The 118,336-nt window shown below is 50.4% G+C and overlaps 2 protein-coding genes across 4 annotated transcripts; both read left to right on the forward strand.

Moving 5' to 3' along the window:
* Positions 1-13,533: 13,533 nt before the first annotated feature.
* DLGAP3 (DLG associated protein 3) lies at positions 13,534-77,772 on the forward strand. 2 transcript variants are annotated; one of them, XM_055137621.1, is made up of 12 exons: positions 13,534-13,787; positions 37,233-37,316; positions 38,740-39,897; positions 43,648-43,853; positions 44,143-44,215; positions 57,889-58,102; positions 58,328-58,641; positions 59,040-59,125; positions 74,765-75,249; positions 75,755-75,846; positions 76,013-76,156; positions 76,856-77,772. In XM_055137621.1, exons 3-12 carry the CDS (start codon positions 38,791-38,793, stop codon positions 77,072-77,074), a joined length of 2,940 nt encoding a protein of 979 aa, XP_054993596.1. In that variant the 5' UTR covers positions 13,534-13,787; positions 37,233-37,316; positions 38,740-38,790; the 3' UTR covers positions 77,075-77,772. The 2 variants fall into 2 exon arrangements, with proteins under 2 accessions (XP_054993596.1, XP_054993598.1); XM_055137623.1 differs by lacking the exon at positions 13,534-13,787 and adding an exon at positions 17,712-17,801.
* Positions 77,773-82,081: 4,309 nt separating this feature from the next.
* Positions 82,082-87,875, forward strand: SMIM12 (small integral membrane protein 12). Of its 2 annotated transcripts, none has more exons than XM_055140627.1 (2): positions 82,082-82,198; positions 86,969-87,875. In XM_055140627.1, the coding sequence occupies exon 2, from the start codon at positions 86,974-86,976 to the stop codon at positions 87,250-87,252; it is 279 nt and encodes a 92-aa protein (XP_054996602.1). In that variant the 5' UTR covers positions 82,082-82,198; positions 86,969-86,973; the 3' UTR covers positions 87,253-87,875. The 2 variants fall into 2 exon arrangements, with proteins under 2 accessions (XP_054996602.1, XP_054996603.1); XM_055140628.1 differs by lacking the exon at positions 82,082-82,198 and adding an exon at positions 82,215-82,426.
* The last annotated feature ends 30,461 nt before the right edge of the window (positions 87,876-118,336 follow it).

Below are 118,336 nucleotides of genomic sequence, written 5' to 3' on the forward strand. Positions count from 1 at the left end.
CAGTGTTCCAACACCAATCCCTCCTCCAGTGTGACCTGCACCATCCCAGTTTCCCACCCACCCCTCCTTAGCAGACACAAAATTATTTTTTTTACTTGTTAAAACAAAATGGTCAATACAATTATCAAAAAATAGTTCAGCAAAAGAAAATTTGTGAAATTGTTGTAAAATCTTATAATGGTATTATTAAAATCATTGAGTATTTACTATTGCTCATTGAGCCTTCTGTGTTATAGTTTTCATTTATTGAGCTCAGTGGGCTTCTATGTAACTTTCCCATCTAAGTTGCTGTGTTCCTACTGGGCTGTCAGTATCGTGGAATTTGGAAGTGTTCCATGACTGCATATGTGGCCATGTGCTCCAGGAGTTATAGAACTGGGACAATTTAGTCAAAAATTATCAGTCCCCAGACGGGTGTACCTGGCACCCGTATCAGCTTGGCACCTTTTCTAAGATTCATTGTGAGGCAAAGAAGGTTGGCTGTTTGTATTCTGGAAGCTGTGGGTTGTGGCTCCAACTGCTGGGGCTTCCGGCAGTGTGGGGTGGGGTGGGGAGGCTGTCTGCTCCCATTCCAGGAAGGTTCAGGAGTTTCAGCACAGAGACCAGTGTACATGGGAGTTTCATCAGCTTGGCATCTTTTTGAGATTTGATGCTATACCTTCTAAATAAGTTCTGATATCTGATAAGGAAAAACACATTTCTTTATTCTCTTCTTAGAAGTGTTAAGGTAATTAATAAACTCTCTTAGTACGCAGTTTGAAGTTTTCAATACCATTTTAAATTTTAGAAGCAACGGATCTTTAGGGAAATGGTTATTTTTCAGATCTGGACAGAAAATGTATAAAATGAGTTGAAATATTTTCTTATGTTGAAAAGCAAAGACTTTCCCATATCTCTGGGGTTGTAAAGGCCACAAGAGTCAACTTGAAGAATCTTACTTGGATCAAAGATGAGAAAGATAGAGCATAGATAGAATAATAATTTCAATGGATTAACATGCATCAAGCCTAAATCCACACATTTGTAATGCTACTAAAAATCCTTTATTGGCCATACTGGGATATACTAGTGAGTCACATCGCTAATTTTAATTATTAAATTTTATACTTGAGTTAAATACAGCATGTAGCAATATGTACAATACGGATCTTTAATGTATATATCCTAATATGTGTATCTAAAGTACAATTGATATGTAGTTTGATGAAAAATTGCATGTATATACATTTATATGACTATCCTATTTATATCAAAAGGAGTTGGAATAATGATCCTCTAATCTTAGTGTAACTATATATATGTATATATGTATATATATATATACACACAGTACATATGTCACTGTATCACACTCTATCACTGTCATCCCATTGTTCATCGATTTGCTTAAGCAGGCACCAGTAATGTCTCCATTAGTCCCTGTCACGTGCTAGTGTAGCCCGATGGCGTATTGGGGGCTCTTTCAGGGTCAGGGGAATGAGGACTGTCATTGTTACTGTTTTTGGCATATTGAGTATGCCATGGGTAGCTTGCCAGGTTCTGCCGTGCATACTACATATATATATATATATACACACACACATATATATACGCATATACATATATACATATGTATTATACATATATACATATGTATATCTATAGTCAGGAATTCTTCCCTTCCGAAATCTGACACGCCCTTTTGTTGGTAAAGACATGTACAGTACCTGGTCCGGACAAGATCAGACCCGAACACCTGAAGAATCTGCTGCCAGTACTCATCAATGCACTGGCTTGGCTCTTTACACGCTACCTGTCTGAATGCAAGGTTCTGTCTCAGTGGAAAACCAGTAGGACCGTTCTGTTGTACAAGAAGGGAGACATCCACGACATCAGCAACTATTGCCCAATCTGCCTGCTGTCTGTCGTCTACAAGTTGTTCACTCATGCCATCCTGAATAGAATAAGAAGAACACTAGACAAAGGACAACCATGCAAGCAAGCCGGGTTCCGAAGGGGATTGAGCACGATAGACCATATCCACACAGTGACCAAACTCATTGAAGTTTCACGAGAGTTCAAGATGCCGCTCTGTCTAACGTTCATCGACTTAAAGAAGGCCTTTGATTCTGTTGAGAATGAAGCAGTCATTGAAGCCCTAACCAAACAGGGCATTCAAACTCAGTATATCAAAATCCTCCTCGAGCTGTATTGTGGATTCACCATCAGGATCTCACCATTCTATAAGGAAGTGATAATTGATGTAAAGAGAGGGGTGCGGCAGGGTGATACCATTTCACTGAAACTCTTCAGTGCCACCCTGGAGAACATCATGTGACGACTGGAATGGGAAGGAATGGGAGTGAAGATAGACGGTCGGCAATTACACCACCTCTGCTTCGCTGGTGACATCGTTCTCATAACGCCAAATATTAGCCAAGCGGCACAAATGCTGGCCGACTTCGACCATGAATCTGGAAAAGTCAGATTGCAGCTGAATCTCAACAAGACGATGCTCATGAAAAACGAACTAGTCCCTGAAGCTCCATTTGCTCTCAATGGAATGAACATCTCCGAATGCAGCAGCTATGTGTACCTGGGTTGAGAAATCAACATGAGGAACGACTTGGCGCCAGAACTATGCAGGAGGAAGAGAGCAGCGTGGAATGCCTTCAAGAACGTCAAAGAAGTGGTTAAGAGGATGAAGAACCTCTGACTCTGGCACATCTTTTCAATTCCACCGTTCTTCCTACACTAACATACGCCTCAGAGACCTGGGCTCTATGCAAACGGGATGAGAACGCTATTCGGGTATCCCAAAGAGGAATCGAAAGAGCTATGCTAGGAGTGTCACATCTCACTCAAGTGAGAGAAGGAATCCGGAGTTCTGACCTCCATCGATGGTCAAGAATCAGGCACGCTCTCTTGTTTGCCAAGGCATCAAAAATCAGATGGGCCGGTCATGTAATGCGATTCAGAGATGACCGCTGGACGAGAGCTGTTACGGACTGGATTCCACGGGACGTCAGAAGACCACATGGCCACCCACTAACTAGATGGTCAGATTTCTTCGTCAAATCCCTGAATGAACGATTTGAGGCTCTTCTTGTTCCTGGAGCAAGCAGATATCATTGGGCTCCACTAGCATGTGACAGGGACAAATGGCGACGTTACTGGCGCCTGCTTGAGCAAATCGAAGATCAACAGGACAGCAAGTGATACAACTGAATATTCTTATTCAGTGGGTCTATTATGGGATGTTGAATCCCACATTAAAAATTATCGATGGCTTTATCATTAGCTTGTAATGTGGTATCAGGGTTTTAACTTCACCCCTCTATATGTGTATATACACACCCACCACTAGAGTGATAGTGCCATCCCGTCACCACAAGACTCCCCTTACCCATTCTCCAAACTTTCTCTCCTCTTTCCCTCCAGTGGCCTCCATAGTTTCACCAAATCAGAGTATGTTGTTTTTAGCACCTTCTTTTGCTTTAGTTAGTTATTTTTATATACAATTGATACTATCACTTCTATTCATTATTTCATTTAGCATTGATTTTGTTTGATATTAGCATAGCTACTCCTGCATTGCTTTCTTCTCTCATGTTTAGTTGTTTTTCTTTTTCTTTTATTTTTTAATAGTGAAATGTTTAAGTTTTTTCCCATCTCCTTTTGTATGCATTCTAGAGCTATTTCTTTGTGGTTACCATGGAGATTACATTAAAAAATCCTAAAGTTATAAAACTCTAATTTGAATTTATACTAGTTTAACTTCAATAACGTATAAAAAACTTTGTTCCTGTATATCTCTGTTCCTACTCCTTTAGGTTATTGATATCACAAAATTACATCTTTAATCTTGTGTACCCCAAACAAAATCTAATAAATTTTAAATATTTTTGTCTCCTAAGCTAAAAGAATTGGAGTATCAAACCAAATTTGCATTAGCTTGTACATTAATAATAATTTTCTTTAACTGTATTCATCTCTTAAATCATGGAAATATAAAAACGTTGCAAACCATTGTTGCAGTAATAATAGTTTGTATAATTTCCCATGTATTTTCCTTTATTGAGATTTTTATTTCTTTATAAAACTCTAAGTTACTGTCTAGTGTCCTTTAATTTTTGCCTTGGGCATTTCTTGAAGGACAAGTATAGTGTTCACAAACTCCATTAGCTTTTGCTTATTTGAGAATGTCTTAAATTCTTCCTCACTTTTCAACAATTTTCATATATTAGCTACTGTCTTATGGTCTCTGAATTTTTCGATGAGAATAGTACTGTTGATCCCTTGCATGTGACAAGTTGCTTTTCTCCTTCCCCTTTCTTCCTTCCATGCTCCCTCCCCCCCACTCCCGCCCTCCTTACCTTCCTTCTTATTTTGGACCACAACAGCTCAGGGGCTACTCGTGGCTTTGCATACAGGAATCACTCCTGGTAATTATTGGGGACCACATGGGATGCTGGGAATTGAACCTGGGCTGGCTGCATGCAAGGCAAGTACCATACCCCACTGAACTATCTTTCCAACCCCAAGTCATTTTTTAAAACTGGAGTGAACAAAAGTGTTTTCTTGCTTTTCCTTTATAAATGATACAATAGGATAATAAAATGATTAGGAAGATAACTTTCTCTTTATAGAAAAACTCTAGTTAATAACTGAAGAGGGAATTATTTTATTGGTAAAGCACTACTTAAAACTTTCATTGTGTAAAATCAAGCCATCATAAAGAGAGACTACCATTATCATATATCTGATAATGGCATTGCATAACACTAAATATGAAAAATTATTGTTCCTATGTTGAACCTAATCAAACCTATAGCTCTAATTTCCAATTTACAGTTTGATAGGGGGAGTAGAGAGATAGGTGATAAATAGCTTCACAGTAAAAAAAAAAAATCTAACTGTAGGAAATTCTTGAGATAAACATTCTTATTTCTTCAACAATTAAATTTTTTTTTGCTAAAAAATGAGGGGGGTCTGTGATTTTAAAAATACTTAAATGATGTCAATCAATAATAATATATGAGAAAATTAGAAACATTGGGGTCTTTCACTAGATAAAATGGGATCGTTGGGGCCCAGAGTGATAGTACAGCAGACGTGGCACTTCCCTTGCATTCTCCCAACTCAAGTTCTATCCTTGACACCACATAGAGTACCAAACCCCACAATGAATAATCCCTGAACAAAACCAGGAGTAATCCCTGAACACTGCCAAGTGTCAGGTGTAGCCCAAAGTCTCCTTCTCTCCCCGCCCAAATGATGGGATAATTATTAAGCATTTCATTGTACTGTAACTATATTTAACAAAAAGTTCTTGGGTTTAGGTACTGGAGCATTAGGCCAGCAGGTAAGGCACTTGCCTTGCATGTGGCTGACCTGGGTTTGACCCCCGGCACCACAAACAGTTTCCTGAGCATTGCCAGGAGTGATCCAGGAGCACCAGCCAGGTGTGGTCCTAAAATGAAACAAAACCAACCAACCAACCAACCAAATTTTTTTAGGAGAGTGAGACAGTTTAGGCAGAGAGAGCAAAGTTGGTTTATTGAAAGAGTCAGACTGACCCAGTGAAGGCCTCCAAAGAGAGAGGCCTGCCTTAGCACTGTTCTGGGGCAACTTTAACTGTTTGTCTCTAGGCCATTTAGGTGGGAAGTTGCTGCTTTCTATAGATTAGTTAATCCTGGGAGCTGAGCAGCAGAACTGAGTGGCAGTGGGGCCTCTAGAGTCTCCTGTGCACAGCTGATTATGTTAGCAGGATGGTCTCAGTCTGGCAGGCATATAGGGATTAAACTAGGCATCTGCTAGACCACTTCAGAACAGCCTGATCCAGTTAACCAGATATTACTGGGAGTGGCCCCTGAAAATTGCTTGGGAGTCCCCCTCTCACAAACATTGTGGTCTAGGACTTCCTACCTAGATAGAACATACAAAATAATACAAAGGGAGAGAGGAAGATGTAGGCCAGGAATGATTATCATTGAATTTGGGTAATAGACACAAGACGTGAGTCATACTATTCTTCATAAGTGTATGCTTAATTTTTTTATTATAAAAAGCTTAAAGACTGTTCTGAAGTCATTCTTGGTTCTTTACTTTTCCATATTGATTTTGGAATCTGTTTATCAATTTGCATAATATTTTAAATTGTAAATCTAAGAATGGAATGGAGCGATAGCACAGCAGGTAGGGCATTTGCCTTGCTAGTGGTTGACCTGCATTCGTGTCCTTTGTCCCTCTCAGAGAGCCCAGCAAGCTACTGAGAGTATCCCGCCCCTAAAGCAGAACCTGGCAAGATACCCGTGGTGTATTCGATATGCCAAAAACAGTAACAACAAGTCTCACTATGGAAATGTTACTGGTGCCTGCTTGAGCAAATCGATGAACAACGGGATGACAGTACTACAGTGCTAATCTAAGAATGAGATTCAATCCTTAGATTATGGGAAGAATTCACATCATTATGCATTTATAAATTTTATGCATGAATTTAAAACTAGTGATTTGGATTTTCAAGACTTTGAGCAGATATTAATAATTTTCTGATTTTTAAAGACCTATTATTAAATATGTAAGTCATCATAGCTATTTTAAGTAAAGTACTTTTACAAATTGCGTTATTATTGTACTCATGTAAAGAAATGCGGGTGGTGTTTATTGATCTATCCAGATACCTTACTAAATATAATACAACCAACCATTTGTTAGATCTTTATCTTTCCCTCTTATTTTCTAGGGAAATAATAGTTAATTGAAAATAATGAGTTCATTTTTTAATTTTTCTTCTTTTATCTTAACACACATGAACCTAAGGAAATAGTCTTAAAATATTAAAAATATTTCATACGGTTACAGCAGATAATACATAGAGAAATGCACTAGTATTAGAAGGGAAGATTTAAACATATATTGTTTTTATTTTTATTTTTTTAATTATTATTATTTTTTGGTTTTTGGGTCACACCTGGCGATGCTCAGGGTTTCCTCCTGACTCTGCACTTAGGAGTTACTCCTGGCAGTGCTCAGAGGACCATATGGGATGCAGGGGATTAAACCCGGGTCGGACTCGTGCAAGGCAAACTCCCTACCCACTATACTATTGCTCTGGCCCCGGTTCATTGTTTTTGATGAGATTAACAGAAATGTCATCAGTGACTGTAGAAATCTAATGACTGGGTCTGGGAATCTGTTTTCATAGGGGTTCACTCATCTAGCTGTACATTGGTGCTGGTGGTTAAAAGGAAGTCTCTTTTCTTCTTATGGAAGTCTTTACATAGGCTGCGTGAGTATTTCTATGACAGACATAGCAGTAGGCTTCCTTCAGTTTGCAAGATGGAAAAGAAAAAATGTTTTATGACCTATCAGAGGTCGCACACTTTCATTTCTGTAACATTATATTGGTTGTACATATCAGCCTTGCTGTTCAGTTTGAGAAGGGACTACCAAAGATACAAAAATCTTGAGGTAAGTATAATGATGGGCCTCCTTTGAGACTGACTGCCACAAGCACAGACGGAACACTTACAAACACTGATTATGTATCAGTCTCAGAGGAAGTCTTGGCAACTTTCAAAGAATAAGTAAAATATGTGGAAGATTCTCTATCACAATGCAATTAAGTCAGAAACTAATAAAAATATACTCAATATTTCCATTTGGAAATGAAAAAACACACTTCCCAATAACCCACAGGCCAAGGGAAAAATCATAATGAAAAGTTAAAAATATTCAGAACTAAATGATGATGAAAATGTGTGGGATGCAGTGAAAAAATAGTTCTTCAAGGGTGGTTTGTAGCCTTACATATTTATACTAAAAAGAAGAAAAGCTAAAAATGAAGAAACTAAGCTTCTAATTTAAGAAGTATGTAAAAGAATGAATATCTCCAAAGAAAGTTGAAGGAAGTAGATAATAAAGGCAAGAGCCAGTGCAATTAAATGTGATACTCAGAATACTGATATTATTTAAGCACAAACAAATAGATTGATGAAACTAGAAAAACATACAGATTATGTTTCATGCAGTAGCAGTCCCAGTCCCTGAATATAAATTGGAAAGGTATGGTGGGATGAGCATAATTATGCTCTGTTAAATTAATCTCATCCACAGGGTAAATTTCATCTTGAGATTTAAAAAACTGAGTGATAATAGCATATATTTCATAATTTACAAAGATATGGGGCCATATCCATAGCTCAGCAGGTAGGGCACTTGCCTTGCATGCAACAGACCCAGGTTCGATCATTGGCACCACATATGGTCCCCCAAGTGTGATCCCTCAGTGCAGAGTTAGGAGTAAACCCCGAGTACCACTGGGTGTGACCCAAAAACTGGAGAAAAAAAGGAAAAGAGATCGGAAAAGCCAAAAATCAGATTTAAAAAAATGGTTATATTATAGCTGGAGCGATAGCACAGCGGTTGGGCGTTCCCCTTTCACCCCGTCGACCCAAGTTCAATTCCTCTGCCCCTCTCAGAGAGCCCGGCAAGCTATCGAGAGTATCGAGCCCACGTGGCAGAGCCTGGCAAGCTACCTGTGCATATTGGATATGCCAAAAACAGTAACAATAAGTCTCTCAATGAGAGACGTTACTGGTGCCCGCTCAAACAAATCGATGAGCAATGGGATGACAGTGACAGTGACAGATATTATGGCTTGCTCTTCAAGTCCATGTACAAAACAAAATATTTACATATTAAGTCTAATGATATATTAAACCATGTTAAAAACTATATCATATTCCTTCATTGAGGCCAGAGCAATAATCTAGTAGGTAGGGCACTTGTCTTGCATGTAGCTGGTGGGAGTTTGATCTGGGCACCCCATATGGTCCCCCAAGTACCACCAGGAGTGATCCCTAAGTGCAGAGCCAGGAGTACCCCTGAGCACTGCTGGCTGTGGCCTCCAAATTAAAAAAAAATCATATTCCTTCAGTAAATTAGGTTTATCCTAGCAAAATAAAATTTAATATTAAAAATTTTGTTAAATAAAACTGATCATCTCAACAGATTAAAGTAGAAAAATCATATTGTCATGCTGAAAGATGCAGAAAAATGATAAAATTAAAAATGTACTTGGTTAAAACAGTAAATTATAAATAAAATGGAACTTCATTTACCTTATCAAGAGTGGTACCCCAAATCCTACAATAAATGTCATCCTAAAAAAGAAATATCAGAGGAACATTGAAGTGATGAGCAAGTCAAAGCTACCGCTCTCTCTGGCCACGAAATTCTGTACTCTGTGACTTGGCTCAGCACAGGCCAAAAAAATAATGCCAAAGACAGCAGAATGATTTTATTGATCTCAACATACTAGACATAATTATTTTATATTTGGGGTCATACTTCTAATAGTCAAATTCCTTGCAGATATATTTCTGTTGTTATTTTTGCTATTTTGCTTTTGGCATCATACATCTGTGGTGATTTTGGATTTTGGGTGTTTTTTTACTTTGGAACTTTATCTGTGGAAATGATTGGAGGCTTCAGATGAAGGGGAATTTTCTAGAAAAGATTAAAATTTTCTTTGGTCAAGTCTCTAGGGCACTGCCTTCCTGGGATCATTTTAAATCTAATTCTTGGTTTGAGGTTGTTCAGAGCCTGTAGGTAGAGTGACTTTGACTGCATGTGATGTGGGGTCTAACTTGTAGTTAGAGATTCTTAGAAGGTGGTTTTTCCTTCCTACATTCATCACCACAGCCAAGGTTTAAAACAGGCAATCTGGGTTGGAGACATAGATCAAAGAAGTAGAGTGCTTGCTTTGAATCAGAGAGGCCTTGAGTTGGATCCTCTGCAAGCATGCTCCCTGCCTCCAAGAGCAGTTAAAAGTAGCTCTGGGGACCCTCAAGTTCCACTGGGGTGTCTAGAACAGGCATTAACCTGTCCAGTTGGCCAAGTATCACAGAAATGTGGTCCCTGAGCTCCCATAGCATGGCTCGGGAGGCTCTCCAAATAAATAAAGAGGCAATTTTCCTTGCAATTTTCTGGGTGTGGGGATTTAATGAACTTTTCCCCCTTGTTTACCTATACATTAGAGAAGAACGTTTTGAGATTCTAAATGTTTGCAGAGAAAGAGTAATTGCCTATCTTGAGCAGACCTTGGACTTCTTCTATGCAACATGTCTGAGAGATATGAAAATTGAAGTTCAATTTTTATCTAAGAGCAAATGCCCCTGTATCAGTTATTTATTGTCACAATACTGTCACATACCATCATTCCAAAATTCATTTAAATTCATAAGCATTTATTATTGCACAAGAGTTCTCAAGTTGATTGGAAGTTTTCTTATTTAACAGATGAGTTCTCTCTCTCTCTCTTTCTCTCTCTCTCTCTCTGTTTTTTTGTTTTTGTTTTTGGGCTACACCCGGTGAAGCTTAGGGGATATTCCTGGCTCTATGCGCAGGGAACACTCCTGGAGGTACTTGGGAGAACATATGGGATGCTGGGGATTGAATCTGGGCCAGTCGCATACAAATCAAGTGCTCTACCTACTGCTCTATTTCTCCAGCCTGTAACTGGTTTCTCTGAAGTGCTTGCACTCACCTATAGTCAGATACATATCTATTGCTCTTGTCTGGGCTCTCAGATTTGGGCATCAAGTGACCATAGGTTGGTGTACAGCGGACTCAACTGGGCTGACATGACTTTCTAGTATCCTTTCTTTCACCCTTCAGCAGGGTGTCCAGACTTGTTCTCACAATGAGGGCAGGAGACCAAGAGAAAGAACTATACAAGCCCTTTAAAGCTAAAGCTTAGAATTGGACACTATGATGACTTTCACATTCTATTGGCCAATGCAGGTGACAAATCTACCCAGATTCAAGGAGTGGGAAAATAAGGTCCACTCCTTGATGCAGGGAGTTGCAGAGTCATTCAGCAAAGGTCATGAATTTAGGGAGAAACAAAAAATCAGTGCCATTTTCAATACCATTGTGTCACAGCCCCCAAGGCTCAAGTTGGCTTTAATACACTGCTTACTTTTCTTTTCTGCCTTCACTTAGATTTTGGCTGCAGTATTCTTATTTTCTTGCCAACTCATTGATGTCTTTCGGAAGATTTTTAAAAATATTTTTAATATCATTAAAAAATCATTCATCTCCTTTTCAATGGGAGGATCAATCAACCACCTATTCTACCATGCTGTTTAATTGATATTTTGATAAATTTCTGTGTTTGAAAATGTGTGGTTCTCCATCTGTCATTTTCTACCAAAATTTGAGACTCTACTCAAATGCTTTTTTTTTATGCTCCTTTACTTCTTTGATTGTTTTTCTTCATCTGCGTAAAGCTTACTGTAACCACTAGACTCTAAAAGTATTTGTGCTCAATGCTAATAAGGCATGTCATTCTTAATATAGCAATCATAATTTGTGCAGTGCAGGACACTATGTTAAAATTATTAAGAATAAGTTTTGGGGGGGTACAACCAGCGGTGCTCAGGGCTCGTCCTGGCTCTGCACTCAGGGATCATTCCTGGTGGGTTTGGTAGACCATATGGGATGCCACCATATGGAATGTTGAGATCCAACCTGGGTTGGCTGTGTGCAAAGTGAGCACCCTACCTGCTGTACTATCTCTCCAGCCACGAAAATTATTAAGAATCTTAAGAGAGTGACAGCAGAACTTTAGACCAATAGTGGGTCCCTTCTAAGTGTAGGACCCTGTGTCCTTGCACAGGTACACTCCTGTAAAGCTGGCTCTCTCTTAGACTGGGTGAGAATGAAAGAACGTTGTCTAAGAAAGCCTTATGATTCATTTTTTTTTTTTTGTATTCCAAGAGGCTAGCAAGGTGTCAGGTACAATCAGTAAATAATTGTTGAATGAACAAAATGAAAACTACACTTAATTCTCAATGCTACAACACTCTGACTCTTCAACAACAGCTTTCAGAGAAAACTAGAAAACGATGTGTATTGTAACGTCTTCATTTATTGTAAGATGTTTTCCAGTTTCAGAGCAACTCAGAACTCAGAAAACATGGCAGCCGCCTTTTAACTTTTACTTGATGGCTCTTTTTTCTATGCTTTCCGGAAAAAAATGAGAAGGTTCTACCAGTTTTAGAGTGGGTTCCTGCATCTACTTCTATCTTTGGTTCTCTGGCATCAGCTTTTGGTTGAACCCTGGGCTAGGAACACGTGCAACTTTAGCTCATGATTAAAAGGTTCTGAATGAACTGGTTCTTCAGACCTCAGGCTAGGTGAACTTGACCGGAGTTCTCTCCCATGGTGGGTGGTGGTGGTGGCAGAGCTCTCCAAACCTTGTGTAATTAGAATGACTGATGCAATAGGTTTTCTTTAAACACCTCCCCTGGGGAAAGAGGAAGGACTTGTCAACCCTTACTATCTTTTAGGACATTTCTACTTTCAGTGCCTCAGCTTTTCTGTCCCTTCTTTTGGTGCCAGGGATGGACCCCAGGTTCCCATACACGCGAAGCATACTCTCCAGCCCCGAGCTCCACTTGCCTGCCTGCCTCTTTGCACAGGGAGAAGAACCCCCTAAGAGTGGGGTGAGAAGAGAGTAGAAGCGCTGGCGTCGAATGAGAAGTCTGCAAGGCCGGCCAACAGTTCATCTCCCACCCTCCCCACCCCACCGCTCCTCAAGCACCCCAGAGCTTTCCAGGGCAGAAAAGGTGGAGGAGGGAAGGAGGCTTTGAGGACGCACTCTACTCCTCACCCCAACTTTCAGCGCGGGAGGCAGCGCTCCCTCCCCACTACCCTGGGAAACCGCATCCGGATCGCGGCCCTCCCCCTGCGGCTTCCCCGTGCGGTCCCCTCCCCCACGACAGCCTAGCTCTGGGCTCCGGGACCGGTTCCAGCCGGGACTGCTGCAGTCGCTGTGCTGGCCGGGCCTGCGCCCGCAGCCGGGTCCCGGCTCTGCAGCCTCTGGCTGTGCTTCCGACAGTCTCTTTCCCTCCCTCACTGGGCCCGCGCGGGGCCACAACCCCGGGCTCCGGGCCTCGAGGTGGGCGGGCACCGTGGGTCGGGGTGGGGAGCCCAGCAAGGTGGGCAGGCAGAGCGGGGCTCTCCCTCCACGCGGGGGATGCCGCGACCCCTGGGTGGGTGGGGGACGCGCCTCTGTGACAGCGCCGCGCCCTGCAGGGGCTGGGGAAGGGGCTCCGGAAACCCAGGCCGGGGACAATCCGGAGAGTCTCTCTCGGGGGACCGGCTAGGGGGGCTGTGCGTGACATTCAGGGCGTGACTGTGCCTTGGTGGGGCCCGAGATATTCCCGGGAGCCGGTGCGAGCCTTTCCCGAGCCGTCCTCCCCGGGCTCGGGTTGGGGTCTCTGCGTCTCGGGGCGCGGTGCACGGCGAGGGGCTGTTCCCAGGACCCCGGCGGGTGGTCGCGGGCTCGGGGGTCCCCAGGAGGCGGGAGCAGGTTCTCCGCTTCTCCGCACCCCGCCCCAGCTGGGCCTTTCCCGGGCGGCTGCGGGGCTGCGCGGGCGCCCCTCGGACACCCCCGCGACCCTCCGGGGCCCGCTGCGGGGGCGGGGAGCGGCCCCTTCGGGCCGGCTCGGGCGGCCGCGCGCGGGGGCGGGGCGGGGGCGGGGGCGGAGCGCGCGGGCGGGATCCCCCCGCCTCCCCTTCCTGGTCCCCGGGAAATCCAGCCTCCGTGGCTTGGCCGCCTCCCGCGCCCGCGCCCGCTCGGCTCGGCGCTCGCTCGGGGCTCCGCAGCCGGCGCGGCCCCTCTGCCGGGGGCTCCGCATTGCCGGCCCGTCCCCGCCCGCGCCCGCCGCCGCAGCGCCCCCGGCCCGGGCCGCCGGCACCATGTAACCCGGCCGGAGCCCGCGCCGGGCCAGGTAAGCCGCCGCGAGGGTGGGGACGCGGCCGCGCTCGCCGCGCCCTCGCAGCGCGCCCCCGGCCTCGGCCTGGCTGCGGCCCCGGCGCCGCCCACGCCCCGGGCTCCCGCGGCCGCGCCTCGGGCCCCGAGCGGGGGTTGGGCTCGCCGCCGCCCTGCCCGCCCGGCCTGGGCCCGCGGCTTCCACCCCGGGGAGGCGCCGGGGGCTCCGTGCCCAGCCCGCGGACACCGGCCGCTACGGCCCGGCCTCGCCCGCTGCAGGCGGGGGGCCGGTGGGTGGGGGGGCGGTCTGCCGGGATGTGGGGGGAGATCCGGAGAGAAGTTTCCGCTGCAGGTGTGTGAGTGTGAGTGCATGTCCCTGCCCGCGCCGGGGGGTGTCCGTGTGTCCCCGAGCACCGGGGGCTGTGTGCCGCGAGCGTGTGCGTGTCCGCGGGTGTGTGCCGTGTACAGGGTGTTCCTGTGTCCGTGCACATGTGTGTGCTCGTGTGTGGATGTGAATGGCTGTGTGACTGTGGCTGAGTGAGCCCGGGGGTCTGTGGCCTCTGTGTGTGTGGCTGTCTGTCTGAGAAGGGACCACTCTGAGCCGCCCACCGCAGGGTTTGCCCGCACCCCGTATCCCCTCTGGATTCCTGGTGGCAGTAGGCATGGGACAGGGAGAGCCACTTTTCCGCGGTCACATCACCCCACTTCCCAGGGACTTCTGTCTGATACGGGCTAGACCTACATGGCTGGCCTCCCTCAACGGTGCTCACCTTCAGAGAGAGTTCTGGGTGCGATGCTCATGGTTGTATCCCCCCTGCGTGATGGGGCCCCGGTGGAACTGGGTGAGTGTGTGCTTGTGTGTCTCTTCTTGGGGGGCCCTTTGGCTCTTCCCAGTGATGTGTCACCGAGGGAGGGCTGAGAGCCAGGGGGATGAGGCCAGGGGAAGCTTCTGCCCTGCTGCCAGCCCTGAGAGCAGGTGGTTGTTAGACTCCAAGTCCCCATCATCAGTTCATCCACTTGGGTCTGTTACAGCTCTTTGAAGTAACAACAGTTACAGCATCAGCAACAAGCACATTGCCCCGTGTTTGTTCAGGGCTTTTTTTGGGGGGCAAAAAGAGTCCTCTCAACTCTTCCTTTCCCTCTCCCCAAAAGCCCCAGCAAGCAGGCAGGGCAGTTGAAGTCTTATGAAATCATCAATGTCTCTTTTTCTCCTTTTATTTTTTTTTAACCTATGAAAGCAAGTGTCATGTGGTTTGACCTACTAAGATGCCAGTTTACAGATGAGGATGTTGAGGCTCAGGAGGTGACTTGCTATTGCCCCTAACACTTCCCAGAGACTGCAGTCCCTAAGATTAGGGCTGGGCCACGCTTAGTGATTCTTCCTATGTGTTCTTGCTGGCTCTAGGGGCATTGCCCCACACTGCCACCTGGCATTCCCTGAGTGATGGGGCTACTTTTGTACCCAGCTGCCAAGGCCTAAAAGAGAGAGAGAGAGAGGGGGAGAAGAGAGGAGGGAGAGGCTTCGTGAGTTGGCAGTGAATCAGGGTCTAAAAAGGGAGCGGGGAGGGCTAGGGTGGCAGGTGTTTTTAAAAGGAACACAAGCATAGGATGATCAGCCTCAGATACAACCCCCGCGCCCCTCTCCCACTGCCCCACTGATCTGGCAGGGGATGCCCATTGCCCCACCGATATGGCAGGGAGTGCCCACTGTGTTTTATGCCAAGGGGCGTATGTCCAAGGAGTGAGCTTGTCTGTAGCTACAAAATGACAGCCAGGAGTGGAACCTTGGAACGGACTTGGTCCAATTGCTTAATTAAGTAATGAGGATAGTGGGGAGAGAGGAGGGAGGAGACTTGTCTAAGGCCACACAGCCAACTTTGCTGGTTCCTGGCTAGTCTTTGCCCGGGGACATTAATAACTCTCCACATCGCTTTCCATTCCTGGAAACCTCCTTGCCAGCCCCCTCCCACCCTGCGCATTAGAGATGAGCACAAGGGATTTTAGAGAAGAAACGAAACCTGAGGGTGAGTATCCTTCAACCTGGGACCCCTTTTCAAAGTCAGGGGGTTACAGACGTGTCTGGGGCTGGGAATTCCTAGTCATGCCCACAACCAAGAAAGGCCATGGACTTGTTTTAAAGTCTTATTGGTGAAGGGCCGAGGCTTTTGCAGGCAAGACTCCGACTGTTCTGGCAGTGCCTGCTTTCTTTTGCTGTCATCTTTCCTGCTGAACTTGGGACTTGAGTTGACTGACCTCCTTTCCCCTTTATTCTATTGGTTTCAGATGCATCTTGCCTCTGGGTGGTCACACAATATTTAACTTGATGAAGCCCTGTTGGATAGGGAAACTTCTAGAACTTGTCTGATTTGGGAAGTGTCTGTAATTATCCTTGAACTCTTTGTCTTCTTTTTCTTTTTGGTTTGTGGGCCAAAGGCAGTGGTGCTCAGGGGGTACTCCTGATTCTGTACTCAGGGATCACTCCTGGTGGTGCTCAGGGACCATATATGGTGCTTGGGATTGAACTTGGGTTGGCCACATTCAAGACAGGCTCCCTATTTATTGTACTATTTCTCTCGCCCCTCCCCCCTTAAACCCTAATCAAACTTTTGGGAGTCAAGCGTAAATGATAAAGAATTATTCCCATTGTAGAGCTGGAAAGACTGAAATACAGAGAGGTGACTTCTATCTGATTGTTTTTAATCTATTAAGATCAGTACCAGAGGCTCGTGAAATTAGGGGATGTAGGAGTGAAGCAGAACAGCAGCTTTTGTCTACAGGGAGTTCTAATGACTGCTTTCCGTGTCTTATCATCCCTGTGGCCAGGAAACCTTTCCAGAGTCTGATTTCATTCCTACTTGGTGGATTCAAAGCTTTGTCTCTCAGTGGGGGTTGGAAGAACAGCTGTGTACCCTCCACTATACAGGCATTATGTCTCAATTCCCTCTCCCTTCTCCCCACCTCCAGCCTGAAGGCTGCTGGCTCAGCGGGCCTCCTGCCGTCTGGGGAGTCTGGGTTTGAGCTGGGGTGAGGCAGTGGCACCATCGTTATGGTAACAAGCTGCCAGCTCATCATTGCTAATAACTTGTCAAGTCCCTTGGCTCAAATGCTAGCATGCCTTCTCACCCCGTCCATCCTTCTCCCCAAATCACAGAGAGAAAAAGTGAGGCTGTGAGGGAGGGGCCTACAAATGAAGGAATTCTGGAAGGTAGGTGGTATTGTCCTTGGGTTGTAGCTGGAGGGCTGGAGGAAGTCACTTGGGAGTTGGTTTACACCTATGATAGCATACATTTGCATATGATTGTATAGACTAATACACGGGAATATACTCGGAACATATTGTATAAATCTATCCATGCCAGCTGACACGGTCATGTGTTTTTACCTGGCAGCCCACATAGTAAACATGCTTCCAAGCATCAGAACATGCTTGTGCATGAATATTGCCTACCATCTGCACATAAGGCGCCCAAGAAATCTGGGCTTGTGGGGGTGTCCAGGTGTGTGGGTGGGGATCTGATCTTTTTCTGATGCAGCTTCAAAGTGTCTTATTAACAAAGGGACAGGATGGTCCCAGGGTTTCTTCTTTCCAGTGGAGAGCTGAGAAGGGGAGTGGCTGGAGATGGTGTGGGGGTCTTAAGCTTCCAGCTTCTGTAGGCCTCTGCCTCTATGACCTTTGAGCTCAGGTATCCCCCTGTGCCCCCCTCCTACCCCATTCTTTCTCAGGCTCTTCTCTTCCTGTGTGTAAATATTAAAGAGCTGAGCCCGCAGGGCTGATGTAGACATGGGGAGAGAATTAAATTTAAAAGGATTCCCTCGCCCCCGTCCCACACCCCCACCCTGCGTTCCCCCACTCCTGCCTCCTCCCTTCTTCCATTTCCCCTCCCCTCCCTCAGTGCTTCTATCCGTCTCTCCTCCCCTTCTAGTCTACATGGGAACTGGCTCCTTCAGAAAGGGTGCTCAGAGCAGGGCGTGGGGAGATACCTCTCTCTTGCCTCCCTTCACCACATCTGCCTACAGGGCTGGGAGCCCCCACGTGAGTATTTATCTTATTTTGGGGAGTGGTGGTTTAGAAGAAAAGGGTTTTTAGAACCAACTGTGTGTGGCTTTGAGAGGCTCAGGGCTGAAGGGAGGTGGGTGGGGTCCTCTCAGCTCCCTCAAGGGAAACCTCTTGTCTGGGTTTCTTTTCTCTCTTTGGACAGAGAGGGAAGGGAGGGATACCAGGTCATCCATTCCCCCGTGATGGGATGAGAGCGAATGTGGGAGCAATAGGATGAGGGGGCTTCTGTACTTGAGGGGGGCGTCTTGGTTTCCCTGGTTTCTAGCAGTGCCCCCAGGGAGACGTTGGGAGCTGTCCCGAGTGCTGAACTGCTATCAGGGGGAAATGTGCTCTTTTGGAACTGTCCCAGGTGCTGAATGGGGCTGTATGGGGCTGGAGGATGGAAAGGAGTCTGGCTATGCCGAGCGCTCACCAGGCAAATTCTCCCAGATGACCCACTTTCCAAGGACAGAGTCTCCGAATGAAAAGAGAGATTTTGGGGTCTTCCCTCTGACTTTAAACCTCAGAGTCTTTAATGGTATCTGAGAAAGGGATTTCTTTCCCCCTCCTCTGTTAAAGTTACCCCTCTTTCCTAAACTGGTTACTGTAGAATTAGAGTGGGAGGATGGTATTGTGACTGTGACCTCTCTTCTCCCAGACAGCTTTTAATCTAACAATCTTAGGGAGAATGGCATAAGCCTTCCTCCTACTGCGCCCCAGAAGTTCAGACGCAGGGCAGTTCTTGGTTAGTGGAGTTTGGTTTGCTGGTTAGGCCAGGAGGGCATAAAGCACAGGAGTCCAGGGTAGTTTTATTTCTTTAGTTTTGTTTGTGATGTTGTTGTTGTTTGGGGGGCACACCTGGAAGTGCTGGGGAATTGCTCCTCTCGCTGTGCTTGGGTGACCATGCCATGAGGTGCCAGGGATTGGACCTGGGTCTCATGCATGCGAGCCTGTGCTTCAGCCTATTGAACTCTCTCACTCCCTGGTTAGTTTGAGTGACCACACAACTATCTCCTGCCCACTGAATTTTGGAATTCAGGACTAGGGACAGTGGAACATTCTGCTAGACTGTTGTATGTTCTGCTCAGCCACAGCTCAGAGCAGCATTTGGGAGAGATTTTTGTTGGGGAGAAAGATTTCCAAGCAAAGGATTCAAGGAGTGGGTGGGGCTGTCCACTGCCACAGGGCAGAGGATGAGGAGGTTGCTGGGATTGGGGAAAATGAGAATAGTCTTGGGAAGACACAACTTGAATGAAACAATTAGGGGTCTGGGTTTTAATCTTCAGTTCCCTGGGAATTTTTGTTTCTTATTAACCGAGGGTCAGGGTCATGTCAATTTTCTGGGATCTTGTGCTCCATCTTTGTAACTCAGGGAATAGAGAACAGAGTTGTTTCTCCAGGTCCCTTTCCTTGTCATCCCAGGGGGAAGAAAGCCAAATGTCAGGACATGCAGATGAGATTGTGGGGGAGCAACAGGCAGGAGGGGTTGATGGCAGCTTCACCTCCCATTCCCAGGAGCACAATCAAATATTCAAATGGGATCCTTCTCAGAGGGGAGAGGCAAGAGAGGATTTCCAAATGATGGGGTGGGGGGAAGTGGTGGGTGTGGCAGGGAATTCAAGAAAAGGGAAAGGTACCTAGAGACCCCAAGCCAAACCTGTTCATGTGACCTATAGTTAATAAAAAATCCCTCACCCATCATGTTTTTTTTTGATGTAACTCATCAAGATTCCTCCCTTTGCTGAGCTGCTTGGGAGGAGCTGAGTTTCCCTATGCTGTGGGTGCTGGGAGGTGGTGGGTGTGGGTGTGGGTGCCTGTTTGGGGAGGGGAGGTGTTTATGCTCCTCTCAGCTCCCTTGGTTACATAACGGCTTTGATAAGACTTTACTTTGGAGCCGTTGCTACTGCCTGAAGCAGTTGCCCCTCTACTCCCACATAGAGGCTGGATGTCCACCCCTTCTCCCTGGCCCCTTGGAGTCCTGCTATTCAGGACCCATGTTCCAGCAGGCGCTTTCCTCCTGGAGGTGCCTTCAGCTGCCTCTTGGCTTCCTACTCAGTCCTGTTTTTCAACATTCGCTGCCTTTGCTGTCTGAGCCCAGGCCACCACATTTTAGTTTCTAGGTCTGTTCTGTCCTTGGAGGACCTGTGGCCAGGTTGTGACGGGGGGCACTGAGCATTGAGAAGCTGCCTTTTAGGGAGAAAGAGGCTTTCAATGAGGTTTTAGTGCCCAGAGACAATTTCCTGGCTGTTTCTTTCTTTGCCCCAGTAACTCTTTCAGAATTTGGGATCAGTGGATCATACCCAGAGGAAGAACTCTGGCCTTGATAATTTCTCTTCATTTTCCCTTTTAGGATTAAGGAAGTATGTGTGTGTGTGTGTGTGTGTGTGTGTGTGTGTGTGTGTGTGTGTGTGTGTTGCCTTTTGGGTGTACTTACTTTGGATGTACTTACTGCATTACTTATTTCTTACTTCTGAAGAAATACTATTTTCTCCTAGCTTGGGATGAGGAGCTAAATAGAGACTTTCTTTAGAATGATTTTTCTTCTGAGAATGGGTTGAAAGTGTTGTAAGTCTAGGAATGGTCACATTTTATTGGTAATAAGAGCAACTTTTAAGTGGACAAGTAGGCTATTGGCAAGAGGAGAGAATGGATGAAAACTTATGTTGTTCTGGGGCCAGAGCATTATCAGAGTGGGTAGGGTGTTTGCCTTGCATGTGGCTGACCAGGGTTTGATCCCTGGCATCGTGTATGGCACACAGAGCACCACCAGGAGTAAATTCTGAGTGCAGATCCAGGAGTAACCCCTGAACATTGTTTGGTATGACCCCAAAACAAAAACCAAATGAAAACAACAACAACAACAACAACAACAACAAAAACTCTCCCTGATACTGTCCCTTGGAGATAATCTGGACTCCTAGTTATATGCTCAGGATGGGATTTGGGGAGGGACTACACATCTGTGATGCTACTACATGCATATTTCTTTGCCTATGTGAGGCTATAATGATATATATGCACATATATGAACATATGAACACATATCATATAATAATATATATGTGCATATATATGAATCATATATTTATGAACACATGTGAATTTGTGTATAAGCATGTGCACATATTACATACATGCATGCATGACTGTGTTTACATTATAATCCTGTAAAGGAGATTGGTTCATTTAACCTGCATATGTATAGGTGGATGCTCACCTAGTGAGGGGCATATGTGTATATAAGTGGGTAAGCAAGCATGTATATGATATCACATATATGCACATGTGAATCCATAAAATATGATTGTATGTACATAGGGCTGGAGCGATAGCACAGAGGGTAGGGCATTTGCCTTTCACGCGGCTGACCCATGTTCGATTCCTCCGCCCCTCTCGGAGAGCCCGGCAAGCTACCGAGAGTATCGTGTCCACACGGCAGAGCCTGGCAAGCTACCTGTGGCGTATTCGATATGCCAAAAAACAGTAACAATAAGTCTCACAATGAGAGACGTTACTGGTGCCCGCTTGAACAATCGATGAGCAATGGGATGACAGTGACAGTGACCCCTCTTGGAGAGCCCTGCTAGTTACTGAGAGTATCTTGCCTCTATGGCAGAGCCTGGCAAGCTACCTTTGGCATATTTGATATGCCAAAAACAATAACAACAAGTCTCACAATAGAGACATTACTGGTGCCCACTCGAGCAAATCGATGAACAATGGCATGACAGTGACAGTGATATATATATATATATATACATATATATATATATATATACTTAAGTTGAGCTATACATGTGGCAGAATGAATGACAAAGAATGAGAAGGGAAGAAAGAGAAAGACACGGATTGTGACTGAATGTGACTAAACATTGAGGCTGTCTAAAAGTTGTGTTTCCACAAGTATGAGCTTGATCCACCTTGTTACCTGTGGTTGTTCTCCAGAAATCAGAAATCCTGAAATCCCTGAAGTCTTTCTATTTCTCATGTCAAAGGGACCTACCTGCTCCCCATTACCATTCGGATAAAAGGGATTTGCAGGGGAGAAACCTGAACAGGCCTTGCTGAATCCTCAGTAAAGGGGTCAAGCCAAGCTGAACAGTTGTTACGACACTCAGGAGTTTATGGGGAAAGAGAGTAGAGGCAGCAATGTGGACTTTACCACAGAAATTTCAAGACTCAAATGAAACAAGTTGCACTTGGATGAAAGAGCAGGGGATGTTAAAGAGACCCCATGCATACACACCTATAAGACATTTGGCACTAGGTAGACACACATGTGCGTATCATTTATTGATGTCTTAATACACATCTCAAGATTAAACACTTTTCCATGCACACATGAACACATCAGCAGGTATGTATCAACACCGGATTTGTCAGCATATACATATAAAGTTGTACACATTATTCACAAAGGTATGGAGAAATGGGCATAAGAACAATGGCCTGGTTGTAACCTGTGATCACTTACATATGTACCTCCCTCACCCATGTTGACACTAACCAGTGTATCATTGTCTTTTCATCACATACTCCACACCTGATGCCTTTTTTTATGTAATCTGTGTTTATTTTGTGGCTTTTCTGTGTCATGTCCTTTTTTGCACCCCTGTAATAGTCCGAGACCATGTGAATTGATTTTCACTCAGGTAACTTACATTGGAGAAAAGGGGAAAGACCTTGAAACAATTGAAGAGTGTGTTCAGGGAGGCAGGAAGTTGACACTATTTACTGGCGGCTGTAGGCACTTCCATTAGGGGGTGGTCATTCTTTTTTTTTTTTTTTTTGCTTTTTGGGTTACTCCTGGCTCTGCACTCAGGAATTATCCCTGGCGGTGCTCAGGGGACCATATGGGATGCTGGGAATCGAACCCGGATCGGTCGCGTGCAAGGCAAACGCCCTACCCGCTGTGCTATCGCTCCAGCCCCTGGGGGGTGGTCATTCATGGGGTGGGGACAGAGGTGTCTGGTGAAGGATTCGTGGAAAAGAAGGCCTTTGAGTTAAGTCTTGAAGGTACAACAGTGTCCACCAGGCAGACAGCTGTCAGAAAGGTGTTTCGGTGACAGCAAATGTCCCAGCTGGTGTTCCTACTTCTGCCCTTGCCACCTCACTTTCCAAGGCTCATCAGAGATGCAGCCAGAGTAACATGGGGTCCAACCTTCCCAATGGCTTTGCATCTCACTAGCAGTGAGAGCCAAAGTGCTTTCTGGGGTCTGAGTGACAGACTACAGTGTGTAAAAGCGTCCCTGGTGACAATCTGGTCTCAGGGACCACCTCTCCAGGGGCTGCCTCATGGTTCTCCCAGTCCCCCTCAAGGCTGTTTTGCTGGCTTTTCCACCAGCCTGTGCGCTGAGCCTGAAATGCTCTCCCTGGCAGCCCACGTGGCTTTTGCTCTCTCGCTTTATTCAAGGCTTTGCTCAAAAGTCACTTTTTTGGAAATGGCCTCCCCCACAGTCTATCTTAAATAGCCCCTGTCCTTCTGTCCCCTCACCCCGCTTTATTTCAGCGCATTACCATTATTTCATCTGTTTGTTTGTCATTGCTTTCCCCGCTGGAATATTAACTTCCCAATTGAGGCAGCTTCATCTATTTTATTCTCTTATACCTGCTGTGTCCAGAGGCGTGCCTATCTTGGAGTGGGCACTCAGTGAAGATTTACTGAATAAATAAATGTTAGTTAGATCACACCGGCAACAGCAGAGAGGTGAATGGATGGAGCTGAGGTAAGATGCAAGGCAGGGGGACAATTTGGGGACCCCACTGTAATTGCCTTTGGGAGAACTTAAGCTGAGGAGGTCCTGACCCAACACACAGGTAGTGGAGATAGTGAAAAGGAGATCCACATGCTTGCATGCTTCCACATGCACTCACACTTGTGCCAGTTAGACCATCTTCAGCAGAAGGCCGGGGGAGAAGTGAAAGTGTCTCTGTGTGTCGGTGCTGTGTATGCCCTGTTCGCTTCGGGAGAACTACTCACCCTCTGAACTCGGGCAGCGATGGGGATCTTTCCGTCACGTCTCCACCTGCGTCCATCCCTTCAGCCAGACTGCAGAGGGCTGCCGGGTGGGGGCCAGTGGTACAACTTCCCTAAAGAATGGGGTCCTGAACAGTGGGAAGGGCCTTAGAAAGTCAGAGGAGAGAGAGTCGAGCTACCAGTGGGCCATGGTCTCTCAGAGGAGAAAGTGGAAGCGGGTGAACACAGACAGGACCCAGACTCCCTGAGGCTGGAGTGAGGGAGCAGGCTAGCACCCCCAGACAGCGTCTGCCAGCCCCCTCCTCTCTCCTTGCTCGCTCCCTGTCTCTCCCCTACTTCAGTCTTTCTTTTTTTTTTCCCTCAGGAGGGGGCTGCACCCAGGTCCAGGATGGGTTTAGGATTAAGTGGGTGCCCCCATGCTGTGATGTGAATTCCGGTATGGGGACATCCAGGACACCTGACGTTTAGAGGAAAGACTGAGGTTTGCGGCTGGGGTAATCTCCCTGGTAATTTCCGCTTAGACTATTTTCCTCTCTCCCAAGAGTGATGGCAGGAGGGATCCGGGTAAGTCCTCAGGAAAGCCCAAGCCTCTCCTCTGGGGAGGGGTCAAGTCTGAGGTCAGTGGGGGAAAGCTGGGAGGAGCCAGTGGGAGTTGGGGGTGCACCTCCCTGACCTCTGCTGCAGGTGCTGCTGGGGGGCGCAGTTCAGCCCTGGACCCTCCTAGAGCCTCTCTCGGACCCTGGCGCCTGCCCCCGGCTGGCTGCGTTCCGGGGAGGCCAGGCCGAGAGCCGCTCGCGGGTCCTGGGCGTCTGTTTGCCGGGGGGCGAGGGGCGGGGCGAGGTGCCTACGGCGCGGGTGGGATCCGGACCGGGACCGGGACCGGGGCGGGGGCGCTGCAGCCGCTCCCCTCCCACCTGGGCTCTGAGCTTGGGGGTTGGGCCGACACCGCCGCCAGAGCCGCCCACCTGCCCGCGGTGTCATGGCAACGACTCTGCCCACGTGGACGAGGAGGAAAGGGAGGAGAGGCGAGGAGGCATCACGACCGACGAGCCGAGAGGACGGGAGGGGGCTCGCGGGGCGCCGCGCGGGGTGCGGCTCCCGCGGCCCCCACCTGTCCCCACCTCGGGGAGTACCTGCCCTTGGGCGTCCCAAGTGCTGGGGACCTCGGTTTCCTGTGCAGCCCGCTCTTGCCCCCTGCGGGGTGCAGGGCAGGGTGGGGGCGATGAGGCTCCAGCCTCTGGCCTCTGCGGACCCTCCTTAGTAACCCCCTCGGCAAGTTGGGGTTGTTGCCGGGGGGCTGAGGGGATAAGAGCCCGACCTACTTCTCCATTTTCTCACTATTTTTCAAAAGGAAAATGACCCACTTTCCAGCCAATCAGACTGGGACCTGTTCCCAGGCTGGTTCCCAGAGCCCCCTGCCCAGGCCTCTGCTCCCCCCACCCCCGTTTACCATTAGCCACGTGCCAGACCCCGCCCCTTCCTTCCCCGGGTGGGGGCCTGGGAAGGGGGGGGTCTGCTGGGAGAGGGCTTGCTCTGGTTGGGGTAGGGCCGGGACTGTCCTCAGCATCCACTTTGTCACATCTCACAGCCACAGTCCAGTCAGACCACTGAAGTATCCTGCCTGCCACCCCTTGTCGCTCCCAGGATGTCCCCTGTGGAGGGGCGGGCAGAGGGTGGAGGGGTCTGGGGAAGGTGGCCCATGACTGGTTCTCTCCTCTCCCTCTGCCTTTGCTGCTGGTGGGCTGCCTTTCCAAGTGGACAGGGGGATTCTGTGGCTCTGGGGATCCATGTCTGTCTGTCTGTCTTGTCTGTCTGCCTGCCTGCGGTCCTCTGATCCCCTCCCAGAGCTTCCCTCTGCCTTTCCAAACCCCTGTCCCTTGCTAGGATATCGGTCTGGGCCTTCGAGCCCCCCTCCCTCTGTCTGCTATATTGGCCTGGGCTGACTTGGGGGGGTGATTAGGGATTTAATTATTTAGTTTCTCCTGCTCAGTAGATTAATTCCATCCATCACAGGCAGGCAGAGCCTTCACCCCCTCTCAGGGCTGCTTGGCCAAGCCCAGAGGGAGGAAACAGCATTACTCACCCGGGCCCAGTACTGGATCTGGGAGCGGTGGATAAAGTTCTTGTTGGGGGAGGACTTGGTGTCTGACATTGAGGGGCTGTGGATGCCGAGATGGAGGCGAGGAAGATGCATTTCTATGGCTTGGAGCTCGGTACGACAGCCTGCCTGCCTGTTTTCGGTTCTGTGCAGCACTTACGTATACAAGCACGTCATCAATGCTGGTTGAAATGCTCATGTGTGTGAGCCCCCGAGGGAGCAAGTTTGGGCGTATCCGTGCACGTCTGTGATGATGACTGTCTGGGAGAGCGAATGCCACGTGCATTATGTTGAACGACTTCGAGGCTGTGTAATCTGGCTTAGATGAACCTGTGTGTTCAGTTGTGACTAAGCCACCTTGGGGAGGTTTATACCCAGGTGGGAGAGAGGGAGGACAGGGACTTTGTCCATCAGAGGGTCTCCTATATTTGAGCACCGCACGGAGGCTGAATGCCAAAGAATCCCCCTGTCAGTCTCACCCAGCAGTTAGGTTGGTGAGACCTGCTGCTTCTGCATGCCAGACCTTGGTCTCCTAGTGATCTGAACATATCAGTCTTGGACTGAGACCCTCTTTTTTTGGGTCACACCCAATGATACACAGGGGTTACTCCTGGCTCTGCATTCAGGAATTACTCCTGAGTGTAATTCCTGTAACACCCCCCCCCCCCGTGCTCGGGGGACCATATGGGATGCTGGGAATCAAATCTGGGTCAGCTACATGCAAGGCAAACGCCCTGCCCACTGTACTATCGCTCCAGCCCCCCAGGACTGAGACCCTCTTCTACCACCTGTGTGACCCATGGCAGTGCTCTTTACATTTATTTAGTGTTTTTTGTTGCTGTTATTGTTTTTGGGCCTCACTTGGTGGTGCTCAGGGGGGAACTCTTGGCTCTGCACTTGGGAATCACTCCTAGTGATGCTCTGGGAACCATATGGGACACCGGGGACCAAACCCAGGTTCAGCCGCATGCAAGGCGAGCACCCTACGCTTGTGTACTATTTCTCCAGCTCCCTCTTTATTTATTTTTATTTATTTTTTTTTGCTTTTTGGGTCACACCCAGCGATGCTCAGGGGTTACTCCTGGCTTTGCACTCAGAAATTACTCCTGGCAGTGCTTGGGGGACCATATGGGATGCCGGGGATCGAACCCGGGTTGGCCGTGTGCAAGGCAAACGCCCTACCCCCGCTATGCTATCGCTCCGGCCCCGCCTCTTTATTTTTCTAAGCCTTGATTTTTCCCTCTGTGCAGTGAGAGTGGTAGTGATGCCTACTGCTTACTGGGATTTGGGGGAACTCTCAGGGCAGGTTTCTTGGAAGGAGGGGAACCTGTTTGCATCTGAAGGCACAGCTAGAAGGTCAGGCCTGCGAGGGGAGCATCTCCTAGAGTTTGCTGCCTCCTTTGCTCATGTTCTCTTCTGCTGTGGGACAAGGTCAGGAGCAGCCAGAGCTGAGGACAGGGAGGTGCCACTCAGCCAGCCAGTCAGTCTTCAAGTGGGCTAGCCCCTTGCATGACCCCTTGTGGGGAGAGTCTAGAACCCTGGTCTCAGTTCACACAAAAGTTTAGAGGATGAAGTGAACAGTCCTAAGCTCTCAGCGCTGTGGAGGCTCCAGACATCTGGAACAGAGAGGACATGAGGCCCCACCTGGCGAAGATGCTGCTGTCCAGTGGCCTTTGGCATGGGCTTGGGCTCTTCTCTGTTGTCTCTGATAGCACTGGCTCAGGTGTGGAAGACTGAGAGGCTTACAGCACACCACCCAAATCTCATCAAATACTTACAAATGCAGGAAGGTCTTCCTTACTGGAGTAAGAAATGGTGTGTCCAGTTGCCTTGAGTAGATTCACTTACTTTTTGCTGCACTTTAGAAGGTGGGTGTGACTGCCCCTATATTACAGATCAGAGTACCAGGGAAATAGGACAGGGCTTTAGGCACTTGCCTTGCATGTGACTGACTCAGATTTGCTCCCTGGCACCACATATGGTCCTCCGAGCACCACCAAGAATGATCCCTGAGCACAGTCAGGAGTTAGCTCTGGGTACAGCCAGTGGAACCCCAAAACAAAATTAAAGAAAAACTAAAGAAAATTAAACTTGGACTGGGAAGCAATCTTTCCATAGATAAGCAAGAAGGCTTCGGTATAACTATTGCAGGCAGATGATTGTCTTTTTATCTTATTGGGCCATGCCAAGTGGTACTCAGGGATTACCCTTGCTCTGCATTTAGGGATCACTCCTGGTGGGACTCAGGGGATCATATGGAGAGCCAGGGTCTCTAGGTCGAATCTAGGTCAGCCGTGTGCAAGGCAGGTGCCCTGCCTGCTGTATCACTGCTCTGGCCTCATGTGGTCTTTTTGATATCCAGAATGATGTCACTGGGTTTTCCCTTCTGGATCCGTGGGTGGGTGGGTGAGAGACCACCAGCCCTGATTGTGGGGTGCGGTGGAGGCGTATGAATCTAGGGCCCCTTGTTCTCAGGCTTCCAGGGCTGTCCTTAATCTCCTCAAGGGGTCAGAGGACTTCAGTAGTAGCCTGGGTAACCGCAATGTCCTGGACAAAGCCAGAAATGAAGGAGTGCTCAGAGTAACCTTCGCTGCCAAGTCCTGAGTCAGGTGCTACCTCTGCCCAAGCGGATGTTGAATCCCTCTCAGAGAGCTGTTTCCAGGCCCCAGGCACACAGCATTTTCTCCCTCATTATCAACAGGCCCTGGTGCTGGACATATTCCCTGTCCTCAAGATGGGAATCTTTTTTTTTATTTTTAAAATTTTATTGAATCACCTTGAGATAGTTACAAGCTTTCATGTTTGAGTTACAATCTCACAATGATCAAACACCATCATTCCACCAGTGCACATTCCCCACCACCAATATCCCAGGTATACCCTCCCTTTCCCACCCTCCTCCTGCCTCTAAGGCAGACAATATTCCCCATACTCTCTCTCTACTTTTGGGCATTATAGCTTGCAACACAGACACTGAGAGGTCATCATGTTTGGTCCATTATCAAGATGGAAATCTTAATCCACAAGACGTCCCAGCGAGAAGGGAACAGTTCTCCCCTCCACCCTTTCCCCATTTGAAAGCTGACGAAATGGAACTTGGGAAAAATGAAGGTATAGCTCAAAGGCCTCATGTTTCGTGATCAACCTGGGAGACAAGCCCCAGGCTCAAGTCTGGAGCCCAGTCTTAGTCCTCAGATGTCCAGACCAGGGTCTGTGGGGGTCCTGGTCCTGCGAGCTCTGACTCTCAGGCTGCTCATAGTGGGCAGGATTGACGTCCCCCAAGAAGGTACCTGGAGGAGGGTCATGGCTGTGACAAGGCAGAACAACCTTCGTGAACATTGTTTAGTTCCGCAAAAGGGAAGAAGCGGCCCAAAGCTGCATTAGGGAGCAAGAGACTGAGAGGCTGAGAAGGTTGAATTTGTCTCCTTGGACCTTTCACAGCCCTGGGAAAGGAGGATGAGAGCTTGAACGTTTGCTTCTGGTACCTCTTGGCTCAGCTAGAGGAGGGGCGGAGTCCCCGAGAGTCTGAAGGAAGAGGTCTGCTGGGGGCAGAGTGGTAGTCCTGAAATCCCATTGCGCACAGGGGGTCAGTTTCAACGCTTCTTCCCATCCTACTTCACATTCTCTTTTCTCCTGTTGCCTTCCTTAAATTATACAGAGGCATGTCCATTTGGAGAGACATAGATGTGGTTGGGAAAGGACCATCTTTACCTGCCAATCAAGAGAGGATAAGATAAACCAGATGGGCAGGACTGGAATGAGAGGCGGGATTGCTAATGTGACTCTCGGGCCCTCCCAGTAAAAGTGAGATCTGTTCTGGGGCTGTTGTGCTTGGGAATAGAGTGATGAGGGTGGCAAGGGAGGACTTTCATTCAAGCTTTTTTTTTTTTGAGCACCTGTGAGTGCCTGGCACTATTACAGCCACTCAGAACACCCAGCATATGGGATGGACCCTGCCCTGTGGGACTTATATTCTGCTATGGGGAGATGCCATGTTTTGGTCAGCAATGAGTGACATAGTCAATGGTGGCTCCCAGTAGATTCCCTCTTCTGGGTTTATGTAATTATGCCCTGTGATGTTTGCACAGTGATGAAATTACCTAACGATGCATTGCTCAGAACCTAGCCGTGTTATTAAGTGATGTATGACTACATTATAAAGTTGCAATAGATAAAGGAGAGAATTTTAGAGAACAGTTAGTATGATGAGGGCAATAAAGCAGAGTGATGAAGAGCAGACCTGGGGGATGGGGCCCGACTTCACTTAGTGAGTGGTCAGGGAAGGCTTCTTTGAGCCGAGCCCCAGAAGATGAGACAGAGGAAGCCATGGGAATATCTGGGGCAGCGCGTTCCAGCAGAGAGAACATCAAGTGCAAAGCCCCCTGAGGTGGGATTTTTTTTTCCCCCAAAGAGATTATAGGTAGTGTGGGTTATTCACAGGCTGAGCGCTGACCAGTGGGGTCAGGAGATGGATTTAGCCTTGCATCTGCCTACATGTCTCGAATGTTTTGGAGCTATAAGCTTATTTTCTGTGAACTCCCCACCTTTAGCCCCCAGGAAGATTTGATTAAATAATAAAGATGAATGAATAAGACTTCAAGCCACCTTCCGTCTGTTCAGTTCCTGCCACCTCTTCTCCGTGTCAGAGACAGTGAGAGCAGGAAAAGGAGGTTTTTTGCCCAGCCCTGACTTTCTAAGGGCAGGGACCGCAGCACAAGGCATACCAGTACTTCAATGATAGGCTGGGTGGGGGGTTGAGGGAGCCAGGGATGAGGGCACTGGCTCAGAACAGAGATCCTGCCAGTGGCAGCTGGGCAGAGTTGGCATCAGAGTGCCGAGGAGACTTGGGCAGAACGGATGCAGGAGGAGCTTGTACGGGTCGGTGGCTCTGGGTTCTGGCTCCCTAACATTGAGCTAACTAGTAGCGACTCCTTTCACAGTGCATATTCAGCCCCTCCGTGCAGACTGCTGCCAGAGTAGAGTGGGAAACAGAAGGAATCCTGCCCGTTCTGGTGGGCTGACACCGAGAGACGGGAGGCGTTTGGAAAGCCTGCAGTTTTGGGGTCCCATGGGCACATATGTTTGGGAGCTCATGCATTAGCCTGGAGGAGCCCCGGGCAATAGCAGTAAGAAGGTTCTAGGCCTCCAGTGCTCTAAGTTCTGTTGTGCTGTAAGCGGTTTGGGAACGCTGTGTAGACCCCTGGGTGAGGGGAGGAGGTAGGGCTGATGCCCGGCAGGAGAACCACTTCACTGTTCCCTTTTGTGGCCATTGGGACATAGCGGGTTGGCTTATGGGTTTCCCAGACAGCCTTGTGGGGAAGGGGTGAATCAGTTAATATTGATTTTTGAAATTTGTGTCTTTGCCAAAGGCATTGCTTTGTGGTAAACTCCGAGGGTGTGTGTGTGTGTGTGTGTGTGTGTGTGTGTGTGTGTGTGTGTGTGTGTGTGTGTACTTTGTTAAATACATCTGGATTCCTGGATGCCTCGGTATGTCTTATTCCTGGGTGCTTAGCACAGTCTTGAGTAAGAACTGCTTGTCGAGCAGAATTCCTTCTCTGGCTTTATAAGGATGTCCCAGAGACATGGAGTGACTTACCAATCACGCTGTATGGCATCAAATGAAAGTACAAACAAAGGTTGGTCCCTTTACCGAGGACTCGCCACATGCCAGAGACAGCCCTGAGGGATGTGGATAGTAGCCATCACTTTGTGAATACCTCTCTGACAGCTCTATACTATTCCAATTTTTGAAGATAAGAAAATAAGGGTAAGAGAGGAGGGTTCCCTGCTTGAGTACACACAGCTAGTGAGTGAGTGGGTAGGGAGCTGAGTGGATAGTCCACTGAGTCTTCACCTGTAACTTTGATCCAGGGAATCTATGAGTCTCTTCAGTCTCAGGAAAGGAAGATCAGCTGATTTGGTTTGGACAAGGCCCTGGGGAAGAGGAAAAGAAAACACAGACTCCTTCCTCTGTGGCCCTTTTCCTTTCTTCATTTTCCATTCTTTTTCTGGAAGGTAATTGCTCGGGGCAGTGACAACCTCCTGGCGAATTACACAGCTGGTTTCCCAGTGAGATTTGTAACAACAACCCGCCAGTCTGGCAGCCCCCAGCAAGTTCCGGTTTAAGAAACTAATTGCTCGAATTGTGCAGTTGGTGCTAAATTGGGTAATTTCTTGGTGACGGCATGTGTGCCACTTCTTCTATTCCCAGATAGATTTGAGCCGCATCAGAGACTGTATCGCACGTCACCCTCCCAGACTCCTTCACTGCCCACTTTGCAGCCTGCCACGGGCTGCTTCCTGAGGCCCGAGGCTCACCAGCTGGGCAGCTCTCTGTGTCCTGGGAGGGGAGATGATGGCTTGCTGCAGTAAAATGAGGAGAGTGACATTGGCCCCCAATGTTGTCACGGGACTTCAGGGAGCACACTCTGTGCTGTACCTGACTGTCCTTGGACTTGGAACAATTCGGTACTCACCGTACCAGGGCGAAGGCTAAGCCATACTCTGGTGAGTTCACTGGTGTTGGCATGAGTGGGCTTTCTTTGTTTTGTGTTTTGGAGGGCCACACGTAGTAGTGCTCAGGGCTTACTCCTGGCTCTGGAATCAGGGATCACTCCTGGTGGGCTCAGGGAACCATATGGGGCGCTGGGAATTTAATTCAGGTTGACTGCCTGCAGGGCAAGTGGCCTCCCCACTGTACTGTCAGTTTGATCCTGTGTTTGTTTTTGGCCACACCCAGTGGTGCTCAGAGATCAGTCCTGGTGGGCTCCAGGGACTATAGGTGGTACTGAGAATCAAACCAGGGTCAGTGACTTGCAAGGCAAGTGCCTTACCCACTGTATTATCTTTCTTTCCAGTTCCATGAGCTGGCTTTTAAAAATGTGTTTCCTTTTACTTTTTGTTTGTTTGTTTTATTTGGAGGCAATAATTTGTATTGCTCAGGGGCTACTACTAACTCTGTGCTGGATGGGGGGTGGTCCCTCGTGGAAGTTCCTGGGGGACCATGCCATGTTGGGGATTAAATCCATACCCCACACGTGCAGGTATTCCAGCCTGTCGAGCTGTCTCCACTGCTCTGTGTCCTTTTTTTTTTTTTTCCTTTCTCGAACAAATTTACCTCCATAATTGTGTTTACTTTACAGTGACCTTTAATAAGTTTAGTTTTTTTGGGCTCACAGCACAGGTAGAGAGGAGAAAAGCTGAGACATTGGAGTGAGGTAGTACTGGTTTGATTTCTGACGTGAGTTGCTAGCAGCTCCTAGCTTGTATTTAGTTTCTGCAAGCCTCAGTGTCTTGTATAAAAAGGGGGAGGGGTGCGACCTATCCTTTGGAATACTTGCAGGAATCACATACAGTGTCATCAACAAAATCTTCATTGTAGCTCACAGCTACTCCAGACACCTGCCACGTGCCAGCTATCTTACGGGGGGCCAGGGCAGGGGGTAGGATTGAGAAAAATTCTTGTTACGTAGAGCTTCCAGTCTAATAGGGGAGACAGACGGACCATCTCTGAGTCACTCACATTGAAAATGGTTGCGATGCAAGAGCTAGCCTGGAACATAGTGCCCTGAGAGCACCCAGCATGGGGATCTGACCTAGTCAGGGAGGCCAGAGAAAGCTTCCCCGGGGACACAGCAACTGGGCTGAGATCTGAGGGGTGTGTAGGAGTGAGCACGGCGGACGTGCATGGGAAAGCTTTCTGGACAGGGGGAATAGGCCCCATGATGGGAAGGACCATGGCACGACAATGAGTGATCTGGCTGGAGGACAGGAAGCCAGGTGAGAGGGTGCTGGAAAAGAGGGGAAGGCCAGGCCTACAGGCCTTGTGGCACCAGTGAGAGCATTTTATCCCGAGAACATCAATAAGTCAATGAAGAGTTTTAAGCACAAAGGTGACAAGATCAGATCTGTATGTACAGGTGACCCTGTGGGCTGGAGCAGGGTCAGAACAGATGCAGGGAAGCACTTAGTGGTGCGGACATCCAGGCAGGGAATTGGTGTTTTAAGGTAGCCAGATTGGTCAGCGGTGCTGGCGGCTGCAAATACAGAAAATCTGTCGACAGTGAGTGGTTTCAATAAGGGGATTTGTTCCGTGCCATGGCCAGGCTGGGGTGGAGGCAGCTGCTTATGCTGGTTCCTTGGCCCCATGAATCCAGAGCAAGGATATTTGCAGTTCTCTCTGCATATCTCTCACGGTGGCAAGATGGCTGCCTTAGTCACGTCACAATTATATTCAAGTCAAGATGAAAAGGAGGATGGATGATGCTGGCATTGTCCACACCTTTTCTCACAAAGGCAAAAGATTTTCCAGAAACGTTATTAGATTTTTATGTATATGTCAATAGCCAAAAGTGAGTCATGCGAATCGTGCCTTTTGGGACAAAATGGATAGAACTTGAGGTGATTATGCTAAGTGAAATAAGAAAGGAAGTGAAAGACAATTACCAGATGGTTTCAGTCTTATGTGGAATATGAATTACTGATGCAGACTGAACTGGCAAGAAACAACAAACCCAACTTCTAGACTCAGTGGAAACGCAGGTGGTTCGGAGGGAAAGGGTAGAGATGATTGGGAGAATGAGTGTGAAGGGCCTGTCAGTGGCCAGGTGACACTGGGACTTTGTGAGGGGAGTGGTGACAAGTACATATGTAAGTATGGAGCTAGTCCTCTGAACTTCTATAATAATTGTAAACCAACAATAAGGCAGTGGCAAAAAAGTGAATCACGTGGCCTTGTTTATCAGGACTTGTGCTTTTTTGGTGGGGAGGGGTCATACCCAGAGTGCTCAGGGCTTACTCCTGGCTCTGCATTCAGGAATTACTCCTGCCAGTGCTCAAGAGAACATGTGAGATGCCGGGGATTGAACCCGGTCAGCCATGTGCAAGGCAAATGTGAGACAAGTGCCTTCTACTATCGCTTCAGTCCAGGGCTTGTGCTTTATTTCACTAGTTTCAAGAGTAGGAAAAAAGGAAAGAGTCTGGCAGTGAAATTTAGTCAGTCAACAGTCCTCTGATGGCTCTGGAAATAAACAGGCCGATCTGTTCTTTAGGATAGTCTCCAGGGCTTGGTGATGTATTGGATGACCCGTCTTTTCTTCACTTGTTTTTCCTTCCTATTGATTAGACTTAGCAATGGGGTGGCAGCAGCAGAAATGTGATTGTGAAGCATAATATATAGGAGGCAATCTATGTAATTAAACCTATATCAATTAAATCTTTCCTTTAGGAAATCCATAAATGGAGTGTCTCCTTCCCCCAGTAATTTGAATTTGATTGTATTGTTTACAACTTGGACATCAGGGGTTTTTGAAATCTAGAGTAAAAGCTTCACATGAGGCATTAACATTATGTAACCTCTTGGAGTTTATAAAGTGGTTTCATGTACTTGGCATCATTTGATGTTCATTAAAACCCAGGGAGATAGTGAGCAGGTGTTGTTCGGCTTCGAGAGGGAGCCTCACTGGTATCGTGTCGCCCCGTGCTGTGGTTTCGTCACTAGGGCAGCACTGCTTAGAGGGTGTGGGGGTTATGTCTGGGGCACCTTGTCTGGAGAGAAGCGATTACAGGGGTCCCTCTCCTCCAGGACCAGAGCCGAGAGAACCTGGGTTGATAGTGAAAGACTAAAGCTGGGCAAGATCTTGAGGAAGATTCAGTGGCATGGTAGTCGGGCCTGTCTGGGACAGAGCGAGGAAGGGCAGCTGGGCGGGTCCACCACTGGGATGCTCAGCATGCGGCTGTAGCCTCGTGTGACCGTAATCACAGCAGACGGAAGGGGCAGCTTCCCCGAGAAGCCCTGCGTGCTGTGAGGCACAGACACGGGTTGTGCCTGGGGCAGAGAGAGGAAGAGTCAACCCCGAGCCAAACACTGCTGCTAAAGCTGTTGGGAGACTCTCCAGGTGCTCTCCCGGTCACCACTTGTGAGGCTGACTTGGGGGCAGGTCACTTGTGTTGCCCAGGACAGGGGCAGTTGTCCCCTTGCGAACTATCATCTGGAGTTGAGCAGCCTGAGACTTTGAGAGTAGAGACCCCAGTTTCTACCGCTTCTTCAGCCACAGCTGCTAGGTGGGCAGGGTCCCGGGCATACCTCACCCTCTCTTCTATGGAAGATTCCCAGGAGATGCCACAATAATCTTCATTGCTTCACATTCCTTGGAGTCAGGAACTTCTTCCTGGTGTCTAGGTCTCTTCCACTATTATTAATCATTCTGCAAAATTCACTCTTCTTCCTGACATCTCTGTGTCTAATAATGGCATCATTAGTCTTCTAGTCACGGCTGCTGCAAACTTCAGAGTCGTCTTCCTCTTGGACTCTCCCTCACCTCTTGCCAGTATTTGCCAGACCCTAAATGTTTGCTGGACCTCATCCAGTGCACACCTCACAGTTCCTTGTTTGCCCACCTTCTCTGCCTGGTGTCTGCTGTTTCCTCACTGGGAATTCTCTCCACCACCACAAGGAACACACAGCCATTTTGTCCTCCATCTCAAACACAGTCTTTTTTCTCAATATCCCTCTATTGTGTCTGGTATTAGCCTCATCTAGACAAGCCAAATATTCTTTTGTATATCTTTCCGGCACAGTTATTTATTCATCTACTCAGGGAACATTCATTAAGAACCTACTCTGGAACAAAGTCATGAGTTAGGTGCTAGAGAGGGAGAGATAAATGGGGCTCGGTTCCTGCTCTGTGGAAGATCACATTCTAATTGGGGAGACAAATCTGAAACAAGACAATTTCAGTATGATAGTCGCATTCAGGGGCAGAGGGGCGGGGAACCAGCGTCATATGAAAACTCAATAGAGAGAAATAACCAAGAATAAGAGTAGAGAAAATCTTCAAGAGAAGCTGGGACTTAACATTGATTGTTAAGCAGAGGAAGGGGTTGGTGGGTTAGGTGAAAGGAGATTCTGGGAGTGAACAACTTGTGTCAAAATACTTGTCTTAAAATAACTTTTCATGTGAAAGGTGATTCCCCTCGGGGGACCACACTAGAGCCATGTCTATAAATTTTTTACTCAGTCTTGCTTAAGTAGCTGCTCCATAAATGTTTGTGGAATGGGATGGTATTCTTGAGGGCAATGAGAATGCAGTGGCTCGGCACCATGGACAGCTCACACAGACACCTGCAATTGGAGGTAGTCCAACCTGTGGGCTCATCTGCATGTATTTGCATAATGAACTCCGAGTTCATTTCCCAGGGGCGTCCAGAGACTCTGCATCATGGGGGATCCAATCAGTCGTGGTTTGGGGGGGGTTGGGAAGGGGGAACTGTCAAGGCCAGCGACCTGTTCTCTAAGTGTTATGGGAAAATCTTCCCTCCATTGCTTAACACCCGCCTTTTTTTCTCCCACCAGGAGCCAGTGGTCCTAAGCCTCCTTGAAGTTAGGATTCTGCCTGGTGGTGTGGATCCTGACACCAAGGATGGGACACCCCGGATGGTAAGTGGCAGAAGGTTCCAGGAGATGGGGATTAGATTCATATTCTTTCAAGTCAGAGGGATTTGGTTGTGAATCTTGATTCAAAATGACTCACCATCTCACAGGCTGTGTCAACTCACCATTTTGAGCTGAGTTTTCTCATGGATAAACAGGGATAATATCTACACATAGGATTTCAGTGGGATTGGAAACTACTAGGTATGTCCAGTCCTTGGTCCCTGGCAAGAGCTCTGGAAGTAGCAGGAGATGAGCCATGAACAGGATGTAGACGGAGTGTGACACGGTGGCAGTGGGGAGGTGGGGGTGAGTCTCAGAGGTGCTGCTGTCTGGAGTCTCGGAGGTTGTCATCCCTTCCTAGTCAGCAGATGGCCCAGGAGCCTGGTCTGGGGTGAGAGAGGGCACCGTCTGCCAGCTCCTCAGTTCCTGTCCTCGCTGCTGACACCCCCCTCCTGCCATAGCTCCTGTCCTGGCAGCTCTGTGGTCCTGATTGGAGGCATCTCATGCTAAGAGCTGACCTCTCTGTCCTGTTTCCTTGGCAAGCCCCGGATGGGAGCCAGAGGCCCCGGTTGTAGTGCTGTCTCCGCACCTCCCGGCCCACACCAGCCCCCTCTTCCTGGGAGGGGGCACTCCTGGGTTCCGGCCCCAGTTTAGGATTCAGGTGCTGCCTTCAGAGCCGGTGTTACTCCTCTCTGTGTCTGCTCCCATTATCAATCCCCTCTGGATTGGGAATGGCAGGTAGGGACAAAAGACAAGAGGAGAAATTTTGTGGGGGATGTTTGGGAGAGGACAGAGGAGTCATCTCAGGTTATTCTTTCCTATCTCGGGCCTGGGGGCAGGGAGAGCGAGCCTGCTGCCAGATGGAAGGAACGGGGTGTGGAAGGAAGGGGAGGGATTTTCTTGCAGAATCATGCTGGATATGTAGATTTGGGTGCTGTGTTCTCTCTGGTTACTGCTGCTGGGAGCTGAGCGCCCTGAGCCTGGCTGTCGCAGCAGTTGAAGTGGGTGGGGACAGTTCGGAGGTGTGGCTCTGCATCCGTTTGCCTAGAGTTTGTTAAAAGCTGGTTCACCTAATGACTAGTTTCTTTGAACATTTTCTAAAGTGTCTGTTTGGTTACCCTTTTATTTTTGGTAACTAAAGGATTTTTCAAAAACCCATTTGGCTGAAGTCACGTCCTCCTGGGAAAATGTATTTTATCAAATTTGCAGCGTCTGATGAATGGTGAAATTGCCTTTTGCCCTTGTGTGTTCATCTAGTAAGACAGTTTTAAGGACTTTTAAACCCATTTGGGGGAAGATAGTACAATTAGTCACAATAAATTGACGTGCATTACTTAAAGGGCTGTGAGGATTCCTAATAAAAGAAGGTTTTTGGTGAAGTAGCTGGTTGTTCAACCTGAATTCTTTCTCTCGCTATTTTTCCCAGGAGCTTCCTGGGGCCCGGCCCCCAGCACCATGAAGAGCCCTTGCAGAGGCCATGAGGGGTTACCATGGCGACCGCGGCAGCCATCCCCGCCCAGCCCGCTTTGCTGACCAGCAGCATATGGACGTGGGCCCAGCTGCCAGGGCCCCGTACCTGCTGGGCTCCGGGGAGGCCTTCTCCACCGAGCCCCGCTTCTGTGCCCCGAGAGCTGGCCTGGGACACCTTTCTCCTGAAGGGCCCCTGAGCCTGAGTGAGGGGCCATCTGTCGGCCCCGAGGGAGGGCCAGGGGGGGCTGGGCTTGGGGGGGGTAGCAGCACCTTCCCCAGGATGTACCCCGGCCAGGGCCCCTTCGACACCTGTGAAGACTGTGTGGGCCACCCGCAGGGTAAGGGAGCCCCCCGCCTGCCTCCAACACTCCTGGACCAGTTTGAAAAGCAGTTGCCAGTGCAACAAGATGGTTTCCACACACTTCCATACCAGCGCGGTCCAGCCGGGCCCGGGCCCGGGCCAGGGCCGGGAGCTGGCACTGCCCCAGAGCCCCGCAGCGAGAGCCCCAGCCGTATCCGGCACCTGGTTCACTCTGTGCAGAAGCTCTTTGCCAAGTCCCACTCTCTGGAGGCCCCGGGGAAGCGGGACTATAATGGGCCCAAGGCCGAGGGAAGAGGGGGCTCTGGGGGGGACAGCTACGTGGGCCCAGGCTCTGGAGGCCCCCACACCTCCCACCACCACCATCACCACCACCATCACCACCACCACCAGTCCCGGCACAGCAAGAGGAGCAAGAGCAAGGACCGCAAGGGGGATGGGCGGCACCAGACCAAGGCCGCCGGCTGGTGGAGCTCAGACGACAACTTGGACAGTGACAGCGGCTTCCTGGCGGGTGGGCGGCCCCCTGGGGAGCCTGGGGGTCCCTTCTGCCTCGAGGCTCCAGATGGGTCCTACCGGGACTTGAGCTTCAAGGGGCGCTCGAGCGGGTCAGAAGGCCGCTGTCTCGCCTGCACGGGCATGTCCATGTCGCTGGATGGACAGTCGGTCAAGCGGAGTGCCTGGCATACCATGATGGTCAGCCAGGGCCGGGATGGATACCCAGGGCCAGGGCCCGGCAAGGGGCTACTGGGTCCAGAGGCCAAGGCCAAAGCCAGGACTTACCACTATCTGCAGGTGAGGCTTCGGTTGGGTGGGGGGGTGATGTGTCACCTGGGACTCTGTGGAAAGGATTGGATGAGAGCCAGCTGCCCCCACGAAGGGGACATTCTGCCCTGCATTGCTGTGTTGTTTTGAACCCTGTTTGGGAGCCTCAGTTTCCTCATTTGTGTGAGGAAGGGACTCCTGTGCTGGGATGTTGCATGTCAGTGCTGGAAGATGGCTCCTTGGCCTGGGCTCTGGACAAGCCATGCCGGCCTCCTGGGCTGGATGCTGAAGGGTGAGGGTAGATGACATGTAGGACCACTCTGCTGTCCCTGGCCTTGGTCCGCAGCACCATGGGGAGACTGGGAGACAGTGTCGGAGAGAGTTCTTCCTCCCCAAGGCCTCCTCCAGACTTCTTTTCTGCTAAAATCTGGATGGTCCGGGAAGTAGAGATGAAGGTCACTTCCGCGCAGAATGTGCCTTTGCAGGGGTTTGTTGCTCTGGGTACCTGTGGTAGTGGAGCCTGGGAAGCTATGGAAGAACCCTGGGATGCAGAGGAGGCTGAGCCCCAGATCCCACAACTGGGGTTCTTTAGGAGCAGTTGCCCTGGGTGCTGGCCTGCACGCTCTCCTCATTCTGTCTAATCTCTCACGCCACCGCGGCCCGGTGAGGCGCCCTGACCTCTGCCTTTATGGAGTCCTCATCCGCCCCACTGTATCTTTTCTCCACCTTCTTTCTGCGATGCTGCCAGGGGCTCTTCCTCTTCTTCGCGTCAGAGGCCCCTCTCAGGTGCCCCCAGAATATTTTCTTGAGCCTTTTCATAATTTTAGGAGACATCAGCACAAAGTCTGGCAAATGTAGGGATTGCCCCCAGACCTGCCAGCGTGAAGCCACATTCCTTCGTTCTGTGATTGATTGATCCCCTGGTTAGTCCTTGCAACTGGGAGATGGGCAAAGAAGAAAGCAGGGAGCCTGAGTACCTTGGGGTCACAGTGGAGAGACCCCGGAGGCCTTGTGCCTGCACAGGTTGAGGCCCCTGAGGTCAGTCCAGGGCACAGGTAGACCAGGGGACTCCCCAAGAGGCAGCAGTGGGTCCACAGTGTGGAAGAGGGAGCTTGGTGTGGGGAGCAGGCCTGTGACTTTGGGGGTACCACTAGAGTTTTCCTGGGTGGGGAAGTCAGAAAAACTCCAGGAACCAAATGGGACCACTGGAGACATAGACAGGGTGGGAGCTGGAAGGGAAGGTTGGGGGCCTCTGGGCTGGCCTGGGCTGGGTTCCCTACACCTCTACCGGGGCTAGGGGCTTTTCTGAGATGGAACTGAAAGGGCCCAACAGGAAGGGCAGAGGAGGGAATACCAGTCCTTCTTCCGTAGCTGAGCCCCATCCTTGGAGGCCACTCGTGGCTCTGTGCTGCTTCCTGGGGCTGCCCTGACCTCCCTGGGGGCTTCCTCTTTAGCATGCACCTCACAGCCTCCTGCAGAGGCCTGCAGCTCCGCAGTGGCGACAGTGGGAGCCTGCAGTGTGGCGGAGCGCGCCCTGGCCGCCCCAGCCGCCTGCCTGCAGGAAAGGGCATGACTCATGGGGGCTGGGGCACTGGGGCTCGATGCTCTGGAAGTGTGTGGTGGCAGGGAGCAGGGGCTGCAGCGGCCTCTTCCCTGCTGCTCCTGCTCTTAGCACTTAACACCCCTCAGACCAGGTGTCTCTGATGGATCTCCAGCCCTTTTGTCAAGACCCTTCCTTCTCTGGAGCCCGGTTCTCAGCCTCCTCTCACAGCTCTCCTCTGTCGGTATCCCCACCTTGCCAAATGCACCGGCCCCTTCCTGTGGATTCCTTCTTGGGGCCCCACCCCAGCCCTGGGTCCTGGTTCTCATGCTGATCTCTGTGTCTTCCCCTAGCCTCATCCGTTCCCCGAACCCCACTCTTCTCCCAGATGACATCTGACCAGATCTTTCCAACAGGTATTTGAGATCTCTTCCTACCAGCCCACTCCCCAGCCTTCACTGGTGCCTTATGCTGCACAGTGATGCCCCCCGCCCCCCTCCCCCGTCATGGACTGGGAACTCTCCTCAGTACCCCTGTACCCTCATCGAGAACCCCAGCCACCCTTATCGTCTTCCTTCTTGACTGGGAAGAAGCCAGGACCATCCATCCCAGCTGATTCCTCCAGCAGGATTCGAGCTCCTCTTCTGGTCCCCACTCTGTGCCTAAATATTGGAAGGCCATCTTTGTTTTGGCTGGATCTTGCTCTCATTCTAATAACATGCCCAGATTTCTCTCATTCCCCCAAATCTTTCCTCCTCCTGTCTCATCTCTTCTTCATGTCCAGATTCTTGGAGGACAGACCACATGTCTTGCTTTCTTTGTCCCCTTCCTGCATGTCAGACTTCTGCATGCTGACAGTACTCACCCACGGTGGCCTGGCAGCTCTCCTTGAAAGATACTTTGCAGGGCTTCGAATAACGATCATCTACCTTTGCTGAGCATTTGTTAAGTGCTGGACAGTCTGTATGGGCTCAGTTATCCTTCCCACCAACCCTGGCATGGTCACATAATTATCATGCCATCTCACAGACAAGGTCACCGAGTCCTTGGAATCAGTTAGTTTTGTGCAGGTTCTCCTAGGTGGCAAGTGATGAAGCCAGAAATTGAACATGGAGCTCTCTTAACTCCGGAACCCAATGACTAACCTTTGAATGCACTGTGGCATTTGACATTATCAGCTCCTTTTCTTCTTGAAATGTCTCCTGTTCCTGTGACATGGCATTCTGCTGACTTCACTCCCACCCTCTGCCCACTCCTCCTCAGGTGACTGCACAGCCTCCTCTTCCCTTCTTTGCAGTCCCTTTTGAAATGTCAGTGGATCCCTCCCAAGCTCCTTCTCCCTTCCCCTGGGCCATTTCTGTTCACTCCTGTGGATTCAGCTGCTGCTCAGGACTTCCCACTTGGCTGCCTCCGGCCCCAATCTCTCTAGTGAGCTCCAGAACGGAACATCCAACCACCTGCTCCCCGGCTCTGCCTGGCACCAAAGGTTCCATCCCGAACCACTCTTCTTTTCCCCAAGTCGGTTTATGGGATTCTGTGGCTCCGTGAGCGACTGCACCATCCCCCATGTCCTCAGCCAGCAGCCTCCCCGTCATCCTTAACTCCTCCCCGCCCCCTCACCCCCCACATGTAATCAGGCTCACTGATGCTCCTCAACACCTCTCATTTCCATCTCCTCTTCCCCCTCATTGTCATTGTCTTAATTTAGGCTTCATCATCTCTTGCCTGGATAACAGCATCAGCCTCCTAATTGATCTCCCTCTTGCCACTTGAGCCCCTGCCTTGCTCCTGGCCCTGCACAGTCCATCCTCCGCTTGTCCATCCGAGAGCTCTTCCTCCGGCCTAGATCTGGCTCCCCCGCTCCTCACGAAGAGAACCGGGGAAGGAAAGGGGAGTGGGTGAAGAGATGAAGGAGGAGGAAGAAGGGGTCAGAGGTGCCTGGGTTCAGGTATAACATCACGGTTGGGAGTGAGGGTGACAGCTCTCTTTGGTCCTTGCTTTTCAATCCCTTGGCAGCTGGCACGTCAGCCGCCAGGCTCTGCAGCTGGCCCTCAGGGATGGAAAGGTCCACTCTCGTAAGGCCGCCCTTGGGACCTTGCCCCAGGCTTCCACTGCTGACAGTGGCCTGCGTGAGTGGGGCCAGAGCACCTCCCGATGGCAGTGGGAGGACCGAAAAGAGGGTCCCAGCTTCCCGATTTCCTGGGACGGTGTCTGAGAGACAGAGGCCCCTGTCTCCCCAGGTACCGCAAGATGACTGGGGGGGTTACCCCACGGGGGGCAAGGACGGGGAGATCCCCTGCCGCAGGATGCGCAGCGGCAGCTACATCAAAGCCATGGGGGACGAGGAGAGCGGGGACTCCGACGGCAGCCCCAAGACGTCCCCCAAAGCAGTGGCCCGGCGCTTCACCTCCCGTCGCTCCTCCAGTGTGGACCAGGCCAGGATCAAGTAAGGACAGGCAGGAGCGGGAGGGGACCCGATCCCGAGGGAGATGTGTTTAGAGTGGGGGGCAGTTGGGTTTCTTGCTTCGGGTTCACCTGGGGACTGCCACGGGGCCCTGCATAAAGAGGAGTCCCTGGTGTAGCCCCTATCTGAAAGTCCGTCTGGGACCGTCGTTCCTTTATCCAGGAGGGTGGTGACCTCTGGGGCTAGAGCTGGGGTCCCCACATACTGTTGCCCACGTCCCACCGCCTCCCACCGACCCCTGTTTTGAATCTGGCATTTTGATCTTTCCCAGCTGCTGCGTCCCGCCCCGGATCCATCCTCGAGGCTCCATCCCTGGCTACAGCCGCTCCCTCACCACCGGACAGGTAGGGAAGGAGAGGGCGGGATGGGCATTCATTGGAGTATGGGCTGACGTCCCAGGGGCCAAGCTGCCATGCTCTGCTTGTGCTGTCTCGCCAGGGATCTGCCTACTGTGCAGAGTGCATGGCTGGGCTGGGGGGCTCTGGGGGCCTTCCAAAGTCACATCTGTACACACTAGCAAGTTACCTCTGAGTGAAGGACTTATCTGGGTGACATCAGTGTTTCCCCAGGTCTGCCCAGGCCTGCCTACTGTCCCAGCCTACCCTGCTCACATGGCAGGCCTGTGACCAGACAGGGAGTGGCCAAGTGCAGGGTCAGTTCTGGTCCGGCTGATCACTCTTTCCCTGACCCACCACGTAGGACCTTGAACAAAGCTCCTTACCTCTTACAGTGACTCTGGCGGTGATGCTCATCTCATAAGGGATTTAGGAGAGTTTAGCTGGTGTTTCATAAACGTGAGTTCTGTCCGAAGTATAGCCTTTCCCCTTAAGGAAACGGAGAGAGCCAGCTTAGTAACTGAATGCCCCAGATGGCTTTGAATTCCAGCTCAGCTCCTTACCAGCTGAGTGACCTGGGGCGAGTTCCTTGACTTTTTGAGCCCCACTTTCCCTCCTTAAAAATAGGAATCATAATAGTGTTCTTGGCATAGAGCCAGCACTCAGTAAAGGTTAGCTATTTTTACTGTTTGTGCTGGAGGGGAAAATAAGCAATGCAAAAAAGCGAGGCAAAAGACTGTCCACATTGGCTTCTATTGTTTGCGGCTGCAGGCACTCAGCATTTTTTTGTTACATTTCCTGAATCAGGCAATCTGATTGGCACAGCTGTCTTTTCCTCTCAGACCAGCTTAATTTGCTAAACCCACTAGTTCGTGTCCGGTCCTCATTGGACACCCCCCACCCGACCTATAGCAAGTTTCCGATGCTCTCCTGCCTGCAACACCTTGCTCGTTTGACTTTGAGGACGTCACACCTTTTAGGTTGCTCCCAAATCCTCTCCCTGGCTGCTTCTCTGAGCTCATCAGGGTTCGTGCTTGGAATATAAATGAGAGCTCAAGCCCTGTGACGCCCAAATGTACATCTCCAGCCCAAATCCTCCCTAAGTGCCAACGCATCTGTCTAACTAACTGCACGGGAAGTGCACTTGGGCATTTAGTGCACTTACGGCGTGAGATATCTAAAACTGAGCCCCCACCCCAGTTCTCTACCCTGTCCACTGTCTTCTCCAGCTCACGAAATGCCGGTGCTAGCATTCCAGGACTTCCGGGTTGAAAGCACCAAATCAGTGCCAGCTCCTTTCTCTCTTTCTCGTCACACAGCCAATCCTTCAGCAGACCCTGGTGATCCCGCCTGTTTGGTCTGTTCAGAACCCTTTTTCCTACAATCCTGAGTGCCACCACTCCAGTCCCAGTTCTGCCTGTTCCTTCTTGCTGGCCCCTTGCCCTTGTCCTTGTTCCACTTCATGCTCTCAAAATGATCATTGAAAAGTAGAAATAGAGGGGCTGGAGAGAGAGAGAGTACAGTGAGTAAGGCATTTGTCTTGCATGCGACTGACCCAAGTCAATCTTGGGACCCCTGTCAGCCCCCCTCCCACCAGGTCCCCCTTGCCATGTCCCCACATTAACATTTATCTATTTTTTAAAGAGCATTTAAATTTAAAAATGGGTTTACAATACTGTTAATCATATGTGTACTCTGCATACACAGCCAGGAGTGGCCCAACCCCTGGCTAGGAGATATGTTTCAGCAGTGAAACATTTGCTTAGCGTGTGTGAGGCCCTGAGTTTGATCTCCAGCATTGAAAAGAAGGAAATACATTCACTTATGACCTTATTCAGGGGACATGTCATAAGCTACTAAACATTAAAGATCCTGCATGATCTGGCCCTTGCCTCCTTGAGTTCCTTTCCTCCAGCCTTGTCTGTCCCTGAATGTGGGCCCACATCACAGGTGCTTTCTGGCCTCAGGACCTTTCCGTTGCTACTGCCTCTGTCTTTGTCTCTCCTTCCCTGGACATCCCTATGGGCTGCTCCATCGGTCCCCACATTAACATTTATTTATTTTAAAAAAGCATTTTCATTGAGGTGTCGGGATTTACAATACTGTTAATCATATGTTTCTATAGGCATCATTGCAACACCACCTCCACCCCTGAGAGCCTGTTTCTTTTCAGTAGTGTCCCAAGGACCCCTCTCAGACACCCCCAGCTCCCATGTAAAGTCAGCGTGTTTTAGCCCTACCCGTTCCTTCCCTGTTTTCTCCTCCTCCTTTGCACTGCGCACCATCTAACATGCATACATACCATGCTTCTCCTGGGAGGTAGGATTTACAATCCTAGCTTTATGGACACAATCTAAGGACTGCGAGGTGCATGCCACACTCTTATTTCTAATTATGCCTTTTGCTTGTAAGTCTATATTTTTGTTTGGTATTTCTTCAGAACATCTTTTTACATACTTTAAAGTTTGTTTCCTTACATCTTAGGTATGTCTTTTGTAAATAGTTGATAGCTAAATTTGATTTTATATCCATTCTGATATTTGCTTAAGAGCTTAGTGCATGCACGTGGATTGTGATTACTGATATGTTTGAATTTATTTCTCTCATCGTGATTTGTGTCTTCTATTCCTCCTGACTTTGGGGTGATGCTTCCTTCTCTGGGGCCATTTTGGGTTTCTTCATCCCCCCACCCCGCCAAATTCCATATTGGTTTGACCGTTACATATTCTAATTCTTTGTGATTACTCATAATTTTCATGTACATATTTGACTTAGCAAAGTCTGAAGTTGACAATTGCTGACTTTCTCCTGAGCAATGCAGAGACCTTAGGACACTTTAATTTTGTCTACTTCTTTCCTTCTTATGTATACATGCCCAGATTTTCAGTTCTTCTTTATTTATTTTTAATCTCCAAAATTAGTTTTTCTTATTGGTTTTGCATTTATGATATTTGTACTTGATTATGTGGGCTTAGATCTGTAACTCCACCCTGTCATTATAACTTCCTCCATTTTTTTTTACAGGGAGGGGTGCACACTTGGGGGTGCCCAGGGTTTTATTCCTGACTCTGTGCTCAGAGATCACTCCTGGCTGACTCCAGGGACATTATGGAGTTCAGGGATTGAACCCAGGTTAGCCGTGTGCAAGGCTAGTGCCCTATCTGCTATACGCTCCAGCCCCCAAGCTTCCTACATTTTCATAGGGTTTCTTTTCAAGTATATTCTCTAGTACATTTTCCTCCAGTGATCACCCGTGAAGAGAGAACTCTGCCTTTAAAAAAAATAAGAGGAAAAAAATAAAATAAAAGGTATCCCTTACTGTTCAATATAAATTAGCTTATTATAGAATTCTATAGGTCAGCATTTTGTTTTCTTTTGAGATTTTCTTTCATTTTGAGATACTCCTTTGTCATCTATCTTCTCTTGTTCCTGCTGGGAAGTCTGTTTTCAATCTCATTGTCTTTGTAGGTAATTTTCATTTCTCTCTGATTGCGGTTGAGCTCTTGTCTTTGAGTTTGAAGCCCTGCAGTTTCACTATGATACCAGGGTGTGTGCTGCCTGAATCTGAATATTCATGTCTTCCATCAAATTTGGAAATTTTTTGCATAGTTGCTATTGCTGGTCTGTTTTGTCCATATCTTTTACTTTCAATCTACTGACGATGCCTTTCTAATGGGGATAGTTCTTGTCCATTCACACTTAATGTGATTATTGATGTGGTTGAATTGTATCATGTCATTTTCTGTTTCTCTGTTTTTATTGTTTTCCTTTGTGTTAAGTAAATATTGTAGTGAACCATTTTAAATTCCTGTGTTATTAATTCTTTTCTACCATATTATTTGAGTTATTAGTGGTAACTGTAGGAATTACGAGTACGTAAGCCTATTGAAATGTAGTTATTTCTGGTAAAATAGAGAAGCTTGCTCCAATAGATCTCTTTTCTCTCCTCTCTCATCGTGCTATTATCATTGCACTATATATTACTGTATATATTATAAACCTAACAATTATCATAGGCAGATGATGGTATCATGATCATTGCTTTGTGCAGCTTTATGTTTTTTAAAGAAATGGAAAGAGGGCCAGGCTGCTGGTGCCAAGGACAGAAGCATGTTCTGCACATGTGGGGAGCCTCAGAACCAACCCCCAGTATTGCATGGTCCCCTAAGTACCATGGGGAGTATTGGTCCTTGATCACCATGCCCAAGTATCCCTAAGCACTGCCAGGTGTGTCTCCTCACACACACACACACACACACACAAAAGAAGGAAATTGAAAGAAAAAGTATGAAAATATGTTTGTTGTTGTTTTCTTTTTCTGGGGGCCACACCCTGCCATGTTCAGGGCTATTCCTGTGTCGGCCACATGCAAGGCAGGCACCCTCCCCACACTGTACTATTTATTGCTCTGGCCCTGGAAAAGTATTTTTAGGGTCTTCTATACTTGCCATTTCTGATACTTTTTATTTATTTCTGTGGATTTGAATTACCATTGGTTATCAGTTTCTTCTAACTGGAAGAGTTTCCCTTACTATTCTTTTCTTTTTTTATTATCATTTTTTGGACTTAGGGTATTTGAGGAAGGTGGAGGAGAAGGAAAAAAGAAGGAAAGAGAGAGAGAGACAGAAAGAGACAAAGAGAGAGAAAGACAGAGAGAGGAGAGACACAGAGAGAAAGAAGAGGTAGAGAAATGGGTTTCTCCAGAGGGGAGAGAAATGAGGGTATCCCACAAATTAAAAAAGAAAAGGAATTACAATCTGAAGTTGAGATGCAGATAACCCCAGAATGGGGTTACACCTGACTTGTATTTCTCATAGTATAATATCGCTAGCAATAAATTACAGTTTAAAAAAATTTTTTTCAAATTAAGATGTAATACAAATTTTAATACATTATTGTTATTATGAATGTTTGGTTTGGTGCTATGCCTAATAGTACTTGAGGCTACCCTCAGCTGTGTGCTTGGGCATCACTCCTGGTGGTGCTCAGGGGACTCTGCAGTGTGGGGAATTACACCCAGGCCTCCTGCATATGCTCAGCCCTTGGAATTATCTCTCTGGAACAATTTCTTTAAGTTTACATTTTAAAAATTCTCAAATATGGCCCACCACTCTTTTGGGGGGTCTTGTTTTAGGGAGGCCACAGCAGGTGGTAGCCAGACTTCTAGCTCTGTGCTCAGGGAATTCTCTGACAGACTCGGAACCGTATGGGGTGCAAGGGATTGAATCTAGGACAGCTGTGTGCAAGGCAAGTGCCCTACCTCCTGTACTACCTCTTCAGCCTTGCGCACCACCCTTTAAACTCTTTTCCCTACCCCCATCTTTTCCCCTCAGGCAATCTTGGTTTTGGTCACTGGTTTATTTTTATTGCATTTCATCCATTTCTCTTACCCATTCATAAATTTTATAATCTTATTTTGCACACGTGGGTGAAATCATCTGATATTTGTCTTTTTTCCTTTTGCTTATTTTGCTGCACTTACTTTACTCTCCTTGAATTCCTTCCATTGTCCTGCAGAGGAAAATTTCAACTTTTAAAACACTGCTGAACTGTATATATACCTCCCCTTCTAAGTCATTTACTTAGGGGCTTTTTGGTTGTTTTCATAACTTACCAACTGAAAGTCATGTGCATTCAACAGCTGGGTGGGTAAATGTTTGTGATGATATTTCGATATTCTTTGAAGAGATACCAGAAATTAGATAATTGGATCATATGGAGCTCTGTTTTAGTTCTTTGAGGATGCGCCATAATATTCTCCGGAATGATTGTCCTAGTTTTCTGTCTCATTTTTATCATTTTTGAAGGCTAGTTTTGCTGGATGTAGAATTTCTGTTGACGGGAATTTTGATTCTTTGAATATCCCATTCCACTGCCTTTGATGTTCATTGTTCTGATGAAAGGTCAATTGTTAGTTCTATTGCTATTTTCCTGTGTTTGATGAATTGTTTCTCTCTTGTGACTCTTAAGAAGTTTCTCTTTGTGTCTTTCAGTATTTTGAATGTCATGTGCCTGGGTATGATCTCTTTGTCTTTAACCTACTTTGGATTCATTGAGTTTCTTTGACTTGTTAATTAATGTTTTTCACCAAATTTGGAAAGTTTGGGGGCCATTATATCTTTTTTCTTCAAATAATTTCGCCCCTCCCTTTATTTAAAAAGCGTGGTTTACAAAGTTGTTACGATAATTTGTTACAGGCATTCAGTATTCCAACACCAGTCCCACCACCACTGTCAGCTTCCCTCCACCATTGTCTCCCAAAGACCTCTCAAGCCTGCTGGGCCACTATTTCTGAAAATATTTTTGTTCCTCTTTCTCATTCTGGGATTCCTGTTACAGATATACCAGCGAACTTAGTACTGTCTCATACATTTCTGAGGCTCTATTATATTTTTCAATCTTTTTTCTCTGATTAACTTGTATTGGTCCTTTTTAAAGTTGTTTCTCCCCTGCCCCCACTTTTTCATGAAAAAGAGATTTATTGTCAACAAGGTGGCCACTCCTGTCCTTAGGAAAGTCATCTTGTCTGCACAACTGTCTCCTCAAGTTTAATGAAATTACTTTTCAAAATTGGTTTGATTGGGGACTGGAGTCATAGTACATTTGCCATGCACCCAGCAACCTGGGCTTGATCCCCAGCATCCCATATGGTCCCCTGAATTGGCCGGGTAAAATTCCTGAGTTTAGAACCAGGACCACCACTGGGTGTGGCCCAAAAATATACAAACAAAAATTGGTTTGATTGAACTAGCATTGCATTATAACAATAACTAACATTGCACCAAAACATTAAGTAGTTTATAATGCATCATTATAAATGAATGGCTGTGTTATCATTTCTTATGCACAAACCTTCTGATGAATTAAAATTTTAGTGATTGTATTTTTTGGTTTCAGAATTTTTATTTCATTCGCTTTAAAATTTATTCTATCAATTTCTTGAAATTTTCTATTAATTACATGATTGATGTTGTGCTTTTCTTTAGTTAAAGATTATCTCCTTCAGTTCTTTTAATGTATTTATAATAACTGCTTTGTAGTCTGAGAAACAAAACTTTGGGGGACATTTACATTTTTCTTATTTATTTGCATGACTCATTTTTAATTAAATACTGAACAAACATTTTAGATATATATATTGTTAGCGTCTCTGAATTCTTACTTTTCCTCATGAAGATTGTTATTGCTTTGTTTGTTCATTGTATTACTGCTAGGACTGAATCTGTGAAATCTGTCTACCCTGCCAAATGAAGCCTCTGATGTTTCCACTATTTTTTATTTCTTTCTTGTTTGTGTTTTTAAGCCTTGTTTCCTAGGAGTTGCCCGGTGTCTGTGTTCAGACAGAGATTGGTGAGAGGTTGTGCTCCACTTCAAGCCAGTGAGATTTCTTATCTCCATTTATGGTTCCATGTTTGACAATTAAGCATCGGGCTGTTTCCAAGTCTGCCCTTGCTGTTTTTCACCAGACTCTTGCATTTCTTCTGTCCATGTGCAGCGTCACCATTGACCAGAGATGTGTGTGGGTGACAGAGACCATCTCTTCCGTGTGTAGACTCACCTTGTAATTGTCCAATATAGGTGAAAAACTTGTCAAACCTTTTATGACCCTCTTACCTCCTGTAACTCTGTTCCATCCCTGGCTATTCACCAGTCCATTGCTTGCCCTTCCCTCGCCCACCCGCTATGCCCCAGCCCCTTCATAAAGTGCCAAATCACCTGTCTGGTGGTGCTGCGTTCAGTGACTAGTCTCAGTGGTTTAATCAACAAAACTCCAGATTCATTGAGCCACTCACCACCTTGGCAATGGCAGGGAAGCATGTGGCTTTCAGTCAGCCACACCTTTACTGGATTATGGCAACTGATAGAACCAAGAGTTTGGTTCATTGGAGCTTTCCCAGGTAAGGATAACAGAGTCATGCTATTTTTACCCAAAGTTGAGTCGTTTTCTTGACGATGTTTGTTGTTGTAGTTGTATCCCTTTGATTTTTGGAGTGATAAAATGCTGACTTGGGAGATGGTCGTGTACAAATTCCTAGTTATCTTAGGGGACCAGAGTCGGTGTCCTCCTCACATCAGGTCTGAAGTCAGAAGTCTGAGAAGTCCTCCCCACTGCCAACCCTCTCTGAACATTGCCTCTTCCACGTTCTGTTGATTATTCTCTCTCTGCAACTTCTATTCTTGCTCAGAATCTCCTGCTGCTCAATCCACAGTTGCATGTGGGAACTTCTTCTTCTTGTTGTTCTCTTTCTTCACATATCTTTACTTCTCCTTGAGTTTTCTATCTCTATGCCTGCCCCCGTGCCTATCTAGGTAATAGCACATCTTCTGGTCCGCCATCTTAAGCTCTGTGTATGTGTGTAGATTTTTATATATGTTCTATTATTTCACTCATTTGTGCTTTTTTTTTTTTTGCTTTTTGGGTCACACCCAGCAATGCACAGGGGTCACTCCTGGCTCATGCACTCAGGAATCACCCCTGGCGGTGCTCAGGGGACTATATAGGATGCTGGGATTTGAACCCGGGTCAGCCGCGTGCAAGGCAAACGCCCTACCCACTGTGCTATCACTCCAGCCCCTCATTTGTGCTTTTTTTGTTACTAGAAGTTTGAACTTTTTTTTCAAACTTTCAAGTCCTTTTATCAAAGCTTTTATTCTTTTCTTAGGCATTCAGTTTTCTACTAACTAAGCTTTAGAAATATTAAACCTTTGTTTAAAAGTGAATCTGTTTTAGCTAAGGTAATATATACATGTATATAAGCTGTTATATACATTTTGAATTGACTCATAGAAGTTTTATTTTTGTTTACATCACAGGTGGTATTAGTTATTAACACTTCATAATCATCTCAAAACAGTTTCTTAGGAGCCAGAGTGATAGTACAGTGGGTAAGGCACTTGCCTTACACATGACCAACCTGGGTTTAATCCCCAGCACCCTATATGGTCCTCTGAGCACCTCCAGGAGTGATCCCTAAGCTCAGAGCCTGGAGTAAGCCCTGAGCACTGCTGGGCATGACCTCCAAACCAAACCAAACCAAACCAGTTTCTTAATGGGGGCTGGAGAGATAGCACAGCGGGTGGGGCGTTTGCCTTGCACGCGGCCGACCCGGGTTCAAATCCCAGCGTCCCATATGGTCCCCTGAGCACGGCCAGGGGTAATTCCTGAGTGCAGAGCCAGGAGTAACCCCTGTGCATCGCCAGGTGTGATCCAAAAAGCAAAAAAACAAAACAAAACAAAACAAAAAACCAGTTTCTTAAAACACTAAATATTGATGACCTCAGTTTTTGTGAGTCAGGAATCTGAGCTCGGTGCCACTGAATGAGGTGCCTCATAAGGCACAAATCCAGGTGTTAGCAAGGGTTGCAAACTTGCCTGGAGCAGGTGCACTTCTGACCCTCACTTCCATCCCGCTGCCTCAGAGCTTTGCTGATGGTGGATGATCTGTTTTTCTCATCTGGGTCTCTTGGTAGGACTATTCACAACTCAGCTTCATGATTTGGTTTCTCCAGAACAAAGACTCCAAGAGGAATAGCAAGATGTGTTCAAGATGGAAGCCATAGGGTTGCACTCACCTTTGCACGTGTGAGGGCCTGGGTTGCCATTTCTAGTACTGCATACAAGAAGGGAAAAAGGAAAAAGAAAAAGACAGAAGCCAAGCCTTTCTGTAATTGAGTCTCAGAAGTGGTATCACATTGTGTCTGCCATATTCTCTTCATTAGAATCCGTCAGTAGGTCTGATCCATACTGGTCTGTACTCAGAGGCGGGAGCTGCTCAAGGGTGTGAGTGTCAGGGTGCGGGGCTTATTAGGGTCCCTGGCAGAAATTGTCTGCACACAGATGAGTTTCACTCACTTTAATGGAGCTTCCCTCTGAGAATCCAAAGCAGTCACTTGTGTTGAATTAGTCCATGTCTGGGACCACTTAATGTGATTTTTAACCTGGGGCATTTGGTTTGCACAGACACAGAATGCTCTGTCTATATGACAGCCACCTTGTGGATAAAACACTTAGGAAATTGGCTCCCCCAACTCCATCCTACCCAGTGCCTCTGGATTACCAACCAGCTTTGTGGGCATCAGATTGTGCTGTAATTGATTTTCTCCCTAGTGTACCCTTTCATCGAAGGTTTCTTCTTCCATCACTTTATACAGGCTCTCATCTCTAATTTCTTGTTTCACATGGGCCCGCAGCCTTACTTTTGTACCCCAGTGGGTCTTAAAACCCAGGTACCGTGGTTTCTGAGACCAGACCAGCAACCCCTGCCTCCACCTCCACCGAGCTGTGTGCGGCGTTGACTCACACAGTTAATATTCTGATTTTCCAGTCTCCTCTTTGCTGTTGTCCCCTGGGGAATTCTCTTGCTTCTTGTGAGCTCAGCTATGCATATAAAGCAACATTTGCTATATTTTAGCCAAGGCTTTGAAATGGGAGGGTTTTCCAAGGTTATCTAGACTGAGGGACACGTGTAAAATGTGCAGCGTGTTGCCTGACCCCCAGTCGGACCCTCCAACTTGAGTTTCCAAATAGATTTGATACAACTTCTTCCAAATATCTCACACCCTGGAAAATATTTACTGATTCCATTTTTTTTTGAGGAAGGGTAAGAGTCTTATTTCCAAGAGGATTCTGAATGCCAGGACTGGGACTAGAGTGGGGGCAGGGCAGAAGGCAGTACAAGGATAATGGCAGAATTCGGAGTCTGATGTTATCATTTTATAATGCAATACAGTAAAAATCAGCCCAGCTGCAGTATTTCTCAGACACTCTGTCTCTTCCCGGGACTCCAGAAGGCCTCTTGGCCAGTGGAGAAGGAAGGTGTGTAAGTTGGGGAGTGTCCCATCCTCCCCCTGTCTGCCTCGGATAGTTTGGGCATGGAAATAGCATATGGTCGCGATTTTGAAAGCTTCTGAACTCCCGAGAGAGAGAGATGCCTCTGAGAAGCATTGCCATTGTGATTGAAGAACTTTTTACAGCTAATAATAGTAGCTAACACTTATTGAGCATCTGCTCCATGCCTGATTTTATGCCTAGTACTTCACAAACAGAAGGCTGAGCTGCAGAAGTAATCTGCAGAGTGAGCATACATCCCTATCCAGACCTGAGACCAGAACTTTCTAATAGGGTCAGACCATTTCTTGGTGTTCCAGGAGAGATCGTCCCTCGGGGCTGATTTGGCAATAGTCAGGGGTGTGTCTTGGGACTGACATAGACGTAGATTGACATAGGAAATATAGTGACCCCTGAGCTTCAAGAAATACCCCGGTAGGAGCCAGAGAGAGCACAGGGGTTAAGGCATTTGCCTTGCATGCAGCCAAACCGGGTTCAATCCCCAGCATGGTTCCCTGAGCACCTCCAGGAGTAGTGCAGAACCTGGATGCCACCAGGTGCTACAAAAAGAAAAACAAAAGAAATATCCTGATCACAGCTGGTCCTTGGTACTCCTGAAGAAGCCTAGCGACAGCCATCGCTACCCCCCGAGTATGGCTTGTGCTGGTCAGATATGGAATCCACTGCTGGAAGATTGTGGATTGGCTTTTCCATGGCTCCTGATTTCTGTACACTTCTAGTGAAGTTCTTTAAAAAGACCCAAAACAGCAGACAATTCAGATTAGTCTTTCTTTTTAAGTTGGGCCCATGTTGGAACTACTGAATCTGTCTCTTCAGCAGATATTCCTCTGAGGTTAAAAGCGGTCAAAACAGAGTGTTCTGTAGTTAGTCCCATGTTTAGCTTGTGGGATGGGACCTGAACTAATGTGCGTTTAACCTTCTCTCCTGGGAGAGTCTGATGCTCATTCAGCTTAGCAAGAGAGCCAGGAAAGTTGGCATTTAATTTTGGTTTTACCATTCATTCATTCACCTGGCATCCTTGGATAGCCTGGATCTCTCCGAGCCTTGCTTGTCCCATTGGTAGATTAGGATGGAAATTTTTGCTCAGTTTGGAGTAGGCTCTAGTGCCATCACGTTGTGCTGGAGGCTGAGTTATGGAAACCTCAGGTGACATTTGACATATGGGCGAAGCCTTCCTCTGGGCCTTTGTTGACGGCACTTCAGTGTGATTCTGTGAATCGTTCCTGGCAGCTGTCACAAGATGCTGCCATGGGATACTTGCTGTCACAGTCACCTGGCAGGGGGGCGGGGAATGTGTCTCAGCAGTGGCGCATTTGCCTTTCATGTGTGAGGCCTTGGGTTCCCCTCTGTCTCTGAGCAAAGAAAGCCCATTCCTGGGGGGATGGTCCCAAGGAGCTTGTCCATGCCATCATCTGCTGACCTCTGTGTAATCTGGAGGGGGCGTTTCTCTTGGGCCCCATGACAGGGATGGCTGCACGCCCCGGGGCCTTCACAGGCTCTGACTGAGGACCCGCCATGCGTCTCACACGTGTCTTTAAAGCTCCTCACTGTCTTTAAATCCCCTCGAAGATGGAACTAGGGTCCCTCCCGTATAACAGGGAGGTAAACCGAGGCCCAAGAACTTTAAGTAACGTTCCCAGGCCACACTGCTCAGCAGTCTCAGGACCAGCCCTGGATTCTAGGTGGGTCTCACTCGGGGTCAGTGCAGCCGACTCATTCACTGGTCCTGCCCCCCCCCGCTCCCCGCTCCCAGCGCCTGCTCCTTAGATACAGTCTGCTTGGAATCTCAGGCTTACACACTCATCCTGCCTTCCTGGGTGTGCCACTCACCTCTGCATCTCCTTGTTTGTCTGTCTCGATTTTTTTTTCTCTCTGCCCCTGTTTTCTCATTTGACACAATAAAGCTGCAACCTCTGTGGTAAATTTAGTTCTAGTGCTGGGTTATGCGACACGGTTCCATGGACACCCTTTCTGTTTTACCTTTTTCTTTCTTGCTTTGTTTTTGGGTCACCCCCGGTGGAGCTCAGGTCGTGCTCCTGGCTCTGTGCTCAGGAATCACTCCTGGCAGTGCTTGGGGGGGGGGGACCCTATGGGATGCCAGGGGTCAAACCTGGGTCAGCTGTGTGCAAGACACCCTACCCGCTGTACTCTCGTTCCAGCCCCTAAATACGATTTAACACCAGATTCAATACCTCAACATATCAAAAACAAAACAAAACAAAAATAAAAACCTCCTCCAGCACCCAGGCGAGGTTGAAGGATATTGGGGTGGCAGGGGGGAGTAGGGGAGAAACTAGGAACTAGGGGCCCAACCTGAAGCCTAGTTAGTCGGCAGCGGGGCGCGGGTGGGGGTGGGAACGCTGGAACGCTGGAAGGCTGATCATATTTGCTCTGACACTTACCCTGCTAGAGATCTCTGCAGGTTGCTGTCAATCAGTGTTGTGACATAGGGGGTTATGAATAATCAAATGAAAGATGCCTTTCCCCAGGTCCCCCACCCCCTCCAGGGCCTGAGGGTGATGCTTCCCACACTGTTTGGCCAGATGAAATGAGGCTTGGGGCTCATTGTGAAGAGGGTGCGGTGGTCCCTGTCCGACAGGGAAGAGGCATGGAAGGGCTTTAGGGGGGTGTACATGTCGGGTCCCCAGGCAGTCCCAGGGGACAGTACAGGGCTGAGGGCCCGCCCCTTTCTCTCTGGAAAGTCAAGCCAACTTGCAGTCCAAATGCACAAGGGCGGCAGAGCAGACTGCACTCTGCTTCAGAGGCCGAGTGCTTCAGACCCCCGTGCCGCCCCCTGAGCCCCACTAACGGCCCTCCTGCTCCCTGCCCCCAGCTGAGTGACGAGCTGAGCCAGCAGCTGGAGGCCGTGTGCGGGTCGGTGTTTGGGGAGCTCGAGTCCCAGGCGGTGGATGCCCTGGACCTGCCCGGCTGTTTCCGCATGCGGAGCCACAGCTACCTCCGGGCCATCCAGGCCGGCTGCTCCCAAGACGACGACTGCCTGCCCCTCCTTGCCGCCCCTGCCTCTGTCTCAGGGAGGCCCGGCTCCTGTGAGTATGCCCTGCCTAGCATCCCAGGGTCTCCCGTGCTGTGTGACCTCGGGCAGGTTGCCTGCCTCTCTGGGCTGGAGGATGGGGAGCGCCATCCCAGGCTCTCTGTGCGGGGCTGCGCGGGGCTGCCCGGGACTGCTGGGTTGGGCGTGTAGGGGTGTGTGTCGGGGGGAAGGGGTGCTGCTGGGATGTGTTTCTCACCTGTGCTGGCCTGGGGGTCTCCAGCCTTCAACTTCCGAAAGGCCCCGCCCCCCATCCCGCCTGGAAGCCAGGCCCCGCCCCGCATCTCCATCACCGCGCAGAGCAGCACCGACTCGGCCCACGAGAGCTTCACGGCGGCCGAGGGCCCTGCCCGGCGCTGCACCTCGGCCGACGGGCTCGACGGCCCCGCCATGGGCGCGCGCACCCTGGACTTGGCGCCGGTGCCGCCCCGAGCCAGCCCCAAGCCCCCCACACTCATCATCAAGACCATTCCCGGCAGGGAGGAGCTGCGGAGCCTGGCGCGCCAGCGCAAGTGGCGGCCGTCCATCGGGGTGCAGGTATGCCCGGCGGGCGCCCCATGGAAGGATGCTCAGGCGGGCGGGAGGCGGGGTGAGGGGGCTTCGTGGGGGCTTCTGGAGACTGACACCAGTTCTGCGGCTGCCTCTAAGCTGCGGGGAACCCCCACGCCTGCTCATTCCAGGGATGCCAAGATGAACCCTGGGCCACACCCTGGTCCCTGCCCCAATACTGGGGAATGGACCGACCAGAATGCCCACAGGTGCCCCTCACGGCCTCTGGACTTCTGGGCCTCTCCTCCTGTTCGAGCAGGTTGCTTTTGCAGGCTCTGCCAGCTCGCTTGGGGCTCAATAGTTGCTGGCCCTGCTCTCCTGGAAGGGGAGCCCCGGGTCTGGCCGTGACCATGACACCCTTCCCTCCCTCCGCCCACCCTCACCAGGTGGAGACCATCTCAGACTCGGACACAGAGAACAGGAGTCGGAGAGAGTTCCACTCCATCGGCGTGCAGGTGGAGGATGACAAGAGGTATGTTGGGGGGGCGCGCCTCAAGCTGTCTTGAGGAAGAAGAGGAGAAGGCTGTGTTGGCCTCACTTGCTCTGGTCCGTGCCCGCCCTCCCCTCGGGCGAAGACATTTTTATGGGGCAGTTGGCCCAAAGGACAGCCACATGGTTATTGAGAGAGATGGCTCCAGAGTGGACATAGCCTTCAAAGTCCCTCTCCTTGACGCTATCCCAGGAGCTCAGAGTGAACCCGAGATTCCCACAGGGGGCTAGGGGAAGGCGGCGCGGTGGGCGGATCCTGAGCCGACCACCAACTGTTGGCCGTGCTGGGGATGACAGGGTTCTGCCAAGGCCTCATTACTTCCTGTGAAGCACAAATGTGTGAGTTCCAGAAGAAACGCATAAACACAAAGATTGCCTCCCAGGGCTCCTGGCAGATAGACCTCCCTTCCTCACTTGGCGCACAAGCGTTTAAGCAGTCGGGGGTACCTGTGTTATGCCTGCGTCTGCAGTGTGCCTGAGATGGGAGAGTTTCCAGCAGCCACTGCTCTGGCATTAGAAACACCCCGAATTTCCAACTGAAAACCAGCACCTCGAGCTCTGGGAGGGAGTGCTGGTAGACCGTCCCGCTGTGCTCGAGGTCCCGTGGCAAGCCCTGTCTCTGATGGTCCCGAGGCAGGGCTCCAGGGGCCCGTCATCTTGTGGGGCTCACACCCTGCAGTGTATATGTGTGTGTGTGTGTGTGTGTGTGTGTGTGTGTGTGTGTGTGTGTGTGTGGAGCAGCCTGGGACTGGCCCTAAGGGTTGCCTGGTGATCTGGGCTGTCGGGGGACACACCTGCTGGCGGAACAAAGCTGGACGCTCAGCACCTGGCCCTTTTGAAGCCTTGTTCCCATTGTTGGGCCCTCAGACCGGCCCTGAATTTCCTCCTCTGGTCTCTGGGAACCTCTGAGGATTATCTGTGCCTCTGCCCAACCAGATCTTCCTGGGATCCCTGTGGGATTTGACTGTTTTCCTCCAGTCCTACTCTAGCTCCCCAACCTACTCATGCTCCTGAGACTGTCAGTGCCTCTGTATGGGGTGACACACACACAAAAAGGTGTCTTCATTGCCCCATCACTCCAGGTAGCTGCTATCCTCCAAATTTGAACATTCCCCAGTGTTCAGAGCAAAGTGGCCCCTTGAGGTGGCAAATCCAGGTCCTCAGGTTTGGGACTTGAGCTCTTGAGAGATGGGTCAGGCGTCAAGGAGGGCAGGGGCAGTGTGTGCCCAGAACTTGGCCTCCCGACCCCCCTCTCCCCCGTCCCCAGTCCTACCCCTGGACCATCAGCCCATCCCTGTGCCCCATCTTCCTCCCTCACAAGACAGTCTTGATCTCTCATCCACATAGATCCTTGGGGTATCCCCACCCCTATTTCTCTGATCTAGTCTGAATCCTGGGGTAGTGCAGCAGATGTGCTACCGAGACTCCCACTAAGTCACTGAATTCTGGCATTTCCTCCTGGCTCATTTGTTCAGTAAATGCCTCCTAGCTCTCTGTTCTGTGTAGTTCCTGTTAAACCCTGAGCACATCTCCAAAGACTTGCCTCTTGCCCTCATGCAAGTTATTATATAGAAGGAAATTGAGGCAAGGAATATGGAATCTGTGGACTGACGCTTTATAATAGTATTATGTATTAGGGTAGATCACAAATGGGAAAAACTGGAACTGAGAGAGAAGGAACCTTATTTAGGTTTAACTGGTGACATTCAACTGTGACTTGAGGAATGACTGGCGCCCCCCAGGGGACAGTGGGGGAAAGTGTCCAGGGAAGGGAGAGCTGGTGAAGATGCCCGGCAGGAGAAGTGAGACAAAGGCTCCTGTTGACTGGCGTGCCTGGCGGGGTCAGGAGGGCACTGGAGAAGAGGCAGAGATGCATGCTGAGCACAGTCATGATAAAGAGCTGGAGTTTAATCACATCTGATGAGTAGACATTAAAAGGTGAAAGGAATGTGACTCAGTCTAATTTGTGTTTCAGAAGGTTACTAGTTGCTGAGTGGAGAATGAGCGTGAGTGAGGCCATGGGGGACACGAGGAGGCTAGTAAGCAGATTGTTCTCTTTTTTTTGGGGGGATCACACCCGGCAATGCACAGGGGTTACTCCTGGCTCATGCACTCAGGGGACCATATGGGATACTGGGAATTGAACCCAGGTCGGCGCATGCAAGGCAAATGCCCTACCCGCTGTGCTATCGCTCCAGCCCCGCAGAATATTATCATGACCCTCAAGAAAGGTGATGAGCTTTGCACTGTGGAGATTGGAGTTGGACTTTTTTTTCTGTTGTATTTCATAATACACTGATCGTTAACTGGGAACACTGAAGTTTGGTACACTGTGAAGTTTGGTACACTGATTTTACTTAGTGACCTTCTGCTCTCTCTCTTACTATGCCTCAGTTTTTCCGAAAATTGTGGTGGATTTTCTAAATGGTCAGTGATAGTTTCCTCAAGCCAGCATGTTTCTTTTAAATCTCTATTCTTTTTGTTTCTTTTTCTTGTTATAATGCATTGAAGAGGACTTTTATTTCTCCACTGAGTATATGCTTGTGTCGCCTTTCTGACCTTTCAAGCCTCAGGCTAAGAAAGATGATGCTTGCTGTAGATTATTATTATTATTATTATTACTATTATTATTAGTGATGCTGGGAATTGAACCTCGGGCCTCACATATGCAAGGCACGTGCCATGCCGCTGAACTGTGTCCCCAGCCCAGCCTGCTATAGATTTTGATGGGCATTATTTATCAGGTTATGGAAATTCCCTTTGACTCCTAGTTGACTACGAGTTTCAAAGTTGTGTTTTTAAATAGAAAATGAGAATGGAATTTTATTGAATTGCTTCTTTCAGAATCTAATTTAATGATGTTAGATTTTCTCCTTTTCATCTGTAATGTAGTGTATTGTATTAATAGATTTTTCCGTGTTGACCCTTTTATTCCTGGCAGAAACTCTTGCTTGATCCCATTATCAGTTTGGATTAAGTTTGGCTGTGAGTAACAGGGCTCCTTTAGTGCATTTCTCTCTCATTTAAAAAGAGGCAAGAGACATGCAGTGTCAGGCTCCCGGACTCCTTCTGTCTTCCTGCGTTCCCTGTCCCTGGGTGTCATTTCATGTCCAAGGAGCTGAAGTGCAGGCTCCTGCTGTGCCCTTTGCATTCCGAGCAGGAGGAAGAGAAGGAGAGAGAAGGAGGAAGGCAGCCCTTCCTGCTTAGAAACTCTGACCTGCCTCACACTGTAGATGAAAACCTCATCACAGTGGAATCTAGAATTCAGGGAGGCTGTGGAGGGTTGTCTTTCCAGTGGGGGAGTGTAGTGCAGTGAGCAGGGCCTGTTGCTGACCATCCCAGTGATGGGGAGAAGACTGAATTTTCCAAACACTGACAGTTTTTGTCTTAGTCTAGCTATATTATTTTTATATACAGTGCTAAATTTTTGAGTAGCTATTGCTTTAAGATTTTAATATCTTTTTTTATAAGCTATATTGGCCTGCAATTTTTTTGTCTGTTTTGGGCTACGCCTGGTGCTGCTCTGGGGCTCCTCCTGGCTCAGTGCTCAGGAGACCTTCTGGTATCAGAGATGGAACCCAGAGCTCTTACATGCAAAACACATGTCCAGTCCTTTGAATAACCTTTCTGGTACTACAGGTTTTTCCTGGGCCCCCTTCTCTTATTATTATTTATTGCAAACTCCTAAAGTGAATTGCAGAGCATTCTCTGTGTTTCTGATCTTTGGAGCAGTTTATATGAAATAGGAATGATCTATTCCTAATATTTTGATAAAGGTTACCTATGAAACTATCTAGGCCTGATACCATTTAGAGATGGGAGAAACTTTTTGTACTACGACTTTAGTTTTTTTAGTATTTATTGACCTATTTTACTTTTATTTTTATTTCGGAGACAATTTTAGTGATTTATTTTTTCACTCAAATTGGATGGTTTTCAAAAAATTTGAAATAAAATATTACCATGGGGCCTTTGGTTTGAAATGGCATTATTTTTATAATACTATGATGTATAATTTTATTGTATCTATAGGTTATGGCCACTTTTTTATTCCTAATATTATACTTATGCCCACTGTTAAGTTTTTTTCTTTTTTTGGTGTTTGGGCCACACTCAGCAGGGCTCAGGATTTACTCCTGACTGTGCTCAAGGATCACTCCGGTGGTGTTTAGGGGACTATAGTGGTGCCAAGGATTGAGCCAGGGTTGGCTCCTTATAAGGCAAGTGCCTTAACCCTGGACTATCCCTCCTGCCTTTTCTAGATCAGTCTTGACTAAGTTTTATATTTCACATCTTTAGTATATTTTAGAATTATATTTTATCTTCTGAAAAGCAGATTTTGGTTTTGGCAAGCATCTTTGTTGTTTCTCTTTTATCTTTAATGTTTCCTTTCTCCTACTTTCATGTTATTTTCTTTCTTCTACTATATATGTATGTATATATGTGTGTATATATATGTCTACATACATGTATACATATTTTCATCCTTCTACACAGCATTTATTATTTTCTAACTTGCCTTTTTTAGGCTATAAGTTTCCTCTTAATTGTACTACTATAGCTGCATCTTCTAAGTTTTACGTTTTTGTTGGTTTTCTTTTTGTTTGTTTGTTTTTTGGGTCATACCCAGCAATGCTCAGGGGTTACTCCTGGATCTGTGCTCAGGAATTGCTCCTGGTGGTGCTTGGGGGACCATATGGGATGCCGGGGTTGAATCTGGGTCGGCTGCATACAAGGCAAACGCCCCACCCGCTGTACTATCGCTCCAGCCTCATCTTCTAAGTTTTAAGGCACAGTGGTTTCATTATTTAGTTCGGAGTAATTGATAACTTTCATCATAATTTCCTTTTTAACTGGTGAACTATTTAGAAGAATTTTTTTTGGTTCCCAACATTTTTTAGGGGAAATACTTTTTCACAGTTGATTTCTAAGTTTGTCACATTATGGTCAGAGTATGCATTCTGTATAAGTATCACTTCCGGTACTTATTCTTAGAATTTATGGAGGCTTCTTCCATCAAAGATACATGTACTATATGTAGTCATATTTAAGAATGATATATTTCAAATGCTTATCTTTTATTGTTTTTGAATGCTTGATTTATCAGTTTTGAGAGAGGTGTATAAGGAACGCTGGACTGGAGCCAGAGAGACAGTCCAAGGCTTTGGGCACTTGCTTTACATCTGCCCACCCTGGTTTGAGTTCCCCCAGAACTACTGGGGTCACTCCTGAACACAGAGTTCCGAGTACCATAGTGTGCCCCCTCAGAGAATAAGAACAAATAACCCCAAAAATGTTGAACTGGAGCCAGAGCATAATACAGAAAATAAAGTACTTGCCTTGCATCTAACCAACCCTGGTTCAGTTCTTGGTACCATCAGGGGTCAATCCTGACTACAGAACCAGGAGTAGTACTAAGCACTCCTGGGTGTAACCACACACACACACACACACACACACACACACATACACACACACACAAAATACTTGCTGTGTCTGAGAGATCATACAGGGAGGAAGGCTCTCGTGTTTCACCTGACTGACCCCGGCTCTGTCTTAGGGACTGTGTGATCCCCTGAACACCAAGGGGAGTGACCCTGAGCACAGAGCTGGTCCCCAAACCAGAGACAAAATAAAAACAAACAAAATAAGTAAAAGCATTGCCCCAACCATGATTGGTGTTGTATCATTTTCCTTGGTAGTTTTATAAATTTTCTCTTAGTGTGAGAATATGCTGTTTAGAGGTAAGTAGGCTTATAATCATTCTCTCTTCTTGGTGGGTTTTCCCATTCATCTTCCAGTAGACTTGGTTTATCGTTACTAAGGCTGCTCTCCTTGGAGTCTGTTTTTCCTGATTTTCTTGCTACTGCTGTTTTCCTTTGTAAATTTTCCCACGTATGTTTTCCTACCCTCTCAGCCTCTGTACCTGTGTTTTTAAATACATCCTTATGTTGCTTGTAAGTAGTAAGGAACTAGATTTAGATGACAGATGTAATCCATTTATACATAACTTGATTATTGATTTCTTTGGAGGGTCTTTCAAGTTTTTTTCCCACTTGACATGCTTCTTGTTTGTTTTCCTTTTCCCCCTCCTTTTCTGTCTTCTGTTGAACTGATCCAGTTTACTCTTTCTCTTTTTCCCTTCATTGGCTTGGAGGTTTCTATTTCAGTGCTGATTTTCCTCCAATTTGTAAGCAGTAGACATCATTTCATATTTTCCTAATAATTAAGTCTAAAATTAGCTTGCTTTTTTCTCCTACGGTCCACAAAACAGACCTTGGAGCACTCCTGCTTCCTCCTTTTCTCCCTCCTCCCGTCTTCCAGGCTGTAGTTATCTGGTATTTTGACTATACACCTTAAAAAAATTCTGCTAAGTCAGTTGTTACATCTTTTATGGCTTAATAGTTTAGATTTACAAACGCGTTGTAACAATTTATGTGTTCACTATGGCTTGTTACTGCCCAGTTCTTCCTCCTGGGTCCAATTTCCTTTCTGCTGAAGTGCTCCTTAAGCTTCAGCCCGTTGAGAGTTAGCATCTCAGTGTGCAGTTTCTGGATTTCCCTGCGAGTAGTACTCCAGCCCCACACCCACACACGAAGCCTCCTGAATGTTCTCATTTCTCAGAATCTCCTTCCAGGCCATATCCCTGAGTCATGTCGTGACTTTTTTTTTTTTTGTCCAAGTCTGTAAATGAAACAACGCTTCTTGGCTGGTGGCTTGAGGTGCGGGGTGTCCTTCCAGCGCCCCAGGGCAGGGCTGGGGTCTCTCCCCCTCCTGAGCATGGCCAGGTGACCTCTGTCGGGTCTGGTACTCCCGAGAGTACTCGCTTGGCCTCACGTTCCCTTTCACTACTTAGCTTTTGAATTTTGTGGCTGTTTCTGATGCCTGAAAAAATCTTTTCCTGTTTTCGAGCTCAGCATGGAGCCCAAAGCCCCTTTCATTATTATCCAGAATTTCTATATTTAGGGGCAGGTAGAAGCTTCTTCAGTTGGTCCCAGCCACTGTCTGGATCTGTCATGCGGATTCGGCTGAGGGCGGCACACAGAGAGAAGGAGCTCAAAGCGAGGAGTGTGCGGAGTGAAGTGGGGAGGGGTCCGGTAGGCAGAGGCAAAGGTCTCACAGTCTCTTGGGCATTCTGAGAGGTCCGGGTGGGGTGGTCTGAGGGCGGGAGACAGTGTGGGCTTATTGTCGGAAGAATCGCATTGCTGGGGACAGGTGATGGTGCTGGGAATCCAGAGGGGGTGACAGGTGGGTAGGGAAGAAATCTGGCACATCGCTCTGGCCAGGTTGCCTTGCTTGCCTGCTGACGGCATCCTTAACCTGCAGCCGTCCTTTCTGTCCCTCTGGCCCTGGCATTTAAAGGCTGACTTACCACACACCAGGACCCAACTGCTACATGAAAGTGAGCCACAAATACCAGCAGCCTTTCCAGGCGCACTTCCAGGACTGCCCCACACCCCCTGCCTCCCCGTTTTCTTGAACTTGCTTGTCCTTATTTCTGTCTCCAGTCCTCTCTCTCTCTCTCTCTGTCTCCGTCCATCTCTATCTCTATCAGTGTGTCTCTCTCTTTCTCTCTCTCCCTCTCTTTAGTTTTAAGAGTTGCCAGGGAGCCAGGGTCCATCCTTTTTTTTGCTTTTCATTGTGTTCTCTGCTAACCTATTGGTGGAGGAATTTGTCCTGGGCAGATCTTTCCAGGAGCATTGCAAAGGATCTACCCAGGGCAAAGTGCTGATGAAGCTTAGAAATCTACTCAGGCGGAGAGGGTGTCAGAGAGACAGTATCCTGGATAGGGCACTTGCCTTGCTTGTAGCTGACCCAGGTTCAATCCTCAACACCCCATATAGTCCCCTGAGCACAGAGCCAGGAGTAATGCCTGAGCATTGCTGGTTGTTGCCCCCAAACAAAACAAAACAAAACAAACCTACAGGGTTGGCAGAGGCTGTCCATCCAGTGCCCTCCCCACAGCAGCCCCCTCCAAGACTCATCTGTCCATGGGTGGGTCCCTGTTATTGGCCAAATATTGTGCAGAGTACTGAGGATACCAAGGTGGTCAGACACAGATAGGTGTGCCAGGTGGCTCACCGCAACACTGTCCCGGAATCTCATCAGTGATGGCCAAGCACCACGCCAAGCACCCCTGGGTCAGGTGTGCAGAGGAGAGGTGCGCTCACTGGGGGAATTCGTCCTAGAGAACCTGGCTTGGCTCCTCCGAGTCACAGTTAGTGAGGTCCTGAGGCCTGAGCCCTGTGGAATGATGACCTACTTGGAATGGGATAGGCACACTAGGCAGAAGGATCTGTGCGTGCTTCGGCCCTGCGACAGGAGGGGACATTGAAGGACTAGTCCCAGGACCCTCCTTAGGATGCCCTGGGGCACACATCTTCCCAGCAGCCTCTCACCATGATGGAAAGAAGACTTCAGGGGCTGGAAATGCAATGCAGTGTAGAGCGCTTGCCTTGCGCACATGAGTGAGGTCCTGGGTTTGATCCCTGGCATCAGAGACAGGAGAAAAGAACGCGTAACATGACCTGAATACAAAAAGACTTCCTGGGGCCTTGCAGAAACAGGAAAGCCTTGTGGTTTTTGCCTCAAGCTTTCTCTAACCATGTGGATTCCCTTTGTGCCATCCTCTTCAAGATCCTCCAAGCCCACCTCACTAAGACCAGATCCTAAACTCCAGATTTGGCAAAAACAAAACAAAACCCACCAGGATGTCCGGTTCAGTTTGCTTATCAGAAATACTTGGGAACTACTTGTGCTAATTGTTTCTTTGATAAATACAAGTTTACTAAATAGATATTTAATATAAGTAGTTCCCAAAGTCTCCTGCCCCCGTGTCTGGCTGTCTTCACCGGGGCCCCTCTGAGGGGGGCTGTTTGAGTTTCCCTCCCCACTCCAAGCAGAGCCCTGGCAGCCGAAGACCTCCAGAACCCAGCCACAGCCATGCTCAAGGCCACTTTCCATATGCTCAGATGAGCCTCATGCATGAAGAAACTGGTAGAGGAACCCAGGTGTGCGGGACCCGGGGCTGAGATCTCCAAGGCTGCTCGGATCAGGACTGGGCCTGTTCCACCCACATCCCCCATTTTCCAGTAGCTTGGCAGTCACACCCACAAACTTCCCCCAGCGTGATGTAATCTCATCAACGGCCAAGATCCAGAGACTATAAAATGAAGCTCCCGCCACGCAACCTCTTCTAGTCTAGTTCTCCCTCTCAGAGAACCCGGCAAGCTACCAAGAGTATCCTGCCCACATGGCAGAGCCTGTCAAGCTCCCCGTGGCATATTCGATATGCCAAAAACAGTAACAATGACGTATCTCATTCCCCTGACCCTGAAAGAGCCTCCAGTGCGGCACCGTTAGGAAGAATGAGTAAAGAGAGGCTGCTAAAATCTTAGGGCTAGGACAAATGGAGATGTTACTGGCACCTGCTCAAGCAAATCAATGAACAACGGGATGACAGTGATACAATGATACAGTTCCCAAATATTTTCTGAGACATATTACCCAAAAAATGACCCGTTATTTGCCTGAAGTCAGAATTTAACTGGGAGTCCTGTGTTCACAGTAACCTTGTGTATGTCCAGTTGTGTCCAAGCAGGCTCAGCGGAGACCTTTGTGCAGGAAGGCCCCCACTTTTCCTTTGTTTCTGGCTTTGGAAATAGCATTTGTATGTGAATGGGGTAAGGGATGGGGGTCCCCTTGAGCCCTGGAAAGGAAGCTTCCATCCTCGTGAGGTTCTGTTCCAGGAACAGTCCTGCAGATGCACTGAGTTGCAGACTGACCACCAGCCCCTGTGGGTCACTGCCTGCATTCCCCAGCCTGCAACTTTGAGTCTGAGTCTCTCCCGCTCCCCACCCCCACTTCAGCTCTCGCTCACTCTTGTTCTCACAGTGCCCAGGCGGGGGTGGGGGGGCGGGGGGTGCTGAATGCTGGGATCCCATGATGATTGACACTCTCTGACACTTTGTCAGAGAGGGAGCTAGTGCAATGGTGGCACACAGCTGCAATGTCACTGCTCTCCCCCTTTCCTGCCCCCACGCCTCCCGCCTCTGCCAGCTTGCTGCCAGATACTCCGGCAAAACATCTTGACAACTCCTGGATGTTCAACATTTCCTTGGACATTGTGTCTCTCAGGATTAGCCGATTTCTTCCCAGTGTCTTCTGTGTTATCCCTTAGAGAGTCACGGTAGAAATGTCTCCCTAAAGTAACCGTGATAACAGTTTCCAAAGTTTCTAGGACTGTGATCATCCTTGCCCTGAAGAACTGGAGAGGAGGAGGAGGCGTCCTCGACCTGGTGACAGGCACAGGGCGGAAATCCTGTGAGAGGCATTGTTAGGAATTGGTGGTAATTATAACCAAAGCCAGTTTTGTTCTGTGGTTACAGCTGCTGCTGAAGACTTCTGTCAGCACTGCCAAATCCAGAACCAAATCAGGGCACAAGTCCTGATCTTCAGTAGTCTGAAAACTAATCCTAGTCACACCGAATTTTATCTGATAACAGAGTGATAAGAACTCCCCAAATGAGTAACTTAGAGATGATAGGAGTTGTTTTCTCTCTTGCTTAGAAGTCCAGTTAAGTTCTGGTACGTGTTTCAGCATTAGGCCCTTGACTCCTTATCCTCCATCACTTGGCTTTCACTCTTTGTTACAAAAGGGCTGCTTGAGGTCCAGCCATCAAACCTACATTCCAGTTAGTAGGGAGGAGGGCAGAACAAAGAAAGGCACATTTTCCTTCTAAGAATATTATGTGGAAGTCACACATATCACTTCTGCTTTTATCCTGTGAACTTGAACTCGATTATATCAGCCCACTTAACTGCAAGAAAGATTGGTAACTTTATTCCAAGTGATTATGTGTTTAGCTTTAGAATTGGGGGATCCTATTACTAAGGGGAAAAAAGGAGAATGAATGCTGTGGCCTGGTTCGTGGTTACTCCCACCCATTTTCCCTTTTTTGCTAACCAACCACTTAACCAAAATTTATATGAGGAACTGCCCTATTTAGTAAGGGAGACAGATATGCAAATGGCTCACAATACAATGTGATATGGAGTATAAAAGAGGTCTTATTCAGAGTGCTGTGGGAGAACAGATGGAAATGATCAACAGCAATCATAATAATTAATGACTACAATGCCCTGGCTGGGTTCTCTGTGCTACATTGCCATGATTGTATTTGTTTCGCTTCCTTTCTTTTGAGGGAGAGTTACAAAGCCTCCCGGCTCTCCATTCACAATGGGCAGGCCAGGTGCTGCTCTAAGTCCTTTCTATCCATTAACTCATAACAATCCCATGAGCGGGACGAGGATCATTTTCATCTGGACTGGAGGAGAATGAGACTCCTGCTGCAGGCTGGGTTTTGGACCCCAGCAGTCTAGATTCAGAGCCCATTCTGCTCGACGGCATCCCCCCCCCCAAACAGTGCCTCCTCACTCCTGCCACCACCCCACTTCTGACTTGCCACCAGATTCAGAATCAGACTTGTCACCAGATTCAGGGTGGGAGTCATCCGGCAGGACAGCCTGCTGCTTCAGAGCCAGCCCCTGTCTTGCGAGGGTCTCCTTCCCTGCCTCCTGCACCAGCCTCCTCAGGGATGCCTGTCCTGTCCTCCTGACGGATGCCAGCCCCTCCCACAGTCCCAGGGGCCAGCCGAGTGACAAGGCTGAGAAGTGGCCTCTGAGGTTTCATCTCACTAATTTGATCATTTTCTGACTTTAAGATGTCACTTTGTCTTTCTAAGCCTCAAGGTGCTCATCTGTAAGCCTAATACCCCTGTCAAGGGGTATGTGAGGGCGAAGCATGAATATATTTCACAAAAAAGAACTTAGCACAAAACGAAGCGCTCAGAGGATGTTATTATTTATTCCTCTTCTCACTGGTCCTTGGCCGACTGCCTCCCTGTTCTCTCTCCTCAATCCATTTATCTTTACGGGTTATGTTAATTTCCTGGTACTGTAATAAATTACCACTAACTTAGAGACATCAGATGATACATATTTATTATTTGACATTTCTAGAGGTCATAAGTCTGAACTGGGTTTCAGAGCACTAAAAATAAGATGCTGGCAGGAGTGATCCCTTCTGGAAAATCTGGAAAGAATCCACTTTGTCCCCTTTTCCAGTTTGTAGAGATTATCCGCTTGCCTGGGCTTGTCGCCCACTTGTCTTTCAAGCCAGCACAGCACAGGGCGGTCTGATCTCGTCACGCCTCCCTCTCCCCTAGTCCTGCCTCCTTTCCTAAGAAGGGCCTTGTGAGAAAACTGGGCCCACTTAGAGGATTTAGGTGCCTGTCAGCTCAGGCTCCTTTCTAGGGGTTGGGTCTGGGGAGTCCCTTTGCCCTGAAGGGTAACACACTGGCAGATTTCTGGGAATCAGAGCATAGGCCCCTTCAGACAGTCCCTATTATTACCCCCGCCCCCCACACACTTCACAGGTCCTCTCCCTTTGGGGCATACATGCTCACACCATCATATGCAAATATCTTGCCTTCCTCCCCCCGTTTTATAGAAATATAATTGACAATTAACATATCTCTCCCTTAAAGGTTCACTGTCTCCTCCTTTCTCTTCTCAGCAGAGCTCTTTGTCTTGCCTGGTTTCCCCTACTTCCAGAAAACCCTTGCCATCTGTCCGTCCTGATACCCCAACTCTTTTTAATTTGGGGGATGGGAGGCACTCTGGCAGTGCCCAGGGAATTTCTCCCAGCTCTGTGCTCAGGAGTTGATGGTGTTTGGGAGACTAAGAAGTGCTGGGGATCAGACCTGGGCTTTCTGTATGCAAAGCATATGCTGTTTCTGAGGCCCCCCAATTGTCATCACAGACTTCCCCGTTGCCAGTGGCCTCAGGATGAGTGGGTGCTTTCCATTCTTAGGTGGCTGCATGTGCCATGTTGGCTCATCACTCCGCCTCAAGGCCCATCTGTCCCCTGCCTTAGGTGACTGTGCCCTGATTTTCTGCTTCTTTCTCTCTAAGCTCAGATACTTCAGAGCTAGGTTGTCTCTGGTGGGACCGGAAATGCCCAGGTTCCGCCTTTGGTTCCTTGTTCCATTGCTCTGTTTTTGAGGGATCTTGTCTCTGGTCCACTGGTTTGAGATGCCACTGGTGCCAGGATGACTGACTTGGACTTGCGCTGTGCAGAGCCCTGGTCCCTGGCTGGGAGTGTTGCTGAGGACTGCGCTCCCAGGAATCCCCTAAGCTCCTCAACTTCCTTGGCTTCTCTTGAAGTCGGCATGTGAGGACTCGCTCACTCGGGAACCATGAAGCCTGGGCCACTTAGGCTGCTGCTGCAGACTGCTCGGTCTGTTTCCGTCAAGATGGAGTGTGCAAGTGCAAAGTCAGAAAAGGCATGTTTCCTTGGGGGCTGGAGGCAGGGCAGATGGATCCTCCACCATGGATTTATTGGGTCAGGCCCCACCTTTGTTTGCGTGGTTTGCAACCCCTGGAGCTTAAAGGAACCACAGGCTCACTGAAACCCAAGGGGGTCAGAGTGCATCCTTCCAGTTCAGTTACACACTCAGGACTCTTACCGGAGATGGAGGACAATGAACGAACGGGGGAATCTCTCTGGGGGCAAGACTGCCAGCTGGTGACAGTCAGGTGGTTGGCAGAGGAAGCGGGCACTTGAGAAGGGAACGAATGGAGAAGAGGAAGAGGAGGAGAAGGAGGAGGAGGAGAAGAAGGAATTAGGCAGGGAAAAGAGCATGCTCCAAGGCTTAGCATCAGGGCTGCAAATATTCTCCCCATAGGGAAATGCGGGTGATAAAGAGGCTGCACCCAGGGGTCTGTGTTTGCATAGGAGCTTGAACTTGATCTTGTTGGCGGTGGGGAACTCAGGGGAATGGATTGGACAGAGCTCAGTTCCGGGAAGACAACTGCCGTCCTGGGGATCAGGGTCACAACGTTGATCCCTATTTTAAAATATGCACAATAAGTTTTAGGGAGAGGGGCTACCTTGGACGTCAGTGGTGAGTTTGTACCATTTTATAGAGTGCGTGTGTGTTCATGTGATATAGTCATGTATAAAATATACATTATATAGCCTGGCTGGAAGTTGGGGGACTTCCCCTAAGCACATAGCAGCAAAGCCAATATTAGAACTCAGGTCTGACTTTTAGGTCACGGCTTTAATTTTGTGCTGTATTGAGCAGAGACTGAAGTACCCAAAAGGGGGCTGATTGAGTGGTCTGGGCAGCACCGATGCCAAGGTGGAGATGCCAAGATGACCAGGCAGAGGCATTGCGGCTGTGTTCTCGCCTTTGCTCTCTCTGGGTGGGGGGCTGGGCCTGAGGGCTCACTGGAGACTGCACATGAGTGCATCCCTCGTTCTTGGGTCCTGCCGCATCCTTCTGGGTCTGGTTTCTATGGCAACAGGCTCCCAGCAGGCAGCCCGCCAGCTGGAGGGAAGCAGGCAGGCAAGGCAGACAGAGAGAGAAGGCCTGGGCAGCAAGGGGAAGGCTGAAGTTGTGGGGGCTGGAAGAGACTCCTGGGAAGCTCAAGGTGCCTCGTGAGCTGGCTCCCAAGTTCCTCTTCTGCGTCAGAGGGGTGTAGCTAGTTGAGACCATGTGGGCCTTTCTTCTACATAAGTTATTTGAATTTAGACTCCCGTCTTCCTTTTACCTCCCCACTGCTCTCCATTTCCTTGCTCACCTCCTTCAAGTATCCTGTGACCTCCCCCCAGGGCACCTCAGGGCCCCACTGGCTTCTTCACGGAGAAGAGCCCCTATTCTGAAGTCAGGAACGGTGTACAAGGTCAAGTGACTTTCTGTTTTGTGTAGAATTTGCATCTTATTAATTCAAAGACATTTCCAGGCCTTGGCCATTCCTGCCCACTTAATTCCACGTCATGGAACTGGCTGGCTAGGCTGAGGGCGGGGCTCCCTGGAGAGGCCCTCCCAGCTGTGGCCGCCTCCCTGCCCCCCCATAACTCCAGGATGGTTTGAGTCCGGGGCTCAAACCCAGACTCTGCTACTTTGTAGGCAGGTATTCGTGGGTTGTTCTGGCCTTAATTGACCCATCGCGCTGAGGACGTATCTGTACAGCCGAAGTAAACGGCAAAAATATGCTGCTGCTTATTCTGAAACACTTCTATTTCATTGGGACTTCTGTATTCAAATGCCGGAGACAGGCTGGAGTGATAGCACAGCGGGTAGGGTGTTTGCCTTGCACGAGGCCAACCCGGGTTCGAATCCCAACATTCCATATGGTCCCCCGAGCACCGCCAGGAGTAATTCCTGAGTGCGTGAGCCAGGAGTGACCCCTGTGCAACGCCGGGTGTGACCCAAAAGGAAAAAAATAATCAAATACCTGAGACCCTGGAGCCCCTGTGACTTCACTGACCCTCCCTGCCTCCCATCCCAGCTTCTGCAAGGGGTGTTCTCTTTGGCCTGTGTCCATTCTGATCAGTCTATGCTTGTAGTTCTGGCAGCTTCATATTTTGGGTATCACGCTTATGTGGAGGTAAGAGGTATATAACAGAACAGAACGTACCTGTTATGACAGTTGAATTTTCAGGTAAATGTCCATTACCGTGTCGGTTCCCCTTTCCATTCCTCCTCCTTTGGCCTGAGCTGAGGCGGGGGGGGGGGGGGCGGGCAAAGATGACAGTCCCTTCTCTTGCCAGGCGGGCGCGGTTCAAGCGTTCCAACAGTGTGACGGCCGGTGTGCAGGCGGACCTGGAGCTGGAGGGCCTGGCCGGCCTGGCCACTGTGGCCACAGAAGACAAGGCCCTGCAGTTTGGACGCTCCTTCCAGAGGCATGCCTCTGAGCCCCAGCCCGGGCCCCGGGCCCCCACCTACTCAGTCTTCCGCACAGTCCACACGCAGGGCCAGTGGGCCTACCGTGAGGGCTACCCACTGCCGTACGAGCCGCCGGCCAGCAATGGGTCGTCCGGCCCCGCCGCTGCCCCCACCCCGGGCCCGGGCTCCGGCCGCCGGGACTCCTGGATGGAGCGCGGCTCCCGCAGCCTCCCCGACTCAGGCCGCACGTCCCCCTGCCCCCGGGACGGCGAGTGGTTCATCAAGATGCTGAGGGCGGAGGTGGAGAAGCTGGAGCACTGGTGCCAGCAGATGGAGCGTGAGGCGGAGGACTACGAGCTGCCCGAGGAGAGTGAGTGAGGGGCCCGGCCAGGGGAGAGAGACAGTGGCGGGGGGGGGGCAAGGCCAGGGGGACTTGGTCCTGTCTCAGTTGCAGGAGGGATGCCCAGGGTGGGAACCGGGGTGTGAGGGCAGAGGGGGAGGCCGTGCAGGGCGTCAGCTCACTTCTGGGGCGGTTCTGTGGGAGATGAGTCCAGTGTGGGGTGGAGGCGAGGCAGTGTCGTGCCTGTGCTCCCCTTATGCGTTGAGACAAGGAGGAAGCTACCCCTGGGAAATGTGTCTTTTTTAATCCACCCCAAGAGTGACTCGGGGTGAGGGACGGTTGTCTGTGGGTCGGGGTGGTTGGTTTGGGGTGTAGCTAAGGCCGCCGGGCCAGGCAGGGCCACTCTCCATCAGAAACTGGAAATCAGTGTCAGGGGAAACATGGACAAGCGCTTTCCAGAGTCGGGGGGCAGGGTATAGGGGGTGTGGGGGGGCGGTTTAGGCAGGGCTGACTCCACGGTTCCCCTGCTGTCCAGTCCTCGAGAAGATTCGCAGCGCCGTGGGCAGCACCCAGCTTCTCCTGTCCCAGAAGGTCCAGCAGTTCTTCCGGCTGTGTCAGCAGAGCATGGTGAGTCTGAGCCCCGGGTGTGAGGCTGCCCGAGCGGGAGGTTGGGTGTTGATGCCCGAGTGGCAGAGAGGCCTGGGCTCTCTGGCTGTGGAGGGTTGAGTTCTGGGCAGTGAGGCTGGGCCGGGGCTCTCTCTCACTGCTGTGTCTCTGCTGCCCCACCCTGCAGGACCCCACTGCGTTCCCCGTGCCCACCTTCCAGGACCTGGCGGGTTTCTGGGACCTCCTGCAGCTCTCCATTGAGGATGTGACCCTCAAGTTCCTGGAGCTACAGCAACTCAAGGCCAACAGCTGGAAACTCCTGGAGCCGAAGGTGTGCTGAGGTCCAGGCCAGCAGGCCAGAGTGGGGGAATGCCCTTCCCCGTGGTGCGGGGGCGAGGGGAGGAGGAGAAGGACTCATGGGGAGCAGGGACCTCCTTGACCATTTCCTTCCATATGAAGTCTGGGTCGCCATCCCCGTACCTTTGCTGCCAGATCTGGCAAGACTGCAGCCCCCTCCAGAGCAGCCAGCATTTAAGGGGGCAGAGCTAGAATCCCAGAAGGGCAGACTGCCCAGCAGGAGCTGGGCACTCTGCTGGGCACTGGGTGGCCTCTAGCCCTCATCCTCCTAGACCTTGTTCCTGGTAAGACCCAGGAGCAGGTGGGGACGGGCACCCTGTCCCAGATCCCAGGAGCCTGTGAGGAGGCGCACCCCTGTCCCTTTTGGGGGTAGGGACGCAAGAGCCGGTGGGGAGGCGCACCCCGGTCCCTTTTGAGAGGAGTGGGGGCATCCTTGTCCCTTTTGGGGGTGGGGGCGCGGGAGCCGGTGGGGAGGCACACCCCTGTCCCTGGCGGGCGGGGCGGGGGCGCGGGAGCCCGCCTGGGTTGAAGCCTTGGCCCGAGCCAGGTGCAGAGCGGCGTCTCCAGCGGGCGCTGGGGCCGACGAGGGTGAGCCGGGAGGGTCGGGCCCTGTCGGTGCCGGGGGTCCGGGCCGGGCGCCTCCCCGCACTCAGCGCCCGCCCTGTGCCCGCAGGAGGAGAAGAAGGTGCCTCCGCCGATACCAAAGAAGCCCTCGCGGGGCCGGGGCGTGCCGGTGAAGGAGCGCTCCCTGGACTCGGTGGACCGGCAGCGGCAGGAAGCGCGCAAGCGGCTCCTGGCGGCCAAGCGCGCCGCCTCCTTCCGCCACAGCTCGGCCACGGAGAGCGCCGACAGCATCGAGATCTACATCCCCGAGGCCCAGACCAGGCTGTGAGCGGGCGGCCCGCCCGGCCCGGGGCCCGGCCCGCGGTTTTCTACCCGTACTGTACACCCAGCGTCGAGGTCACTGTGAACGCGGGCCGCCCCGTGCGCCCGCCCGCCCGCCCGCCGGCACCGCGCGCCCGGCTCCTCCTGCCCGCACACCCGCGCGGGGTTTTTACCGCCCTGACATCCGCGCCAAGGCGCCCGGGCCGGGCTGGGGGCCGTGCCTCTGCGCCCCGCGCCCCCACCCGGACCCCCTCCCGCCTGGTCCGACGCTTCGTCCCCACCTCCTCCCCCCTGGGCACCATCTCTGCCATTACTCTCCCCTCCACCACCACCGACACCACCACCACCACCACCACCACCACCACGGGCCAGGCCGGGCCGGGTCCCCCATCTGGGCTCTGCGTACCCCCCACCCCGCGGGGCTGGGCTTCGTGGGGATCAAGCTTCGTGGCTTTTTATGAAGAATCCCGAACCCCGCCTCGGAGTCCGCCCCCTCCCCCCTCCCAGGGGCTCCATCCTCAGCCCTCAGCCCACCGGGCCCAGGGACCACAGTGGCTGGACCAACCCAGGACCAGGGCACCTGGGCCTCTCCCTTCTCCCAGCTGCTGGGGAGGGGAGATGGGGGCTTCCCCTCACCACACCTGTGGCTGTTCCCACACCCCCTTGAGTATCCCAGGAAAAATAAAACGGCAGAACTGCACTCGGCCTGCTGCTCTCTCCGGAAGCTTGTGTGTGTGGGAGAGGGCGGGCAGGAGGAGCGTTTGGTGACCGCAGAGGAACCTGGGCCCGTCCAGGTGGGGATGTGGGTCACCGGAGGAGGGTTTCCACGTTTACTCTCCTGCCCAATCTGGTCCTCTACCTCCCAGTGCTCAGAACCCTGCCATCTCCACCCCCAGGCCAGTTGCCAGCTACCAGTTACCAGGGCCTCGCCCTCCTTCTGAGGATGGTCTTCCCACTGGGCTTGTCTGTCCCTAGCCGCAGCAAATTGCAGAGACCACTCGTTGGAGTCCTCCTGGTAGTGAAGGGTAACACGGGATTCTGGCCAGGTCAGGCGGGGGCCAAGCACTTTGCCTCAATGTGGCTCTTCCTGTGCGGTACCAGAATGCTGAGAGTTAGGAGGATTAAAGTGAGCCTGTGGAGTCACTGGGCCAGGTGGCAGGCCCAGATCTGTGACTGTCTGATCCAGAAAAGGGCTTGGGAGCCACCCTCAGGCAGTGCGGTGCCTTTGTGCTCCTGGAACTGTTGTGGGGCTGAGCTGAGGTATCATTCCAGGCCAGGAAAAAGCAGTTCCAAGAAGCTGCAGCTTTGCTGGGTCGCACCAGACTAACCGACTCTTCTCATTCATCATTCAGGAAACATTTATCAGGAACTGCTGCTGGTATGCCCAGCGTTGGGGAGATAGCTCTGGACACGTGTCATTTCTGCCCTTGTGGAACTTATGGTCTTCTGGGAAAAACTGATAAGTAAGCAAGCATTTACAAGGGAGGCATAAATGTCAGAGAGATGACTAGGGATTAGCCAATGAAGAAAGCCTTGAGCTGGGAAGAATGTTCCCAGGAAAGGAAATGGCTGAGCAAAGGTATGGAAGAGAAAGGCTTTGGCAGAAGGAGCGTGGATTTTGCTGGGCTGTGGGGTCGATTGGTGGAGAGTGGGCCTGGTTCCTGAGACTATATGTAGAGTTTTGAATAGCATAGTGTCATGAACAGAGATTTTGCAGGCTAGCAAGAAGACTAATTGAAAAATAAGAAATCATATACTTATGGGCACATATAGGAGACTGATGGGAAGGCAAGTCACACATACATACACACACACACACACACAATCCCCATGCAATACATTTTCCAAAGTGAATCATCTTGGAGCAGATCCCAAATTAATCATGCACTCTGTCCAAGATGCAGTGGGCAGACTGCTCTTGAATGAGTTTTAAACCGGCATTTCAGGGTTTGGAGACCTGGTCTAAAGGTTAAAGCTGCAGCTGCCAGTCTAGTGACCCCAGTTCAAATCCCGTCACCATGTATGGTTCCTCCAGCACTGCTAGATGTTCCCCCCTGAGTACATCTGGGGAAAATGTCCCACCCCACGCATTCCAAGTGATTACAGGAAATGCTCCCTTGTCTATTTTCTGTATATTTGTCAAGTGAGGCTTAGAGGGATCACTTTTCCCTCTGACATTTCATTGTCATCTCTAAAATTGTGACCTGGGTGAGGTATAGACTAGAAGGTGCTCAGGGCAGTTCTATGAAGTCAGTGCTGTCACCCCATTTTAGAGACAAGAAGGTGGAGTCTTTGGAGGGGTTAAAGGACTTGCCTAAGATAAAAAGCCTGGAAATAGCCTGTTAGTGACTTTTTATGGCCTAGGTCTTTCCCACAAACTGGTCAAGGCATTCTGGGATCATGAGGTGTGGGAGTGGGTGTTGAAACTGTCTGAATGCATCAGTAAGTGTCTCCATTCTGCTGCAGAGGTGATGTCTAAAATGTTCCCACAGGGCTGATGTAGAGGCCTCCCCTCTGGCACTGCGATCTGTGTAGCAATGCTGGCTGCAGGACTGGGCTCTGCCCCTTGGCATCTCCTCAGCTGGCATATGAGCAGAAATTTTGACTGCAAAGGGGATGCCTGCTCTCCCAGAGGGGCACAGGAGACCAGGAAAGCTGTCTCTGGCAGCCAGGAGTCTAAGCAAGATTTCTCTAAGTGCAGCCTTTTAAACTGGGTCTTGCAGAATGAATTTGAGTTTTACAGCAAAGGTAGAGAGGGAGAGCATTTGTTTCAGGCAAATGGGCTAACTTGGGTAAAGACATGTGCAGATGTGTATAGTGAAGAGTGTTGGGAAGAACTGACAGCTTAGCACAGGGTGTGGAGCACATAGAGGTGTATCCAGAAAGAATCTTAGGGGTGGGGTGGGGGTGGAGCAGGAGATTTCTGGACCTTGTTTTGTTTTGAAGGATCCTTTGGGAAACAGAATGGAAATGAACTAGAGGAACAACGGTAGGAGGTAGGGAGACTATTGAGGGAAATGGTACAGGTAAGAGGATGATTACTTTGAGAGACTTTAGTCGGTGCTAGGAGTTGGAGCTGGGGAGTCACTCAAAGACGGAAAGACCTTAAAGATGGCACTTAGGTTTTTGGCTTAATGAATAAACAGTATCATACATGGACATCCGAAATTTCAGAAGAAATAGATTAGACTAATACTAAATATTTCAGTCAAAATACTGAGTCAAGTACCTATTAAGATGACTTGGTACCCCGTTCAGCCCTGGAAAGTGGGTACTAGAATTAATTTCCACCCTCCCTCCCTTCCTTTCCTCCCTCCCTCCCTTCCTTTCCTCCCTCCCTTCTTTCTTTCCTCCCTCTCCTTCCTTCCTCCCTCACCTTCCTTCCTTCCTTCCTTCCTTCCTTCCTTCCTTCCTTCCTTCCTTCCTTCCTTCCTTCCTTCCTTCCTTCCTTCCTTCCTTCCTTCCTTCCTTCCTTTTCTGTCCCTAGGTCTCATGTATGCAACGCATATGCTTTAGTCCTGAGCTATATCCCTGGCCCTCTTTCTGAGCGTAGTAGGCAGTAGATGCAAGATTTGAACTCAGGTCTGATACCTCAGTGTGAGCCCCATCCAGGTAAGTGGGCAAAACTGCCAACTTACACTTAGCTTGAGGGCAGGTTCTTGTAGGGAGTCCTCCCTGATTCTCTCTAGGGCTCCTCCTGTGTCCTACTATGCATTCTTCCCCTAATATTTCTTAGGCTTTGTTGGCATTTTGTAGAAGGGTAAGCTTCTCCATATGTCAGAGAGCTCCTGAGGGTAGCATGGGCCTTATCATGCACACCCTCAGTGCCTAGAACATGTTCATTGCTCCTGCTAGTTTTTCTATGCAATTCTATCCCCTTCTCTTGACACATTCAACTAGTAAACAAACTCTGCAGGATGTGAGTGGCCCACGGGCACCCACAGGGGTGTGTGTGCTCGTATGTGTGTGTATGTGTGTGCGTGTGTGCTTGTGTGTGCATACACATGTCTGTGCGTGAGTGCTCGTGTGTGCATACACATGTCTGTGCGTGTGTGTGTATGTGCGTGTGTGTCTCTTCCTTTCTCTCCATTTCTACCGTGAGATCTTAGCACTGCATATAGATCTTAGAGGAAGTATTTAACCTGATAATGCAGTCCAGAAAGCTTTCTGGCTCCTTAAACTTGACAAAGAAGCCAGAGCAATATTGGTTACTTCCCTCCCCCAAGAGGGGGGAATGATGCTCTGTGTAGATGAAAAAAAGAATAAAGAAAAGCCCAGGACTGTGAAACATCTTGTTCTGCATAAGGGAATACGAGGGGCTTTGTATGTGTTACTAAATATAAATGTATCAGGCTGAGACTGGTGAATAAGGTGGGAAAGTCAGGGCTAGATGCAGGCACACAGCTTAAGCTTTGGTATTTTAAACTATTAAATTTACAATAGATGTCTGAACAGGGTGCAGAAAAGGAACAGAGAGGTAGGAGTGAATATTTGTTCTTGAAGGGTCAAGTAGGACTTAGTTTTGACGGTATTTCAATGGCTAATTAATAGTGTACCTTTTATTTCCCCATGTGCTGGGCACAGAAATTTACATATACAATATCACCTAACCCTTATGATAGTCTATGAAACAAATGTCATTACATTTACATCAAAGATGTAAGAACGTTCAGACGATGTCCTCAAGGTCACGCAGCTATAAAGCTAGCCCAGAGTTCTCATGCTATCCAAAGAGTTCTTAGGCATCAGATTACCTAAAGCTAAGAAAAGATTCTTGAGGTCAGGGATCATGGCTTTGTTTTTTGCCGTCTAAGACACCGAATCAGATCGATTGAATAAATGGAACAGAATGACCTTTAAGTTTCCCCCAGCAGAAGTCGCCGGTGACGCCGCTGGGATTCTCCTGGCCATGAGGGGGCGCTGTGGCCCGCCCCACGCAGCGGGCTCCGGTGACGGACGCCTCGCTCCTTCCGTTCCCTGGAAGGGAGCGCAGCCAATCCCGGCGCTCCGCGGGCCGGGGGCGGGGCTCCGGGGCGCGGCCCCGCGGGCCGCTGGGAGCGGCGGCGTCCGTGTGCTCGACGCCGGCGCGTGAGGGCGGGGGCCGGCCGGAGCCGCGTGGGCGGCGGCGCAGGTGAGCGCGCGGAGCCCGCGGCCAGTTTCCTCCCCCGAGGGGCTGCCGGGCCGGCCGGCTGGCTGTCGCGGCGACGGCTGCAGGCCGTGCCCTCCGAGGGGAGGAGTGGTCACGAGTGTCCTGTCCTTGAGCAGCCCTGCCGGTTCCCTGTCTCCCCGGGGCTCGGCGTGCCCGGCCTCCCCGCCGACCCCCCTCTGCAGCCGGGGCTTCTCGGCCGCGGGCGCTCGGGTGAGGACGGACGCCGAGGTGGCCTCGAACTTGGTCGCGGAGGGTCCCGGGCCCCGGGCCTCCGGCGCGGGCAGAGGGGGGAGAGACACACACGTCCCGGGCTCGGACTTGGCACTTGCGTTCCTGGACCGGGTTCCGGTGATGGGTCAGGGTGAATTCTTCCACTCTCTCTCCGCTCTCCTTCGTCCTTGTGAGCGATTTTCAGAATCTCGGACCGGGTCCCCGGATGTCTGGTCCTCCGTGGCCCCGGCCGCAAGAACAGCTCTCCCGGCCAGGGCCGCCCAGTGCACCCTAACGGACGCGCGGGTCTCCCTCCGGGCCGCGCGTGAAACGCGTTTTCCATGTGCGGGGCACTTTGTCCTTGTGGATTCTGCGGTGCCGGCTCTGAGTTTCGAGCATCGTGCAATCGGCAAAGGCACCAGTCTTTCCTGCATCCTTTTGAGGGCGGGTGGGTGGGCGACTGCTGTGGTTTTAAAACTCTCAGTGAGTTGCTTGGGCGGTCATTCATTCAGCAGACTACTGGAGCAGCTTGTGCCAGGCAGGGGAGGGTGGGAGGGCTGGGATGAATAGGGACCACCGTGGGACCACACACACCCGGTCCTGGTGTATTTGACAAAGGCTGATGAATGGAGTAGAGGGGCACCGTCCGTGTCTAATAGAGAAAAAGGTGGAGTCCAAGTGTTAAGTCCATGTATTGACTTATTTGGGAATACTCAGGAGTGTGAGCTGGATGTCAGAGAGGGAATTTGTACAGGTTGGGAGAGATCATACCATACTCATTGTAGACTTATAATATATTTAGGGGCCACTTCCGCTGGTGCTCAGGGCTTACCCCTGGTGGATCTTTAGGGACCATGTCGGGTGACAGGGTCTTGGAGTGGTGTTGTACAAGGCAAGTGCCCTACCCACTATCTCTTCTTCAGCCCCATCATTTTTGCTGTTTAAAGACCAAATGGAGAGTTGCAGTGTAGGGAAAGTATTTACTTTATCCAGTATTACTTGAAGGAAAGAAAATGGAGAATAGGCTCGAGATGTTTCACATATCCCTCTTCCAACAACTTCAAAATCTTGTAATTTCACAAATCTTTGAGTTTAACCTTAGAATCTTAGAGGTGGCAAAAAAGGGGAAGCTCTCTCTGGGTAGTGAAATGCCAAATCTTGAAAGGAGAAGTACTGCAGGCATTTCTCCCCAAGTTGAAGATTTGGAAAGAAACTTCACCTATCCTATCTGCAATGTGTTTTTCCTCTAGAAAGAGCCCAGATTTTGAAGCTAGAGAGATCCGGGTTCAAAATTAGGGACAACAGCACTTCTAGGCAGTTAACATAGTGTCCTGAACCTTAGGTGAAAATCTGGGCTAATAGTTCCTGTCAGTGGAAGTATTTACTTATTTGTTTTGGAGTTTGGAGCCACACTGGCTGGTGGTCCTGGCTCTACTCTCAGGGCTCATACCTGGCGGTGTATGATGGGGTTGGGGGGACCCTATGTGGTACAAGGGATTGAACCCTGGTGGGCCTCAAGTCAATCACCCTACTTCTGTACTATCTTTGGCTCAGGGAGGTGTTTTCAAAATAACATGGTAACTAATGTATGGTTTGTTCAGCACAATTCTTAGTGTAGACAAAGAACCTAGATGGATGCTGCTTTCCTAGAAGGAAGTCCACTGTGGTCTCGGTCCTTTTTGCTTTTTCTAAAGAGAACCTGAACCAAAGGAAAGTGTTGGCTTATCCTTGGGGAGGTTTTCACACACACACACACACACACACACACACACACACACAGTTAAAAATTGACATTTTATTTATTTCGTAGGAGCCACCCGATGAAATGGTGCTCAGGGGCACTGGGGCCATGCCCAGCAAGTCTCCAAGACCCATGTGTGAAGGGGGTCAAATCTGGGCCTTGGTGTGCTAGGCAGGTGCTCTATTGTATGAACTATCCCCCTCGGTCCCTACTTAATTTGATTAATTTCTGTACAGGGTTCAAACTTAGGACCTCACATGTGCAAGGCGAGTGCTCTACCATGAGCTAAGTCTTGACTTCCTTTTTGTTATTATTATTTCATTTTTTGGGTCACACCCAACAATGCTCAGGGGTTACTCCTGGCTCTGCCCTCAGGAATCACTCCTGGCGTTGCTCAGTGGACCAAATGGGGTGCTGGGGATCGAAACTGTGCTGGCCTTGTGCAAGGCAAGTGCCCTCCCCGCTGTGCTATCTTTCCAGCCCACCTTCTATTATATTTTTAAGAATATTTACTTATTATTCCCCATTCCCTTTGATCTTTGTTGTCGTGCCTAGGGGTGCTGCATACTTGGCCGCAGTACTCGATGGCCCTTGACACCTCACTCAGGGTGCTCACTCTCAGTGAGTTAGACTGCGCTGCTGCTGAGGAGCCCCCGTGGCACTGTCACGGGGCTCAGGCTTGGCATGTCTGACGGTGCCGGAATGGAACTTGGCTGCTTCTCACCTGCAAGACAGGCAGTCTGCCACTGACCCCGCCCCCGGCTCCCTCCCTCCCAACAAGGACTTTCAGATGAGTGACTTGGGACTTTTTTCCCTTGGGTAATATCGTGCTCCTCCAAGGGTGGGCTTGAGGCTTGAAGCCCACTGTCAGGGTCAGTGGTAACTATCGTCATTGTTATGATGATAGTAATCTGAGAATTGGCTATAATAATCTTCATCATTTGAGACGAATATGGCCTCCCGTGTGACTTAATGTTTGTGGTTTTACATTATTCCAGTGCTCTTTTGCCTTATTTCTTTTTTCAAAAGTTTTATTTTCATAAGGTTGTTCACACTAATTGATTACATTCAGTATTCCAACACCAATCCCACCACCATTACACCTTCCCACCACCATTATTCCGAACTTTCCCACCACCATTTAAACCTGCCTGCCAGGGACAGATGCTAGATAGTTTATTTTCTATTGTTTATTATGAATGTCAGAGAGATTGTGGCCGCATGCTTCTGGAATCCTGAAAATTATAAATGGTTGAGGTCCAGAGATATCTCTGTAGGGAGCTGATCCATTCTGAAATTCATTTGGGAGTCTCTGGATCAAGGCCGTTGATGTGCTGAGATGGTACCTGGAAGCAGTTTGTGGGTGTGACAGCCAGGACCCCAGGTGGGTGGGGAGACGGAAGGGATGGCCCATCTCTGCTGCTGTCGTGTGGCCTGGAGTCTTAGTCCCTGAACCCATGTACCTGGGTTTTTCTTTTGGAAGCTTGTGGCCACCGGGGTTTCATCTGGAGTGGTCGGAGACTTTTTGCTTTCTTTCTTTCTTTTTTTTTTTTTTTGCTTTATTTCAAGTGAACTTGGGACCATTCCATTTTTTTTCCAGCCATGGCTTGAGAATTTTTCAAGTCCTTTTTTGTTTTGGTTTTGATTTTTGGGTAACACCTAGTGGTGCTCAGGTCTTACTCTGCACTCAGGGGCCACTTCTGGCGGGGCATGGGTGATCATATGGCATGCTGGGGATTGAACTCTGATTGACCCCAAGCAAGACAAATGCCCTACCCACTGTGCTATTGCTCCAGCGCCAGAAGTTTCGAGTACTAATGGGTTCAGTGTATGGAAAAATGAGTTTGTGGTATTTTCAGGAGTTTATGCAAATATGTTAGGGGTGTATTTTGAAAGTGATTGAATCAGCAGATCGGTAAAGTAAGTTCAGACTAGGAGAAATCCGTGATCTTTTTTACCTAAAATCCAGAACCTTAGACTTTTTTTTTTTGGTGGGCGGGGTGGGGGGAGTGGGATGGGGGAAGAGACACACCGGGCAGTGTTCAGGGCTTATTCCTAGCTTTGTGCTCAGTGATCTCTCTTTGTGGGCTTGGGGAGAAGATATGTGGGGATTAAACAGGTCAAGGGCTGGAGAGAGAGCACAATGGGTAAGGCCTTGTATGTGGCCGGCCTTGGTGTGATTACCAGCATCCTGTATGGTGCCCCAGCACCACTCAGGAGTGATTCCTGAATGTAGAACCAGGCAAAATACCTGACTAATACTCCTGCTGGGTATGGCCCAAGAAAACAAACAAAAAAGGGGTCAGCCTTTGCAAGGCAAAGCACCTTAACCTCTGCACTGCCTCTCCAGCCTGCCCCTTAAACTTTATGTGAGGCAAAGGAGGTTCTTCATGTAGATGCACAGTGAGGCTGGACTCCTGGTGGCATCCCACAGAGCCACGGGTGACTGTGCTCTTGAATTGAGGGCACATTGTATGGAGGTTGGTGGACCTGGGGTTGGCAGCAGCTCGATACTTCATTAGGTGATGCCCAGTGGTCTTCTCAGGGGGGTTGTGCCTTACCCAGCTGCAGTTCTCGTGATAACGTGGAGATGCTTCCCCGATTCCCTCGTAGTTCGATACCCCTCATTTCCTAGATTGTTTCAGGGACCCACCTGTCTCACAACGCTAGCCCATCTCTTGCGTTGCTGTGCACGGGCTGGGTGCTCTGTAGGGCGTGCCAGGTTGCCTTGAAAGTTGAGAGGCCTGGGGAGGGGAAAGGGTGCTGGTGTCTCCCTAATGCTGCCTCGTGCTCCTCTGCAGATGTCATGTGGCCCGTGTTCTGGACCGTGGTGCGTACCTATGCCCCCTACGCCACATTTCCCGTGGCCTTTGTGGTCGGGGCCGTGGGCTACCACCTGGAATGGTTCATCAGGGGAAAGGCTCCCCAGCCCGTGGAGGAGGAGAAGAGCATCTCCGAGCGGCGGGAGGAGCGCAAGCTGGACGAACTGCTCGGCAAGGACCACACCCAGGTGGTGAGCCTTAAGGACAAGTTGGAATTTGCGCCTAAAGCTGTCCTGAACAGAAACCGCCCGGAGAAGAATTGATGGAGGACATGGCCCTCCGTGTCATTCCAGGGCCCGTGACTAGTCCTGCTGCCACATCCGCCGAGCCTCAGGACCCACGTCTGATTTGCTTTACTGCTGCTTCTGGCCCCTCCCGCACCAACCAGCCATACCCATCCTGCCCGCTGCCCGCACCAGCAGCTGAGAGGCCAGCGGAGAGGAATGCCCCTGGGCACTCCTGGGTAAAGGCTGCAGCTGCTGACCGGCGACCCTTGGGCCTCTGCGTAGGGCTCACAGCTGGGCGGACTGTTAGGAAATGAACTTTGCCTCCCGTCTCCCTGGAGAGACAGTTGGGACTCAAGCTATGTTGGGGCCGGGGGTGTTGCCTTCAGGAGGGATTTGTGTGTGTCTAGATCCAGGTCACACTAGGAAGAATTCAAAACTACCTGGTTCTCCTTGTTCGTTTGTCTTGTTCTTTGTGCTCATCTTCCTGACTCTCCTGTCGGCTCCAGAATGGGATTCTCCAAGAAAGGAAAGCAGTTCTTTGTTCTTGGGAGCCCAGCTCTTCATCTGAGAGCAGGTGAATTTGCTGGGAAACAGTCACCATCTTTTAGCCCCCATCACTGTGTAGTGCACAGCTCAATTAAAGTGGCATTTGAGAAGCATTCTGGTAGAATCCTGTCTTCGAGAGGGCATTTGGGGGTCTTCGTAGGACATAATCAAGTAACGGCATTTCAGGGTCAGAGAACATAGGTCCTTTGCCCAGGGATCCGGAAAACCCTGGAAACTTCAGTATCGTGAATACTGAATATTCAGCACGTGGATATTTGAAGTGCAGGTTCTCAAGAGCCTTTTGCCATGACAGCAGGAGGCCTTATTACAGTACTTAAATGTTTTCTGCAGTGTGGGGAGTACTGCCAGAGGCATGTCGGATTCATTACACATTTGATTTTGAAATAACATTTTTGTTTTGTTTTGGGACACACCTGCCAGTGTCAGGGCTTACTCTTGGCTCTGCTTCAGGAATCACTCCTGGCAGTGTTTGGGCACCGTATGGGATGCCAGGGATCAAACCCAGGGTAGCCGTGTGCATGACAATTGCCCTGCCTGCTGTACTATCACTTTGGCCCCCTGTTTGAATTAATTTTTGTTTGTCGAGTTTTACTGTGGCCAAATTTTTACATTTTACAACCCTCACAATTCAGATTTATGATTCCACATGGGGTTGCCACCCAGAGTTTAGAAGCTCGGGCTAATAGGACCTTTCAAAGTCTAAATTAAAGGAAGTTAGGGAACTTACCTATTGCGATCAGATTTTATGTTTTCATGTACACACACAGTTCCCTAGAAAAGTAATATGTGTACATTAAAGGAAATTAGGTGGGAATTTTTAAAAAAGTTTTCCTATACTGGGGGCTGGAGCAATAGCACAGCGGGTAGGGTGTTTGCCTTGCACGCAGCCGACCCGGGTTCGATTTCTAGCGTCCCATATGGTCCCCTGAGCACCGCCGGGAGTAATTCCTGAGTGCATGAGCCAGGAGTAACCCCTGTGCATCGCCGGGTGTGACCCAAGAAGAAAAAAAAAAAAGTTTTCCTATATTCTTGGGAATCTAGTTCAACTATTGAGTTGCATTTTATTTTCTATTCTTCGCTTAGTTCTTTTAAAAAAGTTGTCATTATACCATGTGTTATTTCTTTTTTTTTTCCACGTGGTTGTTCATATTATAATTATTTTCTATCTTATCGCATGATCCTCAGAGTTAGAATTGCTCCTACTAGCTCATAATAATCAAGTGGGAATAGAGCATCATTTGTTTTTAACAAGGTCCTCGTTACTGAGCATGTGGTTTGTTTCTGGCCGTCCAGTAAAGTACACATGGCAGTGAATGGCCTGCAATAGGCTTTTCCTGCAGTTTGGACTGGTCAGAATGGTAAATGGCATTCTGGATAAAATGGGTTGGGTGGTGTCTTTCATGAAAAAAAAAATTATGGGCCACAGCCTGCAATGCTCCAGGGCTATTCCTAGCTCCTTGCTAAGGGGTCATCCTGTGGTGCTCAGAGGACCATATGCATTGCTGGCGATCAAACCCAGGCCCTCAGCCTGTTCAGTCGTCTCTTCAGCTGACCTTCGGTGTCTTGATAGTACCACACGTCTTTCCTGAGTATCTGTAGTTTATTATTTATTTATGTTTTGGGGCCACACCCAGCAGTGATCAGGACTAACTCCTGGCCCTTTGCTCAGGTAGCACTCCTGCTCTTGGGGACCATATGGGGTTCCAAGGATTGAACTCAGGTATGTCGTGTGCAAGGCAAACACCCTACCTACGGTACTATATAGCTCTGGCTCCTCTGTAGGAGTTTAAAGTAAATTCGACCACTTGAGAAATTGAAGGGGCTGGAGCAATAGTACAGCAGGTAGGGTGCTTGCCTTGCACATGGCCGACCAGGGTTCAATCCCTGGCATTCCATATGGTCCCCCCAATCACCACGAGGAATAACCCCTGAGCATCACTCAGTGTGACACCCCCCACCCCCCAAAAAAGGAACTTGCAGGGAGAACCAGAAGAGGCCTAAGAACCAATTACTTCATGAGGGTGATTAGGTAAGCAACAGGAAGTAATGAGTCTTTGCTGAAGATGAAACTGAACTACCTTTAGAAGGGGGAGAGACCCCCAAACAAAATCCAGCAAGCCCTGCTAGGAGTGATCCTTGAGTGCAGAGCCAAGTAAGCCCTGACACTGCTGTGTGTGGCCCCTACCCCCTTTCCCCCAATAAAAAGGGGGTGGTAGTGGAGGGTCAGTGCATCTTCTGCTGGTGTGAACAGGTGGAGGAAGGTTAAGGGAAGTGCAAAGCTCCGGAGTGGGAGGTGATGGGAGGGTGTGGAGGTTGGTGGCCCTAGGAGGGAACAGTGCAAGTCAGGGCTTCTCAGTGGCCCTGGGGCCCAGTAGGGATGTTGGAACGAGCTGCTGTTGCTTCTGAGGGCATCGCCTCTGATGTGGAGTGTCAGTGCTCCCCAAGAAGGGGAGATTGGCGGGTTTGGAAGGCTATGCCCAGTTCAGCTTGGTTCCAGGCTTGTGCTGATGTCCTCAAGGACAGGCCAGTGCTGCCCCCCGGTGGTAGTCCCGAGCAGGACCGAACCTGGCGGCCGGCCCTCACCTGGCTTAGGTAGGAGGAGCCACATACCAGAGGCGGACTAGGTCAGGTGGGTCACGGAAATGCAGGGTTCAGCCTGAACTGGACACAGGCTGCCTGAAGGGGGCAGTGACTGTTTAGCTTCTTTTGATTTGCACTGCCTGCCCACAGATTGCAGGGATTTTTAAATGTCTCATAAAAGTTGTTAGATATTAAGATTTGTGCCTGTGTGGGGCTTCTGGGGGAGGGGGATAGCCACTTCCCGCTGTGCTCAGGGTCTACTCCTAGCTCTGTGCTCAAGGGTTGCTCCTGGAGGTGCTCAGGTGCTGGTGATCATGCTGGGGTTGGCTCTAATGTTGTGTTCTATGTGTATGTGTGCTATAATGTTGATAGTCTAGTAAAAAAAAAAAAGACATAGTACCATGGGTCAGGCATTTGCCTTGCTTATGCCCAAATGGAGTTTGATTCCTGGCATCTCGTATGATCCCCTGAGCCTGCCAGGAGTGATCCCTAAATGTAGAACCAGGAGTAAGCTCTGAGCACAGCCGGATGTGGCCCCCAAATAAAAAAATTCTAAGCAGCTCACGTACCCCTGGGTTTGCGTTGACCCAGTGGCTGCCAGTTTGTGACCTCTCAGTTGGCCCTTTTCCTAACTCTGAGATTTATGTTTTTAAAAGGATCTAGCAATCTGCCACAACTAGATCCCTGGAAATAGTTTTGCTTTTTTTTCTGTGCAAATGCAATTTAAGATAGCGGCTTAAGCAAACATTAGCAGAAAGAAACAGCATGGTAGAGATTTCCCACAGACTGGGACATTCCAGGATTTTCAGTTGCTTTCGACTGCCCCTGCCAAAGCAGTTGCACTTCTGCCCTGTGTCTGGGCAGTGCCTGGCTGAGGAAGCCCTATCTTTGGAAACCCAAGTTGCTCCCTCCTTCTAGTCTCACTTTGTGCCTTCTTTGATGTAATTTTGGTTCTGGGACTTGCCCTCGCTCAATTTCTGCCTCCAGCAAGTCTATTAATACCCTGGGCCTGCATGCATTCCCACGGGCTGGCGGGGACCAGGCCGCAGGTGGCTCCACGGGACTTTGTTGCCTTTGCTGGGTGGACATCAAGCGCCAGGGCCTCTGTGCGTGCAGGCGAAGGCTGACCTGGATGCTGGCAGGAACCAGGGCATGGGCTGGTTTTCTCCCCTGCAGGCCGTGCAGGGACTGGCCCAAGATCCCTGGTGGCTGAAGATGCATTAGGGAGTGTGCGTGCTCGGGCCTCTGGGCTTGCCCCCCCCCCCCCACCTAGCCCGACGTGGGTCTCCCGAGGCGGAAATGGTGGGTTTGGATCCAGGTTATCTTGTCTGAACATGATAGGGGTCATTTTTCTGCCCTCCGTGTCTGGTGTTTTTCCACTCTCTAGAGTCTTTCCTGTGCCTGTTGCTGTGTAAGCAAAGGTAGCTGGGCAGCTGCCAGGGCAGGCCTCAGGGAGCCCTTTGACATGCCAGTGCCGGGGGGGGGGGGGGGGGCTGGTGGCGTGTATGTATGGGGTAGCTGCAAGGGGCCGGTGGCTGAGCAGGGCCACTGTGGCATTCACAGGAGTCTGTGGGACCAGGCTTTGAGCATGGAAATGCTCTTATCTTGCCCTCTTCTCCTGCCCGCTGCCGAGGCTCTGTGGGTGCCGTGGGGTGTTGTGCCCGGGCAGGGTAGCAGAGTAAAGAGGAGGCTGACTCGGGTCTCACTTGAATTTCCAATTCTGCCTCAATAACTGGCCAAGTGGCCCTGGCCAAGTCACGTAGGTTTTGGGGACGCCTCTTTAGGATGGGGCTCTGCACGCCTGTGCTTGGGGGTTATGAGGCCAAGGTGAGGTGAAATTCCTGGCATCCTCCGTGACGCTCAGTAAGTGCCGGCTGCTTTTATTGTAGGACGTCTCCCCGTTCCTGCTGGTTGCAGGAATCCTGTGATCCTGGAAAGCCGAAAGAGCAGCCTCTGCTGTGGGGGACTGAGATCTGGGACCCGCGGTGTCACAGACCTGGAGGTTGAGGGCTTCTTAGGAGCACCTTGCTGAAAGGGTGGCTCTCGGGGCTGAAGAGATAGTACCGCAGGTCATCCTTGCCTTGCAGGCAACTGACCCAGCTTTATTCCAGGCCTCACATACGGTCCCTTGAGTACCTCCAGGAGTAATCCCTGAGCTCAGAGCCAGGAGTGAGCCCTGAGCACTGCCAGATGTGGGTTGGAACTTAAAAGAAAGGGGAGGCAACTTGCGAATACTCATTCTAGCACAGCTTCTGGTCCAGGGGAGTAGCAGGGGGTTGGGGGCGGGGGGGACAGTCCAGGACCTTCCTCCCTTGTGCAGTGTCGAGAATCGATCTTGGGACCTCATCCATGCCAAGCATGTGTCCCAGCTCTTGGATATGCCTCCCTGGCCGCTGACCTATATTTTTAAACCTGGCTCCCTCCCTGCACCCCGGCCCCTCAGCCTTTGACTGCTTGCTCTCCACTGATACTGGTGGTGCTGAGGCCATTTTGGATAAAGGCCGTTTGTGATGGCGAACCCCAGTTTGTGGGTCCTGGTCATAATACCCCAGCTCTTTGCTGGTTTGGGGGCACCCCCAGTACTCCTCCCACATCAGCACACCTTGGCTTCCTCTTCCCTGGCAGCACTCCCTATTCTAAGGGGAAGATTCCTCCAGCTTCATTTTCTCTTGCTGGCAGGGTACTTTTGGGGGGGGGGTGAGTTGGGGGATGGGGAGCGGCAGGGAGGAGGTTTGGGGACCACACCCAGCAGTGCTCAGGAGATTAGGGGTTGTTCCCAGGGGTGTTGAGGTGCCACGTGGCCCTGGGGACCAAACTGAGGCCTCCCCCAGGCCAAGCCTGTGTTCAGCCCATTGTGCCATTTCTCCAGCCCCATGTTGGTCAGTTTCTGCCTCTGTTGCTCCCCCACCTGCCCGGCTGCGTCCTGAATGTCCTTCTCTCTCATTGGGAATTTCCTCTGGACTCCAGGCCTTTCTCTGCAGCAGCTTCCTTGACTGACTGAGGTCTAGATTCCTTGTAATGTGGCGACCGGGCATTGGCCTGGCGGGGAAGCGGAACTATAATCGACTGCACCGGAGCCCAGCATCCTACGGTCACTTTTGACATCCCCACCTGGGCCCATCACTACTTTTCCTCTGGGGTTTCTCCTCTGCTGCAGGCCCACTTTGGCTCTTGCCTAAACTCGGTCTCTGCTTGCAGAGTCACCCCAAGTCTGCCAGCATGCTCGCTCCAAAGTGGCCCCTCGATGAAACCTCTGCCAGAGGCCTCCGTGGCTCCCCAGCGAAGACCCTCGCATGCCCTGAGAGGCCTCCCGGCATCCTGCACCCCCCTTCCCCATCGCTCCCCAACATGGCCCACTTCTGTGCGTTACACTGCTCGTCCCAAGCCTGACGGCCCACGCGCCCTGTGCTTCTTGCCTCCCTGGTGCTCCCGTGTCACTCTGTGTCTGCTCCCCTAGCAGAACCCAGAGCCCCTCCTCTCTCCTGGACTCTCCATTTTAGGGCGCTGCCCAGCCGCCCCATCGGACTCTGAGCCTGAGGGCAGGGATCTACCTCACCTCTGTCCTGCAGAGGACCTGGCGTGGCTCCAGGACAGCATAATTCCAGAGAATTAGCTGAGCAGGCCAGAGCAGGTGCAGGACTGGCTGCCTGGCTACGGGGAGGCCTCTCAGCTGCACTGGGTACCAGACAGACTTCTCCCAGGCTGGTGAGGAGCCGGTCCCCTGGAGCCTTTCTCCAGGGGGCCCGGGTTGGGGCAGAGACTGGCCTTCCCCACCCGTAGGACCTGCCTGGCGGCCTGTGATGAATTTGACCCTGGTGACTCTGCAGTGGGGAACAATGCTCTCAGGAAAGCATTCAGGAAGCCCTTCGTGTAGCCAGGATCAAAGCTGCTCGGTGGTGTGGCCAGGGGTGGGTGGGAGTGCTCCAAGGAGCCCCCGGAGCCGCTAATGCCCTTAGCAGCTGGGGCCCTCCTCAGCCTCGGAGGCTCCCCCCAGCCCCGCCCCCAGGCCAATCCCGTGGAAAACGGAAGCCCTGGGAAGAGATGGGAAGGCCCAGCACAGAAGCCCGCTTGCTCAGGGGTCGGTCGCTCTGTCTCTGCTTTTCCACTCCTTCGCTCACTGCGGGGTGGGGTGTAGACTCTGGCTTCTTACTGGGTCCAGAGGGGTGGAAATGTGTCTTCCTAGTGTGCTTTTCTGTGTCACTTTTCCCCAAGTGTAAAACAGGTAGATGAGCACTGGGTCCCTGAGCCAACCGTGGGGGTCTGGGGCTCAGAACCAGAGGTGGCTCTCCGGGGTAACGTGGGGCTCTCTGCCCCCTGCCCTCTCCGGGGTAACATGGGGCTCTCTGCCCCTCCCCATACCCCACTGTCTCCGTCCCCTTCCTGGTCTACACCTTGTCATCACTGAGGCAGTGAGGCCTGCTGGCTGGCCCATGGCCAGGGGACTTGATGAGGGGGACACCCCCGGGCGTAGGGGGGCCGGGGGCGGGAAGCCAGGACTGCCACCTTGACCGCTCTGCTGGCGGGTCCCACGCTTGAACTCTGGTGGAGGCTGTCGCCGGCTTTTCCTGCCTCCTTTCCCGGCCTCGTTTTCCCAGCACACAAAGATAAACCTTCGGAGTAGCTCTGGCCCTTTGATGCTCTCCGAGCTGTGTCCCTCACATGTGGGAGGCTGCGGGGTCATGGTCTTTCCCACAGATGAGTCCTGTGTGCTTATCGTGTGTTTGCTTGATGTCGGGGCTCGGGTTTAGCGGCTGCTGTCGCTGAAGCCCTGTCCCTGGCTGTCACTTACCGTGGTCCCCACGGCCTCCCCGGGAAGCACGGCCTTGGAGGGAAACAGCGGGACTTGCCGGGCTCAATGCCCAGCCCCACCGGTCAGAGCTGCGTGTGGCCTTTGCTGAGTGACGTCTCAGTGTCCTGATCTCTTGTTTGGTGGAGCAGAGCCATCGCTTTGGTAATGAAGAGAAAAACACCCGCGGCATTCCAGGAACTACTCACATGGACTTAGCATCAAAGAAAGTGGGATATTTTGATGAGGAGCATTTTTATTTTCCCCATCCAAGCATTCACTTGTGTTTTAAGACCCTGGTCTCTAAAGGCAGGAACCAGAGCATAGAGGAGAAACTGAGGCTCCTTACAATTGCTTTGGCAGAAAGCTGGGGGTGGGGTGGGGGGGGAGAGTCCCGTGCTCAGCACCAAGGCCCTTTAGCTCTGCTATTGGATGCATCTCTGCACTTCCCAGTCCCTTCTGCCTTGGCATCCTGCAGCACCCCCACCCTAGCTGGGTCCCTGACACCCCCGTAGCCTGTCCCCTGCCGGTGGGTGGAGACATCGGAGGAGACCCTGGAAGGCTGAGCGCTGAGCAGATCATGGACTACGGAGCTCTGTCCTCCCCCGTGTGTCAGGTGGGAGTGGGAGAGGGGAGTCCCTGCTGCCGCCACCTCAGCCCCCGTGCTGGGAGGAGTCTCCATTTGCTGGGGCTCTGGTAACAAAGCATTCAGCTGGGCGGCTTACACCGCAGAAATGGCTTGACTGGGGACAGGGGGTTTGGCAGACAGTGCCCGGGGACTTGCAGACGAACGGCCCTCCTGCACCTCTTCACCAAGATGTCCCTCTGCGCATGGAGCCGCTGGGGCCCTGTCCAAACCTCTTAGAGAAGAGTCACTTCAGACCAACCTCGAGTGGCCTCTGCCGAACTCCACTGCTCCCTAACGGCTCTGTCCATTCTCCACACTGTTGTCTTCTGAGGTGCTGGGGGTTGGGCTTCAACAGATGAATTTGATATGTGTTGTGTGTGTGAGTGTGAATCTGTGTGAGTCTATATGTGTGAGTGTGGTTGTGTGTATGTGTGTGATTATGTATGTGAGTGTGTATATATGTATGAGTGTGTATATGTGAGTCTGTGTATGTGTATGTGAGCGTGTTTTGTGTGTGAATGTATGAGTGTATGTGTGAGTGTGATTGTATGCATTTGTGTATGTGAGAGTGTGTGAGTGTTTTGTGTGTGAGTGTATGTGTGAGTTTGTGATTGTATGCATTTGTGTATGTGAGAGCGTGTGGGATTTTTGTGTGTGAGAAAGAGTGTATGTGTGTGTGTGTGTGTGTGTGTGTGTGTGTGTGTGTGTGTGTGTATAATTCTGCCCATGGAGTAGGACGAGCAGATCAGTGGCATCCCAGGGGCTGCTCTGGGGCAGGAGGGTGGCAGCAGCCAGAGCAGTGGGCCTTGTGCCAGCCCCCTGTGGGGAGAAGGGGCACATGGATTTCTGGGTTTGGTCCTGGGGAGAGACAGTATGGGCCTCTGAAGAAGGCTTTCGGGTGGGAAGGAAAGGCGGGAAGGCTCAGGGAGCAGATTACTGCTGTGGTCTCTGGGGTGAAGGAACAGTCAGGGTCCCCCGGCCTGGGTCCTGTCCTTCCCGCCTTATCACGGCCGCCAAGCCCTTCCGTCTCCAGGCTACACCCACATAGAGACCTTGGCCTCAGCCACTCCCCAGGGGAACACTTTGAGTCACCCCTGTGTCAGCTGAACTTGGCAACTCTGTGCCCTTCTAGGTAAGGAGCAGTAGATTGGTATACCGTGAACCCAAATGTCCCTTCTGTCCCTTTTTCCAGAAGGTTCTGTGTGAAAGCCGCACAGCAGGCTGTGAGAGGGGCTCAGCTCAGCAGCAGCTCGGCCTGGCCCCCAGCTTCCTGCACACAGGGTTCATGCAGCCCACAGTGGGCTGGAGACCAGAACCGGGGCCCGGGGAGGTGCCTGGCCGCTCCCCAGCCCCCATATCGCCTCAGCACTCAGCACCCAGGTCTCAGGTGGCCTCTGCCCCCTCCGCCAGGGACCGGGAGCCAAGTGGAGATTGGGCCAAGGCTTTGGGGAGGCTCCCAGTCCCTCCTGCAGAGCCGGCACGAGTTCCAGCTTGTGGAGGCTCCTCGCTTCCTGCAGAGGGCTTGGAAGGCGGCCACCCTTCCTCCCGGGGCTCCCCCTGGTTTCCGAAGCCCCTGGGCAAACCAGTCCCAGAAGAATCGCTCCTTCAGGTTCAGCTGGGCTGGGTGCTCCTCCCGGCCCCGCCAACCCGCAACTGCAGTCTCAGTGATGGGTCGAGGACACAGGCCAAGCCTGGCGCTCTTTTTGCAGCTCTCCTGGCCCTGGAGGCCGGGCCTCTGATCTCCTTGTGCCCTCGGCCTCTGGGCCCCCGTGACAGTGGCAGGCGGAGGGTGGGAAAGTCGGCCAGGGCTTCCTCCCCTCCCCCTCCCTCCCTCCATCTCTGGGGACCGCTTTGTTCTCCCCAATTCCTGCCCCTGACCAGGAGCCTGCGGCTCCTCTGGCTCCGTAGCCCCCAGGGCCCCATGGTGGGAATGAATGGGTTGTCACCTCTTGACCTGTCCCTGCTTCCCACATTGCCACCCCTGGACCACAATGTGCCCCGTGGACACAATGGCCTGAGACTGACTTGGGCCTTCATTATTGGAAGCGGAGAACAATGCCGAGGCAGGCTGCTGGCAACAATGGGGGTGCAGTCCACCAGCTCCCCCCCCTACCCCGCTGCGGCGTCAGGAAGCTGGGGGTGGGCTCAGTCTGGGATTCGGGACGGGATTCCTCTGAAGGGGGGCCAGCAACCGGCGCTTTGCCTTTTCCCCTCTGCCCACATCTGTCTCCGAGTGCCAGGCAAGGCGCTGGGCATCGTCTTCCTAGGCTGCAGGCGGTGGGACGCTGCTGCATCTCATTAACTCCGGGGTGGGGGCGCTGGGGCGGTGATGGACCTGGGCCCCTGGTTTACCGTCTCTGTGTCTTGGTCTTTAATATGAGAATTTACTACCCGTGTCAGTAGGCAACCTGACTCCGTGGATGCCCTCAGCTTCCCTGGCTCTGTTGGCTGTAGGTGGTCTTGATGTCTCCCACCAGCGTCTGCAGGGGGTGGGACAGTCTCCCAGAACAGGGCTGGAGCCCAGCCCGGGGAGCAGGCAGCAGCTCCTCCCGCCCAGAGCTCTCGCTGTGCTTCGCTTTTGGCAACATCGGAGGAAGCCGAGGGAGCGGTGACTGTCCACTCCCGGGAGATAAGGTGCAGGGAGTGACTGAGCATTCGCAGGCCTGCAGAAGGTGGTCAGCGAGCAGAGGACCAGCGGACCCTGGGAAATGTGTTCGGTGCACCCTGGAGGGGCAGGCAGGCCGTCCTGGCAAAGCCCTTCCCAGCAGAGGCCGGAGATCCTCCTGGAATCGGGGGGGGGGGGGGGGGGGGGCGGGCCGGGGGCTGGAGGAAGGCCGCAGAATCTTTACAAACGGGTCCTTTTGTTCGGACTAGGCTTGGGTGGGGTTTGGCCAAGAGGGGAGGGCTGGTCAGCGGGTGGCTGAGAATTCACGCTGGAGTCAGCAATCAGGTGGGCATGTGGTGTCCACAGTGGAGAGAGTGGGGTTCTGAAGGGGAGACTGACCCCAGGAGACAGGGAAGCCCTTCCTCAGCCCCCCACCCCTAGCCCTGCGTTGCCTTATTTTCGGAGACAGCACAGGAAGTGGGCCTTCACAATGTCAGGATACAGGAAGCTATCGGACTATTGAAGGCCACTTCCTGTGAGCTGGTCATTCACATGCATTTGTCACCAGCTATCAGGCCTTCTGGGTTCTGCCATTGTCTGAAGGGGCTGCGAAAGGTTGGGGGCTGCCCGTAGAGGCTCTTGGACACAGAATGCCCCATTGTGCTGACCTGGCAGCACGCTGCGGGGTGGGGAGGAAGGCGGTGGGTAAGAAGGGGCCTCCTGCCTCTCATTGTCATTGGCTGCACAATGGGGCTGCTGGAGCCCTGTGGGAACCTGGGCGGCCGGGAGACGGGCAGGCAGCGCTCTGAGCACAGACGATTGCCGAGGGTCAGTGTGGCAGAAAATAGGCAGCAGACCCTGATTCTGAAGTCTCACCCCAAGACCCTCGGCCATGTGACTGTGGGCGGGGCTCTGCATCCCTCTGGCTTCAGGCCGCTGCCTCAGAGACTGTCATGAGACACAATTTATAGGCGTCCTTAGCTCTGGCTTGGACCAGATGACTAAGAACACGGGCTCCCCACCTTCCTCTCAGACTTTCCTTCCCGCTAACTAACCGCTGCCCTGTCTGGCCCTTGGGCGAGTGAGGGAATCCGCAAAGGCTGGAGAGGTGAGCGCTGCCTGCCATCTCGCCCAAGCGTCAGGTCCATGGTAGCTCTCTGCGTGCCCTTTTGCTCTGGCTGTGTGCCCTGGGCATGTCTGAATCTAGTAATTTCCTTCAAGCCAAGTGATGGAGTGGCAACAAGGCAGAGCACTGTCTAACAGCTCAGGGCTTGGCGCCACTCTGTCCTAACCTTCAGTGACAGGGGATGCCCCTTTCTTCCTTGGCAGTGGGGTGAGGGCAGGGGACCCAGGGTTTGGGGATCTAAGCCCTGACTCTGCTCCTAGGTAACCCTTTGACCCTGGCAAAGTTGTGAGGCTTGTTTGAATTGCTGTCTCTTTATTTATAAAAATGCAGACGGTCACGAGTAGCATTTTCTTTGCTGGGTTTCTGTTCGGCTGCCCTGAGGTAGTGCCTCTGCCTGCTGGTTCCCTGAGTTTCCTCCTGTCCCCCACCTCCCTCACTCCCCCACCAGCCCCCCTCCATCTCACCACAGTCCTACCTTGAACTGAGAACTCTTCCTCACAGCTCCTGGCACGCAGACCACTGAGTGGTCATCAGAAACTTTTCCTGCATGCCCATCCCCAAACCCTCCCTTGTGGAAGAACAGTCTGGGGAGCCAGGAGGCCCATGTGAAAGAAAGTGAAGTAAATCAATGTTGAAAATTCAGTTTGTCACAAATCACTCTCTAAGCGTCCAATAATCTGAGCAGAGGAGACCTCTGAAATTCCTGTTGGGCGGCGTGGATCCTGTCCCAGGAAATCCTACCAGCAGAAGGAGGAAAATTGTGGGGTTTGGGCCCCTGAAATAGTGACTGTCTCCTATCCGTGGGCCTGTGCTTGGCGCAGGGGCCTCTTTCTTGACAGAGGGAGCACCTGGGAGCACTCCCAGGCCCACATTCAGTGCCCGCAGCTCGGGGACCAGGTGGGCAGGCCCTGGGCTCCAGCCTTGGGTTACCAGCAGGCCGCATAGACAAATGCAGTTGGCTGCACATTCCATGACCCCGTGCGGGTGTGAATCATGCTGCTGGGGTCATAATCCAGAGGCTGTGCCTCAAACCCATCCCTCCCCCCTCCCCCCTGCTGTCTCTCGTCCTTGCTGGGTTCACAGCTGTTCCCAGATCCCAGAGCCAGTGACGCAGCTGCTCCCAAGGTGAGGTGCAGCTGCTGCCTGTGGCTCTCGCGCTCTCCTGACTCACTCCCCTTGGCAGCACTCTCGGCCTGGCCTGGTCCCCGCACCTTGGCAGGCCGCTGGGGCTCTGGAATGCCCGTTGTTGCCAGCAGCCCGGTGAGCGTGAGTCTGGGGCACTCCTCGCTCCGGATTGATCTTGAGCCGCGCTTATCATTGACAAGTCCCGAGCGGCCTCCCGACACCCCACTGAGCCTCACTAGTCTCCTCTTCTCTCCTGGCTGGATTTCTGTCTCCATCTTCCTGGGATCCTGGCCCTGCACTTACACCAGGCCTCGGACGCTCCAGTTCTGAAAAAATGTCCACTCGGAACATCCAGCTGTCCTCGGGTCAGCAGGGCCGAGCTGGCGCTTGCCTTTGAAGTGGCTTTCCTTCCCTGCCCAAGTCCCAGTTTCCTGTCCTGTCCTGTCAGCTCGGGTCAGTGGTTGGTGTCCCGGCATGCCTGGAAGTTGGCATTGGCCCCACGGGTTGACCCATCTCGGGGGCGGCCACGCAGACCATCACAGGCCGTTTGAATTTGCTTGGCAGGGGTGGAGGTTGTGAGGGGTCTGGGATCATGCACGGGGCCGGGTCAGGTTCTCTAACTCAGTTTACTCCGCTTTGCTGGGCTGTTTCACAGCTGGGGACCTACAGGGAAAGGCGAGGCAGAACTCAAGGCTGCAGGGGGCCAAGGAGGAATGACGAAGCCATTTTGCTCCTCCTACTCAGACGTCTCCGGCCCCTTTCTCCACCCAAGCTACAGTCACTCCCTTCCTCTCCCCCACAGAACTTGCTGTTCCTTTGTCTCCCGTTGGACCTCTGTCCTCCCCGTCCTCGAGGCTGTGGTCAGAGAGGTGGTCCCCACGCAGCAGAAGGTCTTCAAAGACACCAGCAACGTTCCCACCACTGGTTCTTGCCTCTGCCAGCGAGCGGTGGGGGTATCCGGGGAGGTGACTTGACCCGAACAAACAATGTGCCCCCGTCCTGCCCCCTCCCGGCCTTTCTGTTCCTTGGCGTTGCTGCTCTTTGTCCTGCCTGCCCTGGGAAGGATGGCAAAGGGCATGTGGGGACTGGACAGGGCCTGGGCAGGGGGCAGAAACCCAACTTATGCTCTGCAGGCAGGAAGGAGGCCTTTGGGTGCTGGGGCTCACTCTGCCTCTCCCCCACGCCTCCCCCTAAGGTGACGCCAGAGAGAGAGAGAGACAGAGACAGAGAGAGCACCTGCCATAGATAGAGGCAGGCAGGGGAGGGGAAGGGAAACCGGGGACATTGGTGGTGGGAAATGTACATTGGTGAAGGGACAGGTGTTATAATATTGGGTTTCATAACCGAAACCCAATTATGAACAGCTTTGTTTAAAAAAAAGTAATGTCCATTTGAGGTTCTCTATTTTTTTTTCTATTTTAAAAAACTTTATTTGGAATGCTACAGTTACCATGTGAGGTTGTTTATTGTGTCATACAAATTCTTTACATAATTTGGATGTGTTTTAACAGATTTATACATCATAAGAAAGAAACAAACACAAAAGGATGCTGCTAAAAAAAAAAAGTGGCAGGCCGGAGCGATAGTATAGCGGGTAGGGTGTTTGCCCTGCACACAGCCAACCTGGGTTCACTCCCTGGCATCCCATATGGTCCCCTGAGCACCGCTAGGAGTGATTCTTGAGAGCAGAACCAGGAGTAACCCCTGAGCATTGGTGGGTGTGACCCAAAAAAAGCCAAAAAAAAAAAGTGGCTCCAGCCTCTCTCCGCACACCTGTCTCTGCTTCCTGGCAGAGGAAAACAGTTGCCGAGAGCCTCCAAGTCTGGCGCACCCCAGGTTCTGACACAGAAATGATAGTGAGCCTTGGTGTCTGCCCAGACCCCCGGAGGAGATGCAGCAGGCCCCGCCCCCCGCCCCGCCCCCGCCTCGGCTGGGCCCCCTGTTAGGGGGGAGCAGCTCCTGCAGAGGCCGTGTGGGGGCGCTACCAGGAGCAGGTGTGCGCGTGCCTCTGGGGCCCAGCCCAAGGTACCGTGGGTTCTGGTTCCTCCGTAGTGCGTGCTCTGGCCTGGGGAGGGCTGAGCACTCCAGCATCCAGTCTTTGAAAATGGCACGTTGGGGCGGCCCAGCTCGGCCCTGATTGGGAAAGAGCATGGCTGAGGGGTCCTGAGACCCAGGCCTGCCACCAGCTTCACCGCCCTGCCGGGGCTCCAGCTCCAGCTCTGACAGTGCGTGAGCTACCGGGGGTTTCCTCTTGATTCACTGATTGGCACCACCAGTGAAATCCCATTGGCTCTGCTGCTTCATGCCCTCTGCCTCCTCACGCGCTGCCCCTCGCAGGGACCCCCTGCCCCTTGCAGGGACCCCCACATCACTGCACTCAGAGGGGAGCCAGCAGCCCGTCTGTCCTGAGGGTCCCAGAAAGAGCTCAGGCCCATGCCCGGTGCTGTCCCAGGGCCCTCGGACTCACACACAGGCTGGCCACCAGGCGGATCCCAGCTGCTCAGTCCCCACCCAGTGGGAGCCGCTTGGAGTCCCTGGCACTGTGGGGAGGGCGTTTCCTCTCAAAGCCAGATCACATGGTAGTTTGTCGTGGGCCTTCTGAGAGGCTCGTATATTCCCCCGGGGAATGGTGGGTCTGGTGTCGAAATATCGAATGTAATCGAAGTAGAGAGAGAGTAACGTGGAAATCACCGGCCACACAGGTAGGGGGAGGGTGCGGGATGGGGGGGATACTGGGGTTTTTGGTGGTGGAAAATGTGCACTGGTGAAGGAACGGGTGTTTCATCATTGTATGACTGAGACTTAAACCAAAAACTTTGTAACTGCTCTCATGGTGTTTCAATTAAAAAATAATAATAATAATAAATGAAATTAAATAAAATTTAAAAAAAAGAGAGAAGGTTCTCTGGCTGCTCCTCTTTGCTCTCGGGGACTCTGACCCGTGGTGGCAGCTGGGCCGGGAAAGGTCATCTTGCCCTGCCTCCCTTTCTCCAGCACCCTGCCTCTCTCTCTCATACATGCATGCCCCCCATGGGGTCCCCACCATCAGGGTGCTGGGAGGACGGTACCATCCTCACCGTATCACACACACGCCCCGACTCTGAACTCTGACTTAGCCCCACATGGAGCAGCTTTCTCTACCAAAATGTCCATCCCCTTTTGGAAAAGGATTTCGAGGGAGAGTTGAAGGAAGTCCACGCGAGGCTCTCAGCCTGCGTTAGTTCCTGTCCTGCGTCCAGGGATTCTGGGTCTCTTTTGGGAGAGCAGGGGCAGGAACGCCTTTGCTGGGTGTGTCACTTCTCGGGATCCTGGGGGCAGGTCCAGGGCGGCGGGCAGGGAGACCTGGCTGGGCTTGAGAAGCCAGCGTGGCTCCAGCCTGGCAGCTCCGTCCTGGACTTTGGGGTCCCCGGGAAGCAGAAGCAGAGGTCTGGCCGGTGGGTGGGTGTGCTGGGGCTCTCAGGCTGAGAGGTCGTGGAGACGTGGTCCTGGCCTCGGTGGGAAGCTGAGCAGGAGAGCGAGGAAGTGGCAGGTGAGTCCTGGACACCTTCCTCTCCCCGGGCTCCACAGCACGTGTCCTCTCCCGAGCTCTCCCCCATAAAACAGGGAAAACACAGGTTCCGGTTCAGTCATCTTCTTGTGGCTGGAATGATGAAAATCTAACTGGGGTAGAGGGTAAAATAATAAGCGGCAGAGAGAAAGGCCGGGGAGAGCTGGGTTAAAGATAGTCCGTCTAAAAATGGCCATGGGGATGGTGGCATGGGGGGGGGGGGGAGGAGTCCCCGGGGAGGAGCTGGATCCCTGCGAGAGGTTCTGGGGGGGGGGGCAGGACTAAGTGCCCCGCCCTCCCCCTACCCCTCTGGTGGGTGCTGGCTGGATCACACACTTCCCGGCAGGGTGGCCCCGGGCTGTGGGCACCCAGTGAGGGAGCACACAGCGGTGTGCTTTGGGGTGCAGGAGGAATCCTGGAAGCTGCTTCAGGAGCCTCGAAGTTGGTGGTTCCTGGAGGGCCAGTGGCCAGCAGCTGCGGTTCGCCTGAACAGGAAGAAAGGTGGCGCCCAGGACCTGCGGAGTGTCCTCCCAGCCTTCTCCACCTGTGAAGAGGCACGCGGACTCCAGTCTCACCCACGTGAGCCCACTGCCCCCTGCCTCATCTGGGCCCTGCTGAGTCCCAGTCATCAATCGCCCAGGCCCAGGGTCCTGCCGGCCCCGTCCCCCGCCACCCTACTCCTGAGAAAGTACAGCGCAGGGGTCCCCAGGGCTGCACAGGAAATGCTTCGCGCACTGGGTCAGCCAGGCTATTTTCTGTCTAAGAACTGGGGGCGGAGTGGGTGGGGCGGGAGCAGCCGGTCACATGTCCTTGGCTGTTTTCTGACTCTGTCTCCGAGGCAGTAGTTCGTGTCTCTCGATATCTCTGTCCCGCTCTCTTTGTCTCCCTCAGGCCTCAGGGTCATTTGTATCGCGCGTGCCTGTGCCACTTGGCTCTTGATAATCGCCTCTGCACCCCTCCCACCCTGCTCAGGGCCACCTCTCCCAGAAAGTGCTCCCTGGCCCTGCTGTGCAATCCAGACTCCCTTCTCTCTCTGTGTGTGAGGTGCTTCCCGTGCTCCCCTTCCCCGTGCCTGTGCTCCCTCTCCTCATCTGCTCCCCTCCCCCGCTGGGCCCCCCTTTTCCATGTGCTCCCCGCCCCCAAGTGTGGGTATTCCTCTTGCCCGTGTGTTCCCCGTCCTGTGTGTGTGGGATGCTCTCCATGCTCCTCCCATGTGTGGGTGCTCCCAATTCCCTGTGTCCAGTGTTCTCAGCACAGGGCAGTGTGGTGAGTCGTGTCTCGCCCCCACTCCCAGCCGTACTGTGAGCACTGAGAGTGGAGTTCTTGTCTTACCTTTATTCTCAGTACCTGCACACTTTGGCCGTGTGCCCCTGTGTCCCGGTGCCTCCTTAGTTCATGTTCTCATGTCCCGGGTGCCAGGAGCTTGTCGGGTCAGGGTCCAGCCCTTGGAGTCAGGCTGCGGGCCGAAGTCAGGGCTTGGGCCAGTTCCTTAGGCATGTGTCTAAGTTTCCCTTTTCTGCGAAATGGCACCAAGACTAGCACTTGCTGTGGAGAGGGTGAAGTGAGTTAAATATGTGTAAGGCACCTGGCCCAGAGTGAGCATTCTCAAATGTTGGAGGTATTTTTGCTCTTGGTAGGCTAGAGAAACCGTCCTTCACCAGTGCTCTCCTTGGACTGGAGCGATAGCACAGAGGGTAGCGCAGTTTGCCTTGCACGCGACCAACCCAGGTTCAATTCTTTTGTCCCTCTCGGAGAGCCCGGCAAGCTACTGAGAGTATCCCGCCCACAACGACAGAGCCTGGCAAGCTACCCGTGGCATATTTGATATGCCAAAAACAGTAACAACAAGTCTCACAATGGAGACGTTACTGGTGCCTGCTCGAGCAAATCAATGAACAACGGGACGACAGTGCTACAGTGCAGTGCTTGGGGAGACCTATTTGGAGAGAGAATTTTTCTCGTTGCTAATATGTGAGTTGTCTTGTCAAGGGATCTGCTGGGAGCAGTGACAGATGGCTGCGGAGCTACCTTTTAAGGAGGATGGTTTGAGGAACTGCAGAGTTTTCTTTAGCTGAAGGAGCTGTGCTAGTATGGGGCCAGATGTCCAAGAATCTGGGCCTACTAAGGACAGTGAGCCTGCCTGAGTGTCCTTAGAAACAAATCCCCACCCAGTTAACCTAAAGCGACACACACATGTTCTCAGCTCTGGAGTCCAGAAGTCTGCAGCAGGGCTCACTGGAGCACTCGCGAGTGCTGTCAAGCTAAGTTCCTTTCTGAAGGCACAGGAGGAGAGTCTGTTTCCTTGCCTTTTCTAGCTCCTGGAAGCTGCTGATGTTCTTTGGCATGTGGTCCCCACCTCTTCCTTTCTCCACCTTTATAGCCAGTGTAGGCCTCACATTGCTCTGGTCTCTTCTGTCTCCCCCGCAATTTCTTCAGCCTCCTTGATAATCACCCCATCCTAATTTCCTACTCACTGAACTAGATGTCCCAATTTCCCACTGTCCTGGACTCAGACACGTTCAATGCTTCTGGGATTACGATGTTGACAGCTTGTGGGGGCACCCTCTGCCTACCACCCAGGACCACTGGGAGTGAGGCTTGGAGTGAATGTGTCTGCTGATCTAGGGATATTGCTGTGGGGTGTGCACGCCTTCTGGACACACCACAACCTCCAACCTTTTTTTTTTCAATTGAATCACTGTGAGATACAGTTACAAAGCTTTCATGATTGAGTTTCAGTCATACTGTGATTGAACACCCATCCCTCCACCAGTGTGGGTACATTTCCCACCATCAATGTCTTCCAGTTTCCTCCCTCTTACCCCCACCCCACCCCCTACTTCTATGGCAGGCACTTTCCTTCTTACTCTCTATCTACTTTTGGGCATTGTGGTTTACAATATAGATACTCAGAGGCCATCATGTTTGGTCCTTTGTCTACTTTCAACACACATCTCCCATCCCGAGTGATCCCTCCAACCATCATTGACTTGCTGGTCTCTTCTCTATCCCAACTGCCTTATCCCCCAGCACTGAGGCAGTCTTCCAACTGTGCCTTGTGTCTCTTGTCTCTACTACCCTTGGGTATTAATCTCATACTATGTTATTTTATATTCCACAAATGAGTGCAGTCCTTCTATGTCTGTCCCTCTCTTTCTGACTCATTTCACTTAGCATGATACTCTCCATGTCCATCCACTTATAAGCAAATTTCATTACTTCATTTTTCTAACAGCTGCATAGTATTTCATTGTGTAGATGTACCATAGTTTCTTTAACCAGTCATCTATTACAACCTCCAACTTTAAGATGCTTCATGAAATACATTTTCTTTGGGGGCTTTATTAAGATATGCAGACTAAAGTTCAAGGATTGGCAGATGGAGAAATTCATGGGTGTCCCAAAGCTGAAATTGCTGAAAGCTGCATTATACGGCCATTTGCTCGACCTGTGTGCTGGGATAGAGAGACTTCTGGGCTCACTGCCCAAAGAGACAGTACAGACGGACTGATCACTCCGGGCTAGGAAGACCAGTGAGGAGAGCCACAGAGATGGCGTCTACCTGAGCCTGGATGTGAGGTCGGCAAGGGCTTTCCTCAGTACATCAGACCTGAGTTTTTGTTTTGTTTTGGTTTTGGGGCCACTCCCAGCAGTGCTCAGGGTTTACTCCTTGCTCTGTGCTCAGGAATCAGGGGACAGTATAAGATACCAGAGATCCAACCTGAGTTATACAATGCAAGCGCCCTACCTGCTATACCACTTCTTCGGCCCCAAGGCCTGTTTGATTTTGGAGGAAGGAAGAGAAACTGCCAGGTGAAGTTACAGAAGCATCATCTAGGCAGTGTGGGTGACTGTGGCCAGGGAGAGGACCGCAAAGGCAGCTGTAAGTCTGTGAGCACCTTCCTGCCACACTGGTGGTGGAACCTGAGATTTGTCTCCACTGACACTCAAGGGTCAATCAAACGGGAGACACAGTGGGGACAGACACAACTTTACTGGCAGCAAGCCAGCAGGTTGGAAGCCGGTGGATTCACATCCTCACATGATCAGGGCAACCAACTCTCTGCGGGGTCACGAGAAGAGGTTTTTATAGGGAAAGAACAGGAAAGAAAGGGTGGGTTGCAGACTGGTGGGCTCCAGAACAAACAATCAATTCCTTCAACAATGAACTCCCTCCTGGGCTGGTCTCCTGAGGCATACCTCCTCTGATCCGCAAACTTAAACAAAGTGAAGGTTAGGCTTTGGGGGAAAAGTGGAAAACACAGTCCTTCTTGTTCGGCTTTTTTTTTTTTTTTTTTGAGTGGGGGACTAGTAACCCAGGGACTGGTCTCTGGTCTAGGAGTTTGCTTATCCTAACTTTTTTTTTTTTTGCCAGCTTTAAATGTCCACTTTCAATTGTCGTTTCCATAATCTTGAGGGAAACCGGGTGCTGAGTCCTCAGATTTGGTGACTTACTGCTGAGTGGGGTCATGATGGGGGCAAGGGCGGGTGGAATAGAACAAAATTACCTGGTAGGAAAAATATTTGGAATGGCTTGACTGTCTGGAAAAGAGTTATTTAGGAAGTGTGATTTTTATCTAGAACATAAGTTGGAGCACCCCCTGTTTATAAAAGTAAGAATTAGTTTTGTGGAGGAACCAAGGACAAAAATCCTTGAAAGAATTGAAATTACTGTCTGAAATCCTGATCTACAAAGGGCTCCTGGGGTTGGCAAGATGGAACAGCAGGTAAGGTGTTGCCTTGCATGGGTCCAACCTGGGTTCAATTCCGGAACTCCATATGAGCACTTCCAGGGGTGATCCTTGAGTGCAGGGCCAGGAGCAAGCCTTGAGCACCACCAGGTGTGGCTCCCCAAACAAAAACAGAAAGGTTCCTAATCCTGAGGAAAGTCAAATAAATAAAGTGTGTAAAGGATCATTTTTCCTTCTGTCTGGTATTCACTCGGCACTCTAAGTTATCCTGCCTAGTCGGGTTTGTACTTCCCCGGTACAGTGTTAACGTCGATGCAACCTGTGGAATGAGTGACTGGCATGAAGACCTCTCGGGTCCAGCCAACACCAAGTCTAGATGATCTGGTTGTTGGGAACCATGTGTGCCCAGGAGTCTCATGATTGTTGTTGAGCAGCTGTGTTTTTGCAGTGTCCTCAGCAGTTTGGGCTAGGGTCGCTGATAAGTTTCTCATCATGCCTCTGTTCACATGTACCCCTGCCCCAGGGAGAAAAAATCCTGAGAATTCCCTGCCCCAAACTAGTCCTTATAATCTCTGAAGACTTCTTGTTTTAGCTTTCTATGGGCTATAATTACATTCCTTTCGGCTTTTTGTGAACTGCAAGCAGAGGAGGACAAAGGAGTGGCACAGCAGCCAACTCTGCATTCCCCTTCAGTTCTCCAGCAGTATTGATACCTCCAGCCACCCTGGGTTAGAGGTTCCCACCCTGCTCCACACACAGCAGTGAAGCTTGGAGGTGCCTCTACAGTGCCACCCGATGTGTGTCTGTTTATCTTGGAATCAGTGGACTGACTGGTGAGGAAAGAATTAAACCAAGGGTGCCCACACCATTTCCAAGAACCTTCCATGTGATACTTAGTCTGAGGAAGTCTCCAATACAATGCTATTCTACTAATTTTAGACCCTTTTCTCTTGGGCTGGAATGTGGAGGCCCAGGTATATCTATGTACTTTCTCCAAAGGGGATGGTTAGTGACATTAGGGTTGGGGGCTGAAGTTTGAACTTGAGAGAAAGTCAAGTCAGGAGGAGATAAATCTATATGGACAGTAACATTAGAAACAGAATCCAGACTGGTAATGGGGTAATGTCAAGGGCAAATATATCTCTTTCAATGAACATGACATTAAGTGGCAGGTTCAGCAGTTGCTTAAATTTATTTTTTTGTCCCATTTGATTAGCGTTTTCTTCTTCTGCCCTCCACAAGGCTCCTAGTGAACGGGGAGGACTACAAAACAAAATAAAGTGGTTCTCATCTTACTCATAGTTTTCTTCATCTCCAGATTGCTGTGGATTCCTTCTCTTAATCTGGAACCATCGTTTTTAAACTTGGACGCAGGCTCATAAGTCCATTGACTCTCTCTCTGGAAGGAAATGTTGTCCAGGAGATTTTCTTTAGGGGCTTCCTTGACTAGCACATGATGTTTCCAAAGCTTTGTTCCTGCCAATTTTATAGAAGCATGTGTGGCACATAAGTCATCAAAGGGACTCTCTGACTGAGAGCTGGTTCTCCAGATTTTGTTCTTTCCAGGCTGCTCATGGTGGCATCACCACTGGGTGAAGGTTAAGGTTTTGGAGCTTCACTGCATTCACCTCGTTACTCTCAGTATTATCATAAGACTAAAGGACTTTTCTGTGTTAGATCTCTGTACCATGAGAAAATCTTGCTTCTCTTTTCTCTCTTCTTACTACAATAATATGAAATTCTGCACATAAGAAATTTGACCATTCTTACCCTAATCTTTTTCAAAATAGATCAAGCTGCAAAATAGTGTATTAGTTAAACGAGCCATTCATGGGCCATTGTTTTCTTGATCTAAGAAGAGTGTACTAGGGTCAGGTCAGCCTACATTGCAGTAGGAAATAATTTTCCTTCTAGTCATTGGACCATAGCTGAAAGTCTCATGTGCAGTCCATATACTCATTATAAGATCTAGGGATTCTTTTTTGGGACCAACTGAATTTCCCACAGTTAAACAGACATAGAAATGTTCACACACAGGGATATGTACTGGGACACACTCTCTCTCTGCCTATGGAAAAACGTGCATCTCTCTCTCTGTCCTTTCTCAGAACTTCCAAATAAAACTTGTTTTTACTACAAACACACACACACACATACACACATACAAGGGCCACACACAGAAAGCAGGACAGATTTTAGAAAAATGTTCTATAATTATTCCCATTTCAAGAGAGTGCTTGCAGGTTTCTCCCAAGTGCACAAGGAAAGAGGTCCTGGATAGGAGGGAAGGGAGTTCTAAGAAGTGCACACCGGCAACTTTTCACTGTTTATAGACACAAGCAGCTACACATGGCTGATCAATGAACTTTGATAGGCTCTTACCCACAATTGTTTCTCTGGTCCATTCAGAGAGGTATGAGAGGCCAGCATTGGGCCAGGAAAGAAAGGATACTTGATCATTGTATTACTGAAACATAATCACAAAAGTTTGTAAGTCTGTACTGTATCTTATGGTGATTCATTAAAAATATAAAAAATAAATAATTTTTTTCTTAAGAAAGGGGACAGTCTTTGTGGCAAAAAAAGAGCCACAAAGAGTGGCAAAAAAGAGCCACAAAGAGCCACAAAAAGAGTTGGGGAACTTAGCTGAAAGTTTCCTTATCCATGGTTGGGCTGCAGCTACAGATGCCGCTTGACTGGCTCGCCAAATTGTAACCCAAGGTCTGGTTCCACTGGTGCTTGAGAATCAATCAGATGAGAGACATATTGATGGGTCAAGAAAGAGCTTTACTGGCAAGATGCCGGAAGGCTGGAAGATGTGAATTCATGTCCCCAAAACAACCACCTTGTGTGCATGGTCATAGAAGGCATTTTTATAGGGAGAGAACAGGAAAGAAAGGGTGGGCTGCAGACCTTTGGGCGCCAGAACAAACAATGAATTCCCTGATGGGTGGGTCTCCTGAGGCACCCTCCATCTTATCTACAAACCTAAACAAAGTCAGGGTTAGGAGGCTCTGGGGCAAAATGAGGAATGTCTGCCCTTTGTGAGAGTAAGGAAAGTATGCACAGGACACAAGTCATCTCTAAGAGTTTGCTTTTTTACGATTTCTTTGGGTTGACTTCTGTGGCCCTCAGAAAATTTGACTAGTGTTATGCTATCCTGTCTCAGTTTCTAGGAAGGTTGTAGTTCAGTCAAAAGCAATCAGATCTTTTGGGGAATCAAATTATCAAAATTCAATCAAATCACATCAAAGAGAATCAGATCCACCTTTTGGGAAGTCCCTCTCTAGTTGACATAATTCTTTTTTTTAAGGTCTCTCAGAAAAAAAAGAGGATAGTTTGCTCCATATCTGATATTACATAACATTACCATCAGGTCTGAAGAAGGCTTATGCTTTCCTGAATCATCTGTAATGTCTTAGTGGATCATTCTTTTTTTCAGCTGGAGAAACTAAGACTCAGAGAATGAATAGACTGTTTCTAAGCACCTATGACCACGTGGTAGAACTGGGGCTGGACTCCGGCACACCTGAGTTCCCACTATGAGCTGGGTTTCCTGTTCCCTTCCCTCTGGTGCCCTGAATTGCCTTTACTTCCCAGGAATCTTCTCCATGAGGGAGTTTCCTGAGGGTGGAAGTGGGCCCTGAAGAGACCCAAAGGGTGTGCATTGTTTAACTGCACCTGCAACATGAGCTCATGTTGATAGAAAGCAGGGAAGGCAGCACTGGGCAGGTGGAGAAGCTGAGAAATTCTGGCCTAGGACCTTGTTCTGTGTTTGTCCCCTCTGCCTGGGAGCAAGCCCCTTTCCTGAGTCCTTGGCTGAAAGGAAGACAGATACCAGGAAAGTCCCTTGGTTTCCCTCTATGAAAAAAATGAGGCTTGAGTTAGATGGAGGTTCCCCTAAATGTGATATGATCAACATTTGTCCTCCAGAGTATTGTCACAAAACGAATTGCATGACCAAATAATCAGGGAAATGCAGACTGTCCCTTTCATGGTACACAGCAACATTTTGTTTTGTTTTTGTTTTGGGGTCAACATCCAGAATTGCTCAGGGTTTACTCCTGGCTCTACCTCAGAAATTACTTCTGGCAGTGCTCGGGAGACCATCTGGGATGCTGGGATGCCAGGGATCAAATCTAGGTCAGCTACATGCAAGGCAGGCACCTCACCCACTCTACTATCTTTCCAGCCCCATAAAACGTTTTGAGGACTCTGAATTCTGAAGTGGAGAAATCCAGGCTAACTCTTGTTCCTAGTTACTGGACTTATCACAGTACTCGCTTCAAACAGTGCCTGTCTCATCTCACACTCAGTCTTCACGTGGTCACTGAAACTGTTGGAAAAGCTAGACTAGATCATGATCCCTCACCAACTCTACTCCAAAACTGGAAGCTCATTGAGGTGAGCAGATTATTATTGACATTTGTAATATGCTTCTAAGTGGTGTTCAGGTTTCCTTGAACCAGAGAGAAGAACCCCTGCATTAGAGGAGCTCCTTCAGAGGAGAAATAGTGGTTTTTTTTTTTTTAATCTCAGTGTCCTTTGCATATGATCTGAGGGCTGGAGCGATAGCACAGCGGTTGGGCTTTCACCTTTCACTCGGCCGACCCGAGTTCGATTCCTCTGCCCCTCTTGGAGAGCCCAGCCAGCTACTGAGAGTATCAAGCCCATGCGGCAGAGCCTGGCAAACTACCTGTGCGTATTGGATATGCCAAAAACAGTAACAATAAGTCTCTCAATGAGAGACATTACTGGTGGCCACTTGAACAAATCGATGAGCAACGGGATGACACTGACAGTCCTTTGCATAGTTCCTGGGTCCCATGATAGACCAGGAAGAATTCTCTGAAAATGCACAACTGGAGTCCTGGAGCTGGGTTGAAGGAAGGGATGGAGGGAAGAGATTCCCTATTGCCTCTTGATACTAATATGGTCAACATGATTAAGTTCTTTCTACAACTCCAGTTCCCTCTTTGATTCCCATAAGAAGCTTTGGTATGGGTATTATTGCCTTTGTATTTTGATGATGGCAACATGCTAAGCCTTTGGCGGTGGGAAGAGAACTCAAAAGGCTACTGCATCTGTTTTGCATGTAGCATCATCAATCCCTGGTTCCACAGGATTCCCCAAGCAGTGCCAGGAACGCCCCCTGAGCAGTGGTCTAGAGTAGACCCTAAGTACCATTAAGGTCTGGTCCCCAAAATATAAGTAAAGCAAGATTAGAGAAGTTGAGTAATCAGCTTGCCTGGTTCTAGAACCCCAGCTTTCAAATTCTCTGCTGTTTCTTCTCCTGAGACTGCTGAGTATTTTTTTGTGTTCATATATTTATTTTATTTTATTTTTCATTTTTTTACAGACTTACAACTTTTAGTGCTTGTGTTTCAGTCATACAATGCTCAAGTACTCATCCCTCCACCAGTGCCCATTCTCCACCACCGATGATCCCAATATCCCTCCCACCACCCCCACTCTATCCCCCCCACCCCACCCCACCTCTGTGTCAGGGCATTCCCTTTTGTTCTCTCTCTCCTTTTGGGTGTTGTAGTTTGCAATAGAGGCACTGAATGGCCATCGTGTTTGGTCTATTTTCAGCGCACATCTCCCATTCCCAGCGGGTCCTCGAACCTCTCTTTACCTGGTGTTCCCTTCTCTATCTGAGCTGCCCTTTCCTCCAGTGTGTGAGGCCAGCTTCCAAGACTTTGATCCAACCTCCTGGTACTTATCCCTACTATTCTTGGGTGCCAGTCTCCCATCTTGTTACTTTATATTCCACAGATGTGTAAGACTGCTGACTATTGAACAGGTATAGGGTATCGGGAGGGAGGTTTGGGGAAGGTGCATATCTCAGGGGAGCAGAAAACTGTAAACATACAGCAGGGCAGGTTGACAAAGATGAGGTAGCAGAGAAATTTGCAGTCCTCTGTGGGATATGGGGCAGGCACTCCTAGTGGGGCTCAGACATGGAGATCCTGGAGACACCATCATCCTGAGCACTGCAGGTGGCCTTGCTGGCCCTGGGGAAGATGCATCATTTCTTTTTTTCAGCTGCCAGCTACTGAGTGCCCATCACATTCCAGGTTCTGTCCCAGGTAGTAAAGAATAAACATAAGATGGCCCTTTTGACTTTAATTTCCAAAAAGGGAGACAGACACTGAATGAATAAGCAAGTCTGGTACATCGCTGCAGAGAGTGAGAAGAGGTCCCGACCCGATCTTCCTTACAGCTGTGCCAGTGCATTCAACATTGGGTGACCCACTGGTTGATGACCCAATGCTCAGGTGGGAAGTCACCTTCAGTGCTCCCTGGGGTCTGTGCCGTGTGACTGTAAGAGATCACAGTCCAAGGACAGAACAGCTGTGAACCAACCCCTTTTGGACTGAATTCTCTAGTTCAGGGTCCTGGGTGTCCTGGGGGCAGGAAACAGGTGTGTCCTTGGACCAGAGAAAAGCAAAATAGAGCTGAGTAAGGGAAGATGAGTAAAGGCATGAAATCAGAGTGGTGGGGGTGGGGAGTTGGGCTCCCGAGAGTAAGGGGTCTGGCTAGACCCCAGACCCAGGAAGGGCCTGTGGGACACATCTTGAACAGGGGCCATGCTAAAACCTTTCTGGTCCCAGGGCGCTTAGAGGGAAGGATGAAGCAAGCACAATGCAGCTTGGACCAGGGCTGCTTAGAGTAATGCGTGTGTGTGTGGGGGGAGATTTCAAGGCAGCTTCCCAACTTTGAGCAGGAAGGAAAGAGCGGCCCTTGACCACATCTGCCCTGGACAGGGAACCATGCAGAGGAGTGCAAAGAGGAATGTGAATAGTACACCTAGTGGGGCGCTGTCTTGTCACGAGTGTTCTACAGCATTCCCAGTGCGAGATGATGTGAGGAAACAGATGAATGCTAGTCCGTTTCATCCTTCCAGACCTGCTGCAGAAGCTGTGCTTCTTTATTGCCCAAACCTGAAGAGACCCACCCCCGCTGTGTCAGCCCTCACACCCGAGCAAATGGCAGGGCAAAGGCAGGCTGGAGCATTTTATCTTTGTCTGTGTGGTTTGTTCTTTTTGCTTGGGAGTCACATCTAGCGGTGTTCTGGGGCTTCTCTTGGCTCAGTGCTCAGGGTTGACTCCTGGCGGTACTCATGACATCATATGGCGCCAAGGAGTAGAGCCAGGCCATCTGCATGCAAAGCATATCTGTCCCAGGTTCAACTCCTGGCACTATATATGGTCCCCTGAGCCGTGCCTGAGTGCAGAGCCAGGAGTAAGGCCTGAGCACCACTAGAATTTGCTTCCCCCACCACAGGAAGAAAATTAATAAATGAGCTTCCAGCAACAACTCTCTTCCTTTCCCAAATCTTGGGATCAGCCTGTTGCACAGATGGTGGGCAAAATCCCTTGACTTCCAGAACTCTCCATCTGGTCAGGGAAGTACCTGGGGCTCCCCATTTTGGTACCTGTGTTGGACACTTCAGCATTGAGAGGGCTACTCATGGTCTTGTTTGTACCAGAGCCTCTGGACACTGCAGGAGGCATGTGTCACGTATTTGAGACTCTTCATATGGCTCCTGGACAGCAATAGGAAGAAATTCTTCCCAGGAATAGAAGTAAAGACAGCCATAGCCTTTTGGAGGAGAATGTGACAAATGGGGACCAGAGGCAGAGGTGGAAGTGGAAGACCCCAGGACCCGGGTGCCCCTCCTGCGGGGTGAGCACAAGTGAGGGTCAGGAGACTTGTGCTCTCTTGAAGGGTCAGAATCCCTGTGGGATTGGCTGCATTGACCCTTGGTGACAGGTCATCCTCATACTTCCAGCTGAAGCAGCATCAATAATCCAGAGTCCCTGTATGCTTAGTGCATGGGTATGGTGTCATTTTGCTTTAGCAGAGTGATGCTGCTGCTTCAGTGACTAGACAGGGTGGTCAGAACCCCATGAGTGTCAGCGGTTTGGGCTAGGGCTTTCTCTGGCTACATAAGGAGGCTCTGAGAGGTGAGACATAGAAGCAGATCTGAACCAAATACGGTCAGGAGTGATGACCAGTATGTATGTTTCCTTGCATCCCTGGGGGACTTTTCTCTTCTAGGCTGTCTCAGAAGGCTTCAGTGAGATAGCACCCCAGTTTCTGACAGCAAACCCTGCCATGGATGACCCCTGTATTAACTTCCAGTCTCACCTACCTCTCTCCCTTTATGGGAGCTTCCCACACAAACTACTCTGGATGCAAATCCTTACCTCAGGTTCTGCTTTGGGGGATACCCAAAGTAAGACTTGAGCACAATTCTTTGTGAACTGCCTGATGAAAAAATGAGGGGTAATGGTGGCTGCTTTGAAATGACTCTCACAGCTACTCTCAGAAGTGAATGCAGGGGACCAGAGTGATAGTACAGCAGGTAACGTGTCGTCTTGCACATGGCTGACCTGGATTCAACCCCCAGCACTACATATGGTCCCCCAAGTACTTCCAGGAGTGACCTCTGAGTGCAGAGCCAGGAGTAAGTGCTGAGCACAGCTGGCTGTGGCCCCCAAAACAACAAACAAACAAACAAACAAATAGAAGGAAAGAGAGAAAAAGAAATAAAGAGATGAATCCAGAGCCAGAGAGGTTGCCCAGTGAGCTGAGTGCATTCTTGGCATGCAAAAGGCATTTCAGCCTCAGTGCTGTGTGGTCCCTGAGCATCGCCACAACTGATACCTTGAGCACTGAGCTGTGATTCGCCCCTGACCACCACCACCACCCACTACCACCAAAACAAAATGAATACAGTCATTGTTAAGTGATTTGTAAGCCAAAGGCCCCCCCCCCAAAAAAAAAAAACAGTGGGCAGTGGGGTTGGCAATGGCCTGATAGAAAGAAAATAGGCTCTGTGGTTCAGCATGTATGGATTTATATCCCAACTATGCCCCGGCTGCTGTGTGGCCTAGGGCAAGTCCCCGCACCTTGCTGATTCTTCATCTCCTCAACTGGAAAAGGTTTCTCAGCCTGAACTTCTCACAATTTCTCGGAGTCCTGGCAACAACCTGTGTGGAGATGGCCGAGAGGCAGCCAGCCAGTGGATGGGGACTCATTTGCTCTGCGAATACAGCCCACGGCACTTCTGGAGGTCACGCCTGGCCACGTGGCAGTCTCCAGGGTCCATCATTTTCTTTTCCAGCACAGGCGAATTCGAGGACGGGGGCTCTGCCCCTGGAATGGTCAGGTGCTTGCTGTACCCTCTCTCCCTCTGAACCTGGCATTCCGGCCTGAGTGACCTGCAGAGGGCCCGGCCCGGCTCTGCAGCCCCAGGCAGGGGCCTGGCTGGCGGGCCTGCTCATGCTTATCAGCTCCCGTGTTTGCTCAGGATGGGCACCAGCCTCCCTCCCCCTCAGAAAACAAGAAAACATGTTTTGCCAGTGGCGGGGTGGAGTGGGGTGGCCTCCCTGGCTCCAGGCCGGCCCCCCAGCAAGCGGGCAGCGTGTTGTTGTTGGAGGGGAGAGCTGGCCC

Source organism: Sorex araneus, chromosome 5, assembly GCF_027595985.1.
Source record: "Sorex araneus isolate mSorAra2 chromosome 5, mSorAra2.pri, whole genome shotgun sequence".
In the NCBI taxonomy this organism is placed as follows: Eukaryota; Metazoa; Chordata; class Mammalia; order Eulipotyphla; family Soricidae; genus Sorex; species Sorex araneus.

Bases quoted from the DNA above. Each gene is read 5' to 3' on its own strand.
- DLGAP3 (XM_055137621.1), top strand. From the start codon at position 38,791: ATGAGGGGTTACCATGGCGACCGCGGCAGCCATCCCCGCCCAGCCCGC. The intron at 75,250-75,754 runs GTGAGTGAGGGG...CCTGCTGTCCAG, and splicing joins CTACGAGCTGCCCGAGGAGA to TCCTCGAGAAGATTCGCAGC. The intron at 76,157-76,855 runs GTGTGCTGAGGT...CTGTGCCCGCAG, and splicing joins GGAAACTCCTGGAGCCGAAG to GAGGAGAAGAAGGTGCCTCC.
- SMIM12 (XM_055140627.1), top strand. From the start codon at position 86,974: ATGTGGCCCGTGTTCTGGACCGTGGTGCGTACCTATGCCCCCTACGCC.